This window comes from Hakea prostrata, chromosome 3, assembly GCF_041222555.1.
Source record: "Hakea prostrata isolate BN-2017 chromosome 3, UWA_Hpros_2, whole genome shotgun sequence".
Classification (NCBI taxonomy): domain Eukaryota; kingdom Viridiplantae; phylum Streptophyta; class Magnoliopsida; order Proteales; family Proteaceae; genus Hakea; species Hakea prostrata.
In genome coordinates, this window is record NC_142602.1 from 6,258,815 (window position 1) to 6,361,352 (window position 102,538).

Here is a 102,538-nt window from a genome sequence, read left to right on the forward strand (position 1 = left end):
AACTCTTGGATTGGAATAAGTGGTGTTTTAGAGTAACAAAATCGACGGTTCTAAATGGGAGTAAATCCTGGCACTCTATCATCAGTGAAACGGTTTTTGGGAATTTGCAGTGTTTGGTTTTGAGAATTAACATAAGGACCCACACAGTTTCTGGGCCCCACCAACGGTTACTTTGGTTAGCTGAGCATGTAACTGTTGGATTAAAAAAAAAAAAAATTGAATTGCATGAGAACTAAAGTAAAGCAAAATTTTAACTTTCAGTTTGTTCTCAGCCAAAAAAGGAAAAAATTTAATGCATGAATTTCAGATTCATAAAATCTGAATAAGAGCTGGATCTTTACCAAAAAAAAAAAAGAGCTGGATTATTAATGAAAGTAATTAATCTATTAGTATTAATGCAAGTAATTAAGTTTTTGAATTAATGCAACAATTAATTCTTACCAAAAAAAATACAATAATTAATTACAAGCTAATTAAAGCTAGAAACAATATTACGCACTAAGGCTAAGCAACAATTCCAGGAGCAAGTGCCTCGTGGCATTGTGGTGGTTACTCGTGTAGTAGAGTGTTGACACGTATCAAAGAGATTACACAACACGTGAACATTATAATCGACATAAAGATCCGCATTTGTTGCACCGAATCCTATAGCTTATTACATTACCTCGGAAAATTATAGTTTAATTATTTTACCGTTACGTGCAAAACTAATGGCTACAAAAACAGTGGTGTGGTAACCTATGTTCGAAGAGAGGTCGTTAGTTCAGCTCATTCTAAAATGTATAATTGTATCCTTTAGCATAGAGTACAAGTGCATTAGGCGATACAATCAACTTGATAAATATCTCGTATCTTCTCCCGCCATAGGTATGTATAAGGCAATGCAAGTAGACAGGTAAAACTCGATTGGTGTGTTATTATATATTTTTGAGACTTTTTTTTTTCATTTCATTCATTTATATTTTTTATATTTATATAATCTTTAAAGAGTTGATGTGGTAGATTAATTTGTATATTTGTGAAGGGGATATTTTATTTAAAACAATTAAGATACGCGCAACGCATGACCCTTTTATATATTTATTTATTTATTTTTATTTTTATTTTAAATCTGTTTATAAATAGTAACGTATGGATTTAATCACTTTAATGGACGTTTAGATAGAAGATAAGCCATAGCCCACATGCAATGGTAATCTTGAAATTAAATAATTTTAGATAACTACTAATTAAATGGCACGTGCAACAGACGTAGCGGCAGAGGTGAATAATTTCCTTTCATTTTAATATGTATCTCGATGGAATCCTGCGCCTCTTGTGAATTTTTAACGTTTAAAGCCGTTCTTAAATATTGTTCACTTGTCAAATGATAACTATTCTACTAAAAAAAAAATTGATAACTATTTAATTTCTTATACTATGATTATAATGTTTGCTTATCCTTAACAATCATGACATCAAGTTGCAAAATCATATGTGTTAATGACCCTGAAATTTTATCTTTTGTCTTTTGTTTTTTGGAAATAAGTTTTTTTTATTTTATTATTTACTAATTAAAAGGGGTTAATCGCAAAAAGGTTAGCAATTAGGAGTTGTGATTTTCTATCCGTAGGCTGCGTTTGTTTGCTGGAATAAAGGTGGGGTGGGAAAAAATGGGTGGGAAAATTCTTGAAAATAGTGTAAACTTTTTACTTTTCCCCTTAAATCCCATAATGGTAAATTGTTTGGTTGCTTGGGATGGGAAAGTAAAAGACAAGTTTCTCTGATTCAATGAAATTTGTCTACTGATGTGGCACCCCAACTTTTCAACCCCAAGCTATTTTAAAACCCTACATATTTGGTGGGACTTTGTGGAAAAGTTGAAAAAAGTAAAAAGTGGGACCCACGACCATTATTTTTCCAAAAAACCCTTTATTTTCCTTTTCTTCTCCCTCACCCCATTAGACATGGGACTAACATGTTTTTTTTTCTCACCCCACCTATGCAAACAAACGCAACTTTTTAAGGTAAAAGTCAGTGCTTTCCCTCACATTTTTTTCACAACATAAAAAAGTGTGGCCTGCATGGATCCATCTATATTATGGTAGAGAGATGTGAAAGGAACTTGTATCTTTAAATTGACGAGTATAAAATCTGAATTCATTAATTGGTAAAGAATGTCTCATAGTACGAAACCAAAACCTCAAATATTCTTGGGACTATGAGCAAAACCTACTGTATATATAAATAGTTATAACATTTCTGCCCTGAAAAATGTTCAACCTCTCTCCACCTCAGACCTAGAGCCACTACCTTGTTGCTCTATGCTTGGTCTAAAGCATAAATCAATAAAATACCAAATAAATTATATTTGTATAATTATTATCTATTACAATAGATATAATATCCAATACAAGGAAGTTAAGGGTATCAATTTGGTACCAAAATCACATAACACAACCAAAATTGTCAGTATTGATTCCTTGAATCATTTCAAAAATAGTTTTACAAAATTGATTTTTTTAGATTGTACAATAAAATTCCAACTTTGAGTAGGCATTTTTCACCATTATAGGGTTGTTCGGTTGGTAAGACCAACAACTCTTACAAATAGGTTGTGGATTTGATTATGCTTGATGGTATATTCTGTAATATTCCTATTCCCGATATATAAAAAATCACCTCTTAAAAAAAAAAAATAAAATTTCATGACATGTTGTAACATCAAAACCTGAACTTTTAGATTTTGAGAGGATAAATAATGGCTTGACAGTATTGTCTCGAATAAAGATTTGTACCAATAGATTAGAGGTGCCGATTTATAGCCCAAACCGTTAAAACCGAATGGCACCGGCCTGTTATAGTCCGAACCGGCCCGAACCAAACCTTAATGGGCCATAATTGGAATGAGGGTTGTGGAGCCCGCACCAACCCGAAACCGAACCGCAACCCGTTATAACCCGTTTTGTAAATTTACATTAAATAATATTTGAATCATTATATTACCATTGGTATAGACAATTAAAAAAAAAAAAAACATGAATTCAAAGATCAAATAGTCATTTTACTACTTAATATATAAGTTCTTGATTTCTATAGAATGGTTGGGTTTATTTTTTATAATGGAAATTGACCAATAGCAATTTTGTTTGTTGTAGGATGCTCAATTGTTTCTTCTTGTTATTTTTCTCACACACCATAAACCATTAGTCAACCCGAATATAAACCGTTAGCCCAAATCCAGTCCGCACCAACCAAAACCAGCTCGAAACCGTTATTTTGCTAATGGGCCGTGTTTTGGCTAGGTGTTTTTTAGCCTGAAACCATTAGGCCCAGCCCCTAACCGCACTGTTGACACCCCTACAGTAGACAATGACATGGCTCCTTTGAACAAAACAAATTATAGTGTAAGTGTTTGAGTTGCTTTATCAAATAACAAGCAACAAAGAATGATCAATTTTGAATTGTGGATCTGATTATGCTTGATGGTATATTATGTAATATTCCTATCCGGATATATATAAAAAAATTCGCCTTTAAACAAAAAAATAAAATAAAATTTCATCCCATGTTGTAAGTTGTAACATCAAAACCTTACATTTTAGCTTTTGAGAGGATAAATAATGACTTGACAATATTTTCGATACAAACTCTTTGGCTGCATCTCTTTCACATGGCTTAGTGACCAATCTAAATATATACATATCTAACAAGACAATATACACTCAATTATATCAAGACAAACTATCAAACATCGCTTGAAAAAAATATATTAATATATCATGTCATAGACGTTAGTGAATTTTCTTTATGAGAAGAAAAAACCCATATGTTGAAAATTGAGTTTTTTCTATAAACTTAAGGTTGTAAACAAGTCCAAGCAAAAGTCAAAGAGAGAGGTCAAGTTCACAAAAAAAACATGGAAAGAGAACAATGGCTCCACGGCAAAAAAGTGGGCAAGAATAAAGAAAGAAGAAAAGGATTTGAAAGCATCACTGTAGTGTAATCATCATAGATAAGTAGGTGCAATTGCTTGAATATTTAGGTACAGAAGACAAGAAAATCCTAAAGTGAATAGCTAAGCACACTTTTGCATCAGGTTGATGGAAAAGAATAAAAGGAATCTACCCCTTAGAGGAACGAGGGTTCACGGTTCCAAGGTGCCAAGTGTCTAATGCGGGAAAGCAGGTGAGCCGTGAAGCTGAGGCACCGTCTCGGCACCCGCCATGTCTTCCTCATCACAATCTCTGATCGGTCGAGAAGATCAGAGGCGACAGTGTAATCGAATCCAACGTAACCAATATAATGGCAGGCTTTAAAATTTGTGTTTTAGGTTTTACAGTTACGTTTTTTGACTTGTTTCCTCATCACCCTCACTTCACAGGAGCGAAATTGAGTACAAGACTGGAGTTCTGATGGGCGGGGTCAGCTCACGGGTACGGCATGGGGAAGAAGCCTTCTCTCTCTAAGGTATAATGGTTCGATTTTTCACCCCTCCTTTCTGGACGGTCTTTAGCTATATCTTCTCAATTCCAGATTATTTTGCGAGTATTCTATCTTGACTTCTTGAGTTTGCACCATCTGTTAAATTGATTATTATACGATTCGTTAGGGATTGTTTGACATATTTACTGCTTTCTCACTTGCGATTGCTGAACGGGTTTGTTAGAGATACAAGATTGCACAATTAGGCATACGTGATTTTCTGTAATCTGGGAGCGGAGTGGAGTTGTTGGAAGCGCTTTCTCGAGGGTTTTAACAAATTTATGATTGTAGAACGATGTCCAAAGTCCTAGGAGTCCAGTTCCTCTACCTGCCAGTGCCCTCATGCTCCCACATTCACCTGAGTGTGAGTCCCATGCTGCCCGCCTTGACATGGGCATACTTGCGAAGGTGGATCCCACTATCTCATGTGAGTGTAGGTGCATGGGGGCTGGGGCAGGTTCGGGCATATGATCTGGATCTAAGTCGTAGACAGGTTCAGTTACTACATCTCTAAAAATTCAATTGTAGATTTAAATTGACTTCAAAAGAATGCAGGATAGTAAAACTCAGTTCCGGTTTCTCTCATGTACTCATAAGCTGGAGGCAACACCCTTTCTTCCGTCCTAGACGTCATACTGATGTTACCAGTCCAATTGGCTATTAGCTTTGATATTACGTGAGGTTTGTAGTGTGTCTACATGCTTTATAGAGGCATGTTGAATTGACCATTGAAGCATTAGATTTGAGCTATTCTCTTGAATTGTGATGGTAAGTAATCATCTCAGGCATATGAAGTATCACCTACTAACCACATTCACTTTTAGCTGCCATCATTGCTTGTAGTTACTCTGGTTTCATGGCTTATTACATGAGAAGTACTCCTTCCTCCCCCCACCCTCCACCCCCAACCCCCCATCCCCCCCCCCAAAAAAAAAAAAAAAAAAAAAAATCTCAGTTGGCTTATTTCGACTTTCGTTCAATTGGTTTGCATACAAAAACTAAAAATAATTTTGAGGAGGCAATAATCCTTCTTTTGATACTTTCCAGTCAACAATTCTTCCAATGTTGCAACAGTATGGAGCTCCTTTAGAGTTCTTAGGAGGGTTTGGATATCAGGTGAAAATTGAGCGTCTTGGATCTCATCAGGTGGTGACAGAGTGATCTTTTTGTTGGGTGAGTTCCTGCATTTATAGGAGTCTGCTTTAGCAGTACCAAAAAGCAACTAAAAGCCACTATTAAAGTTGTTTCATCTATTCTATGTCATGGTTTCTCTATAATATTTTGCATCTCTGATGGTAGTTACTTGGGTTGATGAACAGGTAAGTTGATTAAAGGAATGACATTTTAACAAGACTATTATTGGTAGTACACACTATGATACATGCAGCTCGTGGAATCTTTAAATGATTGCTTCTTCGTTTTGCTACAACTATGGATCACAACCTGGTGCACAAGCTGGAATTTATGTTTCTGTAAATATTTTTTCATTTCGTTCTATCCTTATAGGGATTTTTGTTTCTCCCATATTTGTCTTATTTTCTTACTGTATGTATTTCTCTTAGAAAACTCTAGATTTATATCCATAACATGTTAGGGTTGAAGTTATTCATTTGAAATATATCTGGTTCATGAAGGGAAAGCCCATTTCATACCCCAACTTAAGGATGCAATGCAGCATTATTGGCTTCTCCTTCAATTATTCCTGGTAACAAATCCTCCAATTAGTGGGGATTGAGGTGGGGCGGGGGGAGGTAACCTGAACACTGTTACCTAGGAACTTGGTATTGGGAAAAATTAGCTAATTATCATTGCTAGAAGAGCATCTTTACTTTAGAGTTCAAGATCTTTGCCATATCATTGGAAAGGGAAATGTTTTGGAGATCTTAGCAAAAGATATATATTAGTTACTTTTCTTTTTCTTCCCTTATGTAGTTTAGTCTTCTGGTAAGACATTGAGTTCTTTGCTGTTGCTGTCCTCAATGCTCTAGGTAGGCTATTAAACTATTATTCTCTCTCTCTTCACCTCCTCCCCCTACCCCCCTTAAAAAAAAAGAAAAAACCGTCTGTTTGTGCATGCATTTCCTCTGATTACCTCTGATTGCAAGAATCATTGCCATCTTGATGATCAGTGGTGATCACGTTGTTCTGATTGGTGATGTCTTTGTTTTGGATGTTTAAAATTAGGCACAATTTCATCTTCTTCTACTGAAGTTTCAGGACTTCACTTCCTCTGTTTTTGGTCACAACTCAGTGTTCCTTTTCTGCATTTGTTCTGTGAGGTGAGACTCCGAGAGTTGGGGCCTGCAATTCATCTTCTTCCATGAAATCTCTGCTTCTCATGCCTGCATTCATGACTCTTTGTGCATTCATGTGCCTTCTTCCTCTGTTCTCCTTTTGGTTCAACCTTTAGTTGCTGTTCTTTTTTGGTCGGTCTATCAGTAAGTTTTTCTCTCCCCCCCTCTTCCCCTGAAAGAAATGTAGGCGAGGTTTCAGACATTGAGGTTGTGGTCTGAGAGGACAGTCATGGCCTTTCGCACATTTAATAACATAAATAGAATAAGAATATGGCAAACCTGGTGCCGAAGGTTGCCGCACTGGTAGAGTCCTGGGGACAATTTTCCTATGCACATTCAAGGCTTTTTTTTTTTTTGGGTGGGGTGGGTGGGGTTTGGGTACAAGGGGAGCAAAGGGCAAAGCCTAGCCAAACTGAAACGAAACAAAGGTCCAATAAGAGCTTCCTAGCCAAGTGGCAAGCTAAAACTTAGAAACGAAATGAAGATGAAGCTTGAAAGCACCAGGCATGGGCCCTAGTTTTTCTGTCTTTTCTTCTTCCTAGATAGTGCCCCTTGGGGACACGGTTGCTGTGTCTGCTACCATCATGGTAAAAAATTGCAAAATTTGCCATCTCCCTTACAAGGTGCAGAATGAGTGGGCGAAAGCTCAAAAGATGGGCTAAAGAACTACCTGTAATCTGGTGATTTAGCATTTAGATTTGCAGTCCCTTTTTATGTGCTTGAGCTCTTGAGGAGTTTGATCCATATGTTGATCAATTTGCTATGCATCGCTTTAGTTTCAAAGACTGCATGTCGCTGCTTCGTCAAAGCTGGTACTTTGGTTTGTGATGAAAGTGGTGATATGGAGTTATCACAACTGGGGGCAAATAGCTTTTTTTTTTTTTTTTTTTTTTTTGAGTTTATTTTTTAAAGATAATGCTGGTGGTATTGATTTCGTATTGGTGACTAGGCACTGTTTTATGACACTCCTTGATATTATTTCTGGTGTTCTTTCTCTGGGAATGGATAAACAACAGAAATACCTAAAATCTCTTGTTCAATAGTATACACCCAAAAAAGGGAACCGTTGCTTCTTCCTTTGCCTGTTCACAAACAGAGTTTTGCTCATTTTCCCATTGTTTTCAACCCCAAAACCCTAAAATCCCTAAATGTCATATAAGCCCAATCTTAGCATATCTTGCTCTGTTTTTATGGTCTGTTAGTTGAACTTGTTGGATTTCATTTTTGCAGTGAAAAGAGAAGAGGAAGGTGTATCAATAGTGAACAAATCTTTAGTTTGTACCCTACAATCCAAGGTGAGTTGATTTTGATGTATATATTTGTGCAGTTTGAACGTTAAACCTTTTGAAACCCATATTTTTATACATCAACTTGGAACATGCTAATCCAATGTCAGTGATAATGAGTTGGAAAATGCTAATACCAGCTGTAGGGATGTTGATATTGTTTCTCTTGTATTTTTTTCCCTATGTTTTTGCAAGTAGGTCTTCCACTTTAGTGGGTGTTCTATTTACTTAGGACGTGTGGAGGTAGAAGTTAAGTGTATCAGTTTTAAAGTGGCAAATGTAGTGGGTAGATGGTTCTTTCTTGTGCTTAGAGATAATGTTGAAGAATTGGATCATTTGGAAGTTACTTCTGGGTTACAACCAGATTAGTTTAATGGCTTTGAGATATAACTCCGATCTGTAAGGTACCGAACGTAACTGATGAAGATGATTCAGCTTCTTCCTTCTTTACATTTAGTCTAACAGATATGAATCTAGGTAAAGAAGCTAGCTTTCTTCCATGAACTCATCAAGATTGGCTTTGGTCTTTTGCTGATCCTCAGCCCCCTCCTGATCTACCTTGTGCAACTATGGATTGATGATATGAGGTTGCCTGATATGGTTCTTAACTGCTAGAAAATTTGATTAAGATACTAATTGAAGCAGCCTGTGATTCTTGGACACATCAAATACCAAACGTAAGGATCTAAGTAATGAGAGTAACGTAATCTAGATATGGAATTTGAGATGCCAATATAATTGGATCTGGGTATTTCCAAAAAACTATTCAGAAAGATCTGGAAAAGAAGGTGAAGTATTCAACTGCTTCATTCATCTTATTCTGATCTTTAAATTGATTACTTATATTCTTTCTTCTGGCTCTTGAGTTTCTTAAAGCAGCAGTGGATTCTTCTGACAGAAAAATTAATTGAGGCGGGGAGGCCATGGCTTTTGCTGGAGATTCTGTTGCTACTGGAAAATATGTAGTTTGAACATGACTGCGAAGAGGATGACCAAAATAGAGATACAAGAACAGAGAACAAGAGAGCAGGTTTGGAATTTGGACATGGTGAATGTGATTTGTCCAGAACGAATTCTGTAATCTTCATTTTATTATATGAGATTTTCTTCATGAAAGATTTTTCTTTTGCAGGTGTCAAATAGTTTTTTCCACATGTGAATAGTTGTGTATGAGTCAGCTGTGTTGGATTCTATTTATTTCACATCCATTTCTCCATTGTTCTGTGATGAGATCTTAAGTTCTAGCCAATGAGGAAAGCATCCTTGCCACCTTTAGAGAGTGGTTGTTGGATAAGACCATCCAATCAGAAACAATGTGGAAGCGCAAGCGCCATTTTTGTAACGCCTAAAAAGGATCATTATCCTTTCTTTGCAGGTGAACGTCACTACTCCCAAAAGATTAGAGATGATTTTCTGTTTCTGGGTAGAAAGAGAATAGACATGAAGAAATTTACATCAAAATATTTACATTTTTTGTTCCTGCTAACTTCTTTCTTAAAATATCCTCCAGGGGGTAAAATATCTCAGTCACATTTTGGATCTGATAATCAAATCAACAATAATGAAGCTTCACAAATGTTCCTCGCTTGAAAATTTTCTATGAATAGAGCAATGCGTACGATGTGGGGCCGTGCAGATGATCCGGTCTCGCTTGATTTTCTTGTTAGATTTGGGTGAGCTCCCACCGTCCCACGTAGTTAATTTCGTGCACACGTACCTTCAACGTGGATGGATAACCATCAGAGATCAAAGATTCAAAACTTGCCCAAATCCCAACCCACCCACCGCCGCCACACACAGAGACGATGATTTCTCTTATAATAATCCTAATGGAGACGATGAGATCGTCGTTACCTGCAGCCATCATTTTCGCAGTAACAGAGAGTGAAAAAAATGACAAGGAAGTGAACTACTAGTACTTACCACATGTAGTGTTTATGGACTATGGTTCCTACAAAACCAAAAGTTGATGGTTCACTTCCATTTCTGGAGCAGTTTCACAACTCTTCGTCGCGTTCACCTTCTGGTTTCTGCATTTCTTCCCATTGTCAGTCTGTCGCTGCCTTTTCCTGCAATTTGTCTTGAAGAGAAGAGTTCACCACAGTACCAAACCCTATTTTAATTACTTTTTTAATCTGAAGAGAAGGTCTTCACTAAATCCCTAAAATTTATTAATAAAAGGGGTACTATTTTAACTTTCACACTTAGCAGAGGAAAAGAAGAATTGGTCTCTGCATATTCTATCAGTTTGCTGATCTCATTCATATGCTATTTTTCTCACTATTGTCGGTTGTAAGCTGTGGTTTCAGTAAAGGCGTCCGAGTCGATTCCACTGATAAATCTGTTCGATTCACGCACAAAAATTGGAAAACTGTTCATGGGTATGATTTCATGTTCAGTCCAAAATTCTGTAGATAGTTTGCGACTTTCATCTCTAGATCCTTCCTTACCTTCAATCATGTCACTGTCTAGCTTTTCCTGTGAGAACCTCCTGAGTTGATTCTGCTTTTGTTCAAGTCTTCCAAGTACTTATTCCGTCATCAGTGTGTTGTGAGTTTCTTGGTTCATGGGATTGGGATTCTACGGGTGGGTTAACTACAGCGGCTATGGAATCACAGTTAACTTTGATTGATCAGTCCTTCAATGCTCGGTACTCATCAGGGGTTCGAGAAGCTTTAGGTGATCTACCTAATAATTTCACCATTACCGATCCTTATATTTCAGGCCATCCTATCGTCTTTGCCAGTCGGGGATTCTTGAAAATGTCTGGTTACTCGAAAGATGAAGTGATTGGGAAAAACGCAAGGATGTTTCAGGGTCCTCGAACCAGCGGTGAATCGGTAATGGAGATTCGAGAGGCTATTAGGGAGGAAAGGACTATTCAGTTGAGTTTATTGAATTATCGGAAAGATGGGACTCCCTTCTGGATGTTGTTTCATTTGAGCCCTGTTTTCAGCAAGGAGGATGGCAGAGTGATTCATTTTGTCGCTGTTCGGTTGCCCATATCAAGGAAACCAAAGGCTTTTACTTCTGGGTGTGGGAGAAATTGTTGTGATTTTGGTGAGGGGGGCTCTGGATTGCCAGGAACTGTATTTGGGTCTTGCAGAAAGGAGCTTTGCATGGATTCCGTGACGCACCCTGTCCCTCTTTGGGCGCGTGGTTCATTGGAGAATTTCAATACCAGAGGTCTGTGCTTGGTTTTGTAAGTTCGTCGATCATCACAGGTTCTTCTCCTTCGTTTGAAATTTCAAACGTTATGCTAAAACCTGTATTCGTTCCCCTAGATAGTCAGTTTGACTGGATTCCCTAAATGGTTATGTTGATCCTTTGTGGCAATACTTGCCCATACGCAGTTTAGCGAGTTTGTCATTTCTGGATCTTATGAACTGTGTGAGTGTGTTATTACTTGGATTGGAATCCTCTGAACCTTTGCACTTAGGCCTTAGGGGGTGCATTGGTCTATTTGAATTGGCAAGGTTCATTTATTGTGCAAAATTTTTTGCTGCTTAACCTTGTAAACTTTGGTTTTAATTACTGTGACTGTTCTTATGGTGTTCCTATTTTTAAGGTTGCTTTCCTACTTCTCAGATTCTTCCTTGATGATACTTCATTTGGTGGCTCTTAGTTAGAGTACTTTAAGTAGCAAGTTCTGTTGACTACTGTTTGCTTTGTTTCTAACTGTAGATGAAATATCTATCTATATGACAGGATCAGAGGCTGAAGAGTTATGTGAGGCAAGTGATCTGGAGAAAGAGAAAGCGGCTGCATCAATTGAGAGCATCCTATCTTTGCTAACTCACTACAGTGAGCTAACTGGCAAGCTTGTCTGTGGGAAGAGATGCAATTTATCTGGGACAAATCCTCTTGGTTCATCCTTAATTATATCTCTTGGTAGAATCAAACAGAGCTTTGTATTGTGAGTTACTGCAATTTCCTTTTATTTCTCGCTTTACCACATCTAACCTTGGAAGGTTTCTCACATTTCACTTGGTGTTTCACCATTATTGCCTTGCAGAGTTGACCCCCTCTGGCATGATATGCCCATTATATACGCAAGCGATGCATTTTTAAAGTTGACAGGTGCTTGAGTAGTTAGGGAATGGTTTTCATTCTGTATTGTCCTCGTGACTTTGTGGTTTCAGGAACTTCTTGATAATAATTTTTCTTCCTCTATGCTGCTCCTTGTATACCAAAGGCTACTTGAGTGGGGATGTCAAGCTATTCCCCTCCAGAATGTCTAACTATGACGTTAATTTTACTTGCTGAATTCCATCGAGATCTGTGTATCTAGATTACTAGGACTGTCTAATCTCCAGCTATTCCATCAAAATGTATAGAAAACTTTCCCATTCTCTTCTCCGTTATGTCCAAGTGACCATTTGTGTTTTTCAATAGGCTATGCCAGACATGAAGTGTTGGGGAAGAATTGTAGATTTCTAAATGGGCCTGGTACAGATGATGAGGCTATATGCCAGGTAACAACTTTATGCCTGAGTTTGTTTGAGGATTGTATGAGAGAATTCTTTTTAACATTTCATTAACTTGTCAGGTGTATGGATTTTCTTAGGCATTTTATTTTTATCTTTTATTCACTTCTTTACAGTTGAGGAAAAGCGTCCTAGCTGAGAAAGCCAGTACAGTACGTATCCTGAATTACAGGTACATGCATTGTGTTCCTTGACATGGTTGAAGGAAGCTGGTTTGTTAATCCACATCTGAACTAACAACTTTTACTGATTGCATATTATAATTTTAACTTCAGAAAGGATGGAAGTTCATTTTGGAACCATCTTCATATTTCTCCAGTTCGGAATGCTTCTGGAAAGGTAGTTCTTCACATTAGCTTTCTTCTAGTTATTTATTCTGTCCTTGTGGTTACCTTGAGGTTGTTTTGATACCCTGAGTTCAGGTTACAACTGTGGTCCATTGACCATTGCACGAAGGCTGCCTCCAATAATTGGTGAATATATGATTTATATAAAATGTGCTAAAAGAGCAACATTAGAAGTGGGGAAAGACATGCATTAGTTAGGTCTCAAAGGAAGTATGGCTTTCGATACATTTGATTTGAAGTTAAATGTAGCTGATATTGTCTAGTTGGGATCAAGGTGAACTGAGTCCTGAAATTTTGGTTGATGTGGTCAATTGGAAAATAATTAGTTCATAGACTTAATTTTATCTGTGCTCACCCCAAACACCAACCAAATCAACCCCATCAACCCCCCCCCCCCAAAAAAAAAAAAAAAAAAAAAAAACTATTTTGATTAACCATTCCTCCACCTTCTCAGTTCAATTCTGATCAAAATTGTAGCTTTGGTGAAACTCAAGTATCAGCTCTCTTGATGTTGAATAGACCACTTGAACCAGCAAGCACCTGGGCCCCAAGTGGACCAGGTTTGTGGGCATATCAAATTGCCCTGCTTTTGCTGAGTTCTCGGAGTTGTGAGAGATGAATAGTACAATTAGTTTTCTCTTTTTCGTTTCCTAGTTCTAATAGGAATTGCCTAATTGTTTTCTCTTTTTCTTTCCTAGTTCTAATAGGAAGAGCCTATGAAAGTCTTATTTGATGTCAGTAATTGTTATAGCTAATAATGGTACTCTTGGTCCCAATACTAATATGAGTTTGATTTCAGCTAACTAGTTCTTTTTTCCTGGGTAGAGGCTTATATAATTTGAGTAGGGCTTTATTTTTCAGCCTATAAATACATTTTGAGGCTTATTAGCCATTCACAAGATATTTGGAATAAAACTTGAGTTCCAGCCAAGATCTGTGAGAGGGCCCAAACTTAGATAGGTTTGTCTCTTCTTCTTACTTCTGTGTCCCCCCCCCCCCCCCCCCTCTGCAATTTTTGACTGTCTGGAATCTGTCTTTCCGTACTTCTGTGATTGATCAATCCATGCTATTTCATGGGTATATTATAGGTCTGCTACTGCTTTTGATTTCATTAAGAGAATCTTTGTTTATTCTGCAGATTTCTGTAAACTCTGATTTCAGATGTTTTGTCTATTTAATTGCTTTATGTATAACCATCAGATATGAGCATAATTTGGGGTTTTAATTAATCCTATCTAGGCCAAGATTCAATCCTAGTTTGGGATCATTCCAAATTCAATTTAATTTCAGATTTGTTATTTGCTGATTTTTTTTTAATCTCAAGTCTGATATTCCTGTTTTTACTCTCAAGGTAGCCAATAGTTCTCTTCCATCTTTTGAAGGGTCTTAATATTTATTGTGGGGAACTGAATACTGCAGTTTATCCTTTATCTAAAAAGGTTGACTTGTTGACGTTGGGTTGACTTTCACTGATTTGGTTGTGTTCTTGAAATCTTGCTGAGAGATTAGGTCTTACGAACTGATTTTTGTTTTTTTTTTTTGGGGGGTGGGGGGGGGGGGGGGACAAAAAATGTATTATAAACAATCCAAAAGGGAAAATTACAACGGGGGGATGCTAGAGGGGGAGGGACCAGCTAGGCTAGCGGTGCTTAGTAGGAGAAAGCAAATGGGTATCTGGTCCCTAGATAACAACCAGAAGGCTGTTCCTTGGGTTCCTTGGGGAGTCTATACTAGGCTTAGGCACAAGAACAGAAAGCTTGGATCTGAAATCCCTACAAATGGCCTTCCAAATCTTCTCAAGGAGATCTGGATTTGGACGACTGTCTGTGGAAGTTTTCGCTCCATCCAAAAGTGGGTAATACATGTGCCAAAGAGAAGCTTTCCCATGGAATCAGTAATTGTAGAACCTCCAAAGGAAGATGCGAGCCAGTGGGCACACTATTTCGAAAGGATGGGGGCATCTACACTGGGGCCAGATAGAGGCAAGGACTTGTGTCCAAATGGGTTTGGTGAATGAATAGGCAAAGAACAGGTAGTTAAGGTCTTCTAGCCAAGGGCAAAAGATACAGGAGGGGGAGGCTTGGATGGAGCGGATTGGGTAAGTAGGTAGCAAGATAAGAGTGAAGGCCTGGTGGGGGATGTGAACTTTGAACCAGACTAGTTAGAGTGTGCGACTACACAACCAAAGAGTGTACAATACGTTGCATCTTTCTCATTCTAGAACAGGAAATACATATTAATCAGTGAAATTATCTTCTCAAGTTGTTGCCCCCCCCCCCCCCCCCCTTCTTTTTGATAACGAGAATGGAAAAGAAGAGAGGATAATTTGTGTTAAGTAATTGAAAAGAAACAAGTTTTTGGTTGCTTGAAGCAATATAATGTCATTTAATCTCATGAAATGGAAGATTTAGTTATTGGCCAAGATATAATGGTTTATTCTTCATCACTATGCATTTCTTCGACAAGCTAGCACATATATTTTGGATTGAGTTAACTTGCTTTTACCATCTGAGTTTACAATCAACTTTATATTTAGTTTCCAATAATATGATCGCTTATTGAGCTCTCTAGGGTTCTGGCCTGGCAATACCCAAGTTAAAACCTGCTGAAATTGTCTTAGGGCACTCATTTTTTTGTGTTCTGGAGGTGCAGATAGCATTTTATGTTGGGGTGCAGAGAGAAGAAGGTTGTAAGAATGAGTGTGGCCGAGGTTTGGACCCAGAGACAGTGCAGCTTGGTGCCGTTGGTGCAGTCAAGGTTGCAGTAAGGGGCTTATCAATGGGAGTTGGGCCTTCCAAGTCATAGCGATGGATCTCTGTTCATTGGTATGGGATTACAGGAATTCTTATTTATTTTTCTCTATTGAGTGGTTCAGAATGTGACAATTTATACTCACCTAGGTTCTAACTGCACTTGACATTAGTATCGGACCCTCTCTGCCAAGGAAAAGCAAGAAAGATGTAAGGTGTTTATACGTATTTACAGGTGTTCAATGCAAAGTAGAGCCAACCAACTTCATGTTTGCTCTTTGCCAATGTTTAGGGGATTCAATGATAAAATGGAGCATGCCCCAGAAGAGTATTTTAAAATTTTACTGGGGCAGTTCATTTTGACTAATGACCCATGAGGAACTACTGCTACATTCACTGTAATGCAAGGTTGGTGAACCTAAAAAGCTGATGATTTGGCCTAGCAAGGGGTAGTTGGATCATGCTCATCTGTTAATGCGAAGCATTTTAATGTATATCAAGAATTCATTCTTCCATTTAATCAAGAAGAACTACAGGAAAGGGACAGTTGTACATTTATAATGTAGAATAAGGAGTTTTCTGATAAATAACTCCTTTTCAAGTCTCATTCATCATTAATCATCTCCTTCAATCGATCGCATTGAATCTTATTAACTGACCTTGACCCACACACCGTGGCTTGGAATGCCAACGTGAACAACAAACAGCAAGTAGTACCCGGGTGGTGCCACGGATGCATATGTGGGACCGTCCACGCTGGCCTGGTAAGCAGACGCCGACATTTGGATAAGGCTGACAACATTCAACACCACCAGTCTCTGATTCATCGCGAACGAATGTGTCGTAAACGACGGCGCTACCAATGTTGCCGATATACCGTGTTCCGGCCGATACACAGATAACTCATACGCCACCACGAATGTTCCCTGATACGATACGTTTGTTTCCACCCCTACCACCCTGGGTCGGAGCTCCGCGTACTCCCCCTCCAGATAATCCGGCGAAAACGCCTCCAAGCTCAGCTCCGTCGGGTAATTTACGCCGGTGAAGTTGTACTGCCGGTGTGGATTGCTGCCCCCCACTAAAATGCGCCCATCTGGTATCAACACCGCTGCGGAGTGATACAACCTTGGAATCGAAGATGACTTCAGGATGCTGAACCGGCGGGTTGAGTTTGGTTCGTACGGACGATAGAGAACCGGGTTCAACACAGGGTTGATCGCACTCTCCCAACCAGCCGTACCATTGGCGGCGCCATTGAGGATGAAGACGTCCCCAGTAGGAAGGAGGAGCATATCGGGCATGACTCGACCCATCGGCATCTCTTCCATGACCCAAACCGGATCCGGATCAGTTACTCTGAGTCGACCGCACGTGCTCGATGCACCAACGTACACACCCTGCTGCGACAGGTAAAATGCGCCGTGTGGCGCACCACCGCACACCATCACTTCCGCCTCCGGCGACAACCTCTGTTTCAAACCAGCAAGAAAAACAGGAAGCAACACCGAAGAACCAGTACTTGGATAATTCCTCTTGTCACCTCCAGGTATCTTGGGAAACTCTCTCAGAACTTGGTTCTTGTTGTAGTCAAGCAAGATCGAACGAGTATTGGCGAAGACGAAGAGACTTCCATCAGGCAACAGATGCAAGAACGGGTAAAGATTGTTCTCCTCAATTACGTCGTTAGTTTCTTTCAAGAAACGGAGAAAGTATTTCGCCGAAGTTGAACTCTTTGGGTAAAATTCGTAGCTGAACGCCTTCCGACCGCCTACTACAATGATGCGTCCGTCAGGGAGAATCTGGTTGGAAGAGTACCAACGCCGTACAGATAGGTAGAATGGAAGCTCCATCCAGTCGCAGAGATCGTCGGCGCAAGGAGAGAAAGCGCGGACGACGCGTTCACCGTCGTTGTATCCTCCGGTCTGAACGAGAGTTCCGTTGGCGAGAACAGAGCCGGATGAACACCAGGTATCAGTTTGGACCGTAAGAGCGCGGAAGGTGTTTGATGGAATGTCATAAATTAAGGAGTGAGCAGTACAGTCGGTGGTGAGAGCGAAGTCGTTAGGGTCGACTCGGCAGTGGTTGGAAGGGAGAGAAAGGTTAGAAGGACCGAAATCTGTACGGTCGAACATGACAACCTTGTCGTTGAGGAGGACCTGCATGTGCATGGCTGAGATGCCAATGCTTGGTTGAAGCAAAACCCAGTTGCCTCCGGTCACCGACGGCGCTGGGCCTAGCACCGTTGAGTTAATCTGGCCTTCTGTGTGCAAGATGAGTGAGAAAGAGAGAACAGAGAAGATCAAGGAGGAGACAGAGTAGGAGGATGAGAAGAAGAATGAGAAAGTGTAGGTTGCCATTAACGGATATTGTTTTCTTTGATTTCTTTATGTCGGGCTGCAATATTGTCGACGTACATGGTTGTTGTTGAAAGATTAGTTTGGAAAGAAACGAGAGATTTGAGGAGCGATCTTAACGAAAGGTAATACTGTTGCTGAGAGAACATATTTAGGGGAAGCAAATTCTCACTTTCTTCATTTCTTGCTGCGTAATTTGCATGTTGCAGTTGTAATAATAAATTCTGAACAAGCCAGCTGCTGAAAGAATGGGTGACAATCTTGGGGTGCGGGTTGGTTTAGAAAGCCCACTAAATAAATGGTAATAACTACCACCAGAAGGCAGAAGCTGAGTGTTACTGAGAACTGAGAGAGCTCATCACTTGATTACTCATTTACATCTACACATTTTTACGTATCTGTATGAGCAGAGACCCACCCGTGAACAAATGGTTTCTCTAGCTACCCATTGATGCTGCTGTTACCAGCTAGTAATGAAGACAGCTAGGCTTGCAGCTGTACTTGATCATCAAGTAATCAAGTTACATGAACATAGATGAAATCCAAGAAAGTTAATGGTTTCCATCGGCAGTGCCAGTGTGTGAGAACTGAGAACTCAACTTCATCCAGTCTCTCCAGAGGGGACGGGGTGGGTAGTTTCTTCATTATCTCGTGTGCATGGGAATCTCTCAAAGGGTCCATTGGTGTGTCCCCGTTTGAACTAAAATTTGTATATGCGAAGAGGCTGGGGATTTGGCCTTCCATAGCATATTAGATGCATCAGCAATTTCCTTGTTATTATTGTTTAGGTTATTTGGTAGATGTAAGAGAACATATCATTGTCTCACCTTGGAAGTATATATGACAATGATTGTATGGAGCTCAACTTCAGTACTATGCATTAATTGCATCGGTTATTTTCTTTTTTTTTTTGGTTTCAGTCGGTGTAGTTCAAAAGTAAAAAAAAAAAAAACACAAAACAAATCTCAACCTCCACTTTTGATCTCACCATTCGATTAGATTGTATAGGGCAGCAATGAGCCACTGAAGCACGGTTAGATTGTATGCCTGCAATGCTTTAAATTATTGTGTTTAAGTCTTATTTATAATTTTGCAAAAAAATAACGCTAGAGTGATGGAGGCTTCAAAATGCAGTTGTCTTAAACAAAGTTAAATACTGTGCTGGGGATTAGCCTCTGACTTAAGAAAATGGTGAATTACTGAGCTTAACAGGGAAAGCAGAAATGGAAAAGGTAATGTGAGGAAAAGGTTATTTGTGACCTAAATGAACCTACTTAGAGTTTTTACTGAGCTTACTGAGTTTTTTATGTTTGTGATTATCAGGCAGCATGGAAGATCTTGACTCCAATGCTGCACAAAATTGTTGCTGGGGAAATGCAGTCAACAATATACAAACCAGGCACCCGAGGTCCTGAAGAAGCTGACAAGCTTGCTGCTAAGGCTGGCTATGTGCAAACACTTGGTTATATTTGGATCCCACCTTCCTTGTAATCAAATAACATCTTGGTGAATGGATGAATAATCTGTTTCTCTTAGTTGAGTCCTCTGATAATGGGGCGTTCGTATATTCCCACTCTATATAGCAATAATCTTCTCCCTGTAGAGTTCCTTGTGAGATTTATTTGTTCATCCAGAACTATGTAAAAAAAAGTGTAAGAGAAGTACAGTGTGCAATGAAATTTTGTACTTGAGGCATTCGCGTGCAGAGGAATTTATACTTGATGAAGCAAGTGGTAATTTCAAATCTAGTTGAGTTGCTCATTCAAGTAAGAACAAACAAAAGGAAATCTGAACTCTTACCTCTTATTTAGAGCTTGATCTCGTCAACTGAGCCAAACCCAGGGTCTCCGTTAGGGGAGAGGTATGAATCGTACGATGAAGTACCACATGAGTGCTGAGGACACAAGCAAATTAAGACAATCTTCAAATAACTATATTACACTGACTTGTAAAGGTGTTATATTGTGAAGTGTGAATTCTCGTACCTTACCTTAAAGCAATGGCTGGCAATGGTTGATCTAATGTAAGAAAATCATAAAATGACACCATGCCATTTCACTTATATTTGTATGACCCCCTTTAAAAATATAGTTGCAGTAGCTAAAATTGTTCTCATCATTAACTCCCGCTTCACCATGGAGGGAAGTTGATCCTTAAACTAAAATGACCTTACTGAGAATTAAAACATGCCCTGTGGCTGTAGTCCAACATTGCAGGATTTGAAGACAATCCCTTGGCTTGTCCGGAACCTCGGCCAGTCATAACAGTAATCAAGATGAGCTTCAACAAGGGGTGCCGAAGACAATTTGGGAACATTTAATCTAAATCACCAGGATTAAGTCTACTGTATTACCTTTACACTGACAATGTAAAGGAAAATTGTAAAGGAAACATGTCTAGGGATACAAAATATCTCAAGTTTCCTTACACTGCAAGGACTGCATAATTAAGTTTACTTGTGGACATGAGAAGAATGTTTCTACTAGTAGCCACAGATTATTGATCAAATTCAATTTGCATTATCAAACCATGGGGATCAGTCAACAATTTTCACTTCTTATGTTTTTCAAATCCACTGGGTCTGGCCCATATACTAAAAATATTGCAAAGAATTGTTTAACCATCAGTCATTATCAGAAGACTTTAACCCAAGCATGGACTAAACAATTTAAATGGATCAATACAGCAACTATACAATGGACAACATACCAGAACCAATCCAAAAAGAAACCAGTCGGGTAAAATATTACACATTCCTGAACTTGGAATGATATATTGGTGGCTGTTAACAATTCTGACAGACAAAACCTCTTTAAAATCAGCCAGGACAACACAACACAACACTGCACACTTCTGCCACTAGCTGACTTAACAATTTTGGCAAAACCAGCCGCAGTTTACTTCACAATTCCTTTAGCCTACTTGCTCTTCTGTACCCTGTAATTTCTCCTCCATCGGGCCACTGCTTAGTGGTGCCCTGGGTCTTGGCACCTGAGAATTTGTAATGGGCTTTTGTAATGGCTTCAATGCTGTCATGATCTCCGCAAAAGAAGGTAAACCAATTATTGCCGCTCTTCATCAGTTCTCTTTACCCACTAATGACTTTCCAAAATCCATTCAGAAGAAGAGTGTAGGGAAAAATATAAAACAACAATCTAAACATGAATTAAAGAAAAGGACATCAACTCAATTAAGTTCAGGGCATCCTGAATGAAAATCATAGAAAATCTCTCCAACGAGCCAGTTGCAGCAGCAACTCATTGATTCAGAAAGCTATTGAGAAGAAAAAGCTTGATCAAACAAGCGTTCCGCCTAATGTCCAAGAGATGAGAATCAAACAGCTTTGGTGTTTAGGCAGTGGCATCTGTATAGACGGGGTGAAGCACATGTCCTTCTTTGGGCTCAACATGAACCCACTTGCGCCCGCTAAGCTTGTGAAGTTCAAATTTGACAGAGCCTTCTTTGAGAGCATAAAGGGTATGGTCCTTCCCCATCCCAACATAGTTACCAGGATGAAATCGAGTCCCTCGCTGACGTACTATGATGTTTCCAGGTATCACTCTCTGCAGAGTAAACAATCCACATTGCATTTAGTAAACTTGGGAAGATCACATAAACGAAGATTATTGCCACCAGATAAATTACCTCCCCTCCAAATTTCTTCACACCCAGAAACTTGGGTTTTGAATCTCGGCCGTTCTTTGTAGATCCAGCCGTCTTCTTTGTGGCCCAACGCCTGGGAATCAAGCTCAGTCCTCCTCCAGAAGTCTCTAAATTGCAGATAGAGAGATGCCATCAGATAAACTGCACTCAAAAGTCCAAAATCATGCAGGTGGAATTCCCTCAGGGGAGAAAATGTTACCACTTAGGCTGCTGTACACCGGAACATTTGTCACTAGCTCCTTGAGATTCACTCGTCTGCAAAATGCACTTGCAAGGTTCGCCACATTCATCTTCGAGTAGGCCTGACTGCAAAAGATTTATAAGATCAGAGATGGGGCTGGAGGAAAGGGTGTTATGAATCCATACTGAAAATTCTCACAAGCCCAACAGTAAAAAATAGTGTTGGTTCTTGAATCTCAACATGATTTTGGTCTCAATTGGAATCATACGAATTTTACCGAATTAGCTCCCCGTGCTCCAAAATTCCAGAGTTCCAAGTAGTTTATGGTCAACAAAACAAGAAACACAGTATTCCTGCCATTTTTAGGGGGTGGGGCTAGCATATTAAGGGTGCTATGGGTAATCCTCAAAAGTTTCTATAAGCGGGGAATAAAAAGTATTACCATTTCAATTACTTTTGACTTAATCTTATCATATGACTTTCATACCAAGAAGCTCCCTTTGCTTCGAAAAGTCAGAGATCATGTTGCTTATGGTCAACAATATAAACTCTTTTTTAACTCATATATTCTTCTTCTTTCTTTCTTTCTTTTCTTTTTCTTTTTTTCTTAACAATGGAAGCTAAACCCAAGTCCTCCTGGAAAGTAAATTGCCCAGACGACAAAAAAACCAATCTTTGGCTCTTCATGCTTAAAATCCAACTTATAGTTCAGATAAGACAGCTCTTCATGTTGCTTGTATTAGGATACTTAACAGCTAGATAGAATTATGTTTTGTTCTTATCTACTTTATTGAATCTTTTAGAATGATTAGGAATCCTTTTTATGAGTCAAATTAGGAATGTTAGAAGGTCTCCATGTTGTATTACACCCTCATCAATTATAGATTGTTTGAATATGATCATGATTTTTTACAAGAGTTTTAGTGATGTTGAGCAATGCAAGATCATGATTTTTCACTAGAGTTTTAGTATATTGAGCAATGCATACAGGATTGATATTGCAATCCTGATTTCTACTCCTTTTTTCCTCTCGAGAACATCTTCAACATTCAAGCTGTAGCTTAAGAAGATTTTTGACAACAGTAAGTTGAATCATCCCCAACCGAAATTCTTCATCTAATCCTCTAGTTCCCCAATACCTAAATCCCTTTCTGAATTTTCCTTCTCAACAAAACATCCAAATCCTTATTTCACCATTAATAACCATTCAAGTTCATTCAATTCCTTTGGCTGCCCCATCCAACCATTAGAAAAAAAAATAAAAATTAAAAAAAATATATCCCAAACCTTAGTTTGTTAATTCATCCATAACTTTCAAACTCAAGTAAGCTGCTGCTCTGAAAAACCTGCAACTATTTTTCTTTACTTCTAGAAGGTCATATGAAAGGTGTTTTTGACAAGAATTTTGCCCAGCCATATGTAACAATTAAGACCTACAACTATTCTTCTCTACTTCTAGGAGGTCATATACAAGGTATTTTTGAAGAGAATGCTGCCCAGCCATCTCAATCAGTTAAAACCTGTTAAAACTTTTTGATTGAGTCTTTTCTAACCCTGAGGGAGACTCCACCCAAATTTCGCATTCATCCACCCAGTGGATTGCCTGAAATTATCATTTAACCCTTTAGTCCTCTGCTTCTACAAGAATCCTCCTTAACTGGATATTAAACAACCTGATTTAGTTGCAACTTCCAACATATAATCTACACTACAGTAACCTGATCACCAAATCTAACCAATAAATCCTAGCTTTGTCCTAACTCTACCTCTCAATTAGACCTCACACCGAATTCTTGCTTTCCCAAGCTCACCAGTTCATCCTAGATCCTGAATTTTGACTCATAATTGGTTTTCTACCAGCCTTAAACTACATCACTTTTATTACTGAGATAAAGAACAAGGGCAAGAGGGATTAATGCTAAGAATACGAACTACTCGGTGTTCATATTTTGTTTTTACAGTTTAGTACAATATTCCTACACTCCTAACAGGGTTCTAGGTCATTTAAAGAAGGCTATTACTGGTACACAAGGCTCTCCTCACTGTGGGGATCTTAGGACATTATACCAACCAATATATTCTCAACGACATATTATCAAACAACAAATCCTCAACGACATTGTCAAACAATAATTACTTCTGGATCTTAAACCAGTACCAATGGTCAAAACATATTACCAAACACCAAATTCTTATGAAATTAAAGCTCAAGAATTTAGTTGAGTAAAAATACCTGTCAAGTATCGTTGGAAAAGAAGAGAGAAAAGGGGAAATCTTCCTCAACCCAATGTGAAAACCGCAGAGCTTTTACCGCACTGAGCAAATAAATTGAGAGTGAGTTTCCAGACTAAATAGAGGTTACCGCTGTGATGAAACCAAATCCTAGAGGTTTTAGGAATAGTTTCTACCCCCGCCGTGAAGAGAGATAATCGCTGAAATTCCAGGGATTTCTTTGAATTTTGTGAAAAGAGAGAGGAGAGAAAATCGCTGCAAATCCGGGGACTTTCTAAATTTCGTAAAGAGGAGGGAGGAGAGAACGTGAGCATTTGGTTTTTTTTTTCTTCTTTTTACTTAAATGTTATTCTTGTTTTTTTTTTTTTGAGAAATTAAAAGTAATTATATAAAAGTTAGATTGCGACTTCCAAAAGAATCCGGATCCCTGGATGATTTTACCACCACAAAATCTGTGGGTCCCATAGCTAAAAAATATTAAAAACAAAACTCTCATCACCCACCCTGGCCCCTGTATTTTTGGGTGGAAAAACCGTCGAGGAGCACTTAGATCCGGACTCCTTTTAAAAAGGGATAATTATTATTGTCTATTGTAATTTGGTTTTATTATTAATCAAATATATTTTTTCTTTTAATGAAATTACTGTTGTCCCCTAAGTGGTTGTTAACATCAAATATGTAATATCTATTTTATTTTTTATTAATATTAAAAATTAAAAATATAACATTATTTTAATTATATTCTTAAAATTTTATATTTTATAATGAATTTTGATTTTGATGGGACCACACACTTATGATTATTGAAATTCTTATGTTCAACTTAAAACTTTTACAATCGCAATGATGAAAGTTTTACAAACAAATTAGCATATAAGATGCTAATTGATAAAAAATTTGGTAATATGTGTAATAGTCAGCATATATTAGGTAATTTTCAATTTTCAACTTTAAATTATAGTTGATATTTCTTAATACTTTAATTTATATTTTAAGTTTTATTTAATCACATATTTCTTTTATTCAATTAATTTTTTTTAGAGAAAAAAAATCAAATATTTTTTTTATTTAGTGATTTACAAGGAATCTCTTTGATAAATTAAATAGGTTTAGTGGGTAACAATAATTTTAAGATTAATAAGGAATAACTCGAAACCCAAAGGGACCCTCAGAATTTCCCCCAAAAAAAGATATCAAAATATCTAAAGACATTATTATTTTTAAGGTAATTTTCATCTGACCCCTGAGGTTTAGTCTAGGTTACTTTTAGTCTAGTTTAAATTTTCTTTTGCTTTTGGCTGTTAAGGTAATTTTCATTTGACCCTTGAGGTTTAGTCTAGGTTACTTTTAGTCTAGTTTAAATTTTCTTTTGCTTTTGGCTTCCCTGTGATTTCAAAAAATGATTAAATAAGGACAAGCTTAACAGAAATCGTTAGTTTAATAATATTTGTGACAGAAATACCCTTATTTTTTTATTTATTTGTTTTTATTTTTTTCCTTTTTAATAATTTCTTTATTTATTCAATCTATTAAAACAAAAAACAATTAAAAAAAAAACTTTAGCAAATAACTCCTTCGATGTATATGGGCGAATCCACTGGTGAGACAGTCGGGAGAACTACCGCTACTACACAAACCTACGAGAAGAGGAGGCGAAGACGAGCAGTCGGAGAAGGAGACTAAGACGAGCAGTCGAAGAAGGAGAAGAAGAGGAAAAGCATGAAGATGAAGAAAGAGAGAAAGTGGAAGCAGCAAGGGCAATTGCTGAAATGGAACAATTTCAAAATCACACAACTAAGTAGAGAAGAGATATCTCCCACCTCCTTCCTCCTCTAGTCCGAAACCCTAAATCTCTACATGTTGATGAAAAAGAAGAAAAAAAATGCACTCTTACCTTCTCAAATACATAAACTCCATTCTTTCCCATTGAAATATATCTTAATAAATTCTGATTTTAGTTCATTTTTCTATTATTAATAACTAAAGGGAAGGGAACACAGATGTTGCATCGAATTGGCTTCCATGAAATTCGAAGTCATGAATTGAGAGTCTAGACTAGATGCACTCTCTCCACCCCCGAAAATCTATGCAGCCGTGACTGTTTCTCCTTTACTAGAGGACGATTCCGATCTGGTCATATCGATGCCATTGTGCACTTTCCTTCGTCTCATCTTTGTTCATTTGCTGCTGCCAACACTCCGAGCTACATAAGGCGCTGTCCCCTCTGCAAAATTCACGTCACCCACTTTTTTTTAAGTCATAAACACGATACCATTAAATGGGTTTTACGTTTTGAGTAACAGAGAATCAAGATTAAAAAAGATTTCAGATCTCTAACGGTATTCTTCAAGGAAGCAGAGGCGTTAAGGATTACAGACGGACCTGTACATGTAAGAGAAAATAAATGAATTGAAAAGAAAAAATTGGGTATTTGTGTCACAAAAATTATTAAATTAACCTTGTCTGTTAAGTGACCCAAACCAAACCTCAACTTTAGTGGAGATACGGGGTAAAAGTAAAACTCAATTTTAGTGGAGATGCGGGGTATCGATCCCCGTACCTCTCGCATGCTAAGCGAGCGCTCTACCATCTGAGCTACATCCCCGGTGTTGTGTCTCTACGTATTATATTAAATAATAAACAAAAGAGCACCTAATTCCGCGGCGAATTCATTTTTCGCACTAGTTAGACGTTAGACACTTAGACCTTCGTTGCGGTGTTGCAGTCGCATCGAACAAAATGTTGAGAAGGGCACTCCGGATCTCTCCTCGCCTCTGTAATGGCTTTGGTTCCTTCTTTACTTCTTCTAATCATTCTACCAGGCCATTTTCTGCATCTTCCGAATTCTCAAACTCATCTCCTCCTACCCATCACTCTGAGGATTGCAACCAACCCACTGAAACTCTTCAGTCAAACACAACAAGAATTTCCATTGATCGGTCGGGCTTATGCAGTCCTCCTGGTATGATATCTTTCCTTCTTCCACTAGGATCAAATTCTTCATCAATCCCGATATAACGTTCCATCTCGACTTGCAGAGCATTCCCATGAACCTACTCCAGATTCCGAGCTGGTTAAGCATTTAAAAGGCATCATCAAGGTCGGTCTTGTTTGTCTGTCGCCCACTTTTGTCTTTTTTAACTAATGGGTTTGTCAATTATTCGGTTAAAATTTTTAGCCGTTGTTCAGTCTAGGATGAAGGCATGATGTTCGTTGAAAGGTTTCTATGGGAGGGGTCACACTGCTAACCTGTTGCTCTACTGGATTCACAGTTTCGCGGGGGACCTATCTCAGTTGCTGAGTATATGGAGGAAGTGTTGACGAATCCAAAGGCTGGGTTCTACATTAACAGGGATGTGTTTGGGCCCCAAGGTGATTTCATTACCTCTCCTGAAGTGAGCCAGATGTTCGGGGAGGTACTTTAGATGTCTGTTTTGCTTCGCATTATTTTGTTAATGTCCAAGATATCTAAAATTCTAATCATGCAAATCCATTAATGAATAGGCATCTGATTAGTCTCAACAGTTCTGGACAATTTACTGTTTTGTTGCCTGTAATGGCATGATATAGTATTTCTGTTTTTTTTTTTTTAAGTTCTCCAGGAAGTTTTTCTGTGTCTTTCTGATTGTAGATGGTTGGTGTTTGGGCCATGTGTTTGTGGGAGCAAATGGGGCAACCAGATAAAATCAACATAGTCGAACTGGGTCCAGGACGAGGAACTCTCATGGCTGATCTTCTCCGCGTAAGGCTCTATATGACTACGTGTCATCTGATACTTTGGACACTTCCGTTTCTGACAGTGCATAAGCAAAAACTTCAACTTTTCAATTTTTCCTAGCATCCAATTTCAGTGAAGATGTAAATATGTAATACTTCCAGTTTCTTCCTTGTAGGGTGCATCAAAGTTTGGAAAATTCGCAAGATCACTTAGTATACACATGGTAGAATGCAGTCCCACACTACAGAAAATTCAACACAATGCCTTGAAATGTGCAGACGAAGATGCAGCCAGCAGCCATGGTGGTCGAAAGACTGTAAGCAACTTGGCAGGAGCTCCAGTTTCATGGCATGCAACGCTGGAGCAGGTTCCAACAGGATGTATGGTGTTAGTAGTTCTTGTTTTTGCTTTGTTTTTTTTTTCTTCTTAATTTATTATTATTTTTTTTTTGGAAGGGGGCCGGGGTTTAGATAATGTTTTCTTGCTTGTACATAGGAGGATCTCTTGTTCTATAGGATAGTCTGCCATTTGATTCCCACATGTCAAGATATGGTAAACTCTGTCAAAACTTTGTTGTATACAATGATATCCCAGAAAGCTTGTAGGCCCAGAAATCTTATCTTAATGCTTTGAATACATTTCTCTTGTAATATGTACCCCATTGTACAACACTGCCGGCACCTTGTTTATTCCTCTTGCAACCAATGTCACTCAGTTGAGCATTGCACACAGAACTTTAACGCGACCCTATTGATGTTTGGTGGGTTAGTTTATGATCTTTTCTATTATATATAGATTTTTCGACATGTTCAAAAGGGTAGTGGTGGCCTTGCTTGATGCTGTAGGTTGTCATGGAAATCCACCGATACCTAAGATTTCTGTGACTGTTTTTTGTTTCAAGATATACTGTTACTGGGTACTGGAAGTCATAAGGATTTAGCATGTGAAGTTGTTCATGCATGTTTGAATTTTTTTTCTTCTGTACCACTATGTTAATAAGTCCTTTATTTCCTTTACTCTCCTATCTTTTTTATTTCTTTTTCTGTTCCTCTCCTCCTGATACTTTATTTGACTGCATGTTTTTCGTTTGTTTTTTGCTTTTCCACCAGTGCCTACTATCATCATTGCCCATGAATTTTATGATGCTTTGCCAGTTCATCAGTTTCAGGTTTGTATCATGTTTCTGGTTATATGGTTGCACTTTCTATTTGTGATATATTTACCTTCAAATTTTTTCACAGTACATCTATCAAGATTTATTTTCCCCATTTTGTTAATCGACTCTCGACATTTTATTTCATTTTTAATGAACTGAGAGATCTAGGCTACTGAAATATTTAAAATATTAGATTCTCATAGGCAAATTCCCTCCTCAGCATGTCTGAGAATCCAAAACTAGGTAAAGGTCATATTCCATATGATCCTGGTCAAGGAGTTGCAGCCAAAATACTCATTCACCTGTTTTTAGGGTTTGTGGAGGACTCCTTTATTTGTTTACAAAATCCTGCTAGATGAGGAAAAATGCTATTGAAAACAATTAAATATATATTGTTTTACTCAGTTCTAATTCTTCAGGATATTCTGAGTGAGTTTGGCCTGGTGGTCAATAAAAACTATGGTTTTTTTTTTGTTTTTTTATTTTTTTTTATAGTATTTTAAATCAATGTTTTTCGTTGGGTGAAATATTTTAAATCATGTGTTTGGGGGCATTTGTTGTTAATTTGCAGTTTGCTGGGCTCCATGCCCATGTAATCATAGTTTAAGAGTTCTCCGCCTCACATCCCCCTCTGATATCTATTTTTTTTCACAGAAAGCTTCCCATGGTTGGTGCGAGAAAATGGTTGATGTTGCGGAAAACTCCAAGTAAGGATTCTCGATCTTGATTGTTAATATTTTTATTTTGTGTGCATATGTAGTGAGTTCAGAAATTAATCTGATGTTATTCTTGTTTTACATGTGTTAGGTTTCATTTTGTGCTATCTCCACAGCCTACACCTGCAAAACTTTATCTGATGAAGCGTTGTAAGTGGGCTGCGGCTGAAGACAGTGCTAAAGTTGACCACATTGAGGTTTGCCCTAAGGCGATGGAGTTGACTCATACGATTGCAAATAGACTGAGTTCTGATGGTGGTGGAGCTCTTATTATTGATTATGGTCTGAATGGAATAGTTTCAGACAGTCTTCAGGTTTGACACTCTCTTAATGTGCCGTACTCAATTTCATTATTAAAAATCATAGTCAGAGATACTTTAATTGTTAAAAGTAACTGCCATGGTGAAAACTAGGAAGAGACATCTTACTGGGATTCTAGGTATTTAGATGAATTGTTGAGGAGTCTGAAGTTCATGCATCTAAGAACCTTGAATTTTCTTTTCTTTGCACAGTAAACCTTATGGAGATGAATTGAATAAATTTTTGAAATGGCTAATGATATTTATAGGTTTATAAACAAATTAATGGTTGACTATGTATACCGAGCAGGTTACAAACAGAATTTGTGGCTGGACTTTTTATCCTACCCTACTTATGAAGCGATGGTGATTTAGCAGAGTTTCTACTGATGTAATTCCAACCTACCTTTCCTTTCTCTTCTCTCCATCCTGATCTCTTGCTGCTTTAAGTCAGTGTCTGTCAACAGCTATGGGGTAGTCGATCTGACAAGGGTAGGAAAAAATAATGGATCAGCTCTGAAATAAGATGGTAAAAAAACAGAATTAAAGACAAGGGAAAGAAAATGTGTGAGGAAGGAGAGGAAAAGAAGAAAAAAAAAAGAAAAAGGACTAGGGAAATAGAAGGTGGTCAAAGACCTGTTGATTTCCAACAAAATCCAACGTTCAGTCTCATTTTTAAAATTTTACTTTCATTGTTGGATTACATGAGTGTAAAGAAAACAAATGAGTTTTGGACTCAAGGATTAATCACTCAAGCTAACTCCACTAAAGCATTAAACTACTTTTAAACTACTACAAAAATTAATTGCCTAAAATTTTGGACTCCTACATGGAAACTTATAACACCCAACTTTAAAACTGAGCAGTCTAATTAAAGCATGTTGAAAAAAATTTCAACTCATCAACTAAGCCTGGGAACATGAAAAACACTTCAAGAAAAAAAAGAACTCAGGTCTGCTGGTTCTTTTATGGCAGGGACTTAGCCTGGCCAGCTTAACCCTTGGCTGGGCCTTTTGGGGCTTGGTTCTTGGCCCTGCAAGTTGGTCTTGGACCAGATCTGCATGAATCTCCATCAACAAATGGAGGAGGTGACATTGCCAGCAACCCCACAATAACAAAGAAGGAAATTGATGAAGAGAGCTATAAATTTGCCTAAATCTCTGAAACCATGTAAATATTAAAGGAGGAAAAAAAGAGTAGACGTGAAAGTTGTCTGTGGTACCGTTCATAAGGATTCTCATTGACAAGATCTTGGGGCAGCATTTACCGTCATCTGTTTACCTCTATATTGCAAATTACTCCTGTTGAGAATGTTTGCCAGCCTTAAGGTCATCTAAATCTTCTGTTGGAAGTTTCTGTAAACAGTGCAAGCCTTTTGGTCTTCAGGAATGCCAGAGGTTGTGTTATAGCTTAGGTATTTTATAAATCATTTAAAACCTCTACGTCATATTATCATCATGCTTCTGATATTGCTCATTTAATTCAGATGGTGTAGGAAAGGATACTGCCCAATTTGAGCAGTGAATTAATTTCTTATCTGAACCTTAAACATTGAAAAGGCTGGTTAATTTATGTTAGATGTGTGTTTCTCTATCTATTGCCATTTATGGTCTTACCACCTAACTAAAAAAGCGCGTTCACAGGCTATTCGGAAGCATAAGTTTGTTGATATATTGGACAATCCTGGGACGGCTGACCTTAGTGCTTATGTTGATTTTCCTGCCATAAAGCATTCTGCTGAAGAAGCTTCAGGTTCCATCCTTGTTCTAACATCAGTATAATTTTTACTTCTGAAATGTGAAACTGAAAGAAGATTTATCACTCAATCAAACTTTCTACAGATGATGTATCAGTACATGGCCCCATTACTCAATCTCAATTTTTGGGTTCCCTTGGTATAAATTTTCGACTTGAGGCACTGCTGCAAAATTGCACAGATGAGCAGGCAGAGTCCCTACAGGCAGGATACTGGCAATTAGTGGGGGACGGAGAAGCTCCATTCTGGGAGGGACCTGAAGAGAAAACACCCATTGGCATGGGTACGCGGTATTTGGTAATGGCGATTGTGAACAAGAAGCAAGGTGTTCCAGTTCCATTTGAATAGAGCTCGAGATAAAGACGAAAATCTGAACTTTCAGATTATGTATACTGGGATTCTCTGCTGTGAAGAGCATGTTTCCTGTTGTTCTTTAAAGTTTGGCTAGTTCTCAGTTTTGCCTTTAGCCATGTTCATGGGACATCTCTGCTTGTCTATTAATGTTGTCCTTTTTCCCCCTCTTTTCCTTCCCCCCTCCAGTTCTTATCTATGTTATTCAAAATAATTGTGTAATTATGATTTTCTTAGTGATTATTCATTGTTGACATGTATCTGATGCTTTCAATAGTGTACAGTGTCTCCAATAGATTATACACATTCTGTTGTCACATGAAGTCACAAGAAGAAAATAGCCATGAACGTTCTCAGCCAAGAATTATTTGTGAGTTAATTTAAACCAGAAGAGAAGAGAAAGAGGCATATCAAGAGAGAATCATTCTGAAATCATAATACCAAAGGTAAAGCAGTTGATAAGAATAATTCCCTTGAATCATAATTAAAGACCCTATTTTTGACAATACAAAAAGAACTGCTCTCAACCAAGATTTGTTGGAGGATATAGCCTAGGGTACAAGGTATGGTCAACCAGTCTAACTAGTTGAACTGTTTCAGAAATAATAAACCAGACTCATCATCAATCTTCTATACTGCAGATGAGGTTGTCGACATGGATGCGAGGCTATCTCTGAAGGTTCTCTATATCTCTTTTTTAACAGCTATGAGTCTCCTAGTAACCAGGTTTTGTTGATCTATACTTGTAGCAGTTGGCCCAGAAGAGATAGTGCAAAAAATTCAACCCACTTAGCACACACAACATCCAGTAGAATCGTTCAAGGTGGTAATGATTCAAGTTTGAACCATTTAGCCATGGCTTATGATGAGAGCTACCAGTGACACTGTTAACTATCGATACCAACACTGAACTGAGGTAGTAGCCCATTGCCAACGATGCCCAAGAGAGGGCTGTGGCCAACGATCTCATGCTTGACGGTGCCTCGGTAAAGAAGAATTCCAGCAAGCCAGCCAATGTGAACAGATCTGCAGATCCAAGGAACAAGTATTGCAGTGCAATCCAAAACAATGTGAGAGGCAAAGGTTCTTCAGAGTCAATTAGCCCCGAGTGTGTAGCCACTCTCTTCCGCTTGATCTCCACCAAAGCTGCCACCCCCATTGCGACAATAGAGAGAACCAGTCCTATACCAATCCGTTGCAAATGAGAGATTCCCGTTTCAGTTTTTGTTATTCTCCTTGCAAATGGAATGATGAAATGGTCATAAATCGGTGCTAGGAACATGATAAAGAGGACGGGGAAAACTGGGAGTGAAGCTGGAGGAATCTTTAAGGAGCCAAGTTTGGTGTTCATGGTGGCTGCCTGTTGAACAGAAAAAGTGGAGAGCTGTGCAAGGCAGCAGTTAAGCATGATGGTGCAAGCAAAGATTGGGAGAACAAGGATGACTACCTTGACAGCTTCAACATCCTCCACGGTGCATTCTAGTAATGGGTGGACAGGATTGTTTTCAACAGCTCTGTTAAGGAACTTCAAGGTCTCGGTTTGGGTTTGAGTTTTACAGTGCTGATCACTAAATTTCTCTTTCAACTCATTAGCTTGGGTCGTGTATGGAGGGCTTGTGACCATGTTTGCAACAGCATTGCTTGGGCTCTTTGTAAAGCATCGACCATTGCACATTGCTGCTAACAAGACCTGTCTCAGAAAACAGCACCATTCAGTGAAAGAATTGCCAAGAGCTGCATTGAGCTCTAAAGAGGAACAAATCTAGTTTTCTATTACCTTAAAAATGGTGGTAAGAGGACTTCCAGTGGGGATTTTGTTGCGGTAAGTGGTTGAACCAGAGAGGAAGACAGGAATGGAGAGGAAAATAGCAATGGTGGAGATGCCAAAACCCCAAACCCAGCCTTTGTTGTCTTCAATCCAGACAACTAAAGTGACGGCAATAAGAGCACCACAAGAGAGGCAGAAGACGAAATAGTTGAAGAAAGTGGATCTCTGTTTCCGTCCCTGTGGAGTGGCCTCATCAAATTGCTCTGCACCATGTGCTGGTAGCGAACCTTTGATTCCTCCAACACCCAACGCCACCAGGTAAAGCCCCACAAGCAGCATAGCTTCCTTGCCCCCTGATACTTGCTGACATGGAATGTTCAGGTTGGTCGTGTCGCAGCTCGGTGGCATCAGTGTATGTGTCCGAGCTTGCACTGTGAGTATTATTAGCCCCTGTCATTCCATTATCAATGGTTCAAAGTTCAGACAAGAAAAAAAAAAGAAAGCGCATTTTTTTTCTTTCTTTTTTTTGGGACTTTATTAGGCTGGTGCATTTGACGTAGTGGTGCCCATGGTGCTAGCAGATCGATTATTGTGTGACCCACTCGACCACTTGCTTACACGAATGGATTCCTTTCTAGGACCGTTAACGGAAAGATCTTCCATGGGGTGATGGCAACTGGGCAAACACCATTGATTAGATAGATACAAGTTGAAGAATCTTCAACCATCTTTGGCTGGTTTAGTTTTTGAAGGGTCTAGAGCCTCCGGTACCTGTCTCTATCGATAACGTCACTAGAAATGCCCGATTGATCGCATGCACAACTGTGGGGCCTAATTCTACTCCTTGGTTTGCAGACTTCTGTTTAGCCTTGATTTCATTGCTTGATTAAGTTACTTTTCTATCCAAAAAAAAACAGAGGTTTCTCTATGTCTTGACAAATTATTTGGATGTTGAGACTGATTTGTTGGGGGAGTGAATCCCAGGCTAAGAGAGCCAAGAACCACAAACATGCAGCGTGTGGTGCGCCTGCATGGAAGTACCATGAAGCCCCAGTGTACGTTCAGGGATTCTCGACTCTTCGAATTGATAATCCCAATGGGTATGATTAGAATCAGAATCAGAACCAAACCAAACGATAACCATGACAAAGACCTCACGGAGTCGGTTATTAAAGGCAGAAGAGCTCTGTGGCCGGCGGAGAAGTGGAAGCTATTGATGGTGTATGGCTATTGGATGATCAGCTACTTGTTACTGTTCACCATCTTCTCCCCGCCGGCCACGTCATGTGCCAGTGACAAGGCATGTTTTGAGAACCACCATGTCACCGTCAGAGCCACGTGGTTGCGCCACCGTGTGTGGCATTTGCTTTGGGTGTTATCGCTCCAATATGTGAAGATCCAAAGACTGACGTAGCCCTCTTGGCCTCTTTCAAGAATAAGACAACTTCACAGTACTAAAAAACAAAAGCACCCGATCCAAAAGAAAATTGTTAACAGAGGAATTATGCTTGGGTTTTTATTCTTTCTGAGAGATGGAATTTTTGCTTACCAGGAACTCGATGACTGCACTTATCAAGTAGATACGATAAGTGGTGAAGAAAGCATCAGACAAGAAACCACCGAGAAGGGCTAGGAGGAAGGCAGTGCCCATGAAATTGGTGACCATGTTGGCTGATTCAGAGGGAGAGAAGTGCATGAACATGGACAGGTAGAGTACCAGGTTGCTTGCATTGGCCAGGTATGCCAGGTTCTCCAATACCTCCACCACTGTATAGTTTAATAGTTTACAGATCAGAAAAGAAACAAAACAGAGCCTCCGTTAGAAGTAAACAGAAACCCAGAAAGACTGGTTAAAAGTTGCAGAGAGAAGACTATAATTAACACAGTTTATATAAATATACACATACCCAGAACAAAGGAGGCAGCAAGCATGCCACCATGGTGGCCTCTCAAAGCTGCTCTGTTCCTCCAGTCTACATAACCTTCCCAAATTTCTAACTGTTGCCTTCCTTCTTCCTGTAGAAACAGAAACACCCAACAACAAAAGTTGGAGCTAGAGGCGAAGAAAACCATGTACCATGCAAGATGATGATGGTGAAGTGCTCCAATAAAGGAAAATTAAAGAGGAAGGGAAAGAGAAAACAATACAAAAGAGAGAAGAGGAACCCACCATCTATATTGCCAACTTGATGTTTGGCTCTCCTGCCTGGGAAGAAGATCTAAATCTTAAATCTCAGAATTCGGATTCAAAGAGCAAGTTAAGAGTGATACGAGGGATGGCATGGGATGGTGCCAGCTTTAAAGGGTCTTGAGTGAGGGGTAAAGTTGAGAGAGAGGGGTCCAAGTTTGAGGAGGAAAAGTCTAGATTCCAGGCTACCATAGAAAATGACATTTGATCCCACCCCAATAGGGAACAACTTCTGCTCATAATTATTCTTTTTCTACAGAAAAGGAGGAAACCGTTTCAATGGTTTATATTTCCATCTCTTAAAGGGTTTGTCTAGTTAACACTTTGCAGAAAGATTCAACTTGGTCCTTTTAATTCCTGTAATCTTTACTTTCCTTCACCCAACTTGTCTTATTCTTAAAAGTCTCTTGAAAATGGGATTAAGAGATTTGTAATCAAGACATAGATCCCACCATGTCTTGATTAGTAGATTAGAAATATAAAATTACCTCCCCAGATGATATCAAGTGATACGTATCGGCGAGATCGATCCGGTACAGATCCGTTGAGGGTATTTATGAAAGAATGTAGTAAATTTTGATCCTTCTAGGACCTGGGCATGATATGACATCTTTGGCCCTTCACAAAAAAGGGGCCCCAGATTATTAATGGAGAAAAAGAGGTGCTATTCCATTTTAACAACTCCAAAGGTCAATAAGAAATTCTCTTTCTGAAACATATAGATTAGTTAACTACAGAGTCTCTCTCAGTAAGAATGTTGCTAAGGTTCCTCTCATCTTGGATTGGATTGCTTGGTTATAAAGATAGTTAATAACCAGAAAAGAAAAATGGAAAAGGAAAGATAGGGAGATAAAGTAAGAAGAGGAATCACCTCTTTCTACCCTAGTAGACAAGTTGATGTTCAATTTTTTTGGTCTTGCTTGAACATTATCCTTGGCCACCAAAATTAAATATGAAGGACAAGCATAGCTGGATTGAGACCAGCTAAATAGAGCTTACCCCCCTCTCTATCTTTCTTGAGGTTTCAAGTTCGATTTCAAGACTTTTTGCTCCTCATCTAATCTAAGGTCCCTTCCCTTCCCCACCATCCCACCAAATGATAAAAAAAAAAATTAAAACAGATTAGATACAGAGAATACCAGATTAAAGGGGACTAATGTCCCCTCCACCACTTCCATGGTATGTTGAGTTGCATGATAATCTGGCAAAGGATTTCAATTTGGCCCCTTTCCTCTTTTGGATTTATTATATTGTGGAGGGAAAGAATTAAGAATAACTGGTTCTTCTAAGCATCTTCAATAGTCAATGCAAGTATATTATATAACAACATTATCCTCTTTCTGGTGGGCATGAGCTGAAGATCCTTACCAAATATGTTACTGTTCATGTCAGTGTTGATTCATAAATCAACTGAGACACCCAATTAGATTCAGGTTTACTTTATTTTATTTTCCTCAGATATTAGCTTCTTGATCCTTCACAGAATTGATGCTCACAGATTAAGACAGAGTAAGTTGATATGAAAAAACCTTTTCATATATAGTTTATTGGGTTATTTAATGCTTGAGCTCTGTTCTCTGGTTATTGATTCAGGTCAAGTTTTACAAGTCAAAGTCAAGCTTTTCTGGATACGCCTACCCACCCCACTTAGCTTCTTTAGTGGCAAAGCCTATTGCCTTAGAACTTGGAAAGAAGAAAAAAAACATGTTCAAGGGGATCAAATCCCTGCCCAATTCTCTATCTTGCTGACCCAAGCCCTTTGGCTTTTGCCTTCTCAACCTTACCTAACTTCAGGAAGAATCCATGACGAATGCCTGGAGAACAAAAAAATAGATAAATAAATAAGAACCCAAGTAGGTTTGGGTGTCTTAATTAAGAATCAAGTTACCAAACTAGGCCCAAAAGATCTGAGCTGACCATGTCATTAATTCTCGATGTAGAGACAGCATGAGTGAATTGGTCCAGTTACTATTTGCACTAATTTTCACACGTGATCTGAGTATTTAGTAAACAATTAAGACATAAACCAGATCTTTTTATGACAGATGATTCTGTTCTTGCTTGTTTCGTTGAAATTACTTTACCAACTAACTTTGACATTGGGCACTAGTGCTTTCTATTTGACATCTCCTTCCCATAGGTCAATCAGAAAAATAGATGTTAATCACTAAATTCCAACTAATTGCATAAATAAAGTTAACTACTTTTATTTATTACAAAATATCACACATTGCTGTTATGCACCAAAAATTATTTTGCAATTGCAACTCATGGCCGTTGAATGAGGAATAATAAAGGTGGTCAGAAGGAAAAGGATTTAAATTTACCCAAAAAAGAAAAGAAAAAAGATTTAAAGATCCTCGCATTAACAATCGACAAAATATGTTGTCTCTTTGCTACTTTATTATTTTTCACTTTCCCAACAAATAAACAAGACTTTATGAAAAAAGAAAGGGAAAAAGAAGAGTTGTAAGAATTCGTAGAAAGAAATATTGGACAAATACATATAGTGATATAGGCCTTGTCTGATTGGATGCAAATGTGGAAACTTAAAGTTAAAAGCATAAATCATAAGTTCAACACACAAAAAGGAACAGTAGAAATGGTTTTTGAATGATTATGCAAACATGTCTTCTCTGTAAATTGTATATTTTTTTCACCATTATGAGTAGATCTCATTGATGATTTGGAAGAAGAGGAAGCACCTCATGGATTTGTTTTGATGGGAGCACACAGCAGAAACACTTGGGAGTGAGAGGAATGGATTCTTTCAGAGTAAGAACAGGGGGTGATCTTCTTTGTGACCCTAATGGGATTCTGATAGGAAATTCTCATGCATACATTCCAGGAATTGAATTGTAATTGTCATCTTTCGAGCGTTAGAAACCACATCAAGTAAGACAGAATCTTCCGGATGAAACACCAAAGTCCAAACTATAGATAGATAGTGTGTTTTTCTAACTTTATGGAAAATGATTGCTGTACGTTTGTCATGATTATAGCAAAGAAACAGAGACACGTTATATTTTCACCAAACACACCCAGATTGGAAGTGGAACTGAAACTGATCAGAACAGAAGAAGCTAAGAGGAAGGGAGAGCACCTGTCTTGTCATGCTTCATGTAGCTTCTAAATGGAAGTGTAACAGAACAAACTATGTGATCCATGACAAGTGACAACTTTTCTTTTTTGGTAGAACCATGACAAGTGACAACTACAGTCAGGTTAGGAAAGTTTCTAAATTCCTCAAACACCAATCCAAGATAAGCATATCTCTATCTCTCTCTCTGTGTCTCAAAACAAAAAAGCACCACCTGGGTTTCACACAACATGTAAAGCAAATAAAGAACTGCTTATAGTGTAAAAAGGATTGCATGCACCGACCAGGGTTTGTGGTAAATATCATATCATATCTAATCACATCACATGAGGCTTTAAGGCTTTAGCAGAACACAGATTTAGTTGCCTTTTTCAGCTTCATAGCAATTACTTTGCTCTTAAGAGTCCCTGGTAATGATACCCAGAAACTTAAAAGGTGAGGCACTTATTCACTAAATCTACCCTCTTTGAATTTTAATCATTCATTGCCTTTTCTTTCTTCCATTTCTGGGATTGAGAGTCTCTGGTAATGTTCACTTGCTTTTAGTAATAATAGATTAAAGGTTAGCTTACTTATGATTTGTTTTACTAACTTTAAGTAGGAAGTGGAAATGACATTTAGAAAAAGAAAACACCCCTAGAAAGAAACCCAACTGAGCCAATTATACTTGAACACAAAACCATCAAGCCCCATTAATTCAAAAAAATAAAAATATCGAGAAATTTTGAAGGCCTTAGGAGATACAGTCGAAGAATAATTATCTATACATACACAAAAGTCAGCATAGAAAGAATATATTATGCATTAGATTCGGATTGGTTATTTTTCAACATCAATTCTTCTTATTAGAACTCCTTCCAACCTCACATAGATGGGGTGAAAGTTACTTTAGAGGTAGGTGGACATTTCTCCTTTTGAGTTGAAAATGAGATTACTTTTTACTCGTAGAGAAAACCATTTATTCAAAAACAGAAATAGAGGAACCCAATCTACTAGATTTTCATTGAACACGGCCCCGAGGGGTCCAGGCACACCAGAAGTCCTGCAAGGCCCCGAGTTAATAAATGATAAATAAGGACAAGAACAAACCGTAATTTAATAAATGGTGACAAAATACCCTCGTTGGAATTGTTTATTATTTTGTTTCGTCCCACAAAGGCCGCCAACACGAACAAGCGAGAAGGAAACCCAGCAGCAATAACTTGCTCTATCGTGAATTCAGCCAAATCACAACCTCTCAAACCCAAAAACATCAAAATGGAAGTCATGAGGAACAAATCAAACTCAAGATATGACCGAGGTGAAAGAATTCGCGAACCAACGCTCCACCACCGGTTTTGAGAAAAAACAAAACGATGGATCTACAACCAAAAAAGCAAAACAAGAGCACAAAACGAAAAAGAAAGCAAAAGCCAAAAGAAAAAACGACACGAATGAGAGGAACGCAACACGAATCCACAAAAAGAAGAAGAAAAAACGGAAAAAAAAGCCCGCGAAGAAAAAAGACCGCAAACAAAGTCGAAACCCGAAAAAAGAAAAAGAAAGGGAACAGATCAAAACCCACAAAAAGAACCGAGCATCACCCGCGATCTAAAGAATGAAGCAAAGACCACCCAAGAAAAAAGCAACGACCAAGCGAAACAGAGAAAGGTAACACGAAGAGCGGACCCCAGGACGGAGACCAAAAGAGCAGAAAAAGAAATGTCCTCATTCTTGGAGAGCAGAGGACACAAGTAGGTTTGATCTCCAAAGGGCTCACCAACTCTCGCGACGGCGAAGTATCCACTCCGGAAACCGCAAAGGGAATCGATGATTGTTTATTATTTATTTATTTTATAGATTTATTTTAGTAGATTAAAATAAAAATAAAAATTCCAAACGAGGGTATTTTGTCCCAATTTATTAAATTACGTTTGTAAACTTATCCTTATTTAATCATTTATTAAACTCCGAGCCATATGCAAAGGAAACTTAATGGCTAGTGCTGACCAACCTCGGGTCCGTGAAAATTATTTTTTTCTTCAATTTCTTCTCAAAACAAAAGAGAAATACATGGTAAATTTCCAGACTACTTTGAGCATATGTTCTTTATTACAGGGGTGCATGAGCAATGTCTTAAACTGAACATCTCAACTTCCAAAACTAAAAAGTCGTTAAATTCCAGCAGGAATTTAGACCTCAAAAGCCCAAAAAGGAAAATACGATTAGGATATATTTATGGTGGAGCTTCTTCTGAAATTTTGTGGCAGAGATTCTTATTATTCCCATACATCCACAAACAAATACAGAACCCTCAAAAATCAAAGATGGTCAGACTCTCAGCCATCATGAATCTTATACCCTCTTAGTTCTAGAGACTCCAGAAATGGTTGCCTTTTGAAATTTGGAATTTTCTACCAAGATTACGAGTCACTATCTCTGATAACCACCTTATGGATGAAGGATTACAGAAAATAGGGTTTCAGAGTGGTCCTCACAGATGTTCTAGTGCATATGAAGTCCTTGTACATTTGATTATATTCTTCACTAGCATAAAGAACCTTTGCTTATTCTAAAGGGAACGAAAAGATCCATTGAACCAATACTCCTTCAAAACTTCACACCCAGGAGAAAGATTTTCTTCCATACGTGGCGAAAGTTCATCACCCTATTCTAGGGTTTTAGTATGTTTTGCGAAATACTAGAAGTTAGAAACAAAAGCCCTGAGAGTAATCATTAATGTGATATCACGGCCAAAATCATAAATATTTAAAACCAAAACCTAAAGTAAAATCAGGGTTAAAACCATGGTAGAAAGTTGCTTGAGGCCTCAACCCTAACTTAGCCCAGCCCTAAATCGGTGCCTGCACCTAATGCCCAACCCCCACAGGTGGAAACCATACAAGCCCTTTCAATTCAAGGCGACCAAAAAAGTTCAGGTTATCAACACCAATTACAACTTGAGAAATAACCATATTAGCCTCGAGAAAGGAAGTGAACTGAACCCTATGATAGTGTTCCTCTGTTTATAGACTGTTCTGGAAAAAGATCTAAAGTTGATAAAAAGCACAAAGTATGCAGCAATTGATTGAGATCACTAATACTGGTTAGTGGTTACCACTTACCACACATAAAAAGGTTTGGTTAAAGTATCTTTAAGTTGAAAATATACTTCAAAGCAAAACCAATCTGAACAAGTTGGTAAATAATGCCATTCTCCTTCAGAATCAAACAATACCCAGAATGAAAATTGCAGAATAAAATAAATACTTTTACCATCAATCTTTTCTCATTAACTATGCTAGTGACATTGAATAAAGCTATTTCTCATTACTTTGAAGTCATTTCAGCCAAACCCAGATAAAAAAGAAGCCGTATGATGACCAACTTGAAAGAATCTAATCTCCTTTTGATAAGCAGGGCTGCTGAGAGGAAGTGCATACATGGAGAATCTTATAAATATTTGGGTAGAGATTTGTGGTTGAATGAAGAACACAGTGGGATAATAGGATTGTTCTTTTAATGAATTAAATTGCATGGATGAAAATTTTATCCCTGGTCATTTTTCTCAACTTTTGTCGATTATTCAAGGAACAGTGATTACTGTGAGCTGTTTAGAAACTTTCTTTATTGAGAGTTTGATTTTCAGCCTAAATCATTTTAGTATTTGTATAGCAAAGAAAAGCTGCCTAACTAAAGCATATCGTTAGTTGCAAAATAGGATCAATGACGTATTGGATACATGTATGATAAACTTGATGAAAGAAACAGGTAATTCTGTGATCATCAGCTTCACTTATCTTTCATTTTGGAAGGGGTTGATGTGGTGTGGCTAGAAACAGCTCACCCAGCTCTAGCTGCTCTACAGATGGAACTGATACCTTTCATGCAAAAAAACTGCAACTATCACAAAGTTTGGTTTTTTTTTTTTTTTTTGGGGGGGGGGGGGGGGGGTGTAATCAAGATTTTATAAAAGTAGAGTACAAGTACCCCAGGTTGGTTCACAAGGTCAAGATTTGAGAAGGAACAGTAGTCCAATTATTAGCATAATGCTTCTGTTTATGGTGTTTTCCTATGTTAAACTATTTATAAAAAGGTAAGAAATGAACAAATGCACAGGGATAGACATTTCTGCTGAAAAGCCGGTCCCATTCGGATACACCTCTTCAATATACAATGAGATCTTCAGTAAATGTTTCTTTCTAAATACCCCAAATATCAGACCAGGTAACCAATTCACATATCTAATTATATAGGATTTACAAAGTGAAGTCCCTAAATATACAGACACAGGTTACTTGAAGAAATTGTAAATTCTGGGCATTTTGACATTAATCAGGCACAGGAAATTAAAAATCATTCATCCTACCTGTCAAGCAGCATTTCTTTTAGGAGCAGGAGGTGCGGGATTTATCCCCCATTTTCTCCGGACATCCTCCAAATCCTCATCGAAGTGCTGCTCATAGTATACACACATTAGATCTGTACACTGTAGACCAGCCCTCATGGCCCAAGGGAAGTAGTGCTGGTAGAACAAATCCCTCTGCTTGTCATTGAACCTTGTTGTGCCCCCTACAACAGATAGTAGGCACATAGGAAGAAGCATCTGCTCAAACTCAATTACCTTAAGTGCTGATTCACCTATTAAGTTGGTGGGAAGACCAAATAGGACATGCCAGAAATCATGCACCTGGCGGGATCGTGTGGCAACATAAGCCAGCTCGTCTGTATCCATGAACCTTACAGGTGGCCGGTCATCTGGGGAGAAGTTCCTAGATCCCATGAAACTTGCATAGGCTGAGCCAAATGTGTTTGCCGGTAGGTCCCATGCATGTCCTACTTTTGTGGATGTTACTAGTGGGCGCTCATAGAGTATCGCCTGCAAAAAGGAAAAATGTACAATCCAATTTGTGAGCCCAATTTCTAGCTCTGTCCTCAAGGAAACACCTATTCTGTTGTTTCCGTTCGCACCAAGAGTACTGCAGATTAGTCTCCAAACCCATTAGTTTCAGAGTTCAATTACAGACAATGTCAACTGGTAAGTATCATATTCAGTTCAGCTGGAGGGAGAAATTCCAATCCCACCTCAAGTTCATGTATTCTGCTCAAATCCCATGCCAACTAGAAAGGCATACTGGTATTGTCTTGTTTTATAATTGTAAACCCTTGGTTTCTAGATTAAATGGCTGCTCTGCTAGTTTAGATTGGGCTGCTGCCATTATAGCCTTGGAAATATTACTTCTTAAGCAGAGTTCTGAACTTCTGATACAGATGTTTTCTTGTTCTAGCCAACGAGTTTAAATAGAGACACCCACATGCCAGCAAATGGGGCATCTGTTCTTTCTGTCTACCATTTGGTGGGTAAGACCACATATCATCATTGTAAACCCTGCTCTTCTCAGAAGCGGAAACTTCCATTCCTTCCAATAAGTTTTGGGCCAAATGGCCTTCCTTTGACCAACCCCCCCCCCCCCCCCCCCAAAAAACACACACACAAAAAAAAACAAAAAAAACAGAACTTGAAATTGGAACTCTCAATCAGAATGGTTGAGTCAGAGAACTTCATTGGATAATATAAGCCTGACCACCTGTGGACTATTTCCCCATCCTAAGTACAGTTGAAATTCACCTTTTTCTCAAACAGTACAATGGAAAACATTAGATGGTTAAGATCATCCAAATACCAACTAGAACAAAAATCAAAATAAAATCAGTGCACAATAGCACCAAGTTTAAATCATGGTAATACAGACCAGATCCAGCTGCACCAATCACAACTGATTGGTCCAACCAGTCAGTGTCAGCCAGTATTTTATAACGCTTTAGAGGAATCACCTGGATCGATGGTGGCCACCTAATCAACTTCTCCTTTTGATGTGTCAATGTAGTACTACTACCACCAAGCCATCAATACAAGTAAGGCTGCGTATACCATGACCTTCCCCAAGCCCCACACTGGCAGAAGTCTCATGCACCAATTATGCCTTTTAGCAAGTTCCCTTCATCACCATTAGAGTTATTTTAAAATCTCTAATGGAACCCGTAGAATGTTGATTATGGTTGCATCTTTACCGGCATGATCAACAGGTCTCCAGCTCTTTCAGTAACTCAACTCCATTAATCATTGCCCAATATTCTGAATTCCAGAAGCTTTAAGTTAATATAGTGTATCAAATCTGTGAATCAGACCAATCGTCTAGGGCTAAAACCTATCTATGGACAGTGTTATACTTCATTCTTCTGAGAGTAAGTACTTGAAAAGGCTTAGTATTGAATATAATCTGGCTCCAACAAGATAATATTCCCTGAAGTAGATTGATTTCTTAAATTATAACAGCATAATAGCAAAATTGACTGCTATTGCCTCTCTACTAATATAACTCAAGTTATTTCGGTTTAGATGGATTGTGATGAAATATGAAGTTATTTCTGTGTAGCAGGAATTGGTATGAAGTATCTGCTATTGGTATCGATGTCCATTGCATGAAACTAAAAGAGTAGTACCGTAGCTTTGGCATATGTCAATAATGCCAGGGTTGAAAGAAAAAAGACAAGTAAATTACCAATACCACAACTGTCATCTCCGTCACAGACCCAGTACTGAGAATAATTTAGAGCCTGTTTGTTTACATGAATCCAGAGATTTCAAATCTCTAGATTCACAAATGGGAGATTTATAGCAGTTTGATTGTGTGAATCCTTGGATTCATGAAATCTAAAGATTCACCTTTTTACACTAAAAATGTGAATATGTAGATTTATGGGTATGAGTAAATTTGGATTTCACCCCTACTATAAAAGCACTAAGCATTTGACCATTGACTCTACAGATGTTTTTTTATGATGAATCTACATATTTCATTCCAAAGATTCAGGCTAACCAACCAGTTAATTTTATGAACCATGACTCCATAAATTTGAAATCTCTAGACTCAAGTAACCAAACCGCCCTTAATGAGTAGATTTACAAAAGGTGAAGAATTCATAATAGACTGAAGACATAAGTAAGACAAATAAAGAAACTTACCCGGCCTTCAGGGCTCTTCTTCATCTTTTCAAGAACTCTTTGGAAAGCTGGCTTTCCCGTTGTCTCCCCCAGAGCCGCAATCAAATCTGCTCTTTTGGGGTCCAATAATGCACCAAATGCTGACCCAAGAGCAACTGCTGCCTGCTGCCATCCATTAAGCCTAACGGGTGCACCTTTCAGCATCGTGCCGATCTTCGTCTTCTAAATTCAAAATCTACCAAACCTGAAAGGTTTATAGCAAAAAAAGCGGGTAACATGTTAGCGATGATCTACTTAAATCCACATAGAAGAAGGAAGCTTAACATAGGAATTCAACCTAAGACCTGGAGGGTTCTCTTATCAAATCCAATATTTTAGGTTTTGAATTATCAGAAATTAACTTTGATCTGATATCCAACATCAAATTCAACTTAGTCTGCAAATAAATACACCCCACACACACAGAGAGAGAAAGAGGATTTACATCGACAAAGCCATAACCTTCGCCAAGTTCCTCTCCCGTTCAGGACGTCCAGGTTTGTGAAGCGACGGAAAATTCTCAAATAGTATCGCGATTCAGGACTCGGTATTCGGAGTCGAGACTCGGACTGATATCAAACCAAAGGTAGCTCAGCTTTAGAAAGAAAGAGAAACAGAAAAGCTGGGCTGCTAAAAATTATGACTGGCCCAGGCCCAGGCCCACAAAGGTATCATACTTGTCCTTGGTCCTGGACCTTGGAAATATTTCCTTTTTCCAATGTGAGGCCCAGCAAAGACTAAGGACTAAAATCTACACAAACGTTAGGCCCATTTAATCTATGAGCCTGGATCTCTTTGCGTGCTCCACTCAATAAAAACATCTAATACCACCACCGCAAGGGGATTGGCTCAGAAGGAAGATACCAACAAGTCTGGATCCTCTACTCGTTGGGGAAGAGACTTTTACTCTTCTCAGACCTTCTTACCACATATTAGGATGGAAACCTACCTCTGAGTTTGAATCGGAGATGGGATCTTCAGTGGGTCTCCTTCGTAATGTGTGATGGAGAAAGTGTTAAAAGAACACAAACTTAGAGGTTCTGGATTCATATATCAATATCTCATAATTATCATAAATCAAGAGTTCGATTCCTTTCATCAAGGTTACGAAAAAAATCCCTTTGAAAACTAATGTATATAAGCTTTTCGAAGGATTAGTTGAGGGGCACATCTTAGTATCTTTAGTTTTTCCTTTTTGGGAGGGGGGCGGCTTGAAAAAATGAAGAAATGGTGGACAAAAATTTAATTGTTCAACTCAATCAAACATAGCTCTTAAGGTGAGAAATGTCAATTTAAAGCTATAAAAAGGAGCAGAGAGGCTATTAAAAGATTAATTATGAGATTTTTTGGGGGTATATATTTTTTATTATTCATGTAAGTAGATGGGCAGGCCACAAATCTTACCGACATTCAAATATGAGAATTATATAATTAGCAAATATATAATATTCTGATTAATTAGTGACAAAATTATCTTTAATCAGTGATTATAAGCAACAAGAAAATTCATTAGTTGTATATATTATGTGGTTGGTAATGAGTATTTTGGATACGAAGAGAAAGAGATATAAAGCACGTACACATAAAGAATTGAAGGCCGGGACACACTTGTAGGTCAAACGTCCATCTATGAATATATATTTTTATCTAATTAATAGAGTTAATTATGCACAATGTGTTGGATTTCAACCTAGTGCATGTGAAAAATATGATATTAACCTATGAGATTTGATTAGGAAAATTAATGACAATATTCAAATTCAAAATTGAGAAAGTGAAAAAGAAAGGAATCATCTCAATGGTCCCCCTTGAGGAATGTCAAAGACTTGAAATGGAATATATTTGTCACTATGCTAGCTAGGTCCTTAAACTAAGTCTTTGTAGTAATAATAATTCATCAATGTCTTAATCACGTAATATTGTTGTAAATAAGTATCACTACAGATAAAAGAAAAAAGAAAGCAATGGAAGTTATTAGTGTCGGTCACTCATCTCAGTGCTAGAGTTTCTCTATTTTATTTCTCTCTTTACTGTGATGTGATTCCTTGATGTTAGCCTATAATCTTGCAATTATGATGTAGCTTTTAGAGCCTCTGATGCGCAATTTATGGACTTGTATTTCTTCGTAAGATTACAAAACTTTCTACCATGCATCTGGGCTAAAATTAGAGCCCCAAAGACACAAGTCTTGTTAAAGACCAAACTGTTGTACACCGTCCGAGCGCATTCGCACAGCGTGGGCAGTGGGCTGTTTAGGCGCTTTTGGCGCACGCACTAGGGCAATGGAAGTTGGAAGTAGATCCATAAATATCTTTTTTATGGTTCAATCTGGACCGTTAGATTGTGCGGCCGAACGATCCAACGGCTCAAATCTGGACGTTGGCATTTGTATCCCTACAGAGAGGTGCACCCATACAAACAGAGTTATGAACTGTTCAGTAGAGGCACCTCAATGCTTATAAATTCCCTCTAGTCTCTCAACAGCAAGTAAGAAGAAAATTCGAAGTTTTCTCCGTTCTTGAGCTTTGTTTTTGCTTTGCAAAATTCGGGAAAACAACCTTGAGTTTGGGCTTTTTTGTATCCTGGGAGACGGTTCGCTGGTACCTCATAGCACCTTCCGTGAGGGGCGAATTACGTCTTAAGGACAACGACATAGTAACGTGCTTAGAAGCTTTCAGCTGTCATACTGTTATCTCGTGCTCCTGATTACACCAAAGTTTCAACATTTCCGTCATCAAATCTCTCTTGTTTCTTTGTTTTTCTTCTTGATCTTCTTCCGGTTTAGTATCGTGACTTGTATTGTAGGATTACTTGCCGAAAGATTAAGATTTCAATTGAAACACAAGATTAAAGACATTAATTAGGTCAATTAAGTCTTCTTCCAATCAATAGAATTTCAAATTTTGATACAAATCATTGGGAAGAAGTAAAATTCCAGAGCTTTCATCTAGAGGAGGAGAAACAGAGCTTTCTAGGAGGGAATGACATTAGTGACTTCATAGCATCTGTAGTTTCCTTTCCTCCATTAGTAGTGGCCTTTGTCAATTCTTATTACTGTTTCATATTCTTAATACTATTAGAAGTGACAGTGAAACTCAATGTCAGTGGTGGCAGATCATACCTTCTTTTGGAGACAATCTCTTTTTTGATGATATGTATAGAGGTGTCAATTCAAAATCAAAACTGAAACTGATCGTTCTAACCAAAACAAAGAATACCAATTAAAATCTAACTAATTTCGATTATCCAGTTATATAGCTATATAAGGTTACCAAGAAAAGTTATATAGCTATAAATTGAATAGTCCAATTTGAAAGTGGAAAAACCCTATTAGCTCTAACTAAGCCTGTTCGAGTACATCACAATCACATAAAACTTACATTTAGCCTCATCCATTTGATCTTAATTGCAGTATTTTTCAATTTTGGGATAATTATATCAACCCCCAATAACAAGGTTTAAAGTATTGGTATCGAGTATCATATCGGTCAAGTAATTTTAAGAGGCATATCGTCTTGTATCGAGTATTGTATCGCTCTGGCTAATGTATTTTAGTGTAATTCAATGGAGAGACCGGAGACGTATCGATATGTATCGTATCGGTTGGGTCAAATATGGATACGTATCGGCTAGTATTGTTTGGTATCGTGGAATACTTTAAACCTTGTCCAATAATCTATCAAATTTTTGTTTATCGAACTTCGTACTTTTTTTGTTTTTTAAACAAGCAATTTCATATATTGAGGACAAGCCCCTAATCCCGAGGGGACTTGAACTCTGAATTCCTCCTTGGAGGTGTGACTTGATTTTCAATAACAAAATACTTCTCCATAAAAAATAAAAAATATTTATTTATTTGTTATTTATGAATTCTTTCAATGTTATAAATAAGAGATTTTTATGTGTAGGTCCCTTAGTGCACCATAAATTAATGTTGAATTCCTTTAGCACAATATATTACATGTATATCCCAACCAAACTAACATCATTAGTCGTCATTAAGTGTATTCATATTTCAAACCTAGATGAACCAAAATATCATTCAAGTCCTTTAATACAAGTATCATTTCACTATTCATCAGATATATTTTTTAAACTATATACCAATCAACACTTAATGACCAAACTATCCCCATATATAGATCTTATTTTCTTTCTAATGCCAACGTTTCAAAATATTACAATTTTTTTTAATTAATATGATCTTCCACCAATGACTTCAGGTTAAAACCGTGAATATATTCAAACATTGACATTAGAAAGAAGATAAAATATGCAAATGGAGGAATTTTCTTCATTAAGCATTAATTAATATATAGATTAAGAAAATATATATTGTGAATTTTGAAAGGGTAATTGTATTAAATAACCTAAAGAGTATTGTGGTCTCTCCAGGTTTGAATATACTTAACAATTGACGGTGTTAGTCTGATTGGAATTCATACGTAATATATTCTACTTAAATGATCCAATATTAGTGTATGATCCACTAAAAGGACCCACATGTAAAATTTTCTATAAAAAAAATAAGGGTAATTTTCATCTGGACCCCCCCGAGGTTTGATCTCTGTCATTTTTAGTCCAAAGAAATGGATACTTTGCATCTGCCTCCCTTGAGGTATCCAATAAAGTTAATTAAGGACAAATTGTGATTTTTATGACCAAAATACCCTTGTATCTATTATACCGTAAGATTGCATCATATCTTCACAATTAAATCCAACGGTGAGAATTTAAAAAAGTATTTATATCTTATAAATTTATCAATTATTAAATCTTTGAATATAAAAATATTTTAAATTTTACATTTTAACGATTTAAACTTTCTTGAATTTTCTTCCCAATCGTTACGTGTTCTTCATCTTCTTCATTTCTGTTTCTGCCATGATCAACCGATCTTTAAACCCTAAATGGGGGAAAGAAAAAAAAACTCTACAAAAACCAATACACCCAGAAACCCTAGGTCTAATCAGATTTGCACATTGGCTCACCAATTCGAAGGTGGATGAAGGGAATTGCAATTGGCCCACGAACGAGTCTCTGGAGAACGCACTCGTCTCATTTGGAATGATTTATCTTTCTGTAGAGAAATAATAATATTTATTAACTAATGACATTGGAGGACGTTTGTAATTACATTTTTTTTCTTTAAAGATAGTTGATGTAATTACTTTGAAATCAGGGATTACATATGCAATTTCCCATAGATGTATATTGGAAAGAGAAGATAACAAGAAACTTAAGAAAGAGAAAAACTTGGGTGACTCATCATCTCTCTCTCTCTTCTAAAATTCCGTGCTTCCAGGCTCGATAGCGACTGATGGGACTGGATTCGTTGTTTTCTTTCATTCCTTCTTACTCTGTTGTCAGAATGTCGGTTCCGTCCATTTCCCTCAATTTATTTACGGATTTATCCTCACTCTCTTAAAATAATACACATTAATCAAAATTCAAATGCATAGGTCAGAAGGAAAACATTTAAAACAGTCGGGACGAATTTAAATATAATAAATACAGGGGCATTTTCGTCAATCAATATTGCTAGGACCTCGCCGCAGAAGCGAAACCTTCCTCTCTTGAACTTTATAACCCCATCGATGGTTGCTCATCCAGAGAGAAGAAAATCTAAATCTCTCCCTGTGTGTGTCTCTCTCTCTACTTCCGTCTTTCTCCTTCTACCTCTTCTTTTCAATCTTTGATAAGTTCTCTTTCCAAATTTCAAACTGAAGTTGTTAACTCTTTTAACTTCATCGTCTTCTTCTGAGTGATGGGTGTGAGCTACCCTTTCTGTTACACTAGTGATGTCACGGTGAACCTCACCACAAGCTTCTTCCGCCACAAGCCGTAGAGCACAGTGTTCGCAGATGTGATTGTTTGAGCTGTTTCAGAATTCGTATTCGTAAAAACTGCTGATTTGCTATGGCAAGTGGGCGGACATATGGCGGCGGTTCCAATAACATGACCGTTGTTTTTCAAAACGAAGGAATTCCTTGCTCTGCACAGTCTCTTGAAGCGCTTTTGATTTCTTCCTCTTCTCCATCTTTTCGTGGTAATCCTTCTCAACACCCTTTATGTTCAACAGCTTGTATGTTTCTTTTGTCTGAGTTATAAATTTTTCCACATACACTTGTTCTGTGTTCTTCTCTCATTGATTTTGATGTTTAAGTTTTATTTATAATCTGATTTCTGCTGCAAAATCTTTTTCTCTGTTTCAAATATTTTCTGTTTGTTCTATAGGTTTGCTACTGCCTTAGATGTTCCATATACTATTGTATTTCTTGGTATTTATCCTAGTTTTTTATGCTTGCCCTGTTTAATGGGTGATTGGTGTTTTAATTTGGGAACTGACAGAGCAACTTGCTTCCCTGCAAATTGTCAAATTTCTCAAATTTCTTGATTTGTGTGGGGAATTAATGGAGAAGACTCTTCTATTTTACCACTTGGATTTTTCCCATGTTCCATGGATGGATCAGTATAAAATTTTGGAATCTTTATTTCCTATTCGGTCACTTGATCTGGTTTGGCTCTGGAACTTAAATTTTTTTTGGATCAGATGGGCTGGCCACCAAAAACCCGGAGGAAGTTGTAATGGTCCATTAATAGTAGCATTTTTATGAGTAATTAGCAAACAGATGAGTTTATGAATGAATATACCTGAAGGTTTCTGATGTTTACACCTTTGTTGATCCTGATTTAGGTTCAACTGCCATGGTAAACTTTAAGGATGTTAGTGGAGGAAAGCAACCAGACAAATCTTTCTTCCGTTCATTTGAGCGGGAAGATAATGGTGAAGAAGATTTAGATGAATGCTTTCATCAGCCTGAAAAGAAGAGACGGCTTTCAGCTGACCAAGTCCAGTATCTTGAGAAAAGCTTTGAGATGGAAAATAAGCTCGAACCAGAGAGGAAAATCCAGCTTGCAAGAGACCTTGGATTACAGCCTCGACAAGTTGCCATATGGTTTCAAAACCGGCGAGCACGGTGGAAGACAAAGCAATTGGAGAAGGATTATGAAGCTCTTAAAGCTAGCTACAACAGCCTCAAGGCTGACTATGACAATCTGCTCAAGGAGAAGGACAAACTGAAAACTGAGGTAATTTCTTATTAAAGAGACATACTAATTAATTCCTTTTTGAGGTTTCTCTTCTTAGTACTAAAAACTCATTCTTTCTACAGGTTATTTTACTTGCAGACAAGGTGCTCCTGAAAGAGAAAGAGCTTGGAAACACAGAATCGTCTGATCAGAAGGAACTGTCGGATACACCACCTAAGAATTCCATTTCTAATTTAGCATCAGCAGAGAAAACATCTAGTGTTACAATTGTGTGTAAACAGGAAGATATCAGTTCAGCCAACAGTGATGTCTTCGATTCAGACAGCCCACATTGTACTGATGCAGGCCACTCTTCTCTTGTGGAGCCTGCAGATTCATCTCATGCCCTCGAACCAGACCAATCCGATCTTTCTCAGGATGAAGAAGATAACTTGAGCAAAAGCCTACTTCCTTCTGCTTACCATTTCCCAAAGCTTGAAGATGGTTTTTACTTGGACCCACCTGCAAATTCTTGTAATTATGGATTCCCAGTTGAGGAGCAGCCCTTTTGGATCTGGTCTTAGTGTGTAACTACTGCTATATATGCATCTATTATTCTCTCCTTTCTGTCAATATATATATACTTAACAATAATCAACTGTATAAGCAGTAAAGACCAATTAATGGGCAACCCCCCACCCCAAAAAAAAGAAGAAGCAGGTGGTTGTGGTGGTGGCTTGGTGGGTTCTGTTCATTGTTGGAAATAGTGGTTTTTGATCTTTTTGTAGTATGTCTATGCAGAGTGATGTTGCTTGGTGATTTCACTGAGCTTTTTGTATGAATGTAATTTTCTTTTCTTCTTGGGACATCTTTTTACTCAACAGTTTAGTTTTACCTCAGTGATGAAAGCCAAGAAGTTAATGGTATCAAAATTTCAGTGTAAGTGCTAATGAAATGATGAAACTTTCCAGTGGGAAAGCCATTAGTATGGTTACACCAAAAAAAAAAAAAAAAGCTGTTCTAAAAATATGGCCAAATCAGATGTTGACCATCACTAAAATTCTCCAAACTATGACAAAAAAAAAAGCATGTAAGGACCTTTCCCAGAGAGGAATTTTTCTTATTCCATCTCAAGAAGCAAGATATAGCATTGCATACAGAGGGATTAGAAATGGTTAAAGTTCAAACAATGCATGCTCTTGTAATTGTAGTTTTTCAGAAGAACATAATCCGTATTCTGAATCATAAAGTGTATCCATTGGTTAACACTTAACACTTGTTGATTGTTTCACTTTAACTAGGCAATTGATTAGCAAACACTTTTTATCCTTCATTGTTCTCGTGACTTTTGTCTCTTACTGTTTATCTTTTGCATTTTGTGATAATTTTATATTTATACCTTGCTGTCTTCTGTCTTCACATGATTATATATGTATATAAGAGAGAGAAGATATCATTTCTAAATGTGTCTGTTGCTATCAAATTTTCTGATATCATTTCTGAATGTGTCTGTTGCTATAAAATTTTTATTTCTTAGTTGAAATTAGTAACATTTCATTTGTAAGAGTAGCCCTGACTTTTTATTAATTCTTCATTGAAACTGGTATATGTCCACATTTGAATACTACATTTGAAATGAAGCAAAGATGACCACATATTTCTGATTTTTCTAGAGGTTTTCCTACTCAGTCTATGCTATGAGAGGTATGTTTTATTGATTTTCATGGCTGATTTAAAAGAGGGTCACGGAATCAGATACAATTGGATTTGTGGTTGGCTGATATCGATCTGAATTCCGATTTCAGGGAGGAAATTCTTTCCCTTATTCACCAAAACTTACCAAGAAAACAGAAAACAGAAACCAGAGGACAGTGAGAGAATATATTCCCAACTTCTCATATATATAGAACCTAATAAATCCTTGTTCCTTCTTTAGAAGCTAAAACTTCAAGCCCCATCTCCATGAAATGCTTATGCACTACCAGCATTTTGCAGTCGGCTGATTCTGCTGATTTCAATCCACTTTCCAAAAATCATACTCTTTTGACTCTGCTGTCACCAATACATAGCAAGAAAACAAACACTGCTACAATACAACAGTGAGAGAATTTATTCCCACCCTTTCTCACACATTCCCAACCCAACAAATCCATGTTTCTTCTTTAGGAAACTAAGAAACCAAGCCTCCCATGAAATGCTTATGCTCTACCAGCATTCCTGTGGGCTGCAGTGCAACAATCACTACTGTTAATGACAAGTATAGAACCTGAGGCTTCTATTTTTTGTTGATAAGCTAGAACACCAAGGCTGTAGTAGTGTCATCCACATCTCTTTCAGATAAAATTGCAAAAAGTGCAGAAAGTGACCTAGTTTCTAGCTGGCCAGATGAACACAGGTCCACAGCATTGATATACTGATGAGGCAAATCTCCAACTGAGCTCATTTCTATTTCTGATTGTTATAGGCTTATAGCCATTAATGAAGGTAATATACACTTTCTTGTCTAGTATATTACAGGAAAAATTATTATATATTTATTTTAAAGATGAAATTTGATTAGATTAATTATCAAATTTTATTATGTGATAAAAAAATGTAAGATGAGTAGAACTGTTCCTGATAAGAGAAGATTCGAATTCAATTAGTGACCATTTTTAGGGTTTTAAGATCAATCAAATCAGAATTCATCATATGAAAGCCAATTCTGAGATTGAATCAAGTGAAAGAATCCAAGATGGCTGAGAAGGAAGTACCCTCACCATGACATGTTGTGTTAATGGGCCATGGAAAAATTGCCAAGTGTACAGAAATGCTTTAATCTTGGAGGGAGAAAAACAAAACTTTATTAGATATTTTTAGCTCTTTGGTTCGCTTTCCGTTTCAGACCTTCGCTGTCCCAAAAGCAATCCGCCTAACAAAAAGCCACTCCCTCACTCACTCACTCACCAGTCACCCCCCTCCATTCCTTTCCTGACAGATGACAAACAAGATAGAAACGAAGAAAGAATCCAACCGAATCGGTCGCAATCGCCCCGTTAGATTCGCGCCACGTGTGGTCTCGTGGCAACGTAGCACGACAACAGCGTTTATTACCAACACCTACGGAACCTCCATAAGCTGTGGTCCCCTCCCCTCCCCTCCCCTAGGGGGCAACCGAGCAAGCAAGCAAGCAAGCAATGCAAAACACGTCGCTACGTGGCAAGCTCTCTCTGGAAGCCCAGTCTTTTTTGTATTTATCAAAATTTTTTTATTTCATTGGTGGATAGTCGGAAGTGGGCCCCGCTTCTAGAAAAGTGTGAGCATCTTTTTCCCATCTTAAACGGGTGATAAAACCTTCGGCTATCTGGCAGGCAGTGGTGGGAAAAAGAGTGGGGTCAGGAGAGATAAGGAGGACTAAGGAGGGGAGAGATCGGGAGGGACCCACGATGAGCAAAAGTGGGGGCGTGGGTCCCACGGAGGGTATGGGGGAATGGTGATAGCACAGGACGGTTACAAAGCGTACGGTCGATATCAGTGGGCCCACCAACCACGTGCCCATAGGTCTCTCTTGTCTCTTTGATACTAACTCAACTACGATAAGCAATCACGTTTATCAAAAAATATATTTTATATTTTTTAAAAAGAGTGCCAAGCCAAGCACTGATTGAGGGATTATTACTTTTTTGAATTTTCTTTTGTTTTCGACCAACCAAACGCCGAAGTTCGTTCTGAAAGAATTCCCCCTTTTTCTACAATCCCAATTCCATACAGAGGAGGCCACAGAACAAAAGCAGTTGGTGACTTTTTACAGATCCTGAATTTGCATGAAAGATAACTTTCCCCTGGAGCAATACGTAAGGTTATCTTCTACCTGTTAGGTCATAAAACCATTATGAGAGAATGTAAAAATTGGAGGGTTTGGCTCCTCTCTAAGGAGAATATCTCCCAGAAAGTGCCCAGTAAGCTCTGAAAATTTAAAATTGCTATGTGGATTATATCAGTCCTGAAGACTTACATAAAGTTCCTAATTTTATCCTATTGAAACCCACCAAACCCGAGTACAATTGCAAACCCGATTTGAAACCCCAAATCTGTACCTTTTCTCTGTCTTCATCTTCGTCATTTACTCTTTTCTTCTTAACTGAGGGTCTTCACGGAATTACCTCTGAGGGGATTCTTGCAAAGAATCTTCTCGTTTGGTAGCAATTTTGTCTCTGCCTCTTTTGTTTTTATCTTTTCCATTTATGCTTTGATTTTCGAATTGGAATCAAACATGACCTCCATGGATACCGAGCAGAGCATCTCATATGAAGAATGTTAGTTATAATCTAAAATGTAACAGTTCTAAGTGACAAAAACTAAAAAGAACGTAACACAACAGAGATTTCGTTTAGAAAAATATAAAATCAATAAATTGTGTCTAAGCAATACACAAAAATAACATCGTTTTCAGGCCTTTCTCATCATCAATCCTCTTCCTGGGGAAGCGGAGGTGCTTCGAAATGGAATGGTTCGCACTGAAGGGTGCCCTGCTCAAGTTTCATACTATTTTATAAATTGATATAAAATGCCTGTCTACCGAAAAATAATGCCTTGCTCTTCTTTTTTTAGTAACAGTGCCCTCTGCTCAAGTTTCCAAAAAAAAGTAGTTTTGAACAAAATTTACCTGTGAAGACCTAACTGAAAACTATACTTTCATTCCTATCAATGGACTGGGAACATTTCCCTAAGGACGGTATATTCACACTCGAATCTGCATGTATACATCAATCTTAATCCATCTTCCATCTTCCATCTTACTTCACCTCCATCTCCATGCCATGGCATTGTGTTTCAACTTACAAAGTAACATTGCTTCTTTTTTTGAAATGCACATAATCTGTCTTTCATAAGGAGACATATATATTTCGCAATTTCTAGTAATGCACCTCTGCAGCATCTCTGTAGCAGATAGCACCCTGCTCCTCAAAATATGAGAAACTAAATCCATAGTCAATCTTACAATCCCAAGCTGCTTTGGAATAATTGATACAATCCCTTGGATAAGCTAAACAAGATTGACATCATAGAATATCATGAGGAACAGAAGGGTTTCCAATTCAGTAAAAGCTAAGATGAAGTTACATGATCCACAGTGGTTTCTTCATACACAACATTATAAGGCTCTTGCCTTCAGCTAGATAAGATATCTTTAAGATTGAAAGAGACCAACCTTCTTACATTATCATCAAGAATGACATATGGGTTTATGTTTGACAAGTCATTCAGGGAGCGAAAAGGTCAAGGGACCTTTGTTGGGTTTCACAATTCGATTATCTAAATCGACCTGCTGGAAGTTGACTGACAAGTAGAAGTAACATCTGAATGGCAGGGGGGATGGACAAGTGTTTTGCTGTACAAACCCCCCCCCCCCTGCCAGTCTAGCTTTCTCATAGCCATAAGCATAACAAAACATCTAACCATCAAGATAGATAAGATATGATCTAGATCAGCTTTGTTTCTATTTTCATGGTCCTTCTCAGCCATATAACACCACATATTGGGCCATTTCTTTTGTATTTTCAGTGGTCCAACCTTCTAAACTTTTCTAAAGGCTTTTTACTTGTGTGGCAACATGCATTTGGATGGAACTTCCCTCACATGACTAAAATCTGACATCGCAAATAGCTCCAAAGTTTTGGGTCCAGCTTTAGTTACCATCCCCTGCTGGATGGTGGAAAATGCAAGCAGCCTCATGCAGGAGCTTACATATGTGCCCTGTGGAGAATAATACTGCACATTTATATGTAATATCATCTTTTATTTTTAATTGTACACAAAACTAAAGTCAACGTAAAAAGCATCTCACAGTAGTACTATTTTTTTTGGTAAACCATCTCACAGTAGTACACCATTCCCAAACAGATTCATTTCCGGGTCACTCCTGTATTGCTAGTCATCATTCAATAAGTTTCCAAAAGAACAAGCAGTTCATCTAAAGGTTATTATGTATATAATAAAACTGACAATAAATATCTCCATAGCTACTCTAATTCATCCTTCAGCTAAATTCAGCCTTATTCCAACTAATCTGTGCATGTCTTTCCGCACCATTTCTCCTAGAGTCATCTTGGACCTTACCCTGGCTCTTTTATCTCCTACAATCTGTTCCAAATCTCCCTTTATACTGGCATACTCAGACCTATACTGTATATGTCCACGCCACATCAAATGAGTAGTGAAACTCACCATGTATCAGATATACTCCTAGAATAGTTCTTATTCGTTCATTACTTCTACGCATTTTTCTAGTCTTACCACTCATCCATCTCAACATAACAACTACATCAGGTTTTTTTTTCTTTTTTACCTTGTTGCACAATACAGTCCATATATCATTGATGGTCATATAACTGTCCTATAAAAATTTCCTATTATTTTTAAGGGAATATGTCAATTATATAAGACCCTGGATGCACCAGCCTACTTCATCCATCCTTTCTAATTCTTAGTGCAGCATCAGCCTTTGCTCTTGTTTATTCATGATTAAACCCAGCTACCTTGTGGTATCACCCCATCATCAATTTGTCCCACCTTATTTTCAATCTTATAGCAACTAATGCTAACACCATATCCTCTGCTTTGGCAACTTATCTCAAAACCTTTTGTTATTGGAAAGAGAAAAAACACAGGTACTAATTACAAATCCTTTTGGGGTACATCCAGAATAAGCTCCTGTTGGAGGGTCAAAAGGGCCAAAGACGTCAAAAAATCATAAACATCCTTATACAGATAAGGGATAGGGATATCCTAGAACCAACGTTTGATAACAGAAATAACAGATCAACAGAACGTATGGGCCAAGGTCGAGATGGATTAGGAAACAAGGTAAATAGCTGATACTACATAGTCCAAATACAAAAAGAAGAGGACCCCATCTCAAGAGCTCCCTTAAGGCAAAAAGCACCACATCCAGCTGAACTGCGTTTTCCAAGACATCACTAGCTTGCAACTGGCAATCCCCTTGATAGATCAAACAAAAAGCCCATCCAGCTTTGCCTATCTTAAAACCTTTTTATTCCAAGGATGATCTCCATATTTTCAAACTTTGCATTTATCCTTGATTTTGTTTTTGTCCACCAAGTCTATACCACACTTATGGACTTGAATGTGCTTGTCTATAACTAGTGCAAACAGATACGGAGTTAAAGTTGATTCTTGGTATAATCCAATTTGATTTGGAATTCAATGCCCACTGCAAGGAGGGTGAAGGGTTTCAACATCACTGTGGTTGAATCACATTGAAGGGAAGTGACAGTTTCCAAAAAGCTGGATTAATCAATTAATCTGATCCTAGAGTGTGAACCATAGGTGTTGCTTCAATGGTGCTGGTGACTGCAAACTTATTCTCAGGCCCCACTGGATGGTCCAAGTAACAATTTTCAAACCAAACAGTTTTAAGTTGCATACTAGAACAACTCATTAACTTAGCCTTTTTTAGTTGCTCTGTCATCTTGACTTTGGGTTCTTGTTCTGTGAGAAAGTTGATTTTTCTTTTTTCAATTCTCTCTGTGCCGTTTAGCTTTTAGAAAAATAGAAAAAATACCTGCAGAATGGATGAATGTGCACCCAATTAAAAAAAAAAAAAAGAAGGATTCACTCAGTTGGAATTTCTGATTCTCCATGCTTAGAAAGAACATTTGTTTTGTCAAAAACCTTTGTAATCATATAATACAAAGGGAAACTATGAAAAAGCACCTTCTAGACCAGGCAATGATCCTAATTTGCTGGGAGGATGCACACAGGTTGGGTGGACTGAAGAGAATGTGAATGGAAGGTGATGGTGATCACAAAGAGAAAGGAAGAAGCAAGATGATAACATTGTCCCAACATTTTCTGATTTACATTCCACATGCTTGAGTTGACCAGGACTTGTTACATAATGAAGAATAATAAAATTTAAAAAGCATGCTAAAGATGGGAAATCTACAGATGGGTACTCTGGGTATTTTAAGATACTAGGGGAGAATGAGAGGTAGAATTTTGCGGAGTTGAAGTAAATATACAGGAAGCATAGGGGAGTTATAGAATTTTCTACTTAGGACTTGCATTCATCTCAAAGAGTAAAAAGACAAGGAGAAGGCCAAAAATTACATGGGAAGAAGTTGTTTGAAAAGATACATATGGTTATGGGTTGACAACAGACATGGTTCAAAACAGTGTTGGGGAAGGCTCAGATGAGTCAAGTTGAGCTTGAATTCCAGCTTGTGTAGATCAATATTCTGCGTGAACATTACTAGGACTGAATAACTTCAATGGGATCAGACCCCAGAGAAGTAAAAGGACTTCAAATCAAAGGATTCTTCTTCTATTACTATCCTTAATATTGTCTTTTAATCCACAAAGTCAGCAAGGCTCTAGACATGGTTCAAAACAGAGTGGTAGGCACCTCATGCACTGCATATACCAACTTCTCACTGTATATAACTACAAAATGAATATTGCTGCCTAACCTATCACAAACTCTACATCGACACTAGATGATGAAAAGGACATTTTTGATATTTGGGTGAGAATGGAAGCTAGAGGAAGGTTAAGAACAATGAAGACCTTATCAATCACTAAATGACTTCAGACAGCACAGAATACCATCCTCCTCAACCTATTGCAGCAATAGAGCTACCTAGGAACTTTAACCAACAAAGTAGCTCGAAGGTTCAAGAGATCCGATCCATATAAGATTTAATTATTAGGTCATTGACATCATATTTCCTCCTCTCAAAAGACTCATGGTGAAAATATGTTCTGAATCCTCTGGCCATGCATGACACTTTTTAGTTCCTAAATTAAAACTGTATTTGCAACTCCATTCCATAACGTCTGGGACACAACTTGCAAAGAGAGATACCAAAGTATAGGTCAAACAAAGTTGCACTTGAGTGCAAGCATTTGATAAACAGCACCTTGTAATACCATAAGTGATTGCTCAGTGCTTGGATTTCCGAAAACAAAATTGACACAAAAGAGAAACACATTGAGAGAACTGTTTCTCTACATTAATGCCCCTCTTCCTTGCTCTCCAACACTTCTAGAAGACTAAAAGTTTTTAAGAAACTAATGTACTGAAGGATATGTATTGTCTAAGTTCTAAATGTTTAAACAAGAAAATACAAAACATATGAGCACCAAATATGCATATTAATCTACACCATCGTACAAATTGCTAGAGAAAACTGTATCAAGTCATTCTTCTTGATCTATAAACAGAATCGTTTTGAGTCATATTCTCACCAGGGGTGAACCAGTTCAAAGCTAGGACTATTGAGTGCCTGAAGCAGTAACCTTCTAAAGCAGGATGGTTCCCTTTCCCATCCATTACAAAGCAGTCACCAAACAAGATAATGTATCACATAGGAAAATAACACACAAGAAGTGCAACATTATATGGTATAGATTACTTAATTAAAAGCAAGGGTTACTAATTACATTAAATGCTCTCTAGATGACCTGGTCGTGTAATTTCTACAGCATGAACACTGAACATCCTAAAATAACAAATAATATGAATTACAGATCTCAAAAGCGTCTAAAGATTTGTCAAAGATGTGTATACCTATTCCAGACAGAGCCACTTGGGGTCATTTCTCATTCCCCTGTCAGACATTCTACTTTTAATAATTACTGAAGGAGAATAACGTTTTGCTAATTCCGTGCTCTGAGAAAAAAATAATGTTGAAGAGAGCTTTCAAACAGTAAAGTTCAAGCATTCCAGCCCACAAAACCCGCTGGAGATTATGTTTGCAATCAGTTTGATGAGCCAAGAGACTTCTTAACAGTTCTCAAGATGCTCCACATGAACGTTGAAATAAAGAAAAGAACGATGCCAGTAGCTAAAGCATACTTAAGACCAAGGTTTACAAGTAAGTTTACCAAAAGGCCAGCTAAGACAACCCCACAGAAATTTGCAGAGACGGCAGACCAGAAAGGCATATCTAGTATCGAAGCAATAATGGCTCCAGTCCAAGCACCAGTTCCAGGGAATGGCACTGCCACAAACAACATCAGACCGATCCATTGAAACTCTTCTACAGGGCCAGCCTTCTCTCTGGCCCTCTCGAACAGCAGTTCAAGGAAATGTGAAGCCGACGGGCTCTTCCGAGCGAGAAAAGATGCAAACCTCTTCATGTAGAGTACAACGAAAGGAACAGGTACCATGTTCCTACATTTCACATTCCAGAGTGGCAAAGAACAAATCAAATGAATAAATCGGTATACTTGAATTCCAATTCAAAGAGAATAAATTCTCGAAATCACAAATGGAGATACAGATGAAACGAGAAGAAAGACTGACCCAAGAACAGATAAAAGGGTTAGGCTAATGGGTTTGAGCTGCATCCAGTAACCAACCGGGATAGCTCCACGCAGCTCAAGTACGGGAAGTGTCGCAAGGGCGAAGACAATGACCTGATCGGGCCACCCCGAGTTCCGAAGCGCGCTAGCTATTCTGAATCCAGAGTTCGAAGCCCTAATAGAGTCAACGGCAGCAGCACGAGCAGGTCCACTTGCAGCAAAAAAAGCGAGGGAAACAGTAGTGCATACCAAAACCCAGAATATGTACTTGATAGGACCTGGTCGTTCGATTTCAGACAAGAAGAGGAGATCTTCAGCTTCCAGTGAATCAGAAACCCCATCTGAAATCGTTGATGCGGCAGCGGAAAATCTGAAAGGAGACGATGTTGGTGAAGCTCCCAGTTGCAAGAAACGAGAGGAAGGGTTGAAAGATTGAAACACCCGGACCCTGAAGCAAATTTGTGTCGGAGAGATGGAAGAGGGGAGTTTACAAGAGATCCTAGAAAGGGTATTTGCAGGCGAGAAGGCTATTGACGCTGCGGCAGAAATGGCAGCCATTGTAGATGAAAAATGTGTCGAGCATCAAGTGGAAGCTAATTTACAGGTTTCAGTTTTCAAACTTCGGCGGTTTCGAGGCTTCGGTCTCCTTTGACTTCTGACTTAGGTGTTAGGAGTTAGGACCCAAAAAAAATACAATATCAGAAAAGGAAGGCAATTGGGCTCTTAGGCTGTGTTTGGTACTCAATATAAGAAATGCACATGGAGAATGGCACAATGCCACCACAACCAAACACAGTGTTTAAAGAAAAGAATGGAGAAAATCGGTAGGGCCATGAATTTATTTTCCACTCTAGAATTTCCAAATAAAAAAAAAATTCGAAGACATTTTCTTCATGACTCGTGATAGATCAAATCCTGCTTCATCTTTGTATAGGCACCCTACTTCCCTCCTCTTTTAAGACAACTTTACCACTCCTTTTGGTATGCATGCTGCTCAGAAGTAAGCAAAAGAGGAATGGGAAAGTTCTGTTTTGAGGGCAATATATGTCTTCAGATTGTGTTTAAGGCAATTATTAGCTGTTGAAGGAAGGGAACTTGAAAAAATATGGTAGCTTCATTGTCTGCCAAGTTTGAACTATCCAGGATCTTGTCCTTACAATACTCATTTCATAAGAATTACATAGTTAACTATACAAAGCCCCAGAGATGGGCACAAGCACAACCCTCCAAAACGGATGACACCAAGCTTGTTAAACACCTAATAGGAGATACTCAATCCAAAAATGGCAACTTTGTTCTATCAATTGCAGTCTGAATGTGACTCACTGGGGCAAGGTGACAAGATCCCCTCTAGCACCTGCAAGACCTGTTTCATTGAAGGGCGATCACTGGGATTTGCACTGGTGCACCTTGCAGCAATATCAAGTACCACTTGTATGGTCTCCACCTCTGCATCAATACACCTTCTATCCACTATGTCGGCCAAACGCTTTTCTCTGACCAGGGTATTCATCTGAATATTCAGTTACAAATATGTTAACAGAGTACAGACAATTGCAAAACCTGGAATATGTTGGTGATTCAGGGAAAAAAAGAAAAAGAATCCTTGTGCATGGAATCAACAAAAATTTGAATAAATGAATTATAGTCATCGAACAGGTGGTCGGGTAACGGCAATATAGCTAATCTTACTTTCACAAGAAAATTTTGAAACATAATAGCCATAAAAGAAGATGACTTGAGGCTCTAATTATTTGGCAGAAGAAAATTCTGTAGCTGAAGGAGATCTGAGAGACAAAAATGAAATTGGAGAACTCACCCAGCCAACAATATTTAAGCCCTTGTTGACAAAAGATGGGTCAGTAGGCCTCTTCCCAGAAACAAGCTCCAACAGGAGAACTCCAAAGCTGTACACATCTGACTTCTCAGTGGCTCGTCCACTGTTTAGATATTCTGATCCACAAGCAGTAAAATCCCGTCAATTGCAAGGTTAATCAATTCACTAATTAGATAAAATAGAACAAGTAAAAAGTTCATCCTCAAATTAGTCACTTAGTTCAAGATGGGTTTTGAGCATGCATAATAATTGTACATAGCTCCGGTAAACATAGACTGATATTCCTATACATGATCTTCACCAAATAGTCATTATGTAATCCGGATAGTTGAAGTCATATCTTGCTATATATCTACTTCCTCTGTTTCATCTACTAACCTTTTCCAATTTGACAAGCAGAAACATTAGTATACCCTGAAGAACTATGTGGTGAATCTGTCAATTGCTATAGTGGAAAATTATGGAAAATGACATTGAGAATTTTTAAGAGTTGAATGATCAAACAGGGTTCATGTTGCCAGTCCATCTTAGTGAAAAGCCTTAATCAATTTTAGTTGGTTTGAAGATCTAAGAAAACACAGGTGCACTGACAGGAAAACAAAAAGGGTAATGCATGGTAAGAAACCTGGTGCCAAATAACCGAAAGTGCCAGCAACCACAGTGGTGACTTGGGCTTCCTCATCCACCCAAAGCTTGGCAAGACCAAAATCAGAAATATGAGGCTCGAGATTCTTGTCAAGTAGTATATTGCTGGATTTTAAGTTGCGGTGCACAATCGGTGGACAGCAGTCATGGTGTAAGTATGCCAGTCCCCTAGCTGAACCAAGGGCTATTCTTAAGCGCAAATTCCAGTTCACGGGCTGCCCCTTATGTTCTGAAGACAACCAAAAAAAAATTGAATCATTAAGATATTAAGATAAGAACATTGAACTGAACTGGAAACAACAGTAGTTCCACATAATGGGGTGAACACCCAAGCCTTCAGAATGAAAACTGTCAAGCAGAAAGGCCTCCACATGATTGTTCCAACCAAAAAGGACATGCTCCCTCTCCCCCTCCCACAGCCTCAAAAAAGATGGATACCATGCACTTTTCTTACAGTAACAAAATGCAATAGATGCAACTATTAAGATCAACCATCAGGTTGATAGTTTTCATGGAAGGTCTCTTTAATGGTGGGATTCATTAAAACATTGACCCTTCAGAATATGTCCTTTTTCCCCAGTATTCTGCTCTGGAATCAAATTCTTTATCATATCTTAATTCAACCAACAATCACTAGTTAACTGAGCAAAATGCATACCATGGAGGAGGTGATCTAAGCTGCCCAACGCCAAAAAATCATAAATGAGAAGTCTGGCAGTGGGAAGCCTGCAGTAACCTTGTAGATTGACAAGATTTGTATGCTTGACAGTACCCAATATTTCGAGCTCCCTCTCAAAAACTTGAATAGATCCTTCATGACTGCGATCAACTCTTTTAACAGCAAATGTACTACAATTGTTCATAACCATTTTGTATACAGTGCCAAATCCTCCTGATCCAACCACATCCTGTTCACCGAGTGACTCAAGCTTTTCGATGATTTCAAATGACGGATAAGGAATATTCCCATGGAATATAACAAGTTTTGTGCCTGTAAAGAAGGAGCACCAATTTAGCCAGACAGACAGCTTTTTCACAGATAACATGTATTGGTTTAAACTTACTGGAATCTTGATCAACTTGCTTCTTGACTTCTGTGTATTTCTTGGCAGCTCTTTCTTTCTTTGATAACAAAAATAGCCACAGTGAAATAAGAAGCATAACAAGCACAATACCCATTGCTGAGAATGCACCAATCAGAACTCCATTCAGGTCATGAGTAGACCGTTTTGTAGGGACTGCAGTGACTCATTATGATCAACTTGGTGTTAGCTTTTAATACAAATCCACTTAATAGTTACATTAGATAAATAGGGGTGTATCTAGTGCACAACTCCCACCAATGTGGGGTCTGGGGAGGCTCATAAAGTACACAGCCTTTCCCTGCTTTCACAGAGAGGCTGTTTCACTTGAACCTGTGACCACTTAGTCACAATGGAGCAACCCGACCCTCAATAGTTCACATTTGATAATTTTGCAAAAGAGAGTAGATAACTTGACCAAATCAACCAATTTGCAAATCTAGGTGAAGTGACCAAGCCTAGTAACTTTATAAAGACTAAGACTGGTTTCATGAAGAATAATAGTCTGCATTCTGCTTGCCTTGTGGTCCATTCTGTTCTTCATGTGGTAGCACCGCTGGGAAACCCAAGGCATTCCGACATGGTTTTTGTATTTGCTGACCACACAAATCTAAATTTCCAGCAAACCTGTAAACAGGCATTGTTTGAACAAGCTCAGCAGGAAATCACATGAAACAAAACATAGGTGGTTTTAACAGAGGAAACATTAAAAAGATGATGATGTGATGCTAAATAAATAACACGGTACCATATTTACCATGAATGAAGATGGAATCCCTAATATGGACATGGTTAGCAGTTAGCACTTTATGTTCCCAACATTCTTGGCTATCCAACAACCTGGATCCACCAAATATTATCCAATCAAAATGCAGGATAACCAGGAATGCTGGAACTGTGGGAACCCAAGATGCAGTCCAAGCCATTGTTTGAGGTGATCATTTTCTTCTACGCTGGAGTCTGGCACATACCCTATTATCTATCACATGACAGTTAGTGTCAAACCTAGTGGGCTTATTTCTATTTTATCATTTGATTATGGTTGAAGTCCAGTCAAATCCAACTATTCCATATTTTAATACTAGTATAATTATTTGAGAAGAATTGATTCATTGAAGAACTAGGAATTATGAGGAAACAAGCAGGGATAACCCCTTTGCATGGTGAATTGGATGAAGTGAACATTCCTCTTGATGAGGCTGAGTTGTTTTTGTATGGTTCACTCAAACATTTTAGAAAATGATGGCTGAGCATTCTGATTCCAACACTGGTAATAACAAAATACTTTGCCAAGTTTTGTTACTGCATTTTGCCCAACTTTTTTCTCCCTCTTAAACTCTGCTGCATAATAAATGTTAATAAAATCAGGAATTGATTTAATAGGTCAAATACCCTTGATCTCCATCCTAGTGAGTATGTACCTTCTTACAAGCAAGAATTCAAGACTCAGACACAGGATCAGGTCAATCTTTGCCTGTCCCAATCTGGATCAGACTAGATTGATTCATCCAACCTGTCCTCTTTTGATACTTGGCAAAAATGAAGAAAGACCAACAGACTGAGCCATGTCTTTTCAATTATTACTTCATGGTCAGTCCTGGAATGAATCCTTAAGGCATATAATCTAATTCTTGTGCTTGAAACATAGGGTACAAGGAAAAATGAAAATATCCAACAAACCTCCATTACACCCCCACCCCACCCCAAACAAAAAAAAAGAACTGCCTTTCCCTCTAAATAACACCTTATTAACACACCGATTTTGGCACTTAGGGATATTATAACTGCCTGGAGCTGAATCAGCTAGATGATCCAGATCCATGCATGTCTATATAACATATTCATCTATTGCATACTTTGCCAAACCACATTAGACTTACTAATTAGGAAATATGAGAAAAGAAAGACTCAGACAGACACTCTTGAATTTGAACCACATATGTATTCTCTATTTCCATGCCCCAATATTCAGGTAGAACAACCGTACCTTGGATGGTATAGCTTATGATCAAGTCCATTCAAGTTTATCATTGGGATATAATATCAAAATATATTGGAAACACAATAGCAAATTGAACAGGGAGGTGAAAACACAGAATACTTACGACTTATTCCCAAATGTATTCAATACTCCAATATTTGGGATTTCACCAGACAAGAAATTCACGGATAAATTCCTGAAATTCATAGCAATGAATGTGAACATCATAAAGAACAGTTGATGTCATAGAATCTTGCATGAAACTTGCTAAGTTGGCATATCAATGTTGACTTACAGAAAGTGTAGCTGTGTAAGATGGCCAATAGTGGAAGGTATTGATCCCCTCAGCGAATTGCTTGATAGATCCCTGCATATTATCCTCCAATTTCTTGAGCAAATTCAGAATGAAAGCTTTTTAATTACTTAATCAAATAGTTGAATATGCCTCAAACGATAAACCCCGTTAAACATAAGAGAAAATAAAGAACAATCCACCCACAGAGCAGAAAATCAAATGTCTTACAGTATGGTAAGATGAGAAAGACTTCCAAGCTCAGGAGGTATGCTTCCTTGGAGGTAATTAGCCCTCAAGTACCTGCATAAGGTTATTCAAAGCACTTACCATCTTTTATATTCAGATAAAAACTTTTGAAACTTAAAACGACTTGAAGAGGGACTTATTCATTTTCCCTTACAGTGCTCTGAGGTCAGTGCATTGGGTAATTTCAGTGGGAATCATTCCATGCAAGCTGTTCTGATGAAGTGCCCTAGTAGCAAAATAGACACGATACAATAAAGGAACCAATAAACAAAAGAAGTTCTTTATGGGAGGAAAAAAGGGTCAAGTACTTACAGTCTCTGCAGTCTCTTGAGCTTCCCAATGCTTGGAGGAATAACCCCTTTAAGCTCCATGAATGGAAGATCTCTGAGAATCCAATATAAAGAACACAATATAGAAAAATTATTAGGAATCAAAAGAGGCAGAATAAAAAAATGAAAAATAAAGGTAAAAAGAGAAGCAAAGTAAAAGAAAATAAAGCGTATCACAAAGCTACTAACATGGAACGAACTTGGTGGTCGTCTAGCTGACAAGAAATGCCAGTCCAGTTACAGGGGCTATCATCGGAAGCTCTCCAGTTGTTAAGAAAACCTCCACTGTCGTTCAAAGCATCTCTGATATCCAACAATGTGTAGCCTGAAAACAAAGACGACGACTCTACTGCAATAACTAAAGAAAAATACAGCCATTAATAAGAAGGAAGAAAAGACAGCGAAATCTACCATCCTGAGAAAGGGCAAGAGCTGTGGCACTAAAAAGAGTTGTAGCTGAAAGAACCCAAACCAGCAAACCCATTTTCATTTTCAAACAAAATGAGCTCCCAGAGAAATTTCAGTACCCAGTTGAGATAGAACTAAAGAGAAGTGGGAGCAGTGATTACAATAGCTGGAAGATTAGTATATCAAGTTCTTTAATGATTAAGATTCAAGCATGAGTAAGTAGGGACGGAGAAGGCAACTTTCTTTTCCCTTTTACTTCCTTGGTTCTGTGTTGTCAGAGACTGTCCTTCTGGATTCTGGGGCCGGGAGGGGAAGGCGAGTAATGGGAAAATAGCACAGAAGCATCGATAATGGCGCATATGGTCATATGGAGGGAAAATTGCTCTTTTCAATTAGTAGGGTTTCATTTTGAAATTGATTGAATGAAAATCCGAAGATTCCGAGCAGTCACGTGACCATCCTCAAGCTCGAGATTTCTGATTTGTCTGGAAAAAATTCTGAACATGCTAATATTAAAATCTCTGGCTTTTCGTTGTTTGATCCACTGAAAGGTCGATTCGAATCTTACGGTAATTGGAGTAGCTAACACACGTGTATGCTTTTCATCAAATCGTTTACATACATAGGATTCTCTTTGGAGCACATCTGACGGGGGGTGGGGTCTCATAACCTAATTGTCACGTGACCCTTTTTTCTTTTTTTTTTTTTGGAGTACATAGTTGTATTTAAGCCTTGAACTGTTTGACCTGAAGGAAGAAACAAATGAAGCCTTGAAGTTGATTAAAACACTATCACAAGATTGTTCGATTTGTAATGTTCAACACCTTTTAATGAAAATATCAAAATTCTATTGTCATTGATGATATATAAAATATATTTATCCCTTATGTATGAAAACCATATTTGATAAGAAACTCTTTAATCAAACTACTTGAAAATATATATATATATATATATATATTAAAATAAAGTACGCATATATAATAAATGGGCTCTGTAAATCATGGACCTTGTAAATTTTAATATGTGGAATCTGCAAAGTTCATTGATCATGGTTACAGTTTGTATGTGATGCTAAAAGATATCAACGACGTCTACTTTGTGATTCATAAATTGTAAATGGCCAAATTTTCAGGAGCTTAAACAAGAAGCCTAGCCTGGCCTTACCACTTTCTCTTCATCGATCAAACATAACCCATTCAACAAAACTTGAAACGACTTTTAATTTTTCACTTAGCCTTGACTCACAACTATTAGTTTCAATACTCGTCTCTAATCGCTTATCTTGTCATGAATACTAAGGGTTGCTTTCTCTTATAATGCAATGAGTCGTCGATGTTTGTGTATAGTACCAAAGAGATTAGAGAGTTAGAGACCAGAGCGCCAAAATTCCCGGAGTCAAGGCTAAGTGAAAAGTTTAAGTTTGTTTAGAATTTAGTTGGATAGGTTGGTTTGATATTCTTTTTTGGATAGAAAAAATTTCATTAAAAAACTAAGCGAGATACAACTGAGGAGTCAAAGACAATCTTAACCTAGATCCAACGATTGGAAATGGGCCAAACTATCTCTCCCGTCAAAGATAGAGCCTTCATAGTTAGAGAGTCAGCACAACTGTTAATTTATCTATCAATATAAACAATCTTACAAGTTATCACCAATAAACTTGGATAGATGATCCAAACTTTTTTTCTTTCAACCAATTAACGACATTTCCATATAGAACTAAAACTAACTTCTACATAAACTCCGAATAATTTGGAGAAACAATAATTTGAACTTGAATATGAGAATGAACAACTGCCCTTAACTTCTAGCAACTGCTTTGTCCTTTCAATTTTGATATTTCTAGACAAAATCAATTTTGTTTTAGGTTAGCACTGATCTAATTCTTAAACTCATTTGGCAGTGATTGAGATATTTTATAAGAATCTACACATGGATAGATGATCCAAACTTTTTTATTTCTTTCAAACTACTTTGTAATAGATTGACAAATAATTCCACAATAAAATACAAAAGGCAGAGGTTCTTTTTGGACATACACTGAACCCCTTTTTTTATTAGTATCTTTTTATTTGTTGGGTAAGGACTAAGGACCCTATATGATATATCATAAAAAGAAAGAAAAGAAAGAAAGTATTATTGTAACACTTCTTTTGTTTATAGCAAATAAAAATGTTATTCCCATTAAAAAGAGAACCGTTTACTTTAGAAAGAAATAAAATTTATATGGAACGCTACTTGTGGTGGTTTAATGATGTGGTTTACCTGAAGGTTCCATTAACGGCCAAGTCTTTTGGCTCATTTACCAGACATGGTATGTAGAAATAGATGTGCTCAACGACTTGGATTATTCAGTTGGTTTTCAGAGTTTTTTTCTTATAAATACGACTTCGCTTTTCAAGAACGGTAGTTGTTCGTTGCTTCTTCTCGTCTTTCATCTGGCACCACCATCGTCCTTGTGTTTGACTGTTCAATTCATTTTGTTTGTTTGAGCTCCATCTGTTCGAAGGAATGCGGCAAAGATGGTTTCCTTCATGTCGACTTGTAATCGCTTCATCTCATCGTCCTATCCTGTCCAGCATTGCCCTAGCTTCACCTCTCTTTCTTTCTTGAACCACCCGAGACGCCTTCCTCTCTGCGTTTCTTTTGGTTTCTTTCCGGCGAAGAGATGCTCTTCTTTAATGTCTATGACCAGTTTCGGAACTCCCGTTCTCCTTTATGGAAACAACTCTCGCTCTTGTTTAATCCGGCGATGCATGTCGTTTGAGAATGAGGGGTATTCGGATATAGAAGCAGAGGTTCTGGCTTTCATGGAAAAATCTTCAAACCCCGAAGTTTTCCCGACAAAGAACGAGTTGATTAATGCTGGGAGAATGGACTTGGTGGAAGCCATTGAAAAGCGAGGCGGGTGGCTTAGTTATGGCTGGGACTCGGAGGAGGACGAGGAGACGGTTCAAGATGATGAGTTTGAAGGTCCAATCCTAGTAACGGATAAAGAAGTTGATAATGGTTCAGTTCTTGGAGATACAAGAAGCTGGCAACAGAATCTCGATGGCGGTGGTGAGAGGTCTCTTGTCGAGGGCGTTCAAGTTGGAAGCTCCGAGACGGAACTGTCCCATGCATCCCCTTATCTGGGTTCAGCTTCTGATGAATCACTGTGAGGGCTTCAATTTTCGCACTTTCTTTTCTGTTTCTTTATTTTCTCAAGATTCTTGATTTTTCTTTCTGGGGCAATCGAACTCATTGCATCCTTTATTTCACCCTCAGGCAAAGGGAGGCTGCGGTGGGTTCGGGGATTGAGGGTATCTTGAGTGGCCTCGAGAAAGAGAGAAATCTGAAATTTGGTATTGACTTAAGAACAAAAGAAGGTGGCTCTCTTGACATGAGGAATGAGGTAGAAGATGACTATCAATCGAAAGTCCCAGCAAAAGCAGGTAAGTTGGATCGACGAGTCATCTCAATAAACGACAGAAAGTCCATGATTGGCGGATATACTCCATTTTCCTATTTTAGCTCAATACTTGAGTGTTTTTAGAGAGAATTTGAGGGACATACCTTCGGCAACCTCAGCGATTGTTGCCAAGTATGAATTGGCTTCAAATTGCAACACAGTCGTAATATTTTCGTAAAATTTTGTCATTCTTTATTCTTTTGAGGACTGCTACTCTATTGAATCTTTACGCCCCATGAAGTGAGGTAGTTAAGTGTTTGTTCTATGGGAGCGTGAGTAAAAATGTTCTGATAATTCTTAAATGAATTCATACCAATTATCAATTTTTGTCGCCTTGGTAAAGACAGTTACTGGCCTTGAAAAAAGCAACGGGTCTGCATATTTGAGAGCTAGCGAGGAGCTTCTAGCTGTTCCTCAAGACATGCATATTCACAGCAGATATTCTTCAGATGGTGATGGCTTTGGAAGATCATTCAAGCCAGCAATGTGGAGAAAATGGAGCACTCATAGGGCAGGGTTTTCAAATTCTAATTTTGAAGGTATCCTATTTCCAAGTTTCTGGAGTGTTTTCTGGGCTATTGAAATAAATTGACCCTTTTTTTTATATATATATATATATATTTTTTGCAGCTGCTGACATTGTTCCCACGAATGATAATGTGTACACAAAAGCAAAGGATGAAAATGATACAAGTTATAAATCAAAAGAATCTGTTTCTAGTTATAAGAAGAATGAACCCAATGATATACGAACCCACCTTCAGAACTTGGATGAAGAACTTTCTTCTGTTCTCAACTTATTGAGGACAAGAACAGATGAACTCATTTTGCATAAGGTGGGTGTTCTGATTCCGTATATTTATACAAGCTCTAATATGCTACTCTAATATTATCCTTCCTTTTGTTTGGCTTATTGATGATGTTAATCACATCCAAGTTATTGCTCGATGATTTGTATGATTTATATTTTCCTATGAGTTCTATCAACCTGTCTCTGTTTCTACCTTGAAGCCAGCTAATAGAACATGTAAAAAGGGTTTTTTTTTTTTGGGGGGGGGGGGGGGGGGGCGGTGTGTGATGGGAGAAGGCGAAGTTTTTTTGGGTCCATTGTATTGGGTTTGGTGTAAGTTTGTGCCCAGCTGAAGCTGTGATCTGAAGTCTGGTTATGTTAGGCTTGATTTGAGTCTGCAAAAGGTTGTTTGGGCCATGAAATTGACATTTTTGGTCTTCCTATTGTGTAATGAGCCAATTGGATATGACCAAATATTAGGGATTTAAATTCTATACAGGATTAAGTAGTTAGTTCCTAATTTGCAATGTTCTTGAATAGTCCCTGAACTGAAGAGAAACATAAGTTGTAAAGGATTCCTCCTATCATACATCAGAGCTTCTGCTTTAGCGATTACTATGGAGTTATAAATAAAGGATAAGGGTCAATACCCTCCAACTATTTCAGAAACTATAGCCCTATGTTATTTATTTTGTTATGGTCTCTTAAGCCTGTCCACTAACTATTGAGTTTCTGCTTTCAAGCTAAGGCCAGATTCTAATGCTGAAATATATAACCATGCACTCCATCAGTTCCTACTCTTGGAGGCAGCCCATTGTAATATTAAGCTAAGATCAAAGATGACTTGGCCCCAAGTAAACCCACAAATTAGAGGATTAGATTGAACAAAATAGAAACAAAGAGACAAGAGAATAGAGAATGGGGATAGGTGGATTTAGCTCTCGATAGCAAGGCTCCTTCAGCCTTAGTTGTTTGGGTCTCAACAGCAAGGTCCACATCTTTCTTATCACTTAAGCTAGAGACAAGAAAATAAATTCAAAGCAAGGCTTCAACTTAGCAATTCATTAAAATTTGTGTGATTGAGAATGGCCAGTTACATACATACAGAGCATAGAATCTAAAACAAGAATAAGAAATAACTGAATTTAGTAACCAAAAGAATAGAAACTAAGGAAATGACATAATTAGCAACTTAGAAAAAGGTGATGTGAAGTGGATCCAGGACTGCCCAAAGAAGGACCAGGGAGGTTGCCAGTACCCGCAGTCCAGCCAACCAAGGGAAATTGAGCCAGCATGGGGGCATTTTGGTTATTTTGGGTACCCTAGTCCAACTCAATTTAATCTAGCCCAAATCAGAATCTTGTTAGGAGTCCAAGTCTACCTTCATTTTGTTATTTGAGTCCTTTGTTAAGTTATGAAAGAGTCCTAGTCTAGCTAGGAGTCCTAACTAGAGGGGATTCCTCTAGTAGTAGCTCAGATTCTACTGGGTAATAGTTATACTTTTGTTTTGAAGTTTGGTTCTGTTTTGGTCAAGTTATTAAAGAGTCCCATTCAAGTTTGGAGTCCCAGTAAGAGAGGGATTCTCTTACTTGTATTCCAATTTCTAACAAGGAGGCTAGTCCTACTCACGTTTTGTAATTTGATTTCATCTTTGGATGAGCTTAGTCAGAGTCCTTGTTCAAGTTCTTCATCTCTTATTCTCTTCTACAAGCGCAGTTGACCCCTTCCCAGCCCCTACCTTCTCCTCTCTCTCTCTCTCAGCCCCTCTTTCCCCTCCTCTATTCTGCAGCAGCCATAGTTCTTCCCCAAATCCTAAACCCTAGGTCCTCCGCTCCCTTCTTGCACATTGATCCCTTTAGGAAAGCTCTCCCCCCTCCCCTCCCCTAGTTTGATCTCAACCTTGGGCCTAACCATCCCCTTAAACCCTAGAAAGACTGAATCCTTCTTCTTCCCCTGAACCCTAATTCCCATATCCTTTTTTTTTTATTTTCCTGAGTTTTTCTGGAATTTTCGGACTTTTCAAAATACCTAAAATTTAAGGTTAGATCTACAGCAATCTAACCATTAGGTCTGTCCCAAACTTTAGAAACCTTATTCCCCCAACCCTAGTGACCTTCCCTCTCAATTTCAGCCCAATCAGACCTACCAAAACCTAGTTTAAACTCTAAATTCCCTTTCTGCCCTAAATTCCCCAGAACCCTAGAAACCCTAGCTTTCTTTATCTAGATCTCTCAAACCCTTCACCAGAATCCTATCCATACCCTGCCTCTCCTTTACCTTTGACCTTAACCTAGTCCTACACACCCCCTAGAAACCCTAATCCTTAGTAAGCCATAATTTTCCTAAACCTTAAACCTAAGATTCAGTTCTAAATTTTAATTCACATAGAATCAGAACTGGAAATCAATAAACCCTAGAAGACAAACCCCTATTCCTATACCCTAAAACCCCTCAAGACAGCATTATACTTTACTAAACCCTAAAATTTACTGCTGGTTAACTGAATTGATCCTGAAGACAAACCTTAGATTTCATGTTTACATCAAAAGGCCTAAGGCCTTTAGTCTTTAGTCTTCATAAAAGATCTTCACATGATCTACTCTTGGGCCCCACAAAATCTTTAAAGAGTATTCCTTCAAGGCCAGAAAAGGCATGTGACAAACAGTGTTTTGGTCTCTTTTTGGTCCTTCTAAAGACCAACTGGGCTGATTTGACCTGGTCTAGTTGATCCAGACTCCAGGCCAAGTTCTACATTACATTTACTCTTTATCCAGTGGCAGTGCTACATCTTGTTTTGGTTTCTCCTTTCTGCTAATTCTTATTCCCGATCTCACTCACTAACTTCCATTAGCTAAGTGTAATCCCTTTTTTTTGGGTGGGCTTCCCGCTTAATATTTTAAAGTTTAATTACTTTTTCCTGTAGTTACTAACACATGTTTTCTAATTTCGGCAACTTGCTATTTACTGATTTCTCCAAATCTCTGTCCATCGAATTAATTCCAAATGTTTGAACCTCAATCTATACTTCCTCTAGGCCATTTGATTGGAAGTTGGACCAGATTTGGGTCAAATTGGTCATATTGCTGGATTCTCTCCGGTTTAACTGTTAATATCATCTGCGGTTCTAGATCATGTATTGATATCTAATCTCTTTAAAAACATTTGTAGTCATCACCAAAATTGATTGCATAACTGATTCAATAACATAATAAATCTGGTAACTAAAACATTCTGTTGGAACTTGGAACTAAAATAAAAATGTGGGGATTCCATTTGCAAATTTTAATTACCATATTTTTTCAGATTAATGTTAATTACACAGTCATGACCATACAAGTCCTTTTTCGTTTTAGATTAATTTCATTTCATTTTTCTTTTCTAGCCACTGAAAACTATTGATGCAGTTAAGAATGTCCAAAAGGGTCAACTGAACTTTGAAATACTTAATTTTGGCTCATGGGTGGTTCTATGGTCATTAAGGCTCTCAGTTTTGGTGTTATTAATGTACTGAGCCTAATTTATAAGCCCACAGTGTGGCGGTAATGCTGGTAGATGGGATTAGTAATTATTATTAATATTTAAGTCAGTGTTTTGAGTTAGATGAGGATACTTATTAATTAGAGAGAATTCTGTTTTGATTTTACTTACCTTTTTTAGTCTTTTGTAGTGATGTAGCGATTAGGAGTTCTTTTTTTGAGTCAGATTGGGAATTTTAGAAGGTCTATATATTTATGATGCATGCCCCTGTCAGGTAGAGATGATTTGGTTAATGAATATGACTTCTTATAAGAGTTTTGGTGTTGTTTGGCAGTGCATCCAGGACTGTTATCCCTTTCTTATCTTTCCTAAGAGTTTCTTCTATCATTTCAAGTTACTATCAAAGATTATCGTCAACAATAGTCTTCTTCTAGTAGTCTTCCCATTCTTCTAATTCCCCTTTTGTGAAAGTCCACCATAACAGCCCAATCCCAGGCTTGAATCAACATAGTTTGCAAAAAGGGGATCAGCATTAGAATGGGTCTAATGGTATGTGTTTTAAGCAGCAAAAGAATAACAGACAGACAGTCAAAAATGTCAAATAAAGTGTTATAAAAAGAATGGTTACAAAATTAAATGGATTGTGCATGTTTTTTAGTGTGTAGTTAAAATTGAATAAAAAGGGGTACTAGTATAAATTGAGGGGTTTTGTTTGAAATACTACAACCTATTGTAAGCTCCAACACACTTTTGGATTTTTTTTTTGGAGTTGGGAGTCATCATTTTAGAAACCACAGTTGTCAAGGTGTTGTGGTGGTTCAAGGTGTGTCCTGGTGTTGCCTTGTGGCCTGGGCTTCATGTCCCATTGATTCTCATCTTCCCTGGATGTTGTGATAACTATGTATGGAACCCTTCTTGGCTTATGCATAAGTTTGTAGCTTAAATTTTGCGAATACATGCGTTCATCTTGAGTTGCAAATAATATGTTGAGAAATGTAGCCCCTTGAGTTATCTTAACAGCGGTGCTAAAATCAAGTTAACCAGATTTCAGGGAGGAAAGATGTGGTCATTCAAGTAGTACTCTGTGCAACAAGTCCAAGTTGTAAATGTGTGTGAATCATATGACTTGTTGTTTGCCTTTTTGTTGTTTACTATGCAATAGAACAGCAAAAAGGGAAATGTGTTATAAAATGCATTTTTTTGCTAATGAAGGTCGCAATGATTCTTTATGGTCATTTAATTCTTTTTAATTTTTTTTATTTAATAAATTTCTGTTAAATATTGTTCTGTATTTCCATCAGGGTCATGGCAGCTCATTGGAGGAGTTACGAAGGCTGTCTGATGATTGGGAATTCCAGGAAACTGCAATCATCAAAGCAAAGGACAAATTGCGGTCAAGCCGTGCAAAATTAGCAGTACTAGAAGGAAAGATGACTCTAGCATTAAGGTATGCATACTGTATTTTGATGTGTCTTATCTTTATCCTTTCTTTCTCTACTTTCATGACAGATTCATATTTTCCTTCTTCAGTGAAGCACAAAAAGCGGTAGAAGAGAAACAGAGGAGGATTGATGGTGCTCAAAGGGCTCTAGACCTTCTTAGGACTGTGTGCATAAACTGGTCTTCTCCAGCCTCAGAGGTTCTATTATGTGGATCATTCGATGGTTGGTCGAGTCAGGTTCGTTTAAGATATGAAATATTTGCTACTACTTACTTGGGTATTTTGCGGTCCTACTTTCTACTACTGCAACTCCATAATGTGCAGATGTGTGGTATAATACTACAGTTATGCAAAGAAATCTTATTGCACAGCATATGCTTTACATTTGGAGTTTGATCTTATAGCTAAGTTTGGTGATGCAGTCTATGGAAGCTAATATGTCATTAAAAGTGAAACTGACCCACCCAGGGAAACTAATAGGTCATTAAGAGTGAAACTGACCCACTAAACAAGTGAAGAAAATGTTTTCACTAAATACACAAGAAATGCTCTTTTAGTGAGCAAGCCTTGGTGCAGCAGTTAGATATTTCTAATTCAACCATCAGCTTGTGGGTTTGAAACATGGAAACAACCTCTTTGTGAGGGGGGGGGGGCAGGGGGGCAGTTTAACTTGCGTGCATTTGCCCTTTGAGTAGTAGGAGTATAGTGCACTTGAATGCTCTTTATATTTTGTTGTGTTGTCATCTCGCTAATTTTCCATAGCTTACAAGACAAAGGTATACATTTCCATGTTCAATTGTTGATATTTGAAATACCTATTGGAGTAGTAAATGTTCATCTCAGACCATGTAAGCTGGAAGAATGGAGAAACCACTGCCTTTGGGTATCTCTGGATGAGGGAAATATTTTAACATGTTCAAGTCTCTTTTGAAGATGAAAATTAATTTTTGTTTCAAACTCCATTTATTGTTTCTCCTTGGAACTCTATTTTTAATGTTACAACTTACAAGTTTTTAACTTGACAAACCTTATTAGTTACTCAGGATGTACGAAATTTGGTTGAAGATGATTCTGATGTCATTTTCTTTGATCATGGATCCTTAGAATCTGCCAAAAATAATCTATGCCTGGTTTTGGCCCTGCCCAGATTGGTAGGACTCAATAATTGTGGACTTAATTCTGTTAGATTCCTCATTAACCCAAAAAAATAAAAATAAAGATAAAAATAAAAATCAAAATCAAAATCAAAGCAATGCTTTGACTTAGCAATTCATTAAAATCTGTTTGTGACTGAGAATAGCCAATTACCTATATATAAAGCATAGACTCTTTTTTAAAAAAAAGAAATTGCTAATTTAGAAAATAGAAACTACTTTACTGAGTGGTTCAGCTAAGGTTCTCAACGACATAAAAAATAGAAACTTCCTGATTCTGATCTTAGTAACTAAGAGAATCAGAAAGTAGGGAAATAACATATTTAGCAACTTCTAAGGTCTTTAGTCTTCAATCTTCAGTCTTCGTAAAAGATATTCATGTGATCTACTCTCGGCCCCACAAAATCTATAAATAATGTTCCTTAAAGGCCCAAAAAGGGCACATGAACAGTGTTTTGGCTTCTTTTTGGTCCTTTTAGAAGAACAGACGGGGCTGATTTGACCTGATCCAACTGGTTCAGTCCAATCCAAGTTCTACGTCACCAATCTTGATTTGCAATTAAAGAAGCGTCGCTGGTTTGAAAAGAGAATCTAAATTACGCTGATTCATACCCGCCTCTCAGTGTCAACCTTGGGTTCACATAGACTACTCTGGTTGTGGTGCTCTGTTTTAAGAAAGTTCTTGTGATGAACTCAGAAGCTTCTGCTGCTGGTCCGCCAACTTGAGAAACCATGGGTTGATGATACTGGATAAAGTCCTTCCTCTCTCTCCCCCCTTCGTGCCGCAGTTTTTTTCTATATAACAGCTGTTCTCTTCTTGACCAGTTTTTGAAATTTCTGCTGCTAGCTGCTCTGTAATTTTCTTCTCTACGATGGAGATAAGGCTGAGGCGATTGGTGTTCGACCCAATTGACACCTTGCAGTGTGAAGCTTGATGGTTCTTTGGTGGTCCATTTGGGATTCAATTTCCAGTCAAATACAACCGTTCAACGTGCTGTTTAGGAAGTTCAATAACAGTGAGTTTAACCTTTCTTACCATAGCGTCCCCTTCATCTCTAGATGTTGAGCCCAAATCCTACAGCTATGTTTGGAAGCCAAAGAAGAAAAGAAAGAAAATTCCAAGAAGGCTTGAATTTGAGGAGAGAGAGATACATAAATCAATTGCATTTCTTCTTTTCTTTTCCTGCCAGCCTAACATAGCCTAAAACCCCCGCGGATCAGAACCAGCCCAAAGTTGGGTCAATCCAAACCTCGGCTTCATCTGCGCATCCTATACCCTAGATTTCTCTTCTTCATCCTATCATAAAACCTAGTTCCCTAACCCAAGCTGCCACTGATTCTAACTCTGTCGTAAACTCATTGAACTTGACACCTTCACTAATAGGTTCCTGTAAATCGACCTAACCTTAGTTGACCATCAGAGTATAGGTCCTACAGAACCTTGACCCTAATTTAACCTAAAACCTCTAATAAAAATGATCTTGCCGAACTTACCTGTTTATAAAAGATTCTGGCTACTGCCTTCTATTTTGTCCCATACCAATCAGAACATCTTATCCTATCTGAGGCAGATAAACCCAAGGGCACTTCCCAGAGGAGCTCATAATGTCACAGTGCTGACAAATGCATGCATTTTCCCCCCTCTTACCATGGTGGCATTTTTCTGTCAGGTTTGTCACAGTTCTCTTAAGCTCTGTGGTTTCATTCGGTCAAATGGACTAGAATGGAAAACTATAGCCTATGCTCATCTCATTCTCTAGTTCTCCCGTCCATACTAGTAGATTTTCTTTAATGGAAGTTTACAATAAGTTGTGTGACTGGATGTGAAATTCCTGGCAGTCCTTATAAGTTCTTACGCCTTCCTTTACTTAGCTCCGTGGGCCTACTCATAATTAATAAGCACCATGCTGCAATAGAGATTTAGGTTCATGGGTCCCAACAGTTGCAAACCATTAGTAAGTTGCCACATTATCACATTTAACTGTGAATGTTACCTCTAAATGACAGCCTATGAGGGACTACTTTCAGGCTCAGAAGGCACAAGGTTTTTTATGTGATTCAGCATGTTTCTTAGCTTTGAGTTCACATAATTTTTATAGTGTATTATTTTGATGGCTGAAGAGGACAGTTGGTCCATTGTGACCTAGCAGTTGCGGGTTTGAGTCAGGAAACAGCATCTCCACAAAACGGTGTTAACACTACGTACATAATGACACGCTCCCCATATCCTGATATAGCATGAGCCTCGTGCACTTGGTACACCTTTTTATTTATTTATTTATTTTATTATTAATAATATTTTGATGGCTGCGATAGAAACTTGAGTCAATTTGTCCGTTTGGTTCAGGTTTTCTTTAATAGCGTTGAAAGTTAAACTGTATGTGAAATCCTTTCACGTAGAAAAATGTCATGGATGTGGAGTTCTAGAAACTAATACGATGCAGAAAGCATCCACAAATATCAATGTTTGTAACCATGAACAATCTGTACCATGCAATTCATTATTCAGGGTTGTTTTTGTTTTTGTAGTTTCATTTATATATGTATGTTTTTGTTAAGTATAATTATCTTTGCATGAATAGTTAATATAGTTTAAAAAACAGTTAGTTTGGAAGATACACATGCCTAGAAAACGAGAACAATTAAATAAGGTGGCTTCTGAGACATTTACTTACCAGAGAAGGGCAGGCTTATGTTTTCTAGTATGGTATGGGCTAGAGGGACGATATGGACTCACCTTATCTAGCTTATCATGCTGTTGAATGCAGTATTGTCAATTTCTGCATAGCTTGAAGTTTCAGCCTGGGTTTACTTACTACGGTTATCCGGTGGTGTTGTGTCGAAATAGTTCCTGTTGCTATCCACCTGCTTCTAACACACACAAAACCTCCAAAATAAAAGGGAATAAAAAGAAGGGGGGGAGAACAATGGATTCTCAGCTTCAGAAGCCACGGCCTTACTTGTTTGATGCATTGCAGAGAAAGATGGAGAGGTCAAGTGGAGGCATATTTTCAGCATATCTGCAATTATATCCTGGCAGATATGAGGTAGGTCATGTTCTTCACTTCGGCTTCAACCAGTTTTTGCAGTCTGTTATGTTCATCTTTTTTTTTTCTTTCTTTTTTTCCCCTCCCATAAAATAAAAACAAGAGGAAATTTGTTTGGTTGTTGCAGATCAAGTATATAGTAGATGGTGTGTGGAAGGTTGATCCTCTGATTCCTATTGTACATAACAATGGATTCGAAAACAATCTCCTGATCGTAGTCTGATAGATGCAGTGACAGTAATGTTTCCTCATGGCCTCGTCTTCCAAACGGTACATGCATGGTGGCATGCTTCTCATTCTTTCTGTAAAAATCAGGACTGGCGGCGAATAATTTTCTGACCAGTATAATTCATAGAAGAGATTGTAACCAATTTTACCCTTCTCCCTTACCTATACCTTCTTAGCCCTGTATCCTACAACCCCTTCTCTTTTTCCTTCTTTCCACTCATTTGTAAAATTTAGAATTTTTTCCTTTTTCCCCCCTTCCCACTCCCATCCACCTTTCTGATGTGCATGACAGTAACAAATTGATTCACAGAAATCTTTCTCGTTATCCTTCTCCCCTCCCCTCCCCCCCCCCCCCCCCTCAAAGAAAAAAAAAAAAAAAAAAAAAAAAAAACTAGTGGGCCTGGAAGCCCAGAAACTGTGAGGGAATATAGGTAATATCCTGCATTATTGCTGGTCTAAAGGACCACAGTTGATCAGAGTAGCACAGCTGCATAGAACTCCAGTGTTTCCCTATTACTATGATTTTGATTGTCTGGAATAATGATACCCTTTTTTTTTCTTCTTCCTGGTAACAAGCTTGTCATTAATTTTGAGCATAGGATGTGGCCGAGCAAGGCTCTAATAACCAGTCGTTGGAACATACAATTCTTTTGGGCTCCCAACCAAGAGGGCCTACCCAGTTAGGATGTCTGTTATTTCATTAGCTTTCCTAAGTACATAAGAAATCACAAAACTCAAAAAGCTTTTTGCCAATTTACAAATGTCATCCACCAAAGGCTTCACCATAAGGGGGCAACTTGTGCTATGATTCTTAATTAGATTGACTAGTAGTTGGCTGTCGGATTTCACATGTATATAATCAATACTGTCTGCCAAGGCGAAAAGTAGTGCTTCACGAAGTGCTAAAGCCTCTCCTTCTAAGATTGAAGAAAAATGTGATGGTATGGACCATCAATCTTTGGCCTCCTGTCCCAGCTACGCCCCACAAATCAAAGACCAGCTTTCCTCTCCTTTTCCTTCCAGGAGGAACCCAATTAGAGCTGTTAATTTCATGAAAGCTTCTTGTCCTTGTTTCTTTAATGTGATTCCTCCCATTCTCCCAAAACTCTTTATGAGCTCTTAATGCTTCATGAGTCACTTCATAAACTGTCCATCTTTTGTCTCATTTCACAACATCATTTATTGCCCTCCAAAGGGTCAAAGCTATGAAGGAGATAAGGCTATAAAATTCCTCACTTACCTTTCTTACCTCTCTCCATCCTTTTATACATTCGGCCATGCTTCCTGAATTTGTTGATGTACTTCTCTAAGATAGAGGGTTGCCAAACCATACCTGCCTAACAAAATTACATTGGTAAATGATATGTGGATGTTCTCCTCTTATTCCCCGCACTCTCCACAAATAGTGTCTCCTTTAATACCCTTACTTTTTATTCCTTCTAATGTTACAAGGCTTTTATTATATGCTCTCCATAGTGTCTCCTACATGCTACAATTGTTCGCATTTTCCTGTTTTTTTTTTTGGGTCCCATATTTTTAAAATTGTGAGTGTTTTCCCTGTATTCGAAACATAAAGACAAGGACTCCCTTGAGGGTGCTCCATGACAGCTATATAACCACAAATATTTGAGGCCGTCAAGTAATTTTTTTTAGAAGTGGGATCCATCACCAATACCTTGTCCCCCCTCCCTGTATTATGGTATTTCTCTTTTACTCATTGTAAATGGCTTAAATTGTCAACCTTCTCCACAATAATCTAAATTTGTTCTTTGATATAGTAATGTCTTTTCTTAAGTGGGTTTTAATGATTTTTTCCCCACAATTTCATAGCTCATAAGTTTCATATCTTTATACTTATTGCAATGGGTCTTATCAATCGTTCAATCCTCCATTAACAGCTTGTTAAACAATTTCATTAAAAAAGAGTGAAGAGAGATAGAGAGAGAGTAAAGGAAGTATAGGAGCCAACGGATATAAAGTTGTCTCAAATTCAATCCCTGATAAACTCTGTCATTTTCGCATATAAATACCTTGCAGTTGGATGAATTCAAAGTATTCTCGGCCTGCTGTAACAATTTGTTCGATAGTAGCCATAGAGCATCACCATAAGTGTGACCATCCAGAGAGAAAGACATGATTGGTTAAGATATGAAATCCAAGAAACAAGTTGGATCAAAACCACTTTCTCAAATGCATTTTTAATGGAGTAACAGACACACCCACTACTGGTAGTAAGACAAGGCAAAATTTTGCCGTACATGATATGTCTCCACTCTAATCCATTCCATTCCACTCCACTCCAACATGATAATGATCCATAAGCCCCCAAGCGTGATTCTTCGTTCAAACTTCGACCCAAGCGAATTTCAGAGATTTTGACCACTTCAGAAAAAACCAAAACGCATGAGCTTAGCAGTTGCGTAAGAAGTGAAAAAGAAAAAAACATTACTGATTCTGATTCAGAAGCAATAGACCTTCGCCAACGTAACCTCTCTCGGGTAGAAAATCTGGATTTCACTCCAGATTCTCGTTGTGGTTCTGCTCTGCTTACACTCCAGTTTCACTTCATCGACCAACTTTCCCCGTCCATCCACTTAGAAACAACGTGACCGGCACCACTTCCATTCCTGGGTAATTCTGAAAGCAGTTCAATGATTTCCGTATTTTATTTTGGCTTGAAACCTGGAGCATCTTTCTGTTCTCTCTTTTAAATTCATTCCAAAATGTCTTTTTCTTGATCACCAAAAGCATATTCACCTTCCGGAAGGATATTGATGTATCGACATGACTCAACTAATTAAAATCGAATCCTCAGACAAGACCATTGAGGATATTGGGGGGATATGCGTAGTTAGGCACAAGCTTCTTCCAGTCAATATTCGGTGGCAGGAAGAAGATTATTTAATGATATCAAGAACATTGGAATACAACCCAACCTGATTAATTAAACTTAAAGATCAATAATTCGAGGGTTCGGTGCAGATGGAATGGGTTATTTGTTTACTGCTTACTGGAAATGGCAACCCATTACTTTTTCATATTCAAACTGTTTTCTAAACCATCTTTGACTCCAAATGATTGGTACCTGTAATTCCCACTTCGCCTTGCATGATCCTAGATTTTTTCCGGAAGGTGGGTCAACTTAATTTATCGTTTAGAGAGAACTGAAGAACTTGAAATAATGTAATAATGGCCTGTAATTTTTTTTATAAAAATTTTATTTTAAGTACAATGTCATTTATTTAAAAGGAGAAATCCTATTACAACCTACACCTAATTTATCAAAAAATAAAGCACAAATAAAGTGGGGAGGAGGAAAGGTGATAGTGAGGAAAGCATCTAGAGATAAGACACTCTCTTTTGCCAAAATATCGGCTAATAAATTTGCTTCACGATAGATATGGGTGAACGTGAGAGATGCAAATTGTAGCTTGAGTTCTTGGATGTCGGATATGATCGGAAATATCTTCCATGACACTTTATGTGGATCTTGATGTGAACTAGTGCTTGATTGTCAATTTCTACATCAAGTTCTTATAAATGAAAATCATAGGCCGACAACAAGGCTTGACGCATTCCCAGAGCTTCAATAGTGAGAATGTCTTGCGAATCAGTCCCTCTACCAAAATAAAAGATCATATTGCCCCCATGATCCTGTGCAATGCCTCCAAATCCCGCAGCTTTTCAATCCTTAAATAAGGAACCATCCACGTTCATTTTGATGCAAGAATGTCGCCTAATAGCGTTTAGTTTCTCTCCAAAATCTCTTGTTATGTTATGGCTGAATTTTTGTACCTCACTATAAAATTGAAATTGCACTGATATATTTTGGTGGACGATCCGAATGAATCATTTTTTTATGATCTTATCTGATGGATCGACCTGCTTATCCAATTAGATATATAACAAAGAAAGATCATCCAGGAAATAAAATCTTCTTCTTTAACAAGGTAATTTCCCATCATTTCGATGCTGCTATAATACATTTGAATTCTTTCCATATCATCTCATCCTTCCATTTCATCAATATCCTAATTTGGCTTTGACTTGATTAGGTTTCTCTATTAAATCATTTTCATATATTATATTTCCATGCAAACATTTCCATGCATTGTATTTTCATGTTTTATATCTTTATTTTATCGTTCATAGTTACCTAACAGCATATTCAACCATTTTTTTTTATTAAGGTTGTTTCTTTATACTAACAGGTCAATTAGTAAAAAATTCATCCACCAATTTAGACACTTTACTTTTCAAACTTAGGAATTGAAAAAATACCAAAGAAAAAATGACATTTGAACATAAGAAAAAATGAGTGAGCGTTTTCTAGAAGGAATGGAAAGAAGATAGGTGAAAGGACCCACATAGGAGTTGGGTATTAACAGTAAATGACATTTAAGTATTTTATTATTTATTTAACAACAAATTTAACTGTAGATAACTTGTAATTATACATGTGGATGCCATGTAATTTATAAGTATAATGAATAGTCATAAATTAAAAAAAAAAATAATAAATATCTATAATTTGCTCATAAATTTTTTCTGTTTGGCTTTTGGTGGGCAGCAGAATAAAAATCAACCATGGCTCATATCCTGGAGAAATTCCTGAGACAAAGGCAGCTAGCTCTTAGTGATAGTAAGGTAAATCTGTGGAAGTGACAAGAATGGCTTTGAGAGATTTCTTTCAACTTTCAAGTCAACCTGTGGACCTTGGGAATTGGCTATATTGAACCACATACCCATATGGTCCAACCCCAAATGCCAAAATAATCAGGCCAGACTATCTAGTAGACCATAAATTTCAGTACTCGCATGAGCAAAAACAAAACATAGAAAATGAAGATTTTTCTTCCAAAACAATCCACACACATTATATAATTCGATCTTCATTTCAATTATTCAAGGCTTCTTTGGGATTTAGTGGGAGAAACTTACCCCACCCCACCCAAAGAAAATTATTATTAAAAAAATTAATAATTAGGGAGCTACGTTCAGGTACGAGGGTTGCATATGTGGAAGAAGATTTGAGAACGACGCGTGCACTGTTATGGCTGTGGTTCTACACTCTCTCTATAGCTGTCTCATTGATGTATATAAATGTGTATGCCTGTGAAGATAATATCAGTTTTTGGGGCAAGAAGCTCAGAGCTGACGCAGTCTCTCCGTTAGGAAATTCAGAGAAAAACGTGTTCTTCAGTTTTTGAAGGCTTAAGCCAAGCAAGCAAGCAAGCATGGAGGAGGGGATGAAGAGCACTATGAAGAGCAGAAGCTTTCCCTCTTCATGGATTCTCTGCACCGTGAGATGCTTTCCCATCTCATCCACCAAGTCATCTGCTTCTTTTCCCTCAACCCCAACAAAGAACCAGCAGGAAACTCAAGAACCAGGAGAAATGGAAGCAGCCAAATCAACCCAGCAACCTCACACAAAGCATGGTGGCTGGAAGACCATGCCTTACGTTCTGGGTTTGTTTTAATTATCTCTCTCTCTCTCTCTCTCTCTCTCTCTCTCTCTCTTTCTAAGTTGTTCTGTACGTTAGTAAATTTAGTTGATTTGCAGCTCACTCACAGACAAACTTGTCCAGGGAACGAGACATTTGAGAGGCTAGCCTCGTTTGGACTGTTAATGAATTTCATGGTGTATCTAATTAAAGTGTTTCACTTGGATCAACTGTCGGCCATCAATGTCATCAATATCTGGTCTGGTACCAGCAACCTCTCTCCCTTAATTGGTGCCTTCGTCTGTGATGCTTATCTGGGCAGGTTTCGCACTTTGGCCTTCGCTTCCCTCTCCTCTTTCCTGGTATGTATATCTCTGAATTCATTCATTCCAACTCCATCGTCTCTTGCGCTTCTTAATTTGGCAGATATTATCATTCTGCTATATGCACGTCCTCTATTAATGGCTTCTGGAATTGCGTACCTTCCATAAATGAAACTGGTCCCATACTTTTGTCTTCACTCGATTGCAGTTCTCATCTGTCATGTTTCCTCATTTTATTGATTTTTCCGTTGTCAATGTATTGTTTATGAAGTGAAGTTGCCAGTTGGGTTTAGAAAAAGTTGGTTCTCACAGTAGTTAAATTTGCCCTTTGGTAATTACGTGCGGCATTCTCTGCCTCTCAAGCAATCACAGAACATGAATTGCAACAACAAATTTTGACCCTTTTATGGCTACCACCAAACGATCATAAAATGGTGATATATTTTGTCTCCTCTAGTTTGGCGTGCCATTTTAACCAAAGCCTCATAGTAGGAAATGGATTTCCTCCACCCATCTCCCATCCTCCATCTCTCACGCCCATGGTCCAAATGCATTTTGGAGTCCAGAAAAAATCTGGACTGTTGACTGAACAATTCACTTAACGGTTCAGATTTGTTTTAGAATCCAAAATACATCTGGGCCTTTAACTGTCACACTTATTGTCAAAGTGGGCTATGAGACAAAATTTTAAGTGTAGTATGCACCTGACCATTGGGTAAAGAAGTTTAGACTTTCAAAGTATGAGGTTAAGAGATACTATTCGGGACTAGAAAAGAAGTCCTGTATTATATTTACATTATATGGAAAAGCTAACCCTACTGGGACGTAGTCAAGATGCGCGTAAGTTAGAAAATGGACCTACATAAAATTATTTTGTAAAATCTTGCTAAACTTATTGAGGTTTTGGTGGACACAGGGACTATTAGCTCTAACTCTGACGGCGGTTGTTCCGGCATTGCATCCACCCACATGCTCCTCTGCTCCAACCAACACATGCAAGGGTGCGACCAAGTATCAGCTGGGTTTTCTATACTTGGGTTTGGCCTTTCTAACAATAGGCACCGCCGGAATTAGGCCGGCCGGCATACCATTTGGAGTGGACCAATTTGATCCAACCACAGAAAAGGGAAAGAAAGGGATCAGCAGCTTCTTCAACTGGTCTTACACCAGCTTCACTATAGTCGTCATGATCTCCATGACCCTTATCGTCTATATCCAAACCAACATCAGTTGGGGTTTGGGCATGGGCATCCCTACAGCTTGCATGGGGTTCTCAATAATATTGTTCTTGCTTGGCACTCGATTTTATGTCTATGTTCCACCTGAAGGTAGTGTCTTCTCTGGCATCTTCCAAGTTTTTGTTGCTGCCTTCCACAAGCGTCATCTTAAGCCTACTCCTAAAGATGGCCTTCACGGTCTTCCCTATGATCCTCCCTCGAGTGGCATCAATGCAACCTCAAAGCTTCCTCTCACACACCAGTTCAGGTGCGACATCTATCACACTAGTAATTTTGCATTTGGAACCTTGTTGGCCGAGTCTATATCTTAAGAAAGAGGTATGTGCTCTTGTTTTTCCATCACACAATAGGAATAAGACCCACTGAGATTCATCCAACGGGTGGAGATGCGGAAGAGGAACACATACCTGCATCTTTTCGGTGCAAATCCCAGGTCCCAAATTATTGGATGAACATGTTTGCAGGTGGGGACCTAGGAATTGCACCCAACACTGTCATTGATTTGATGGGTTTCCATCGAATATAGGTCCCAGACCTTTTGTGTTTGTTTTCAGTAAATTTCACAAACAATTAATGGACAAAAATTCTTACTTCTTCAGTTGGCTGAACAAAGCTGCAATTGTGGTAGACGGAGAGCTAAAACCAAATGGAACTCCTTTGAATCCATGGAGGCTCTGCAGCATCCAACAGATCGAAGAGGTGAAATGCTTGGTTGGGATCGTGCCGGTATGGACTTCTAATATCATCTGCTTCCTTTCCATCAGCCAACAAGCGACCTTCACGCTCAGCCAAGCCTTGAAAATGGACCGTCACCTTGGACCCAAGTTTCAAATCCCTGCCGGTTCCATGGGTGTGATATCAATGTTGACATTGGCTTCATGGATTCCAATATATGATCGAATAATCGTCCCGTCACTGCGAAGAATCACCAAACACGAAGGTGGCATCACCCTTCTGCAGAGGATTGGAATTGGGATGTTGTTCTCGATCATGTCAATGGTGGTTGCTGGCATTGTTGAAGAGAAGAGAAGGGTTTCTGCCATCGTCCACGGCCAGCAATTGTCGGTTTTCTGGCTTGCTCCTCAACTTATCTTAATGGGTTTCTGTGAAGCCTTCAATATAATCGGACAAATCGAATTTTATTACAAGCAATTCCCCGAAAACATGAAGAGCATTGCCAATTCACTCTTGTCATGCACTATAGCAGGGGCAAGTTACCTAAGCACTTTGCTTATTGTGATTGTGCACAAGAAATCCAGAGAGTATGGTCATGATTGGTTGGACAATAACATCGATGCTGGGAGGGTTGATTACTTCTACTACTCGATAGCAGCTCTGGGTGTCTTAAATTTTATCTACTTTCTAATCTGTGCATATAGATATCATTACAAGGGAAGTACTGGAACTAGCATTCAAGTAATTGCACGAGAAGAAGAGCATGTTGATATTGGATTAAACTCCACCAAGCACTTTGAGTTATTAGAATAGACTGACATGTATAGTATAATATGCTAGTTAGCTCCTTTTCTAAGATTAAATCTATGTTAGAATCATAGAGGAAGAGAATAATTATTATGTCACAGTTGTGACAGGAATGAAGAAATAAAAATCAAAAGAATCTTGGAAAGGTTGGGCATCTAATGTCTCTTGTGCATGAATTTAATAAGAAGATTATGCACTTTTTGGCTGGTTCTGACTTAAATGAGCTGGAAATTTCTGGTCCCTAGCTATCTTGTCTTCATATATGGGTTTCCGATCGATGCAATATTTCCAGCCACATGGCTTTGAATTTTGAATCATCCAATCATACTTTTCAGGTTTGTGGCCTTAGAGCTTCATCTTGTCTCTGTCAAGTTCTATATCTGTGTATGATAAAGAAACAGAGTGAAAGATGGAAAAGGAGAAACCTAAGAGCTCTAATTATCTGGTTCTGTTCCACCATTGATTCCAGGACAAACACTAGGATGACCAGCACTGCAAGTCAATCTAATTACTATACATGCATTCTAATTCATCCTTGTAAATTTGTGGGAATGAAAAGTCTCACTGAGGGATGTTAAGAATACATTACAGAAGTTCCCATTTCACAGATTCAGGCCCACTAGCTTTCCAATTCATTTTTCCTAGTGATCACATGGGAAGAAGAGAGAGAGAGAGAGAGTGACACCAGGTGTCCACAGTAGAGAATGCTGCTGTGTCTTTCTTTTATTATTGTAGCTGAATTGTACAGAAGCTACAAGAGTTTTATTGAGTTACAATCTCTTGAATATGCAGCCCCCTTAGGATAAGTGAAGATCTTTGAGCGTGATTAGGTTGTCTTTACTCGTCGCACATGTTTTTTCTGAGTTTTCTTGTGACTTTTTGTCATTAAAAGTACATGTAAGACTCTTGGTGGTTGCCTAACACTGTTTTACACTTGGAAGTGGACCATCTTGGTAGTATAGTGGGAGCAGGGTTGGGCACTTACAAAGAACAGGAAGAGATCGATCGAGCACCACTTAAGGTTTGGCTTGGATAAGTTTATCATTGAATCTTAAAATCATTGATTTTTCAATCTGGGTAGGCAATGGTTGAAGCTCTGCTGCTTATTCCCCTCCTTGAACTTATGTTTATGAAAGAATCTTGAATCATTGATATTTGACTGGTGTGGTGATATCTCAACAAAAGTCCTTACTCTAGCTTGTGATATGCCCAAGTGGAATGACTGAATGAGATAAACATGTTTGGCATCATCATTCCACTAAAACATTTCAATTCATCAGGAGAAATAAATTCATTGCCACTGATTATTAAGTCTCAGGTTCATCATGAAAACTATAAATATGGCTGAAAGCTTGAATGAGATCTGACAACTTTGGACATTTATCATTGTGCTAGCACATTTCAGAAGCAGAAGCTCATTGGGGGTGATTAGGTCTCAGGTTCATCATGAAAACTAGAAATGAATAACAATAATAGATCTGACAACTTTCGGTGTAGTTAGGCACTTGAAATGTACTATTTCACCAAGATGCTCCACATAAATTCTAGCTAGAAGATGATTTTTGTTTTGTTTTTTTTGTTTGGCTGAGTCAAGTCCAGGTTGGGCTGGGCTGGGCTTTTGAAATCCTAGTTTAACTAACCCTCTTTCTTCTTAGTTTATTCCAAACTGAACTGGGCCCTGAGGTTGGTCTGACATACCACATCGTAAGCCCAATTCTGATTCAGCCCAGTCCAGTCATATTATCATTTTTGGGTAAAGAGGAATTTTATCTAAGAATCAAAGTCAAAGCAATAGAGTTGGGATAGAGATCTATGCTCTCTTCATGTCTCTTCGCCACTCATTGGAAGAGGGATCCACCTCTGAATTTCGACAAAAATAATCAAAGGAAGGTTTCTCAATAGGCCTTTCTATCAATGCGTGATAGAAAAGTATGAGAAGAACACTGACCTCTACCCATTACGATAGAAAATTTAGACTCGGCCTAATAACCCTAGTGGCAATGAGTTTCTCATTTTGAATGTGTTAGCAGAACGTTGTTAAATTTCGTTTTTTAGTCAAATCTAATTTTCATGATAAGGTTGAGATTGACTAAATCCGTGGCAATGAATTCATCATTTTGTTAGGAAAATAATAAATAGAAAATCCAACCCAAAGACTAGCAAGATTTGTCTAACTACCAAAGTTGACATTTAAGGAATCTTTTCGCAAATTTAATGCTACTTAAACTTCACTTTGAATCCGATGCTCTAGTTAGGAGAACGTTGTCTTCGGCAAGTAAGACATACTGGCCCATTTTCTCGCCTTGGCTTCTTGATCTTTGTAATCAAGTTGTCAGAGTGTTCCTCCTGCCCTAATTTTCAATAAAGTATTTCACTCTACTAAAAACAAAAAGTAGAAAATTCACTTTGAATCGAGCACCAACCTCTGAGTCATGAGACAAGCATAAATACAAGTTTTGACTTTTGATACGAGGACATTAATTTTGCTATTAATGAAGTCTAATTTCGACCTAATCCAGAAAGATTATATTAAGAAAATAAGTTTTCTTCATAAAAAATAATAGAAGTTATAAATGATGGTTTGATCATAGAAGTTATCACGTAGCCCAATAGAAGTGAAGTACGTAAATCATCACTTGGTTTCATTTATTTATTCTCATATTCTAGAAGTGTGAACCGAATCGTTTTTGATATAAATCGATAACCAATCAACTGAACTCTTCCCAATCTCTCGTTTTGAAAAGGTTGAAATATTACAGAATTTTGTGGTCCAACCATTCAACGATTCAAAACCGTGTTTGAAGTTTGAACAATCATTCAATTTTTATTTTTGTTTTTCTTGGAAAGTGAGAACACGAGAGAACACGTTTCAAAGAATTAATGGATGACGATTGAAGACCGGTTTGTCACACTTGCCAATTTGACTCAACTTTGAACATTAATTTTTCCAAATTCTCATAATTTTGTCATAATAATTTATTGGTTGAACCGTAAATTACCAACCAATATTGACCCAAACCCATTTATGGAATAGATTACACAAACCCACTTAAAAATAAAAATAAAAATCTATACTAAGCATTTCCATCCTAACATTTTGTCCCAAGCGAGCTCTTACCCAATTTTCAAACCTAAGCATGGATGGTTAAAAATCTCTCTATATATATTTTAAATTATTATATTATATCTTACATTTGACTATTATATTGCTTTTCAATTATTTATAAAGTTTACAGATATTTAAATTAGAAAAAATTAGAATAATGTTTTTTTTTTCCTTTTTTCAAATTGTATATTATGACACCTGGTAAGCCTCAAATTATATAGAAAAAGATTCTATAAAATGTCTAATATTCTAGTGTTTTTTTTTTTCTTTTTCTAATGCCATATTTCAAGTCTTAATTGATACCTTCTTATTGTACCTAGTTAGTCTTTCTCCAAAATATTTTATTTCACGCTTGAATCACGTTAGTCATGCAAATAAATTGTTTAGAGAAATGAGTCAAGTCAAAATATAGTTTTTTATGTTACTTAATTTATTGAGATTGATTGGCAATTAAATTAATAGAAGAAAATTTTTTAGAATTAGTTTAAACAAATTTATGATACATCTTTTCATATGAGTTTAATTAATTTGTTTCTTTGTCTTCTTGAGGTGGTTAATCTAATTTTTTTTTCTCTCCTATAACCATTGGTGTGGGGTAGATATTTTTCTCTCCTTTTTTTATTACAATATGATGAAGTATCATTTTCATTAAATAAATGATAATTTATTCACAAGTTTGAAAGACGTGAATGTCACAGTCATTATAAAATTATCATTATATCACATAAGATGAGGGAGAAATTTTCTATATAGCCTACAACAAGAAACTAATTAACAAGGTCACATTAAGTTTATATAATGGGGGTGTGGAATTGTATTACAGGAGGGATTTGGATTTAGCAAAGCTATCTACCATTCCAACCATATCAAACCTAACCGTCAGCAGAGAAACCTAGACTGTTTGATGACAAATTTCAATGGCGATTGATGTGGACAACACTCCTGTAAACAATTAGGTCGGCCAAGTCGATAGACAGTGTTGAATACAATAGTATGAATTCTCCAATACAAAACAAAATTTGCCGAATACAATTATTTCATCAGGATTCTCTTTCTTTGATTAATCTGCTCTCTGCTTACGTTTATGGAGTTCATGCGTCATAAACTGTAAGCTTTGATTCTCTCTCTCATGATTTATGTCATTGTCGGCGAGAATGGTGGACGAAGCAAAGAAGAAAATCACCTGGGTTTCTTAATTGTCTCACTCATCTCTACTACTATATTATTAGACTCAACTCTCTTCTTTTCTCTTCATCATACACTAGTTTGAGTAAGAGAGAGAGAGAGAGAGACAAAGAGAGAGAAGCAGCAGCAGCAGCGGCAGCAGCTGCAGAAGAAGCTAGCAAGAGAGAGAGAGAGCAGCGGCAGAAGAAGCTAGCTGGCTGGCCATGGAAAACGACAAGCATGTTGTTGATAAAGAAGACAACAATGAGCCTCCCAAGCTCAACTATAGGGGCGTAAAAGCCATGCCCTTCATTATAGGTAACTAAATCAAACTCATCAGTTCTAGCATCTCCATTTTCATTCCTTGAGAAAACTCAGGACGAGAAATTTTGCAGGAAACGAGACATTTGAGAAACTGGGTACCATTGGAACTTCTTCCAACCTAGCTGTTTATCTAACATCAGTATTCAACCTCAACAAGGTCTCAGCTGCAACTATTGTTAATATCTTCAATGGCAGCACTAATTTGGCTCCCCTTGCCGGCGCTTTCCTCTCTGATACTTACTTTGGACGTTACAAGACCTTGGGTTTCGCTTGCTGCTCTTCCCTCACGGTATATATAATATATATACATGTTATTTGATACTATTGCTTATCTTGTATTTGCATTAGAGCACATACACAAAATCACATCTGGTATATATTATTAACATCTTCAATTGGTGTTGAAGGGAATGTTTCTTATAATGCTGACTGCGGCGATCCCTCAACTGCACCCTCCACACTGTGGAAGTGAGTCCTGCATTGGACCAACATCATGGCAGCTCTTGTTTTTACTATTAGGGTTCATGTTCTTGGTGGTTGGAGCCGGCGGAATCCGGCCTTGTAACCTGGCTTTTGGGGCAGATCAGTTCAATCCTGAGACGGAATCAGGGAAGAAGGGTATCAATAGCTTCTTCAATTGGTATTACTTCACCTTCACTTTTGCGATGATGGTATCTCTGACGGGAATAGTGTATGTGCAATCTAAGAACTGGACAATTGGTTTTGCTATACCAACTGGTCTCATGTTCTTATCCTGTGCACTCTTTTTCATGGGTACGAGAATTTATGTGAGGATTAGACCTGAAGGAAGCCCTGTGAATGGGGTGATTCGAGTTTTTGTTGCTGCATCCAAGAAGAGAAGCTTAAAGATACCACAAAACGCACAAGTCTCTCTCTTCAATCATATTATACCTAATTCAATCAACTCCAGGCTTCCTTACACCGATCAGTTCAGGTATAATAATATCTTAGCGTTCATTCATTTATTCATGGCTGTTGTCTCATCATAATCTCATATGCTATCAGGGCGAGTTTTCTTTCACTACATAATTGCTTTGTTTATGCATATCAGAAAAAAGTCTGACATGCATTTGTTTTTACTAAACAGAGTAAATTTAGGTAGGCCAACTAAAATTGGTTCGTAAATCGCTTTAGTGAAGTAATTAATGTGGTTGTTTTGAAGCAAAACTCTCTTTTTCTTTAGATACACTCAAAACATAGTTTTAGAATTATACTTTTCTTATTTGATGATCTTCTCAGAGTCAGGTGAGTTGAGCGACTCAAGCATAGTCAAGTCATTTTTGTCTTTAACAATTTCCTTCTTCTTCTATGAGTATTGAGGGATTCAGTTACATGACAAAAATTAGGAAAAAAAATTGATCGATACTGAAAATTAACAACAAACAAAATCTCTAGTATGGCTTAATTGTAGATCAAACTACTGATTTGAGTTAGCATACAAGAGCTTGGATCACATCTTCATAGTGGAGAAAATCCAGTACACCAGAAACCAGCCATATACGTATGGAATCCATTCCTCCCTAATAAGGATGTGTGGCTTCCATTTAACCGTCTTCCAGCATACAAGCTCATTCTTATATGAGAAAATGAACTGGCCTCATTCTTATATTTGAATTCCTAGATTGAAAGTTACCCCCAAAAAATTTGAAATATTCCTGTGTCTCCAATTAACCCCTCATGACATGAGTGTGTTCTAGAGATACCCTCTTTTGTGGGTTCATTGATGATTATTGTCTTTTTATTTTGGTAAATGCATTGATTAGTAAGTCAAAAGGAGTTGATGTCTTTTATCCTTCAAGGTAGAGAATAACATTATCATTCATATTCTTTCATCATTATAGATTCAAGACAAGCTAGACTTTCTTTATCATGAATGTATGGTGGAAGAACATTAAGGTGATGTTAACTTCTATTCTCGAGAGTAAAGGACCCAGTGAAAAGGGCATGCTTTGGTGCAGTGGTCGGTAAACCATGATTGTAACCTAAACACTAAAGGATTGAAACAGCCAGTCAGAAAAGATTGCTATATGCTAAAGCTGTATAGGAAAGTCACCCGCCCACTTCGAATGGTTGCTGACAAACACAGCCTCCAGAAAAAACACAGTTACATCCAAATTTGCAGCTGTAACCTAACATGTGAACTTGAAACCATGTTCGTTCTATGGATAGTGTTTATAAGGTTCAAAATCATCTGATCTGTAAGTGATACCGTGGCTAAGCATGAGCCATCAGTGCCCCCACACCAATTAATTTGAACTGTTTGTTTAGGTTGAGAAACCCAAACCAGAACCACCCAACAGTCAAAGGTTCTTTTATTGGCAATGAGTTTCAATTAATAAAAAGAATGAATGATAAAATATTGGGATTGGTGAACCAGGTGGATTGACAAGGCTGCAATCAGGACTCCTGAAGACCTAGTCAACCCGGACGGCTCTGCTGCAGATCCATGGAGGCTATGTGGATTACAGCAAGTGGAGGAGGTAAAATGCCTGATGAGAGTTGTTCCTGTATGGGCTTCCAGCATTATCCACTACATGCCCATCGTCCTACAGCAAACCTACGCAATCTTCCAAGCAGTTCAATCAGACAGAAGCATGGGTCACTTCCAAGTCCCAGCAGGATCCTTTGGTGTTTTCATGTTTCTCGCCCTCACCATCTGGATTCCAATCTACGATCGTATAGTAGTCCCTTCCCTACGCCGTGTCACAGGGAGAGAAGGTGGTATCACACAACTCCAAAGGATGGGTGCAGGAATTGTCTGTTCTATACTCTCAGCGCTTGTTTCTGGCGTGGTGGAAGTGAAGCGAAGGGATTTAGCCCTCACAAGCCCATTGCCAGGCGAGGCTTCAGGAGGTGGTGCCATTTCATCCATGTCTGCGTTTTGGTTGGTACCTCAACTCTTGCTAGCAGGGCTAGCTGAGGCATTTAACTCGGTTGGCCAGATTGAGTTCTATTACAAACAGTTCCCAGAGAATATGAGGAGCATAGCTGGGTCATTCTTCTTCTTGGGTCTAGCATGTTCTAACTATCTCTGCACTTTGTTGATATCAGTGGTTCATAAAACTACGGCACATAATGCAAGTGGGAATTGGTTGTCACAAGATCTCAATAAGGGAAGGTTGGATTACTTCTATTACATGATTGCTATCATGTGTACCTTGAATTTTGGCTACTTTCTGCTTTGCTCTACATGGTACAGATACAAGGGTACTTGTGCAGATGAAACCACCACCCTTGACCTTGAGATGATCAATGGAACTAAAGAATCTACAGAAAAGCAGGCTGTGTGATGCTTACAGCTGCAAGATTCAGAGATGTGATTTGGTTTTTTATGATTTGATAGACTGTCCAGAAACACTACAAATCAAGGCTGGAAATTGGGTATGAATTGAAAAGGAAAGCAGTGGAATGGGGATTACATCCATAAAAGATGCAGACAGTTGAAAAATTGGAATGTGTTTAAGAGAGATATTATTGATTAATGATGCATCTTTGTGAATCTGTTCAAGCCATCCAAGAAGGAGAGAGAGCTAGAAAGAGAATAACAAAGGAGGGAGGGCGGAAGAAGTCACACTATGAGTAAATAATAATAGAAGTTATAAATGATGGTTTGATCATAGACGTTATCACGTCGCTCAATAAAGTGAAGTACGTAAATCATCACTTGGTTTTATTTATTTTTTCTCATATTCTAGAAGCGTGAACCGAATCGTTTTTTATATAAATCGATAACCAATCAATTGGAACTCTTCCCAATCTCTCGTTTTGAAAAGGTTGAAATATTACAGAGATTTGTGGTCCAACCATTCAACAATTCAAAACCGTGTTTGAAGTTTGAACAATCATTCAATTTTTAGTTTTGTTTTTCTTGGAAAGTGAGAACACGAGAGAACACGTTTCAAAGAATTAATAGATGACGTTTGAAGACCGGTTTGTTACTCTTGTCAATTTGCCTCAAACTTTGATCATTTGCTAATTTCGAATTGTGGTTAGTTGGCAAAAGACCAAGACTTCCACATTTGGTGTGCTCAAATTGGTCCCAATGAACCTAATAAAAAAAATTAAAAAAAAGAAAAGAGAAAAATAAAGAAGAAAAGAGAAGAGAAGAAAGAAAGAAGACTTTGATCATTGGTTTTTCCAAATTTTCAGAATTTTCTCATAATAATTGATTGCTTGAACCGTAAATTACTAAACCCATATTGACCGCAACCTCATTTATTGCATAGATTATTAAAAAAGAAAAAGAAAAAAAAAATTTTCATGTGGAGAGGTTTGGTTCATATAATTTTTAGTCCAAATAGATGAACACTTTCCATTTGCCTCCTCTGAGGTATTCAATAAGATCAATTAAGGACAAATTGTGATTTTTATGATCAAAATACCTTCACATCTATTCTACCGTAAAATTTGCATCATGTCTTCACAATTAAATCCAACGGTTGAAATAAAAAAAGTGTGGTATTTTTTTTTTTTTTTTTTTGGGAATAGGTAGCTGATAATATTAGAAAAATAATGTACAAAAATTACATTCGATAATAAATCTTTCCCTCTACATCATCACGGACAATATCCGTGAGGGCAGAAGGTATTCCCCCTGGATCAAAATGGATCAACGACGCCTCAAGAAGGAGGCTAGCCAAAAAATCTGCACCATAGTTTAACTCCCGGACATGATACATGAACACACACTCCGTGAACTGTCGCTGCAAGGAAATGATCTCATGAATGAGATCTGCAACGAACCAAGGGGAACGATACGAATCATCAAGATGGCTTCTCTGGAATCAGATTTGCATCGGATATTATCACCTCCTATTTTGACACCCTCTAATTTGATATAGTTTACCTTTGGATCAATCACAAGTATATTATCCTAATCTAATTGTCAATAAATTTTCAACTCTTAACTATAATGGGTTTTTTTTTTTCCTTTCTTCTCTCACTTAACTCATCGTCTTCTCTCAAAACCTAACTTCCGTCTTTCTCCTTGGCTTTGGTTCCCGACTCATACTCGTACGGAATCATGACAGTTTCATTACTGGCGCTTAGACGGAATCATCTCTTCCTATCATGTCTCCTCGAATTTTCTCCTCCCCATAAAACAACTCCAGTGACATTCTTTCCTCATATGAATTCGGTTTCTTCCAACTCACGGATCACTCAGTCCCCTCCCAACTAAATTCTTGCAGCAGAGACTAAATTCCATCTTTTTCCACTTATCAGAGATCTGACAAGTTATAGAAAGTTAAAAGAGAAAACATTTATTTTTAATAGAGGTTTGAGATGATTTCCATGACTCATAAGTTGTTAAATTAGGGGTCTTGTCAAGAGGAAGATAACCAAATTATTTCATCTTGGAGTCAGATGAACAAGAATTCTGATTTTTGGTGTAATGATTCAGATGAACAAGAATTCTGATTTTTGGTGTAATGATTCAGATGAATTTGGTTGTAACTATAAATTTCTCAAGTATATAGAAAAACCCAAGTTCTGTAGATTGAGATCAACAGTAACAGTCGAAGCCAAATGGGCGAAATCAATACCC

General features: G+C 37.9%; 12 protein-coding genes and 1 non-coding gene across 16 annotated transcripts; 6 read left to right on the forward strand and 7 right to left on the reverse strand.

Moving 5' to 3' along the window:
- Nucleotides 1-9,426: 9,426 nt before the first annotated feature.
- On the forward strand, nt 9,427-16,634 carry LOC149020382 (protein TWIN LOV 1-like). Of its 3 annotated transcripts, none has more exons than XM_089148505.1 (8): nt 9,427-11,230; nt 11,753-11,960; nt 12,060-12,124; nt 12,440-12,519; nt 12,648-12,703; nt 12,807-12,870; nt 15,531-15,703; nt 15,779-16,634. In XM_089148505.1, the coding sequence occupies exons 1-7, from the start codon at nt 10,651-10,653 to the stop codon at nt 15,681-15,683; spliced, it is 1,206 nt and encodes a 401-aa protein (XP_089004631.1). In that variant the 5' UTR covers nt 9,427-10,650; the 3' UTR covers nt 15,684-15,703; nt 15,779-16,634. The 3 variants fall into 3 exon arrangements, with proteins under 3 accessions (XP_089004631.1, XP_089004633.1, XP_089004630.1); XM_089148507.1 differs by having other exon boundaries at nt 15,864-16,634; XM_089148504.1 differs by having other exon boundaries at nt 15,531-16,634.
- LOC149020383 (glyoxal oxidase-related protein) lies at nt 16,279-17,856 on the reverse strand. Its single transcript, XM_089146828.1, has one exon. The coding sequence runs from the start codon at nt 17,797-17,799 to the stop codon at nt 16,279-16,281; it is 1,521 nt and encodes a 506-aa protein (XP_089002954.1). The 5' UTR covers nt 17,800-17,856.
- A 2,646-nt stretch (nt 17,857-20,502) lies between these two features.
- On the reverse strand, nt 20,503-24,361 carry LOC149020384 (uncharacterized). The gene is made up of 4 exons (XM_089148492.1): nt 24,063-24,361; nt 21,848-21,954; nt 21,631-21,755; nt 20,503-21,548 (listed from the first exon to the last, which is right to left on the reverse strand). The coding sequence occupies exons 2-4, from the start codon at nt 21,936-21,938 to the stop codon at nt 21,336-21,338; spliced, it is 429 nt and encodes a 142-aa protein (XP_089004618.1). The 5' UTR covers nt 21,939-21,954; nt 24,063-24,361; the 3' UTR covers nt 20,503-21,335.
- Nucleotides 24,362-26,593: 2,232 nt separating this feature from the next.
- On the reverse strand, nt 26,594-26,666 carry TRNAA-AGC (transfer RNA alanine (anticodon AGC)). The gene has a single exon. It is a non-coding gene; the product is annotated as a tRNA-Ala (tRNA).
- Nucleotides 26,667-26,767: 101 nt separating this feature from the next.
- On the forward strand, nt 26,768-32,452 carry LOC149020386 (NADH dehydrogenase ubiquinone complex I, assembly factor-like protein (DUF185)). Its single transcript, XM_089148499.1, has 10 exons — nt 26,768-27,023; nt 27,100-27,161; nt 27,334-27,477; nt 27,693-27,803; nt 27,955-28,159; nt 28,889-28,947; nt 29,590-29,642; nt 29,743-29,965; nt 31,594-31,702; nt 31,792-32,452. Exons 1-10 carry the CDS (start codon nt 26,801-26,803, stop codon nt 32,052-32,054), a joined length of 1,452 nt encoding a protein of 483 aa, XP_089004625.1. The 5' UTR covers nt 26,768-26,800; the 3' UTR covers nt 32,055-32,452.
- Nucleotides 32,453-32,501: 49 nt separating this feature from the next.
- LOC149020387 (protein NRT1/ PTR FAMILY 4.6-like) lies at nt 32,502-36,090 on the reverse strand. The gene is made up of 5 exons (XM_089148498.1): nt 35,996-36,090; nt 35,733-35,841; nt 35,375-35,592; nt 33,835-34,275; nt 32,502-33,747 (listed from the first exon to the last, which is right to left on the reverse strand). The coding sequence occupies exons 1-5, from the start codon at nt 35,996-35,998 to the stop codon at nt 32,773-32,775; spliced, it is 1,746 nt and encodes a 581-aa protein (XP_089004624.1). The 5' UTR covers nt 35,999-36,090; the 3' UTR covers nt 32,502-32,772.
- A 7,029-nt stretch (nt 36,091-43,119) lies between these two features.
- Nucleotides 43,120-46,693, reverse strand: LOC149020388 (ubiquinone biosynthesis protein COQ4 homolog, mitochondrial-like). The gene is made up of 3 exons (XM_089148493.1): nt 46,583-46,693; nt 46,120-46,342; nt 43,120-43,971 (listed from the first exon to the last, which is right to left on the reverse strand). The coding sequence occupies exons 2-3, from the start codon at nt 46,300-46,302 to the stop codon at nt 43,465-43,467; spliced, it is 690 nt and encodes a 229-aa protein (XP_089004619.1). The 5' UTR covers nt 46,303-46,342; nt 46,583-46,693; the 3' UTR covers nt 43,120-43,464.
- A 5,053-nt stretch (nt 46,694-51,746) lies between these two features.
- Nucleotides 51,747-54,130, forward strand: LOC149020389 (uncharacterized). Its single transcript, XM_089148494.1, has 3 exons — nt 51,747-52,186; nt 52,835-53,229; nt 53,313-54,130. The coding sequence occupies exons 1-3, from the start codon at nt 52,057-52,059 to the stop codon at nt 53,751-53,753; spliced, it is 966 nt and encodes a 321-aa protein (XP_089004620.1). The 5' UTR covers nt 51,747-52,056; the 3' UTR covers nt 53,754-54,130.
- A 3,769-nt stretch (nt 54,131-57,899) lies between these two features.
- LOC149020390 (small multi-drug export protein) lies at nt 57,900-64,245 on the reverse strand. The gene is made up of 2 exons (XM_089148495.1): nt 63,479-64,245; nt 57,900-63,346 (listed from the first exon to the last, which is right to left on the reverse strand). Exons 1-2 carry the CDS (start codon nt 64,033-64,035, stop codon nt 62,932-62,934), a joined length of 972 nt encoding a protein of 323 aa, XP_089004621.1. The 5' UTR covers nt 64,036-64,245; the 3' UTR covers nt 57,900-62,931.
- Nucleotides 64,246-64,536: 291 nt separating this feature from the next.
- Nucleotides 64,537-70,643, reverse strand: LOC149020391 (LRR receptor-like serine/threonine-protein kinase FEI 1). 2 transcript variants are annotated; one of them, XM_089148496.1, is made up of 13 exons: nt 70,304-70,643; nt 70,082-70,217; nt 69,876-69,947; nt 69,718-69,789; nt 69,546-69,617; nt 69,318-69,410; nt 69,147-69,218; nt 67,562-67,668; nt 67,024-67,197; nt 66,618-66,950; nt 65,940-66,188; nt 65,297-65,430; nt 64,537-64,990 (listed from the first exon to the last, which is right to left on the reverse strand). In XM_089148496.1, exons 1-13 carry the CDS (start codon nt 70,380-70,382, stop codon nt 64,778-64,780), a joined length of 1,806 nt encoding a protein of 601 aa, XP_089004622.1. In that variant the 5' UTR covers nt 70,383-70,643; the 3' UTR covers nt 64,537-64,777. The 2 variants fall into 2 exon arrangements, with proteins under 2 accessions (XP_089004622.1, XP_089004623.1); XM_089148497.1 differs by having other exon boundaries at nt 64,538-64,990; nt 69,318-69,389.
- A 1,865-nt stretch (nt 70,644-72,508) lies between these two features.
- Nucleotides 72,509-84,196, forward strand: LOC149020392 (5'-AMP-activated protein kinase-like protein). Its single transcript, XM_089148509.1, has 8 exons — nt 72,509-73,460; nt 73,571-73,737; nt 74,102-74,293; nt 74,385-74,590; nt 79,323-79,468; nt 79,552-79,699; nt 83,595-83,663; nt 83,791-84,196. The coding sequence occupies exons 1-8, from the start codon at nt 72,826-72,828 to the stop codon at nt 83,884-83,886; spliced, it is 1,659 nt and encodes a 552-aa protein (XP_089004635.1). The 5' UTR covers nt 72,509-72,825; the 3' UTR covers nt 83,887-84,196.
- Nucleotides 84,197-88,967: 4,771 nt separating this feature from the next.
- LOC149020393 (protein NRT1/ PTR FAMILY 2.13-like) lies at nt 88,968-92,580 on the forward strand. Its single transcript, XM_089148510.1, has 4 exons — nt 88,968-89,360; nt 89,480-89,697; nt 90,575-91,143; nt 91,496-92,580. The coding sequence occupies exons 1-4, from the start codon at nt 89,129-89,131 to the stop codon at nt 92,382-92,384; spliced, it is 1,908 nt and encodes a 635-aa protein (XP_089004636.1). The 5' UTR covers nt 88,968-89,128; the 3' UTR covers nt 92,385-92,580.
- Nucleotides 92,581-96,613: 4,033 nt separating this feature from the next.
- Nucleotides 96,614-101,040, forward strand: LOC149020394 (protein NRT1/ PTR FAMILY 2.10-like). The gene is made up of 4 exons (XM_089148511.1): nt 96,614-96,966; nt 97,044-97,261; nt 97,380-97,927; nt 99,371-101,040. The coding sequence occupies exons 1-4, from the start codon at nt 96,873-96,875 to the stop codon at nt 100,281-100,283; spliced, it is 1,773 nt and encodes a 590-aa protein (XP_089004637.1). The 5' UTR covers nt 96,614-96,872; the 3' UTR covers nt 100,284-101,040.
- Nucleotides 101,041-102,538: the final 1,498 nt, after the last annotated feature.

Bases quoted from the DNA above. Each gene is read 5' to 3' on its own strand.
- LOC149020382 (XM_089148504.1), top strand. From the start codon at position 10,651: ATGGAATCACAGTTAACTTTGATTGATCAGTCCTTCAATGCTCGGTAC. The intron at 11,961-12,059 runs GTGAGTTACTGC...ATTGCCTTGCAG, and splicing joins ATCAAACAGAGCTTTGTATT to AGTTGACCCCCTCTGGCATG. The intron at 12,125-12,439 runs GTGCTTGAGTAG...GTTTTTCAATAG, and splicing joins TGCATTTTTAAAGTTGACAG to GCTATGCCAGACATGAAGTG.
- LOC149020383 (XM_089146828.1), bottom strand. From the start codon at position 17,799: ATGCACATGCAGGTCCTCCTCAACGACAAGGTTGTCATGTTCGACCGT.
- LOC149020384 (XM_089148492.1), bottom strand. From the start codon at position 21,938: ATGAATGTGGCGAACCTTGCAAGTGCATTTTGCAGACGAGTGAATCTC. The intron at 21,756-21,847 runs GTAACATTTTCT...TCTGCAATTTAG, and splicing joins GGTGTACAGCAGCCTAAGTG to AGACTTCTGGAGGAGGACTG. The intron at 21,549-21,630 runs GTAATTTATCTG...TTTACTCTGCAG, and splicing joins TGAAGAAATTTGGAGGGGAG to AGAGTGATACCTGGAAACAT.
- LOC149020386 (XM_089148499.1), top strand. From the start codon at position 26,801: ATGTTGAGAAGGGCACTCCGGATCTCTCCTCGCCTCTGTAATGGCTTT. The intron at 27,804-27,954 runs GTAAGGCTCTAT...TCTTCCTTGTAG, and splicing joins TCATGGCTGATCTTCTCCGC to GGTGCATCAAAGTTTGGAAA. The intron at 28,160-28,888 runs GTATGGTGTTAG...CTTTTCCACCAG, and splicing joins GGAGCAGGTTCCAACAGGAT to TGCCTACTATCATCATTGCC.
- LOC149020387 (XM_089148498.1), bottom strand. The intron at 35,593-35,732 runs GTATGTGTATAT...TAAACTATACAG, and splicing joins TGCTGCCTCCTTTGTTCTGG to TGGTGGAGGTATTGGAGAAC. The intron at 34,276-35,374 runs GTAAGCAAAAAT...ATGGAATGACAG, and splicing joins GTGCAGTCATCGAGTTCCTG to GGGCTAATAATACTCACAGT.
- LOC149020388 (XM_089148493.1), bottom strand. From the start codon at position 46,302: ATGCTGAAAGGTGCACCCGTTAGGCTTAATGGATGGCAGCAGGCAGCA. The intron at 43,972-46,119 runs GTAAGTTTCTTT...TCCTTTTTGCAG, and splicing joins AGAAGAGCCCTGAAGGCCGG to GCGATACTCTATGAGCGCCC.
- LOC149020389 (XM_089148494.1), top strand. From the start codon at position 52,057: ATGGCAAGTGGGCGGACATATGGCGGCGGTTCCAATAACATGACCGTT. The intron at 52,187-52,834 runs GTAATCCTTCTC...ATCCTGATTTAG, and splicing joins CTCTTCTCCATCTTTTCGTG to GTTCAACTGCCATGGTAAAC. The intron at 53,230-53,312 runs GTAATTTCTTAT...TTCTTTCTACAG, and splicing joins AGGACAAACTGAAAACTGAG to GTTATTTTACTTGCAGACAA.
- LOC149020390 (XM_089148495.1), bottom strand. From the start codon at position 64,035: ATGGCTGCCATTTCTGCCGCAGCGTCAATAGCCTTCTCGCCTGCAAAT. The intron at 63,347-63,478 runs GTCAGTCTTTCT...TGTGAAATGTAG, and splicing joins ACCCTTTTATCTGTTCTTGG to GAACATGGTACCTGTTCCTT.
- LOC149020391 (XM_089148496.1), bottom strand. From the start codon at position 70,382: ATGAAAATGGGTTTGCTGGTTTGGGTTCTTTCAGCTACAACTCTTTTT. The intron at 69,790-69,875 runs GTAAGTACTTGA...TTTTGCTACTAG, and splicing joins CTCAAGAGACTGCAGAGACT to GGCACTTCATCAGAACAGCT. The intron at 69,411-69,545 runs GTAAGACATTTG...AATTTGCTCAAG, and splicing joins CTTTCTCATCTTACCATACT to AAATTGGAGGATAATATGCA.
- LOC149020392 (XM_089148509.1), top strand. From the start codon at position 72,826: ATGGTTTCCTTCATGTCGACTTGTAATCGCTTCATCTCATCGTCCTAT. The intron at 74,294-74,384 runs GTATCCTATTTC...TATTTTTTGCAG, and splicing joins TTCAAATTCTAATTTTGAAG to CTGCTGACATTGTTCCCACG. The intron at 79,469-79,551 runs GTATGCATACTG...TTCCTTCTTCAG, and splicing joins AAGATGACTCTAGCATTAAG to TGAAGCACAAAAAGCGGTAG.
- LOC149020393 (XM_089148510.1), top strand. From the start codon at position 89,129: ATGGAGGAGGGGATGAAGAGCACTATGAAGAGCAGAAGCTTTCCCTCT. The intron at 89,361-89,479 runs GTTTGTTTTAAT...AAACTTGTCCAG, and splicing joins GACCATGCCTTACGTTCTGG to GGAACGAGACATTTGAGAGG. The intron at 91,144-91,495 runs GTGCGACATCTA...TTACTTCTTCAG, and splicing joins CCTCTCACACACCAGTTCAG to TTGGCTGAACAAAGCTGCAA.
- LOC149020394 (XM_089148511.1), top strand. From the start codon at position 96,873: ATGGAAAACGACAAGCATGTTGTTGATAAAGAAGACAACAATGAGCCT. The intron at 97,262-97,379 runs GTATATATAATA...TTGGTGTTGAAG, and splicing joins CTTGCTGCTCTTCCCTCACG to GGAATGTTTCTTATAATGCT. The intron at 97,928-99,370 runs GTATAATAATAT...TTGGTGAACCAG, and splicing joins CCTTACACCGATCAGTTCAG to GTGGATTGACAAGGCTGCAA.